The 122,812-nt window shown below is 42.4% G+C and overlaps 1 protein-coding gene and 2 long non-coding RNA genes across 15 annotated transcripts; 1 reads left to right on the top strand and 2 right to left on the bottom strand.

Moving 5' to 3' along the window:
* Positions 1 to 1,322: 1,322 nt before the first annotated feature.
* On the bottom strand, positions 1,323 to 3,989 carry LOC112544264 (uncharacterized). Its single transcript, XR_003087578.3, has 2 exons — positions 3,696 to 3,989; positions 1,323 to 1,475 (listed from the first exon to the last, which is right to left on the bottom strand). It is a non-coding gene; the product is annotated as an uncharacterized LOC112544264 (long non-coding RNA).
* Positions 3,990 to 10,661: 6,672 nt separating this feature from the next.
* Positions 10,662 to 15,342, bottom strand: LOC112544263 (uncharacterized). Of its 4 annotated transcripts, none has more exons than XR_016350198.1 (5): positions 15,027 to 15,342; positions 14,103 to 14,300; positions 13,493 to 13,602; positions 11,860 to 12,969; positions 10,662 to 11,553 (listed from the first exon to the last, which is right to left on the bottom strand). It is a non-coding gene; the product is annotated as an uncharacterized LOC112544263 (long non-coding RNA). The 4 variants fall into 4 exon arrangements; XR_012905095.2 differs by lacking the exon at positions 15,027 to 15,342 and having other exon boundaries at positions 10,668 to 11,553; positions 11,860 to 12,175; positions 12,860 to 12,969; positions 14,103 to 14,436; XR_012905092.2 differs by lacking the exon at positions 15,027 to 15,342 and having other exon boundaries at positions 10,663 to 11,553; positions 14,103 to 14,436.
* POC1B (POC1 centriolar protein B) lies at positions 14,443 to 119,807 on the top strand. 10 transcript variants are annotated; one of them, XR_016350194.1, is made up of 14 exons: positions 14,588 to 14,756; positions 16,067 to 16,151; positions 29,435 to 29,606; positions 30,548 to 30,727; positions 38,798 to 38,905; positions 41,929 to 42,044; positions 44,600 to 44,733; positions 45,969 to 46,037; positions 51,055 to 51,171; positions 52,227 to 52,379; positions 63,389 to 63,475; positions 106,009 to 106,233; positions 107,428 to 108,507; positions 114,650 to 119,807. XR_016350194.1 is itself a non-coding variant. In XM_075932946.2 (13 exons), exons 3-13 carry the CDS (start codon positions 29,461 to 29,463, stop codon positions 107,530 to 107,532), a joined length of 1,440 nt encoding a protein of 479 aa, XP_075789061.2. In that variant the 5' UTR covers positions 14,443 to 14,581; positions 16,067 to 16,151; positions 29,454 to 29,460; the 3' UTR covers positions 107,533 to 112,912. The 10 variants fall into 10 exon arrangements, 8 of the variants coding, with proteins under 8 accessions (XP_075789061.2, XP_075789018.2, XP_075789079.2 ...); XM_075932946.2 differs by lacking the exons at positions 14,588 to 14,756; positions 114,650 to 119,807 and adding an exon at positions 14,443 to 14,581 and having other exon boundaries at positions 29,454 to 29,606; positions 107,428 to 112,912; XM_075932903.2 differs by lacking the exons at positions 14,588 to 14,756; positions 114,650 to 119,807 and adding an exon at positions 14,450 to 14,581 and having other exon boundaries at positions 107,428 to 112,911.
* Positions 119,808 to 122,812: the final 3,005 nt, after the last annotated feature.

Here is a 122,812-nt window from a genome sequence, read left to right as displayed (position 1 = left end):
AGCTGCTAGAATGATTCACATTTAACTTTGTATGGCATTAAACTGAGCAAAATGTCCGTATTAAACTCACTAGTACTATTGTAGATGCAGAAACTAGTTGTTGGAGCTAAAGGATTCTGGTTGTGAATGATGCATGTTTGCTGATTCTCTGTGTTCAAGACCACTGTTTGGACTAAAACTAAAATTTCTGTTGGATGAGCCTGGCCACCAGGAGGAGACCTGTCCATCTACTTTCCTCTACATGGATGGCTCAGGAGGTCCTCATTCTTTTCACCGTTCATTTTCTGTTGAAAACCTCTTACAGCCTTTTGGGGCCCTCTTCCCCCTGCCTCCCCTCCCCCCATCATGACTTTCTCTTCCTGTCCATTTTATTTTTCCCAGTTTGCATATGGAGCTTTCACATTTCTCTAAAAAGCTTGTAGCAGCAATCAAGGAGATGGTTTACTCCATGTCTAAGATGAGTCCATTTCCCTCTCCTTTAAAGGCACTTACTAAATTCTTTTTGAGCAGGAGAACAAAAACTATGGGATGGATTGGGGGGCTCGTAAAGAACACGGCAGTACAGAATGCTTGACTCTGGGCTGAGAGCATTAAAAGAGAACCAGCTGCATGTGACAGCACCACTTTACTATCTCAAGTTGGGGGTAGGGGGGGAGATACTTTGCACCAAAAAAAGTGAATGCTAGTTTAAAAAAAAAAAGCTAACTTCTCAGTAGCAGGGACATGGAGTTAAAAAAAATGCACTCCTAAATATTCATCAACCATTGTCCTTCTTTTCCCTCTGCAATGCTTTGCTTACAGAGCTGGTGTATGGAATGGTTATGATTTCAGAAAAGGGATGCTGCTTTCCTCTGGCTATGCATGGTCTCTTCTATTGTTCAGTGTCCATTACAGGTTATTACATGGCACTTTTCATCTGGCCTATCATTGTTCTGGATGTGCTAATAGGAGTCAAGCTTGTGATCCTTATGGCCAGGGCTCGCCGAACTGCGGCGAACCCCACTCACCAGCTGCACTGGCCGGCGATCTGTGCATGTGCAGGTCCTTCTGCGCATGCGCAGATCACCTGAACCTGGCTTTTTCAGGTTACAATCTACTCGCCCGTGGCGAATAGATTGTATTTGTCGAGCCCAGCTTATTGCTAGAGGAAGTGGGGTGCTATCTTACCCCAGCTACATGTGACCTTCACTTAAGACCTGTTTTTGTTTCCTTGTTTCCACTGCAACAATAGTTGTTGATTCTATATCTTCTATTAGAAGACCAAATGTTGATGCCAGGACGAAAATCAGTACTACAATGGGATTGCAAGGAGGCCACAACAGTCATGCCTACTGAAAAATTATAATGGATCAAGTAGATTAAAATGGAGGTGATGGCCTCACTGTAGAAGCAATGAAGCAATGCTGGCATCCTGAAGACCTTCACTGAAATCACTTTTGCTAGATGTCCCTTCTTTTGGGCATGAAGTTTTAAAGCTTAAAGTAAAAGACAATATATATTAGCCATGTAGAACAAAATTTCTGCAGCTTCATCCCTTGCTGCTTATAATACTCGAAACCCCTCAAATCCTTATGTGGCCACCATTATGGTGAGAAAGGGATGTTAGTCTAAATGTTTCCTTAGAAAGAAGAATATAGCATCTGTCCCACCTTTCAAGATGGATATCTAGTTGGGAGTCTTGCCTGACCAAAAGTGAGGACACAAAATGGTAAAAGACTACTAGCTCCATCCTCTTCAAGAATCAAAGGAAATAGGAAATGTTCGGCCTGACAAAGTTTTCTTTCACCTACAGATTCTTTAGAATAAAACAGTGACTGAGCTGAAAAGTAGAAACTGCCATGTGGTTTCTTTTAGGCTTCCCTACTCAGCTGGCTATGTATGTGTGAGAATGTAAGGTTGAAAAGTCACCCTTTAAATGCACACACATGAACACATCTGTTTGCTCAATTGAGAGACTCAACATACTGTCTCCTTACCCAAGATAGGAAATGTTTGGCAGTTCCCCAATTGCTACCTACAATACAGTCAATCTGCATGTGGAAATGACCCTTGCTGTTTCCCATTATTTGTTTTCAATTAGACCGAAGCCATGTTCATCAGCAAAATGGCTTCCACATGTGTTGTCAAATAAGAACTGCGGAGCAGCAGAGACACTACGAAAGATGGATGGGGAGGAAGGAAGAGGGAGATGGAAGGGATAGAATGGCAGTTCTCCCAGCCTGAGGGAAGATGTGAGGAAAGGGAATCCTATCCAAGCCATCAAGGGAAGCCCAATTACACTAACTTCCTGATGAGACTTGATGTATGGGGAAAGTAGTTCTTCTAGGTGCTTTGGGCTGAAATTAGGCTTGCCACATACTCATGGATAACAGAGTGGCCTGGTGGAGAATGCAGATCATTTCACTGACTTTTAAAATCAAGAATGGATGTTTTCTAAAGTATCTGTCTAGGAATTTGGGGGAAGTTTTATGGCCTTGGTTATACAAAGGATTGGAGTAGATTATCATAATGGTTTCTCTGGGTATTCATAGATTCCAAGACCAGAAGAAACTAAACTCAAAGCTGAGAATGCAGGTGTTCATTAGGGATATAAGCAATAAGTCGCTTTCCCCCTACCACCACTACCCCTTGCTGCCTTTTAGAGGCAGCAAGGGGAGCACAGGAGCTGGTGTTGGTGGCAGCCATCTTAAGCTGGTTTACCCCCCCAGCCACCATCTCTACAGGGGGTAGTGGGGAGAGGGCTCGTGCCTAGTCCCAGAGGTGCCTCTGCTTTTTAAATGGATTAAGAGCCTAAAGTGCAGAAGGGGGGGGGGACCAGTGTGAGCCAGGGCAGCTGATTCCCAGCTCACACAGGGTCCCCCTGCTGCGCACCAGCCTATTAAATGGTTCTTAATCCATTCAAAAGACAGAACCACTGCAGGATTAGCTCCTGGACTGGGAGCGAACCCCACTGTGGCCCCCACTAATTGACTAGCGGATGGAAAATCTGACTAGTCGATTAGCTGATTAAACTAAATTTAACATCCTTAGTGTGTATACTATTAATATTAGACAATTTTTTCAAATGTAATTGACCATTTCAAATTTTATAAATTCAATAAATTGTGAACTCAAATTTGTCTTGAAACTGTCTCCCTCATTTTGACCAGCAGTAATTAGGGATGCTCGCTGTTAAGAGATGGGATTACCATGGTCCTCTGACTGGGTTTTATGAATGATCAATGCACCACCTATACATACAGGAATATTACCATAGCCACATCACACACATGGAAAGAGGCAAATATTGGGGACTCCATTATATTGTTGGAAAACAGTACACTAGTTTTGAAGTACTGCCCTGACATGATGGAAAAATGAAGCAATTGCAGCATTTTCTACTGCCGTTCAAAGCACAGTTACAAAGATGGTTGAGAGTTTCCTAAACAGTCAGACTCCCTACAATGGCGAACGTAAACACTTCAAATGGAAGGGATACTACTGTTTCATTGGAAAGGACATCTACAATTCATCAACACCTAAAAGGCAACTGTAAATATAACAGCACTGATGTAGATAAATGTACCCTGGAAAATCTTTGCTAAGAGTTAAAGGAGTCCCTACAAGATCACTCGGACACCTTGACTATTTGTTTCACCCAACATGTAAGTTAACACTTTTTAGACAAGATATAGTTCGGGCAAAAAAAAAAGTACCGGTAGCTGAAAACTGACTGCTATGTGATTTGTTTTCTTCGTACAGAAGACCAGGCATAGATGGAATCACTGTAGTCAATGAAGATCAGATTAGGTCGTAGGACTACTATGACCTAAGAAGCTCTGGTTCTGAGGTCACTCACCTTATTATGACTTGCCTTCCATGTCAAGAAGTTCTTCACCCACTGAGACAGGTCTGAAAAGACTGAGATTTGCAGCATGGTTCTTAAACAGAACCAGTTGAGCAAAGCATGGTATTTTCAGGGAAATCATTTAATACTGGTCTCTTTAAAGGTATCCGTACTCAGATCTCATTTGGTTTACTAAAGTGAATGTGTGGAATGCTGTGCAGAATGGAATGTATTAAGGATTTATACTCAGTGTATCTAAGGCAGGGGTGGGGAACCTCAGGCCCGGGCGCCGCATTTGCCCCTTCCCCCAGCTTACCCAGATTCAGCTCCCAAGGCTCAGGACCACCCCCAGAATTCGAGAGCTTGCACTGGCACTCCAGTCTTCTTCCCCCTCCCCCTTACCATGGGGTTAGACCACAAAATCTGAGTCTGGGCCCTCTTTGGCTCAGGTGTACAAGGGGAAGGTAGGGAGTGTCTTCTCCTCAGATGAGCACATCAGTGAGGGGGGTTTGTTTTTGTTCTCACTTCTGTGCAGCCCCTGACTGATTTTTTTTTTCTGTGTCAGAGGCCCATGACCCAAAAAGCTTCTCCACACTGATATAAGACTTTGTGTACCCTTCCAAGTTTTAATGCAGCCGTGTTATCACTACACTAGCTCTGGGGGAGAACTAATTCAGCACTCTAGATAAACTACCTCTAGGAGCAACATAGCTTTCAGCTCTGGGATCTTGTTTCTACTGGCACTTTAGCACACTAGCTTGCTGCACTTGGGAGGTGTATTTTTTATTTTATTTTATTAAGACCCCTGAGTGAGACAAGTTACAGCACTGTAACTTGCTGGTGTAGACAAACCCTAATCTTAGTGGCTCTTGCCCATTCAAACTCTTTATTTACTCCCCTTATCCTTTTAAAGTCACACTGATGGACCTTGCACCTCAACAGGTGAAGAGGCCTTCCTCAGCTAGGATTTCATAACCATAGTTCTTTGGGTCTGAAGACTTCACCCTTTAAAGTGGTATTTCATAAATCCAAAAACATAGCTCAGCAATCTTTCTGCTGGAACCCCAACGATCAAGGTAATTGGTATGCATTACATTCTCAGTTGTCAATGAGTATTCTCTTGGTGTCTAAAGTCCTTTTTAACTATTATGTGAGTGAAGCATAGGTCTGAGGTGCAAGAAGACTAGCTCCATATGGATCTGCTATCTCTGATAGGACAGTCTTGAGTGGAAAAGATAGGCAAGTGAAATGGAACTAGGTCGTCACTGTGCAACATGGTTTCTTGTAATAGCATGAATCTCAAACTATGCAGTCTTGGCAAAGGATCTTTAGTGGTACTAGCTAACCGATTGTCTACATAGTGATTGAGTAGTTTCTATACTATTTTTGTATAATTGGTATTCCTCCTCCTAGCTCACTTTAGTTTTGATAGGAAAGGTTCAAGTATACTTTAAATGTTTCTTATAGCAGCTATAGAGAGGAAATCCTGCTAGATGGAATCTAGTGAGCAAGCAATCTACTGCCTGGGATTGCACACATGTGAAGATCTAGTTGTCTACATTGATTGACTTGAGACTAGACCCTACATGTAATCAACAAGTGTGTTTCTTCAAGAGTATCTGCCAAATGGGAACTTTTCACTTTGCTGTGCATATAATGTCCATTTGGAAAAGTACTTTTTTCACCCTTTTAAAAGCCTCTTTGGCCTACCTTGCTTTTTAAAAAAGATACTCTAATTCTAAACATACCTTTCAATCTGCCAAGATCCAAATAATGGGACACTGACATTTCTGAAAAGCACGACACTACTCTAAACATAAGTAGCTTAAATTGATGTGAAAAATCTATCTTCAGTAAATTCTATACCCTTGGGCTCATCATCCTGCCTTACAGTTGTGAACTATTTGAAACAAAGCTGCACTAAATACTGTATGCAGGAGGTGGAAAGCATGGTCTAAACAGAATGGCATATATATGCTGCAATTTAAAAATATATTTCAGTATTGCTCTTTTGTTAAGAGTAAAAAAGGCTTTAAATAAAGATCAAAGGACCTTGTTACAAATACTACATTTTAAAGATGAATAAGGTTAAAGGGTCCCAATGCAAGGTATAGTTCACTTCTGAGCCCTCACCCTCAAGGGTGAAAGTAGTTGTGGAAAGTAAGGATTCATGTGCTTGTTCTGTAACTATTGTAGACGGTCATGAATGGAACAGGGTTGGGATCAATTATATGGTGACCCTTCTTTCTACTGTGAATTGGGATTCTTATTCTCAGGCATGAGTCTTGCAAATTCCAGTGGCTCTGGGTCCCAGAAAAGCACAAGCAAACATCACATTTGTCAGGCATCAAGTTAATGTTAATGAACCAACCATGCAATAAAAATCAGACATTAAACTTTCTTCCCTGCATTTTCCTAGCCTAAGGAAGTATCCTTATCTGAGGCCCCCTGCTATTTCCCAATGTTTGTACAGGACATACTGCCCCTCTCTGGGCTGGCAATATGTATATGCTTGCAGCTAAGCTGATTATCCCAGTCAAGCCAGGCCTCATGCTGAGGTGTAATTGAATAGAGCATGTCTGGCTTTCTCCCCACAGACTGTTTCACCATGGAAAGGCCGATTTCCTGTGCAAACTTACCCAACCTTCCTTCCCCTTCAACAGAAGGTTTGTCTGTTTGGCTGACTAGACAAGAATAGTTTCAAAAAGCTGCTGGCTCATGGCTTGTGTTGAGTCTCCTGCCATATTGCCTTGTCCTTGTGATTCATGGCAGGGGGCTCGGTTTTTTTACTGCTGCAAGGTGCCCATAATTGTACATGCGGTTCCCACCAAGTAGAACATGCAGTCAAAGCCCCAGCCAGGTTTGTGGGGCCATGTCAGATTTTACGTTGCCTTCCTTTGTCTTAACTTGATCCTTTGCCTTCACCTGTTGCTGCTATCTGTTGGGTATCTTTACTAGCATCCCCCATGTGACTTAGAGGCATAGTCACAGTAACAGGGAGCTTACATTGACCCAAGACAAAATTTGTTAGACACATACACAGCTAGGTTGATGCAATGCCAATGCAAGCACCCATCAATGTATACAGAAGCAACATACTACAGATGCATCAACTGAACTTTTATAGTCTAAACATGGCCTGAACCTATTTATTAACCTACTTGACTGGAAACTTAGATGACTTTATAGACAGACAATGATTAACTGCAATTTTCAATGGATTTCTCTAAAGCTTGTCTTAAGCAGGTGAGAGCTTTAGAAATATGAGGAGTTTTTTAAACTTTTAAAAATAGCAGGATTATAATGTGTAGGAAAACCTACAGAACCTAATGTGTTTTCAGTGTACTGTGCAGCATTACAATTGTTTGGTAGCACACATGTTCAGCATGGTTAATGCCACATTGATGGGTGTTATGCTGTGGGGGGAGGTAATTATACCAAGTACAACCAAGCTATGTTAACTGAGTGTATTATGCTCTTCTCAATATTGCTTTCACCATGTCAAGCATCTCACAAGATCTTGCAAAACTGAAGTCATCTTAAGAAATAGAAAATAGGAAACTTGTCAAAGCAAAGATGTGTGAATACTTTTGTACCAAGCATGGTTACAGTACTTGTATGGCCCATCATCCCTTCGAATGTAGTGATCAAAATGAGAGAGGGGGAAGTGAGGCACCAAGAACAAAGCTGGCACAACCAAGGGGATCAAACTTAATTGTTTTGTTACGATATCTAATGAGTCTTTATAGTATGATTTGACAAATTATAATGCTAGCTGAAATGCCTACCTTTGAAGTACACCTTCTGTGTAAGGTGAACATACTCTGAGGATTTGCTTCCCAGGAAATGTCTCCTTTCTGTGTTTTTGACAATATCATGGGTTAAGTGCAGTTATTTGGTCCCTTGAACATTTTTTTAAAGAATAAACAGTGAGTGTAATTGAACAAATGGCTACAACTTTTAGTAGATGGGGGGAGGAGAGGAGGCTGACTACTATATATTTTAGAGAATTTGTCTGTGTCTATCAGTTTGTTCAAGAATGCCTCCTAAATGTGATAATAGATGGGATTACTACATTTGGTCTATAGCTTCCTCTTCTCCTAACTTAAAGCAGGGTCAGGGTTGGGTTGTGCCAGCATAATGGGATATGCCTGGACTTAAGTTTTCTCATAAAATGGAAATGGAGGGGTCTGGCAGAAGGGACAGTCACTCTAGAGAATGACCACAGGGGAATAGCAAGGGGCCAGAGATGGGGACCTGGGCATCTCTAACCCCAGTGGGCCAGGAGGGGGAAGAGGTAGAAAAAGGGACAACTATCTACTATTTTTCAGAGTTTTGTATGTGTTTGTCCCCCAGCCAGCTGACCTGCACTCCACTTCTGGCCCCATAGTGCTGAGGCTGTCCTCTCTTCTTGGGGCAGCCTCAATCCTGAACCCCTCATCTCCAGTCCCAGAACAATGATTTCAATGAAGTATCAAATAAGTTTTGTTTTATGGTATCAAAGGCTAGGAATGCCCCTCTAACATGTATATTAGCGAAGCTAGACAGTCCCTATGCCAAAAGATAATGGATACAAATCAGACATCTCATGGTAACACAGGTAAACCTGCAGGGGAACATTTTAACCCATGTGGTAACTCAATCATGGATTTCAAAGTAGATGTTCTTCTACAAAGGAACATCACCAGCCAATTAGAGTGTGGAATTGGTATTCATCTACAACTATGACTGTTTCCCTGGGCTTGAACAAAGACCTGAATTGAATGTTGCACTACAAAGCCAGTCTCCCCTGCCTTCAATAACTTTATTTTTACATCAAAAACTAAGAATGGGATACTCCAGCTCATCTGATGAAGTGAGCTTTGCCCATGAAAGTTCCCGGTACTATATTTTTTTTGTTAATTTCTGGGTATGTCTACATTGCAGTGTTTTTTCTAGAAAAAACAATACTTGCATCTACACTGCTATTGTGTTCTCTTGACAAAAAGTCAAAAGCTGGAAAAACCCCTCCCTTTAACAGTAAACCACTCTAGAGGAAGAAGACTTTTTCTGAAAAAGCTTTTTTAAGAAAAAGGCAGGTGTGGATGTGGAAGAGGGAGTTGTCAAAAGAAGAGGCCTCCAGGAAAGAACACAGGTGCCCTGATGGCCACTCTGTCTAATCTCTATAGTTCCTGGCTCCTGCCAGGAAAGCTTAAAGCTGCAAGCACCCGGAGAAGTCTTGTGGCAGGAAGCTGGCCCAGACAGCTGCACCTGACTGCATGGGTCTCCCTGTCACACAAATGGGGAACCATGACCCAACCACAACCCCCAGCCCCCCCAAAACCCCTCTGGCCCTCACAGGAAGCTCAAGCAGGGCTCCCAGGACCCAGCTAGGGGCACAAAAAGGTGTGTACTGTTGTGGTCCAGGGCAGAGATCCTATCCCTTCTGGAGGTGTGGGATAAGGAGACCCTGCAGGATCTCCACTCCCAGTAGCACAACGCCAGTAGCTATGGATAGAAGGCCAAGGCTCTGGCTACAACCAGTCATCACCCCCGGACCTTGGAGTAAGGTCAAAGAGCTATGTCAGGGCTACACCAGAACAAGGGAGCACAGCTTTCACTTCAGGGCAGGACTCCTCTCCTGCCCCTACTATACCAAGCTCCACTGCATCTTGGGGGATAGTGCAGCCCTTTCTACACTCCTGGTGGTGGACTTGGGGCTAGAGACATCTGTCGTCAGCCGCCCGGGGCTCCCTGGCCAGGAGTAGGGGGATGAGATGGAGGAGGTGGGGGAGACAGACAGCACGGTCACCCTCAAGCTGGTACCTCATATTTCCCAGGCATCCTCTGAGAGCGGGGAGGAATCATCAGGTGCGTGCTCTGTGCCACACAACCTCAGGAGACAGCCACGGAGCACCTGCTCTGTCTCATGGGAGGCCTCACACACATCTGACCTTTCGGGGGGATGCCCTTCCACCACCAGCCAGCCCAGAAGCAAGCTGGGGACAAGGGCACATGCATGCACACACCGAGGCGTGCCGCACATGGGCATGCCTGCATGTGAGACACACCACTCGCTCCCGTGGACAGTGCTGCGAGGTGCAGGTGTTTGTGTGGCCCCCATTGAAGGCCAGGCTGCTCCAGGCCCCTCTCCCTGCCATGGGATCACAGTGTGGCCGGAGACTTCCCCTAACTGCTTGTCTGTGGGACCAGGGAGGAGGAAGCAGGAAGCATGATCCCCTGGGTAGCTTGCGGCCCCTGTGAGGCAGGGCCCCTGTGAGGCAGGGCCCATTGTGCAGGCCATGTGGCTTTGCTCCTGGAACATCACCATCGTCTGGCCCAAGGACTGTTGATCGTAGAGGAGGGCACAGCCTCAGGGTCAGTGTCTGCATTCATGACTGACCACCTCTCCCTCTTTATTCTCCACAGCCAGATCAGCCGTCACTGAGGAGCAATCACTGCCAGCCTAGGCAGCCACCCAACCCCAAGGAAGCCACAAGTGCCAAAGGGTCCAGGAAGACCTCATGAGACGACATGTGGCCATCCTCTGGGACATGCAGCAAACCCAGGCACAGGAGGTCTGGGATGACGCCCAGTGGCAGTACTAAATGTGGGATCAGCTTGTGCAGCTGGGTGAAAACGTGCCACCATCTGTGAAATGATGGTACTTCCTGCTTCTGCCCCACAAGATGCCTATGTCCCCTTCCATACTCCTCACCCACTCCCGAGGTTGCCGATGTCCCCAGACCCAAGGCAACACTTCCAGCTGCACCACTCCTAGCCCTGAGCCCCGCCCTGCCCCGCTCCATGCACATTCTGAGCCCCCCTCTTCCCCAGTTACTTTGTATTTTTTTTCCATAATGAAAGTTCTTGGTTTTCAACACAAAATTGGTGTCTTTATTGACTGTACAGGGAAGCTGGAAAGGGAGGGTTTGTGATGGGAAAGGCATAAAGGGGTAAAGCACAGGCCCCTGGTGGGGAGGCAGTGGAAAGAGTTACTGGGGTCCTTGAGAGAAACTCTCCCTCAGGGCCAACTGCTGGGCCTGGCTGATAGCAGCAGTGCACAGCTGCTTGAAGACCCTTCCCTCCCAGCCAGCCTCTACCCCCCACCCCAGTAGGAAGGCCTTCCCTTCCTCTCCACAATGTTGTGGAGAACACAACAGGCAGAGACCACTTTGGGAATGTTGTGCTCTCCCACATTGGGGCAGATCAGGAAGCACCTGAACTGCACTTTCGTGAGCCCACAGGTGCATTTCACCTGTATTCAGGCCTGGATTAGGTGGGCATTGAATTGGTCCCTGCTGGGGTCCAGATGGCCAGTGTACGGCTTCATCAGGCACGACATGAGGCGGTGATAGGCTGTGTCCTCCATGATGCACAGTTGCTTCTGAATGTCTCCAACCCGAATGTCACGCTGGGGGAAGAATGTGCCAGCCTCTAGTTTGTGGTGGAGGCTGGAATTCCTTAAAATGCAGGGGTCGTGCGCCCTGTCTGACCACTTGACGAAAATGTCAGTGAACACTTCGTGGTGATCAACTAGGGTCTTCAGCACCATCAAGAAATAGCCCTTGCAACTGATGTATTGGGCGGCTTGATTATGTGGTGCACGGATGGGAATATGGGTTCCATCGATGGCTCTGCCACAGTTTGGGAACTCCAGGGTGGCAAATCCAGCCACGATGGATAGGGTCCAGGTCTCCCAAGCAGATGACCCTGCGCAGCAGGATGGAGTTGATGGCCCTCACCACCTGCAGAAGGAGACAAACACATACAAGAGGGAATCAGAGAGGGTGCCTGAGCTCTTGGGAGCTCTCTGAGTCCCTCCTTCTTCCCCCTCTCAAATACCCCAGGAGCCACCCTCTATGAGGCCCTCCCCACAGAGCTGTGAGAGGGTGGGATGGCACAACCCCTTAGTGACGGGGCTCCCCCCTAACCCCAGGCCAACCTCTGCACCCCTAACCCCCCTTCCCTAGGGTCCCCCTTTCCAGGACTCTCCACTTCCTCCCCTCCCCCCCCCCCGACCCTCCGAGGACTGTAGCCCAAGAGTGCTTTACCTTCATGAGGAGGGCCCCGACAGTGAACTTTTCCCACTCTGAACTGGTTGCCCATGGCCTGGTAGCTGTCTGGGGTGGCGAGCTTCCAGACAGCGATGGCGACCCACTGCTCCAGGGGGATGACAAGTCACATCTGGATTTTCCATGATCAGAGGGCAGGGGCAAGCCAGGCACACAGCTCCTTAAAAGCGGCCTTCTTCATGCAGAAGTTTTGGAGCTGATCAAACTTCTGGTCATCCTACTCCTCCATGACCAGTCAGAACTGGTGTCGAGCCTCCAAAACTCTCTCTCCACTGTGGGGTGCAGTTGCAAGGGCCTTGCTCCCACACCCAGGGAGAGGGTCGTGATGAGCTCGGTGTCAAGTTCGTGCAGGGTTATGAAGGCAGCCTGCACAAACTACTGCAGAAACTGCAGCATGGCAGCGTGGAGCCATGGCATGCCCAGGGGCAGCTCCACCTCCACGGCAAGGAGTGTGCAAAAGCTGGGCAACCAGAGGACGTACTGCTAAAGCTTTGCTGTCCCTCGGAGAGGTAGGCAAGCACGCAGCAGAAGCAGAGAAACAGTGGTCTGCAGGGGTCCCTTTAATCCAGTGGTCTCCAACCATTTTGAGCACAGGATCACTTTTTGAATTTAAGTGCAATCCAAGATCTACCTCAAATATAAATACCCTTGCCCTGCCTCCTTCCTGCCACTTCTGAGGCCCAGCCCCTGCTCACTCCAGCCTCCCTCTCTTGCCCATCCTCATTCACTTTCACCAGGCAGGAACAGAGGGTTGGGGTGCAGGCTCTGGTCTTGGATTAAGGGATTTGACGTGCCAGAGGGGCTCTGAGCTGAGTTTGGGGCAGGCAGTTGTGGTGCTCAAGAAGGTTCTAGCTGCAGGCTCTGGGAGGGCGTTTGGACGCAGGGGGTTCAGTGCTAGGGCAGGGGCTTTGGGTATAAGAGGGGGTTCATGACTGGGGGTAGGGTTTTGAGATGTGGGCTCCAGCTGGGCACTGCTTACCTAAGGTGGCTTCTGGGTAGTGGGGCTACGGCAGGATCGCCCCTGCACCACTCCCTAAAGCAGCCAGCAAACTCCTTCCATCCCAAGTCCTGTTGTGCCTCCTCTCTGCTCTGTGGAGAAAGGATAAAGAGTGGGAAGGGGCACTTTGACATCAGCACCCCCTCCTCTCCCTCTGCTGTCCTGCACAGAAATAAGAGACTCCTGAGGGGACAGCTCCAAGGTAAAGGGCAGGAGGCTCCCCAAGGGGAGGGGCAGCTAAAGCGCTGGCACTTAATAGCCTCTTGTCAAACCAGTCAGGATCACCTGTCAGAGCTCCAAGATCCACTGCTTTAAGCTCTTGTCTTAGCTAGCCTTAGTCATGGCCACAGTCAACATCTATTTTTTTAAAAATTATAAATAGGGGTTAATTTTTAAAAAGGTCTGAATTAAATGTGCACAGCTGGGGTAAGTTATGGGAGAAGGCAGTTATTTAATAACTGGCAAAATTTCAAAAAAATCAAATATGAACTGTCCATACCATCTGTTAAAATATACAAAGTGAAGAGTCTTGCACTACCTTCCACATCCTAATGACTTAACCAACCAATGGAGGTGCTTATCAACCTCTTGTAACTACTTGAACCATCCACTCACTCTCTTTTCCCCCTCAGTTGTTTGTCCTCCTCCTCCTTTCTTTTATTTGTTCTTGGATCTGGACTTCTAATATTTAGGCTTGCCAGATGCTTTCACCAAAAATCCCAAACCTGGAAGGAAAAAAAGGTAGTTGAGCAACAAAACCAAACCAAAATGCAAAACTCCATGCTCTTCGCTTCTCCCCACCCACACCAGATGCTGCAGAAGAACAATGTCCCCACCAGCTTTCCATTCAAGAAAAACATTTTACAGGTCTGGTATTTTCTGTTTTGTTTTGTTTTTTAAACCAGACAGGGGCCAGCAAAAACCAGCCAGCTGGCAGCCCTACTACTATTCCCGTCATCTGACGGGACGGGCCGTGCCCACAAACGCGCATGATTCACGTTTTGTGAGTCTCTCAGGTGCTACTAGTCTGTTTGTTGTTGTTTCAGTGTTTCCTGTAAGAGACTAACTGGGAACCCCGCTGAAGTTCTTGCCCTCACGCAGCCTTGTGTTTACTCTGCCTGGGGAGCGGTTTTTTTCAACCCGGTGTTTTTTTTCCAAAGCCGCAAGCGCACAGAAAGCGTAACGTACTGCCCTGACTCGCTCACGTTCCCCACACAAATCTCACCCTTCCACGCCTGGCTGGGAGCCCGCGGCCTGGGTCCCTGAGAGCCCTTTCCCCTCATGGCTGACGGGGGAGGGGAGGCAGCGTCGAGCTTCCCCCTGCACCTTAGCTCCGAAGACAGGCAGGTCGCGCCCCGAAGCAGGCCCTGCGGCTCGGCCCGCTCCTCCCCGGGCTCGCGGCGGCTCAGCAGCCTAATGGCACCTGTGGGTGTTCGGTGCCGGTTGGTCTCGTGCTGCAGCAGTCACGCCCCGCACGAGCGCTGGGGATACAGTAGGAGCGCGCGCGCAGGGGCGTGGTCCCGCAGAAGTGTGTGTGGGGGGGGAGGGGATATTGCGCAGAGATCATGGACGCTCATGGTAACCAAGCAACTGGGAGTGGGTCGCTCAGTGTATCTTTAAGGACGAGTCGAGCGCCTATTGCATGGATGCGGTTCGAAACTCGGCGCCGCGCTCTCAGGATTGGATAGGGCCCTCGGTACAGGGGTGGGCAGCAAGGCAGGGGCTGCCGCGAGGGGTTGAAGGCGGAGCTTGGCTGGTCGGGTCTGGAGCGCGGGGGGTTTGACTGGGCTGCGGCGCGGCTGCTGCTGGTGCTCCGCTGCCGGAGATCGCGGCGCCTGGAGTGGGCGCGCCGGGCCCCTGTCCCATGGCGTCCGTGCTGGTAAGGGACCGCGCTGGGGAGACGCTGCCCGCCGAGCCGCGCTCCTGGGGAAGAGGGAACGGGCGCGCTGGGGCCCCGCGAGCAGCCTGTCAGGCCGCGGACCGATCTCCAGCTGAGCACTCGCCCTCTCCTGCGGGGCCAGGGCCTGGCCCTGCTCCAAACGCGGCCCCCTAGCCCGGGACCTGCGGCCCTGTCTCGGGCTGAGCTCTGGTTTCACGGAACGGAGGCTGAAGTCCCCCGGGGTGTGCGAGCCGCGCTGGAGCACGTAACCCGTTCACCCGCCGCTCCCTGGGAAGGCGATAAGCTCCGCTGGTTCCTTTCGCTTCCTCTCTTCGGCTGTCACGGTGATGGGTGGGCAGCGGGGTGATGGACGCTCGTCAGGGGGCGAACGGCAGGGGGACTGGAAGAGGCCGTGGGCCCATAGCTAACTTGGGGGAAAGCTTGTTCTTGCTCGCTCTGCCAATGAAAACCCGTGCCTTTGAAACAGGGAGGGTGGGAGTGTCCAACAGCTCTGAAAAGGTTTTTGTTTGCTCTATCCAAACCACACGCAAATGCCCTCTCATTTGGATTGGTCAGAGGAGCGTTACAGTACCTTAAAGGAGGGGGAGGGAGGAGGAGTCTTTTATATGATTTGTTATAAACTTAAAAAACAGCAAATGGTCTGGTAGCACTTTATAGACTGACAAAACTTGTAGATGGTAAAACGTCCGTGTGCCGACGAAAGCGCATGATACCAACTACATATTTTGTCAGTCTATAAAGTGCTACCAGACCATTTGCTGTTTTTAAAGTTTATCTTGTACAGTCTAACTCCGCTACCCCCTGAAACTTATGATTTGTTATGTCAGTCTCGTGTGTTGCATGGTGTTTTACTGTCATCCAGCTCCAGTTTCCATAGGGACGACAAGGTGCTTTTCAGGAGCACTTGTGCTATAGTGACATTCTTTATAGGTCCTGTCTTCTCGGGTTTTTTTTTTTTCGTGTCACCATGTAGCGCCCAGCACTTGTACTTGGGCACCCTGGCTGTCACTTCACTTTTCAGAGTAATGCAACCTTGGAGCAGCGTTCTAGGTTTTCGGATGCTTTTCAATATTCTCCTTCTTCACCACTATTATATTGAAAGTTAAATTTTATTTTGCGCAAACATGCCGCTGCTTTCCCATGATATATAAATTGTATTAGAGAAGCTGCCCCCTTTCAGTCCTGATCTTGGCGAGATCATAAGATGGCGAGTTCCAGGTTGATAGTGACAACAAAAATCGGGCGATGGCTCAAAACGGAGTTCTCAGCTATTACAACTTCTTCTCCAGGAGGATCCTATCTTAATTCGTCCCTTTAAAGGCCATAAAGCGGCAGTCACCGGCGTTGACTTCAACCCGAATACCTCGGCGCTCGGTGAGTTTGTTAGCGCTTTAGAGTGCCAGCCAGTGCTTGCTGAGGGCTTTTGTGCCGGATTCACACGCTCAGCTCCTGCACCTGGGCTGTACTCAATGGGGAGTCTGGAGCGCACGGCGGGGGTGGAGAGAGACTGGCTACAGGTGGGAGGCCCTTACAGGTTGTCGCTTGGGCAGGAGGCGGGAGAAAGCTTAGCTGATGTTTGCGGGGTGAACTGTCAATACCACCTGTGAACATTTAGGAAAGTTTCCCAGTGGGAAGTTCCGGAAGAGCGTGCTTGGTTGGCTGCGAATCTAGTTCTGGCCCCCATCTGGGGCGGCGGCGGGGGGGGAAGGGAGCTGGCGGAGGCGGGGCTGGTCCCGGAGTGGGCTGGCGCCCAGAGTGGGAAGGGGGAGGTGTTTCTCCGCGCCGGGCGGGCCAAGGGCTCTCGGTCCCTGTCTTAAGCGACAACTTTTTGAGCAAACCACAAGGCGGAGGGAGAGTGCCCGGGGGAGGGGTTTGTCCCGGGGACAGAGAGGAGGAAGTAAGGCACGGGAGGGCGGGGGCGCGCTACGCTGGAGGCTGGGAGCGGACGAAGGTGGTGGTGAGGGGGCGGCTGCGGCATTGTGTTTTGCTACTCCGCGTCCCCCTTCCGGACTCTATATCCGGGAAGAAGAGGACCTAGTGCAACCCGCCCCAGCAGCCTGAGCCCGGAACTGCTGTCCGCCCGCAGCTCCCGGCCGCGCCAGGAAGGGGCAGCGCGCTGCAACAACTTACAGTTCTCCCGCCTGCCCCCGGCCGTTTCCATCGCCTGCAATGAGGATCCGCCTGGCCAGAAGATGGACTTGGCTTAGCAGAAGCTGCCTGTTGCTTGGGCTCTTGATGGCTGCCTACTTCCTAGTGCAGCTGTCTGTTTCTACCTTCAGTGCCTCCTCCAGCGGAGACGGCATCACCAATGGGAGATGGGAGAGGCACTTTTCTGACAGACCAGAAAGAGCAGAGGATCTGGCTCGTCCAGTTTATGAGAAAGCCCCTCCTGATTCTTATGCACTAGGAGAATGGGGTAAGGCGGCTCGACTACAGTTGACTCCTGAGGAAAAGAAACTGGAAGAAGAACTGATTGAAAAATATGCAATTAATATTTATTTGAGTGACAAAATATCTCTACATCGGCATATACAGGACAATCGTATGTATGAATGTAAAGCCAAATCTTATAACCATAGAAAACTTCCAACTACATCTGTTATAATTGCTTTCTATAATGAAGCTTGGTCAACTTTATTGAGGACAATCCACAGCGTTCTTGAAACATCTCCTGCAGTACTTCTAAAAGAAATTATATTAGTAGATGACTTGAGTGATAAAATATATCTGAAGGCTGAACTTGAAAAGTACATTAGTAACCTGAAAAGAGTTCGTCTGATAAGAACCAGCAAACGAGAAGGACTCGTTCGTGCACGCTTAATTGGAGCTACTTTTGCTACTGGTGATGTTCTCACATTTCTAGACTGTCATTGTGAGTGTAACTCTGGTTGGCTGGAACCACTTTTAGAGAGGATCGCTGAGAATGAGACTGTGATAATTTGTCCTGTTATTGATACCATTGATTGGAATACATTTGAATTCTATATGCAGACAGGGGAGCCCATGATTGGGGGATTTGATTGGCGATTGACATTTCAGTGGCATTCTGTGCCTGAACATGAACGTCAAAGATGGAAATCCAAAACTGACCCAATAAGATCCCCAACTATGGCTGGAGGTCTGTTTGCAGTTAGTAAGAAGTATTTTGAGTATCTTGGTACATATGACACAGGGATGGATGTCTGGGGTGGGGAGAACTTAGAACTGTCCTTTAGGGTGTGGCAGTGTGGTGGCACGTTAGAGATCCATCCTTGTTCCCATGTAGGCCATGTGTTTCCAAAGCGGGCTCCATATGCGAGGCCAAATTTCCTTCAGAACACTGCACGTGCTGCTGAAGTGTGGATGGATGAGTATAAAGAACATTTTTACAACAGAAATCCTCCAGCAAGAAAAGAAAATTATGGTGATATTTCTGAAAGAAAACTGCTGAGAGAGCGTTTGAAATGTAAGAATTTTGACTGGTATTTGAAAAATATATTTTCCAACTTACATGTACCAGAGGATCGTCCAGGCTGGCATGGAGCAATCCACAGTATGGGAATATCATCAGAATGCCTGGACTACAATTCACCTGAACATAATCCTACTGGAACTCATGTGTCTCTCTTTGGATGTCATGGTCAAGGAGGCAATCAGTTCTTTGAATACACATCAAGTAAAGAAATTAGGTTTAACTCTGTGACTGAACTATGTGCTGAAGTCCCTGAACAAAAGGATTTCATTGGCATGAGGAATTGCCCAAAAGATAGATCCCCTATTCCAGAAAGTATCATCTGGCATTTTAAACAGGATGGGACTATTTATCATCCTCAGTCAGGAAAGTGCATTAGTACTTATCGTACTCCTGAGGGACGGCCTGATGTACAAATGAGGACTTGTAATGCTGCAGATAAAAATCAAATTTGGAAGTTTGAGAAATAAAATGGCCACTGAAGTTAGCTATTATTTGAAGAACTTCAGAGTAACTGAACTAGAGGTTGGCTGTACTTTGATACATGGATGTCACCTTAGAATCTATATCTCCAATGCTGAAATGTACGAAAAAGGGTTGGCAAATATTGTCAACTCATATTTAAAAGTGCCTTTTTATGTACCAATTTAACACTATTGTAAATTTTTGATTAATAATTGCTCAGACTTCAATTTATATTTTAGTTTTAGGAAGAACATGTTTTAGACCTGAAGAGTCAAGTAAAAGAAAATATGTAATACTTCAGTATTAAGATTAAGAATTTTAAAAATCTTCAGAAGTTGAGATTCTCCTGTCAATATTTACTTAGATATATTGCAGATACGTATTACAATATAACTTCACAGAACAAGTAATACAGTAGTACATGAGTAAGTTAACATTGGCATGGGATGCAGAAACGTAATCCTTAGTATGTTGTATAATCGTTCAGGAATTGGCAGATCCTCAGTGAAATAAACACAAGTGTTTTGAGGAGGTCATATTATTTTGAAAAGAAAAAAAGTTTCATTTTTTTTCAACTACTTGAAAGACCGGAAACACTAAGACTGCCATCACTTCATTCCCTACTTCATATCCACCTTTCCACGTGAACACTTCAGTCTTATCTTAGTTCCTGAAAGCAACTTGGGGGATGTTGAAGAACCCTAATAGTAGAGGTAGTAGTACTAGAAAGATGGACTAGCAGTATGAAAATGTTGTCCAGATTCAGGTTGGGGCAGGGAGGGAATGGTTGGGGTGGGAGACTAAAGAGTGAGGGAGAAGGGAGAAACTAATGGATAAGAAACTAATGTATTTATCTTGTGTGAGAGAGAAAAGGATGGGTATCATGTTGACAATCTGTCTCTCACCTTTAAATTTTCAGAACTAGTGTGCACATCCTGAGTTCTCTAAGCATTAAGTAATACTGGATTTCTGGACATTTGTTTATATTCTTAACACTGCTGTTATGTTTACATAGTCTTTTGTGGTGTTCCTTGATTTTTTTAAAAAAAATATATATGTAGTATTTGGGCTTGTGTGGGTCTTTTAATAATGACATTAAGGCAGTTCTTAACCTACCAATGTGGATGGCATACGCAACTCTTTGTGTTGGGTACAGTACATTCACATGTATGTACATGGTCTTTTTGGCACTGAGGATGTCAGATAGATAGGCTGCAGCTACATGCTGATTGGTCTACAAGAGACCAGTAGGCTGCAGGTTGAGAACCACTGCACTAAGGTGTTAGTTTAAATGTGTGATCATAGATAGGATGTTCAAATATTCTTAGGTGTGTGATCATTGGAGTGCATATTATAGAAAAAACATAATGCTAGTACTAAGTGTGTTGAGGCCTCAATATGATTCTTCAAAGAATTGGCTGAAGCTTTGAGAAATCCAGGGATTTTGGTGGTGGTAGTGTTGTTCTATGTTCATCTTGTGCTATCAGTAGCCACCAGATACCAAATCTTGATTTTGGACTGACAGCTTTTGTCTTCAGGTAGTGAGCCACAGTGACAGGGAGTGAGCAATAAAAATCTGGGGAAGATCTAGTGGAATATAGTAGGTGGTGTTGGTTCATCACAGCCAGGTTTAGACAGAAGGAAAAAGAGAAGGCTGTTGGGAAGGAGAAAATGGGGTAGTAAAAGTCCTAGGGACTTTCTAGAACAAATGATGCAAGAAGGAAAAGGGTATGTGTTCAGTAATTTCTAAGGACTCCTGAAGGATTGGCAGGAGGAAGGGAAAGACGTGGCCAGCTAGTTAGGACAAGAATCTCTGGGACTGGGCTGGAAGAGGGACTAGATGGGGAAGATTCTGTGTTAGGAGTATAGTGCAGGGCCATACTACAAATCATTGTCACGATGTGGCACTGGTCTCTGTAAGTCTCTGTAACTTATTTTTAAAATGACTAATTTGAAATTTGTTTTGTATAAATTTATACATAATAAGGGAATTGACATACTATACTGATCAGCAAGGCACTCCTTAGTATATTCACTAAGCCCTATGTTCCAAGGAATTACCTCTGCATTCTGAGTCAGGATGCTTTGGCAATGCTTTGAGAGAGTACAGCCCATGGCATGCTGAAAGACAAGTTTTATATGGTCACGTGCATTTGTGAAAGCCTTACAATAAAACAATTGCTTCAGCATGTGCACTTCCAAAAGGATTCATGCTTGCATAGGCATTCACTTTGTATGCCAAGCATACTTATTTTAATGAGGGAAATGAAGTACTGTGCCTGCAGACTATGCAATTTTTATTTAATTCTGACATGTATTATTAACATGTATTATTAACTAACATGTTTTAAAACTTAGCAAATATTGTGTTCCCCTTGAAAAGCTATTTTATAAATGGGGAGTTTATCAGAGCAGAAAATAAGAATGAACAAATTTATTAAATATTATACCTTTATTTTTTTAAATGCACGTACAAATGACAACTCAAGGGAATTTTTTACCCCACATTTCAGATTTTTTTTTTTAAACAAAAAAATAAGACCAAGAATGTAACACTTCTGCCCAATAGGAGTAATTTTTAGAATATTAGAAGGGTCTGATAATAGGAACTTGGAAATGGCAATCTCAACCATAATTGAAGCATTACTACTGTAATCTTTTCATTCTGTGTATGGATTTCTGGAAAATCTGATACTCTGGGAAACAAAGGTATACATATATTTTAATTCTGTCATAGTTTTATGAGAATTTTGGGAAATATAAAATTACTATATGGATTTTAAACTACTGATTTAAATTACTTAACAGATGCTGTAAATTTGCATTTAATCAATTCATCTGGGTGGGTTTCTGAAAAACAGTAATAAAATGACAATTGAATGTTGATTAGTTTTCTGACTTTTTTGTTTTTTCTTTAATCTTTGCAACTTATATTCGTACCCACTACATCTAGTGGCATGTCAGAGGTTAATAATATTAAACTTCTGTTGCTCAAAACCCAATAAAGATTCCGAATTTAAGTAGCCTGCCAATCCCTTTCGTAGAAATTTATTTTTCATTAAATAGTAATTTAATTCATTATTGTTTTTCATTAAATACTGTTTACTGATGTATATGTATTTTTATAGTTGTTTTAATGTCCTCACTTGATTTGACTACTTAAATCCATCTACATTGAAATTCCAAATGTACTGAATGATCTGATATAGTTGAGCATTAAGTAGATGGTGCCAAATCATGTGTTTTTGACTAACAGTTCTACGAAAGTCAAAGCTGTAATTCAGTCCTATTACATCTTGTTAACAATATCAGCAATGCCCTACGACGTTCATGGTCCATTTTAATTAATTTCACTGTCATACTTCTCATAATTTCAGATATTTAAATCTGAAATTTCAGTGTGTTGTAAATGTAGGGGTCCTAACGCAAAATGGAATTGTGAAGGGGAGGTTGCAAAGTTATTGAAGGGAAATTACAGTATAGCCACCCTTACTTCTGTGCTGTGGCTGCCAACATTCAGAGCTTGATTCCCAGTCAGCAGCTGCCACTCTCAAGCCTGCCATCTTTGAAGACAGCACTGCCACCAGCAACAGCACAAAAGTAAGAATGGCATGGTACGGTATTGCTGCCCTTACTACTGTGCTGCTGCCTTTGGAGCTGAGTTCGTGACCAGCAGCCACTGCTCTTGGGTCACCCAACTCTGAAGGCAGCACAGAAGTAAGAGTGGCAATACTGTAACATCCCTTCAATAACCTTGTGACTCCTTAGCAACTCTTTTTGGGGTCAAGTCTCCCAACTTGAGAGACACTGGCTTCCCTGTGAAATCTTTATTTTATAGGATATGATTACACAAAAGAACCGATTTCATGATCAGTGATAGTTTTTTTTGTGGCCATGAATTTCGTAGGGCTCTAAATATCAGACTGCTATGGTATTCTGAGCTGTTGGAGTTAGGGGTGTTAGAAATTGTTTAATTTAATAATCGTGTAAATCTTAATAATAATCTTAGTGGTTACACAATTATTCAGTGATTCCCTCGGGGGTGGGGCTGGCAGCCTCACTCCTGGAGAGCCCCCTGCCATCTAGTGCTGCTTCCTCTGTCTCAGAGGTGGCAGTGCTTGGTGGCAGGCAGATCGGGTCTGTGAGGGGAGCCGGTTTAAAAATCGGCTCCCTGAGCAGACTAAGGATGTAAAAGACTAGTTGACTATCCGATAAGCATTTGCTTATCAGATAGTATTTTGACTAGTCGATATCCCTCCCCCACTCTTTTGCTGCCTCTATGAAAGACGGTGGATTAGCTGGGTGGTGGGCTGCCCTTTTAAAACGTCATCTCTGTGCCTTTCAAAGGGGCAACTCTTGAGCTCCACAGCTGATCCTGGGCTCCCCGTGGTATTTCTCCAGAACCTGGGATCAGGTTCTGAGGAAATGCCATCGGGAACCCAGGGTCAGCTAGAAGTCCTGAGCTGACCCCGGGCTCCATGGCTGCCACTTTGAAAGGTGCGGAGGAGGTAGTTTCAAAGGGGAAGTCGCTGCACAGCTGAGATCAGCTGTGTGGCGGCTTCCCCTTTGTAACTGCCACCTCCATGCCTTTCAAAGGCACAGTGGAGCCCTGGGTCAGCTGAGGACTCCTCAGCTGATCCTGGGCTCTGAGCAGCACTTCCCCAGAACCCAGGGTCAGCTGGGGAGTCCCTCACTGACCCTGGGCTCCATGGCTTTGAAATACACAAGAGCCCCTGCTGGGGACTCTTGTGCATGTCAAAGCATGCACTTGCATGTAGCCCAGAGTCAGTGGGACTTCCCGCTGGTCCTAGGCTGTATGTGGAGTTACGCATTCCTCCTTTGAAATGTACAGGAGCCCCAGCGGGGGCTTTTGTACATTTCAAAGGAGGAATGCAAAAGTGCCTATCGACTAGTCGATGTTTCCGTCAACTAGTCAGTTAACTGCATTTTAACATTCTTAGTGCAGACCGACTCCCGCCTGAGGCTCCCGGGTGGCTGGCAGGAGCTGGTCTGCACGGGGAGCCTGTCATCCTATGCTGCTGCTTTTGTATCAGAGGTAGTAGTGTGAAGTGACAGATGGCTCCCATGGGACTGAGCCAACCTGCCAGTCTTGAGTTTTAAATGCAGCTAGTGAGCAGGAGGGGTTGCTGTGGTTAACTGGGACCAATAAGCTTATCGGTTAAACAGTTACCTGCCTAGCCGCTAGCATCCCTAGTTAGAGTATGGTAGGAATTCCCCTGTAGGTGGAACCTCGCCATCCTTGGTAGACACGTGATCAATATGGCTAACTTACTTTGATTCTAAATTTGTCAGTATTGATGGTGGGAGAAGCCTATATACTTCTATAAGTAAGTACAGATGTTTTTATTTGCTGCCAAGGAAGTATCCTGGATTGAGTGCCTTTTTACTAATAATTTTAGAAGAGAAATATATAAACCTGGTGTTTGCATAGCCTAACGTTTCATTGTTGGGTGTGCAAGTCTTGTGATTTGCATGCAGAAAAGCAAAATGTATAAAGAAAAATCTTGTTAATTTCTGTTGCTGTTAACTGCATCATTAGATACTTATGTAAAATTGGTTATATTGTTTTTGTACATAGACAAGAATAAATGATGTTATGACATGAGGTTTATGTCCAGCCAAGTTTCTATCCTGTTACAACATCATTATTGTTGTAGTATACACGGGTACTTTTAATTGGGACCATGTTCAAACATGAAAGATGTTCATGTATCTCCAGGGGGAGCATGTACACCGGACCTCCTCGTGTTATAAATTGTTTTACAAAACTAATCTATGGACCCACCTACATTGCCATCTTACATTTTTAAAGACTGTATAATACCTATATAAAGGTCAGACGCAATATATCACAGTACATTTTCTAGTGTTGATGTGTCCAGTAACACATTTTGTAACTGTTGGGCTTGATCTACAATATCTTGGGATGTCATAGAATCCTAGGACTGGAAAGGACCTTGAGAGATCAGCTAGTCCAATCCCCTGCACTCCTGGTATGACTAAGGATTATCTAGAGTAGACCATCCCTGATAGGTGTTTGTCTGATCTACACTTAAAAAGTTCCAAAAATGGATAGTACACAACTTCCCCAGGCAATATATTCCAGTGGTTAATCACTGTGTCAGGAGTTTTGTCCAGCCTAAATCTCCCTTACTGCAATTTAATCCCATTCTTCTTGTCTTATTCTCGGAAGTTAATAATAATATTTTTTTCTCTCTCCTCCTTATAACGAACTTCTAGATACTTGGAAGCTGTTATTCTGTCTTCTCTCAGTTAGGGATTTTAAATGTTGATTAATCAGCTAATCGATTAGTTGAAGGAATTTCCATCGTCTACTTGATTAGTCAATAAGTGGGGCACTCACTATCCCACTGCACCTCTCCCGTGGCTCTTGTATATTTCAAAGGGAGAGAGGCAGCGGGAACCAGCTCGCTTTTAAGCTGGCTCCCCCCACCACCGACTTCTGCTCCCCTCTTTTCTGCCTCTTTCTGATAGAGGCAGCAAGGGAAGGGGGGGAAGGGAGGAAGTGACTAGCTGAGTTCCTACTCGACTACCTGATAAGCATTTGCTTATTGGGTAGTCGACTAGTCGTTTACATCCCTACTCTGTTTTCTCTTTTTTATGTTAAATAAGCCCAGTTCTTTCAATCTTCTCTCATAGGTTATGTTTCTAGACCATCAATCATTTTTGTTGCTCTTCTCTGAACTTTTTCCAGTTTGTCTACATCTTTCCAGAAATTAGGTATCCAGAACTGGATGCTCCAGTTGAGGACTAAACAGCATGGAGTAGAGCAGAAAATTACTTCTCATGTATTGCTTATAATGCGTCTGCTAATCAACCCAGAATGTCAACTTTTTTGCAACACACTGCTGACTCCTATTTAGCTTGTGGTCTACTATGACCTCCAGGTCCCTTTCTGTACTCCTCCCTAGGCAGATGTTTCCCATTTTAAATGTGTGCAACTGATTATTCCTTCTTACATGGCGCATCTGACTTTATTGAGTTTCATCCTATTAACTTCAGACCACTTCTCCAGTTTATGCAGATCATTTTGAATTGTAATCATATCCTCCAAGCACTGGCAACCCATTTCCTCTTGGAACTATCTGCAAACTTTAAGTGTACACTCTATGCCATTGATGAAGATATTGAATTGAACCCTGTAGAACCCAACCTGTTATGTTGTTCCAGTATGAATGTGAACCATTGTTAACTACTTTCTGGGAATGGGTATCCATGTGGCCACCTTGTAATAGTTCAATCTAGGTTGTATTTCCTTTGTTTGTTTGTGAGAAGGTCATCTGAGACAGTTACCAAAAGCCTTTCTAAAAATATACCACATCTATCTCTTCTTCTCTATTCATGAGGCTTGCTACTCTGTCCAAGAAAGCTATTGGGTTAGTTTGACATGATTTTTTTCTTGACAAATCCAAGTTGTTATTTAGCAGCTTATCTTCTAGATGTTTGCAAATTGCTTAATTATTTGCTCCGTTATCTTTCTGTGTACAGAAGTTAAGATGACTTGTCTAATCCCCAAAAGAGCCATGTTTAAATAGGTATTTTAGCATTTTATTTTAATTTTGTATAAGTTAATGCATTTATAGTATCTTGAGGAAAAAAGAAAACATTGCAAAAAGTGAAACCATTTTGTAAAAAAACCTCTGTGAAATACTTTGCTTGGGTAACTCAGGGAACCATCCTTGTAAAGATAACAAAATCTCTTGGACTGGGGCAATGGGAAACAATTAATTTAAAGGTAATTATTAATTGCTTATAAAGTACATTTTTGTCACCTGTTAAGAGTAATTGAAACACAATAGCAGCTAATATAGTTTAAGAATGTGAATGTGTACTCAAGTACATGGTTAACCGATGAGCTTGTATCAGAGGCAGCTGGGGGGGTAGATGTGGGTACCGGCTCCCGCAGAGCTGCCTGCCCCCCATGGAGCCATCTGTCCCCCTGGTCTTCCCCACTCCCCACCTCTGCACGTGTAACAGCTGAAAAAATTAGTGTTTACATATTGACACAAATACACACATTTTACCATCCCTAATATAGTTTAAACTTCACAGTTGAAGAGAGAAGTTGCTGCTGTTAACAACATCGACCATGTATGTATTTATAATGTTTCTTTTCCACCATGCTGTGTTTACAAAAGACAAATAGGGAAATAAATGCTGAAAGATCTTAATTTATATTATTGAGCTAAGGTATTGCAGAGATTTAAAGTGTGTGGAGATATTATCTAGAAGGTACACATAGTTAGTCCCAATTCCTAGAAGCAGAAATATTCAGGCTGTCTCAAGATTCCATTGAAATTAATGAGACTCAGTTCTCTGTCCAGGATTGGGACCTTAGATAAGGCTGGAATGAGATCTTCAGCTCAGAATTTCCTTTCTTTTTTGTTGTGCTCATGTCTACTTCTCAGTCACCTTTTTTCAGCTTGTTAGAGAGAGATACTCAGTTGTGGCTATTAAAAATGAGTACAGTAGTAAAAAGAAGGAATTAGAGTGTAATTTAAAATATGTTAATAGCTGAAATCAAGGAAGAGAGCTACTGTTACGTGATATGCTGGTTTGTGCTCCATGGATTGCTGGTGGATATATTTAGTGTAGGAAGTATTGGCTGTATTAAAGTCACCAATGTAGTAGGTTAGGATTTACTGTCATGGTGTCCTGACAAGTCTCCTGCTCTGTTAGTGATAACCAAAAGGCTGCATGCATGTGTGCTGTGTTGACTAGTGCAATTAGTCAACCTAGCAGACTCCAAAGAGTTACCAAAGACCATAAATCAGATAAGGATTGAAGGTGCCTGGCCAAGTTTATTGTTACACAAAGTACAGTAATAGTTGTCAGTAGACTCTATTGAACCACTACATATATGTACCCCGTAACAATGGACTGACTTAATCAGTAGGAGACTCCCACTGCCCTGTGGTGCCCTCCCAAGACACCACTTTATATACAGGTATAAACAAGTTACACATCACTCCTGATGTGTCAGGTTACCATTCTCTGATGCTTATATACCACCCATCACCCTGCACCTTGTGGTTTGTTTATAATGTCTGTCTATTATGCTATCAGTTTAGACCCTTTTCTGAACCCGGGTCAGTATCTATGTGGAGTGTGGGTACCAAGGTCTTTTTTAATGAGCTGGTGGTACCATCTTTTGGAATGTGCTTTCAACTTATGATCAGTACCAATTACTGTTCTACACCGGGGCCTGTTACTAATTAGTGCTTTGCCTTCTCAGCCCGGTTCATGCTAAGTTCTCTGAGCAGGGGCCTGCCTCTTACTCACAGCTTAGCTTAGCTTTATTTTAGCCAAGTTTTGTCCATTGTTAGCGAGGCCTCAGGCCTCAAATCAGGTCTCTGCCACATGGGCTTTTTCAGGTCCTCCTCTTACTACAGTGCCCTAGTAAATAATCTGCCCTATACAGTATTTCAAAGATGGTGAACTGAAATTCTCTCCTCTAAATAAAAAAAAGAGACATAAAATATCATTAGAAAGTGCCTATTGTAAAATAACCAACTCTCAGAGTTAGAAAAATGTATCCCATACCTACAAACCACACGCCCTCCGAAGTTGAGGGTCCAGGGATAACACCTGGCCTCAGACTTTCCCAGAAGCCAAGAAGAAGGCTTGTATGTATTCAAAGCGCTTTTTTTTTTTCTTATCAAGATATTCCTAACCTCTACACACTTCAGTCCCGTGCCTTCCCCATCTTCATCTTTTCCAATCACTGTTACAGAACTCGACCAGACTGGCTATTTTCAGAAACTTCCAGGCAAAGTCTGGACAATATTTTGCTTAAATAGTTAAATACATTGTTTATAGAATTACGAACAGTATATGATTAGCTGTTCAGATTGCTAAGGCACAAAAATATGTTCTAGTGTTTGCTGTTATTTAATCAACACCTTCAATTTCCTATTAAATTCCCACTGACTCAAAAGATGTGCAAAATGTTCTAACTTCAGTACTTGGGTATCTACTTTTCAGTTTAGATGACTAGAACAGATATTGGCGGTGGAATTTTCAAGTAGAGCTTCAGCATAAGCCTACTTCTGTGAAGGTAGGCCACCACTTAGTGCTCTTTGAAGATCCCACAGTAGAGACTCACCTTTCAGCACCCATCTGTGAAAATTTAGCTAATGTGACTTTAAATAGCTGAAGGTAGAAAAGACCGTGTTTGATATCCTGTTTCCAGATGCTTTACATTTTGTTCAGCATTGTCAAATCTGTTATAATTATTGGAATATTTATAGTATTTTTTGTATTCAAAGTGCTTTGCAAACGTATTTGCTCAGTAACTTCAAAAATTAATGTCCTCATTTTAGAGATGAGAACATTTAGTGGTGATTTGTTTGAGCCTATGTTAGTCTTAAAATTTGTGATTGAGTTCCTGGCTCCTACATGTCATACTATGGCCACTAGATCAAACATAGTTCTCAAAACATTAAATAGATAATAAATTCAGTGACACTGACAAAATCTGCTGTCGTTGTTTTGTAGGCATTTTGTGTCATTTTATTTCTGAATTAGAAATTAACAGATTATTATTGATAATGGAGTTTAAGGTAGTATCACTGGTTAAGTATGTATTTATAATACATGTGTCTTTTTAAACATGAGTAATGATCAAAGTTTTTATTATTTCAAGTGATCTAATTGTTTGTTTTAACAGAAAATAGCTTTCAAATTATTTTTTTGCCAGCCTCATCTTCTTTGGATAGGTTTCTTATGATCTGGAATTTGAGGCCACAGTCCAGAGCTTTCAGATTTGTGGGTCATGTGGAAGCTGTAACCAGTGTACAGTTTTCACCAGATGGGCACCTCTTGGCATCTGCTTCTCAAGATCGGACTATCAGACTGTGGATTCCCTGTATGTGAGTACAACTGAAGTATATTGTTTATGTTTTTTGATACTGCCTTACCAATATCACAGAAAATTTAGTTCTGTGTATTACTACTCTCTCCCACATCAGGTGGATGTGAGGAATAATGGGAGTTTAGGAGCAGTTGGAAGCAAGGTTCTTTGTTGTCTTGGTTCCTCTGCAATTCTATAGGAGTACAGAAACTAGAAGGCCTCAGCTGAAGATAGGTATGCATAAGTGCGTGGCAGCCTTTCTTTCAAACTCAAAGGATATATTTACTTAAGTGGGAGTTGTATCGTTCCTGTGCATTCATATGCAATTAGGGGGCAAGTCACAAAGGAAGCCAAGACAACACAGCAAGTTTTATTCATTCAAAATTTGTCTGTTCCTTTAAGGAAAAATGGTAGTGATTATGAACAAAAATATTTTAAGGACATTTTACAGCAGTGACTAATGTTTACATTCACTCTTAAAATATTGTAATATTCTGTAGTAATCTTTTCTGACATTAATTTAATATTAATCTAATTCTCTAATATTCTGTAGTAATCTTATTTCATTAAATAATGTCTTCAGAACTAAGTAGCAAGCTAAATGCTGGCAAAGCAAAGGACTTTCATTTTTTAGTCCCAGAGAGCTAGCTGTAACTTTAAAAACAACTAGTCCTATGGCATCTTAGAGACTAACATAAATATATAGTTTGTAGTATTAGTCATTTAGATAAATAAACTTCTACTAAATTAGAAAATGTGTTTTTTCAAAATGCATTGAGTGGCTTTGTCTAAAGACAGTAATCAGGATTTACCAAGAAATTGTTCTTGTGGTCTGGACTGGGTGTGTACAGGAAAAATAGATTGATTTTTATCTTTTAATCCGTGTCAGTTATATTGTGTATTGAGTTGTATGTCCTTCACAAGGGAAATATTATGTAAAATATTAATGTATATTTTCAGTCATGGAGAATCTTCAGCCCTGAAAGCCCATACTGCACCTGTCCGCAGTGTGAACTTCTCACATGATGGCCAGTTCCTAGTTACAGCATCCAATGACAAATCAATAAAAGTATGGAGTGTTCACCGTCAGCGGCTTTTGTTTTCCTTGTTCCAGCACACACACTGGGTTCGCTGTGCCAAGTGAGTGTTCTTTCATAGTGAGTTTGTAAAGGAGTAGAATTATTGCCAAGTGCTTTGTTTAGAATTTCCAACAGGTCATTTTTATGCCCAGATTTCTAAAGGTACTTTAGTGTTGCTGAGCTCAGCATACAATGTTAAACTGATTTAGCAGATAAAATCCCATTGCCAGTTGCTAGAATTTGGGTTTATAAGTGCCTAAATCCCTGTTGAAATGAAATTTAGACTTCTAAATCAATAAGATTTTGTACATCAAACTCAGCAATGCATAATTACCTTTGAATAGCTGGGCTGTAATACTTAAGTATATCTACTTGATATGAAAGAAATATTAAAAAGAACAATAGGTATGGGAATTTTTTGAAGAATTTGTATCCTGTTTTTCCTATATGTTGTGTGTGTAATTGTTTGAAATTTATGTACACAGAAAAGCTAAAACATGGGGTTTCTTTCAAATTCCTGTTTCTCTCTTTACTCTTCAGATACTTATGTTACATAGGGATGGTTACCAGTACAAAGTACAAATCAGGTTATTATTTATGACTTACAGAATTGGAAAAGGCCCCAGAAAATGTTTTAAAATACATGGTTGGTTGCAGTTTTTAGATTGTCGCTCTCATATCCTGGGAATAACACAAGAGCGGATGAGGTATAGTCTTTATTGGGCCAACTTCTGTTGGTGAAAGAGCTGAGCTTTCAAGCCACACAGAGCTCTTCAGAAGAAGAGGAGCTCTGCGCAGTTCAAAAACTTGTGTCTCAACATCAGAATGTGGCCCAGTAAAAGACATTATCTTGTTCATCATGTGTCTCTCTTTAAATAAAGCAAAAAATAGGGAGAGCTCACTACTTAAAGACAGAGCAAATCTACAAGGGTAATGAGAACCCATTACTATTGACCATTACTGTTCTGCTTGGTTCTAATGGAGAGGTACATCAATTATTTATTTAGTATCAGCATTGATATTGGATACTGAAAAAAATTAATATATTCTGGTGAACAGTGCATGATGAAATTCACTGTAGAACACTAGAAGACTCAACTGGTGAAGAGAAGAACAGAAACATAAGGAAATCAGATTTGAAAACTGACAGAGCATTATGGAAGTGCAGTACTGCACCTGTATTTAAAAAAGAAGTAACAGTTACAAAAGAAACTAAACTAATAAGTCTGATTTCAATTACTGAAAAAATGGTTTTAAAAATAAAAACCAAAAAAATCCAGATTAGCTAGTTTTGGAGTTAAGGGTAACAGTCATTGTTAATTTTAAAAGACTTGGAAAAGACTCCCAAGGATGTACAGTATATGTTTTTAATACCATTAAAATATTAATGGTAGAGAGAACCTTAGTTTAAATTTTAAATGCAGAGTTCTAATATGACTCTGTTTCCCCTTGCTTATAATTTTTCAGCAAAATTCTCCTTTAGAGCTCAAACTTTTATACTTGATTTCAACCTACAAGTCATTGTTCTTTTTCGAGTGCTTGCTCATGTCCATTCTGATTAGGTGGATGCGCGCCGCATGCATGATTCTGGAGCTTTTATCCCTTAGCAGTATCCATAGGGCCAGCAGGGAGCCCCCTGGAGTGGCGCGGGTATACGGGTGCATATATATCCCTGCTGGCCCCTCCACTCTCTGTTCCTTCTTATCGCCTGTGACAGTAGCTGGAGCGTGTGTTAGGCCTATCAGCCGGTCCTGTAGTAGTTTTTCTTATCTGTTGTTTGTATTATAGTTAGTTTCAGTAGTTAAATATCTGTTAAGTAGTTGTTAGGTAGTGTAAATAGTTCAATCAGTGGATAAAGAGCTCAGCGGGACTCTCCCAGCAGGGGAGGGGATGCCAGGGCCCCAAGGCTTTAAGCCCTGTGGTGCCTGCTCAAACCATATGCCCTGTGGCAACCCGCATTCTTCTTGTCTGGGAGCTTAAGGGGGTAGCCGAGTTAGTCTGTTACAGAAAAAAACAACAAATGGTCTGGTAGCATTTTATAGACTAACAAAACATGTAGATGGTATCATGAGCTTTTGTGGATACAGCCTGTGATGTAGTGGGGGGTAACTTGCTAACTCACTGGCCACTGTCTGTAGCACCACCGAGCAAGACAGGCAATGAGTCACTATGCAAAGAGGGTATCTCAACCTGTCTGACCAGCTAACCCCCGTGGAGAGGAACAAAGGAAGGTGGATGCTGCCCTGGCTGTGGGGCAGAGCTGGAGGAGAGTTAGTTAAGTGTCTGTCTGGGAGGATGGAGGAAGCAGCCTCAGCAACAGGCTGGGGGGTTTAGAAGCCGAGACTCCCCTCCCCCCCATATCAAGGGGGGCTGAGGCATCCTAGGCCTGCCCTGTAACCTGATGACATCTGTGCTGTGCTGTATGCTGGAGAAGCAATAAACCACCTCTATTCTACTGGCTGGTGGAGTCTGTCCGTGCCATTTCGGGGTGCAGGAGACGGGGGAGCCCCAACGCGTCGTCACACTGGTGTCGGGTGGGATGCACTGCACCCCGTGGATGGAGCTCCCAGCGGCGAGCGACAAGGCGCAGTAGAAGCAAGAGCCCTGGAGCCAGGTGTACTGGAGACAGAGCGAAGCGGTTCCTGGGAATCTTGGGGCACTGCAGCACTAGACTGGTGAGTCTGCACCGAGGGGACCAGTGGGCAGATGGCCTATGCCCGACTCTTGAAGGCAGAGCTGGTGAAGCTGTGCAGAGAGAGGGGCTTGCCTGTGCAGAAAGCAACCAAGGCCCAGCTGATTACCCAGCTGGAAGAGAATGACCAGCCACAGGGCCAGGATCTTGTCCCCAGGGGGAGCAGCCAGACTCCTCCTGAGAGTGTGTCAGGCTCAGAGAGGGGGAGGAGCGCTGGAACCCACCTGAGAGATGAGACAGCTTCCCCCAGGAGGCCTGCAAGCTGTAGCCTATCTAGGGCAGGGGCCAGCCCAGCAGAGCTGCAGCGGCTGGAGATCCAGCTGCGGATCAAGCAATTGGAAGTAGAGGACCGAGAGAGGGACCGCCAGGACCAAGAGAAGGAGCACCAAGATCGAGAGAGGCAGCGACAGCATGAGTTGGCCATGGCAGAGTGGAGAATCGGCGGGGCACTGGCTGTGCCAAGAGTGGATGGGCCCCAGGGTCTCGGGACTGCCAGACGCTTGGAGAGGCTCGTGGTGGCCCAAGTGAAGGACATGGGCGACATAGACGGGTTCCTCAGCTCCTTTGAGAGGGACTGTGGACTGCAACGGTCCCCCCAGCTGACTGGCTGCAGGAGCTCATCCCCGCACTGAACCAGGAAGCGGCCGGAGTGCTCAGTCAGCTGGAGAACCTACAGCCAGGGGATTACAACCGAGTCAAGGAGGCCCTGCTGCACAAGTTCGGGCTGACCCCCGAGATGTACAGGAAGAAGTTCCGGGGGTGCAGAAGGAGCCACAGGAGATGTATGTGGATCTGGCCTCCCGCCTGGCGCAATACTGCCGCAAGTGGGTGTCTGGAGTCGGAACCCAGGCCGCAGAGGAGCTGCTCAAGCTGGTCATGATGGAGCAATTGTATGAAGCGTGCCCACCCAAACTGAGGCTGTGGCTCAAGGAGGCCGGGAGGCTGGCAGATGAGTTCACGGAGAGCCGGTCTGGGTGTGAACGGGAGTCCCGGAGAGAAAGGGAATCGCGCAGAGACCGGATCTCGGCTGAGTGACAGAGGGAGTCAACTACGAGGCGAGCCCAAGGAACAGGTTGTCTGTGCCCCAGAGAACCAGCCAGGGCCTGGACAAAGAAAGCCCAAAGCCTAACTTGCCATCGCAAAAAAGCCACAAGAGGGCTCAGTGCACCAGGTCCCATGACCTGGGACTTTCCAGGGTTAACTGGCTGGGGCGGGAGGAAGGGCAGGCTGCCCCAGAGGCAGGGGCTGGCAGGCAAACCTCAGCTCAGAGAGAGGGGAAGGATGCTCAGTGCACCTCCCCTGGGAGGCCTGACCCTCGGGAGGTGGATTTCTCCATGTACCGGGTGGGGGCAAGGTGGCCCCTGCGGAGCGAGTGCCTCATACCCCTGGAGGTGGATGGCAGGAAGGTGACGGGCTTCTGGGACACGGGGGCGGAGGTGATGCTGGCCCGATCCGATATAGTGGGCCCAGACCGGATACTACCCCACATGCAGCTGACCCTGAAGGGCATAGACGGGTCCCCGTTTAAGGTGCCTGTAGCCCGGGAGCATCTGAAATGGGGGGCCAAGGAAGGTCTCAAGGAAGTGGGGGTGCACCCGCACTTGCCCACCGAGGTGCTGATGGAAAATGACCTAGAGGAGTGGCCCCAGGAATCCCAGCGGGCTCTAGTCACCATCCGTAGCCAGAGCCAGCAGGGGGCTGGCAACCTGGGTTCAGGGAAGGACTCCCGGCAGAGTCCTCAGGGTCCTATCCCAGCGGACACGGGGTCCAGCCAGGCTGGGACTCCGGACCTAGGCAAAGGTGGGGAACAGGTCCCGATCCCTGCCTCAGCGGCTGAATTCCAGGCTGAGGTGCAGGCAGACCCCTCCTTGCAGAGGCTGAGGGACCAGGCTGGCCTCTGTGCAGCTCAGCCCCTGGGAGGAGGTGGCCAGGAGAGATTCCGGTGGGAGCGGGGATTCCTGTTCCGGGAATGGCTTCCCCCCAGGAAGATGAGGGCATGGGGGGTCCAGCGGCAGCTGGTCGTCCCCCAAAAGTATCGCCTCAAGCTGCTGTATTTGGCCCACGACGTCCCCGTTGCGGGCCACTGGGGGATCCGGAGCACCCGGCTGAGGCTGCTCCAACACTTCTACTGGCCGGGGATGTTTGCAGCCGTGCAGCGATACTGCCGGTCCTGCGACTCCTGCCAGAGGGGCGGGAAGGCCCAAGACAGGAGGAAAGCAGCTTGGGGGTCTCTACCCCATATAGAGGATCCTCTGGGCTCGCTGAGAGAGTTATGGGAGGGGAAGACCCCCCCCCCCCCGCCCCGGATGGAGTGTCGGGTGTAGAAGCTGCCCTGCCTATCCAGAGAAGGCTCGCTGGGCTTATGGCCCCGGCCCGAGAGACCCCGGCCAGAGATCAAGGCCAGCGGAAGGGTGGGTGCGACCACAGAGAACAGGCCTGTGCCAGTCCCCCCGGAGCGGTGCGGCGAGTGGACAGAGGGAAGCCAATTCATGTGGGGCCTCGCCGCGGCCGGCCCAAGACAAGGGGAGCACCCATGTCCCCAGGGCGGGTTCCCACACAGAGGACCCGGACTTCCCTAGGTCATGAGCAGAGTGACCCTGCTCAGTTCGCTCTTGGAGGGGGGAGAACTGTGACGTAGTGGCAGGTAACTTGCTAACTCACTGGCCACTGTCTGTAGCACCACCGAGCAAGACAGGCAATGAGTCACTATGCAAAGAGGGTATCTCAACCTGTCTGACCAGCTAACCCCAATGGAAAGGAACAAAGGAAGGTGGATGCTGCCCTGTCTGTGGGGCAGAGCTGGAGGAGAGTTAGTTAAGTGTCTGTCTGGGAGGATGGAGGAAGCAGCCTCAGCAACAGGCTGGGGGGTTTAGAAGCCGAGACTCCCCTCCCCCCCATATCAAGGGGGGCTGAGGCATCCTAGGCCTGCCCTGTAACCTGATGACATCTGTGCTGTGCTGTATGCTGGAGAAGCAATAAACCACCTCTATTCTACTGGCTGGTGGAGTCTGTTCGTGCCATTCCGGGGGTGCAGGAGGCGGGGGAACCCCAACACGTCGTCACACAGCCCACTTCTTCAGATGACCGGAGTTATGATTAGGGGATTTGAAAACTCAAAATAAATAGAAGGGAAAGGCGGGGGAGGGGGACGGGGAAGAGAATGATGCTCTGTCTCCCACCCCCCTTCCTGTTTTTTCTTTAAGTATCTGGAGAATCGGTGCTAACCCTGGCGGCAATAGTGGCCTTTCACCCAGGGGAGGGCCAAAGATTGATATTTACAAATGCTATGGTCAAATGGTTTCTGAATGGAGTGGAAAGACTGCTCCCATATAAACCTCCACCTGTGCCACCCTGGGACCTTAACCTGGTCCTGACATGGCTCATGAAGGCCCCTTTCGAGCCTCTAGCCTCGTGCTCCTTGAAGCACTTGTCCTATAAGGTGGCTTTCCTAGTGGCTATTACTTCACTAGAAGGATGTCCGAACTTAGAGTGTTGACTTCAGAGCCCCCTTACACAGTTTTCTTTAAAGACAAAGTGAGAATGCGTTCCCACCTGGGATTTCTACCTAAGGTGGTCTCCCATTTTTACCTCCCCCAGGACATTTTCCTACCGGTATTTTATCCTAAGCCACACTCCACACCCAAGGAACAGGCATTGCACTGTTTGGATGTCAGGAGAGCATTGGCATTTTATAGACAGGACAGTGGAATTCAGAAAGTCACCACAGTTGTTTATTTCTATAGCTGAAAGAATGAAGGGCTGCCCGTCTCCGTGCAGTGCATCTCCTCATGGATCACATCTTGTATCCGGGCATGCTATGAGGTTGCAGGCAAACCTGCACCACTGTTAACTGCTCATTCCATGAGAGTGCAGGCGACCGTGGCAGCGTTCTTGGCGCATGTGCCGATTTTGGAAATTTGTAGGGCCGCCACGAGGTCATCGATGAACACATTTGTAGAACACTACGCGATCATGCAGCAGGCTAGAGAGGATGCCACAGTTGGGGCGGCAGTTCTCAGGTCTATAGAAGGATAGTCAGGAGTCACATTCCAACCCCGCTTCCAGGGGAAAGGCTAGGGATTCGCACAGGGCCGGCCTGAGCCATTTTAGTGCCTTGGGCCCTGGCGCATGGCGCTGCCCCCAGGATGCACGGCCCCACCTCCAGGCGCATGACGCATGCATGGGCCCACCCCCGGGACGAGCAGCCCCGCCTCCAGGTGCATGACGCATGCGCAGGACCGCCCCCGGGGTGCGTGGGTGGACGCACGGCGCATGCGCTGCCCAGTCTTCTGGCCACCGTCGATGGCGTGCAGCCCCGGGCGGGCTGCGCCTGGCCATTCAGGGCCCTGCGGCCACGGGGGGAAGGGTGCTGCTGGCCGGTGCTGTCGGGGTTAATGTGGCTCCCACCCTGGGTGGCCACTGCAGCCCTCCGGGATCCGGGCGCCCCCCGTAGGTTGGCGCCCCGGGCAGCTGCCCTGCTAGCCCACCCCTTAGTCCAGCCCTAGATTCACCTAATCAGAATGGACATGAGCAAGCACTCAAAGAAGAGGAGGAGGTTACTTACCTCGTAACTGTTGTTCTTCGAGATGTGTCGTGTCCATTCTGTATCCCATCCATCTCCCCTTGTCGGAAGGAGCCAGCAAGAAGGAACTAAGAGAGTGGAGGGGCCAGCAGGGGTATATATGCATCAGTATACCAGGGCCACTCCAGGGGGCTCATTGCTGGCCCTATGATCACTGCTAAGGGAAAAAACCTCCGGAATCTGTGCATGTGGCGCACATACGCCTAATCAGAATGGACATGAGCAACACATCTTGAAGAACAACAGTTATGAGGTAAGTAACCTCTTCTTCTCCCCTCACACCTATTCAGGTATATGGATGTTTTAAAATAATATTTTAGTTTTTAGATTTCATGGGTAGAAGGTTTTTTTTTTTTTTTTTTTATTAAATGATGTGGGAAGTGGCAAAGGCAGCAGCATTGGGGGGAGGCAGGCAGGAGCCAATGATCATGAGGAGCAAGCTTTTAAACCCGTTCTCTGCAAGCTTTGGTTCCTGGGGAGCCATCTGCCCCCCCACCTCGCACTGCTGCTGATAGAGGCAGCAGCGCAGGGAAGTTGCAGGGGACAATTGACTCCACAGGAGCTGGTGCTCATGGAGAGTGAGCTTAAAAGCTGGCTCCCCGTGTACACTGGCTCCCAAAGAGCCTTTTCCCCCTCCCCAATAGGTAAACATGTAACCACTGAAAATTTCAGCGTTTTCATGTTTATAAAAATACCCTGCTTTTTAACATCTCCAACTTGAAATTCTTCGGTATTACACCCTTAAATTGAAAATAGATTGTCCTACAAAATGCTTTTTACTATTTATTTACTATTGAGTTATCCGTATTATTGAATATTTGATACTACTTAAATAGTTTTTTTTTTATATTTTACAGATTTTCACCTGATGGAAGATTAATAGCATCTTGCAGTGAGGATAAAACTGTTAAAATCTGGGATGCAACAAATAAAATATGTGTTGATAGCTTTACAGACTTTGAAGGGTAAGTGTCATACAACAGAAGAGTGCAGAAGTAAATTTAGCGTACTATGAAGTTCATCTTTTGTGCTGTCTTAAGTGAAATTTCATCAACATCTTTATGCAGCCTTAAGTTGCAGAAAGTTGACCTAAGATATGCAACTTTAGCTACATGAATAACATAGCTGGAATCAATATACTTTGGAGTTACTGCATGGGCTTCATGTGAGAAAATCCCATTGACTTACCTTATTCTTCTTGTCAACAGCAGAGCAATCTATGGTCGATTTGGCAGGTCTTCATTAGAACTGCTAAATCAACTGTTAGTGGATCAGTCTCAGAAAGTCAGTTCCCACTGTGGTGTAGAGGTAGCTTAACTTCTAATTTGAGGTTTCCAAGTCACTGTGCCAACTGAACCCTCCCATTCCATTGGCATAGTTAGCTGTTCTTTTTAGGTCACAAATCTGAGGAACTGTTCCAGATTGAAGTGTCAGGAGAAGAGGTTCTAGACTAAACTTATAAATTAAATGGTGCCAAGCCACCAGGACTAGAGGATATTCAACTAAGAGTTAGGAAGAAATTAAAATATTAATTTTCAGAACTACTAACTGTGGTATGTCAACTATTGCTTAAATTGACTTCTATACTAGTCATGTTAAATTTAATCAACTAATCGACTAGGTTATGGAATTTCCATTGATTAGTTGATAAGTGGGGAAGCTGCAGCAAGCTGGGAGCTTACCCCACTGCAGCTCTGTCTTTTAAATGTTTTAAGAGCTAGCAGGCTCTTAATACATTTAAAAGGCTGGTGCATAGTGGGGGGAATTGCTGCGAGCTGGGAATAAGGGGTTCTGTCTCGTGCTGGGTCTCCCTCACTGTGCCTCTGCTTTTTAAATGTATTAAGAGCCAGTAGGGTTAACCCTGCCAGCTCTTAATATATTTTAAAAGCAGAGGCGCAGTATCTGGGACTGGGTGCAAGCTGGGAATCAGCTGATTCCCGCCTCACGCCCAGTTCCCACTAACTCCCTGCCTCCCCGGTCCCACCGTAGACATGGTGCTGGGGGGAACTGGCTTTTAAACTGACTCCCCACAGCACTGGCTCCTGTTCCCCTTCTCCCCTTTTCTGCCACCCCCTCCCTTTTCTGCTTCTGATGGGGGGGGAAGGGACTAGTGAAGGGACTTGTTGACTATTTGCTTCTAGGCCTATTCTGTACCTGATGACTGATGTGCAGGTAATGTAACTCAATTTTTAAAAAGTCTGCAGAGGTGATCCTGGTGATTACAGGCTCATAAGCCAGGCAAATTTATCCAAATTATAGTAAAGACCTGAACTATTAGATTCATAGATGAGAAGTTGAAAGTCAGTATGGCTTGTGTAAAGGGAAATCCGACTTCATTAATCTATTAGAATTTTTTTGAGAAGGTCAACTAATACGTGAACAAGAGTGATTCAGTGGCCATAGTGTACTTTGTCTTTCAGAAAGTCTTTGACAAGGTCCCTCACAGTGTTCCCTCTAAGCTGAGCGCTTGGGTGGCTGCCCGGGAGAGATTCAGGTGTCACCCAGCTGATTAGCAGAGTGCCCACAGCAGGCAGCATCTGTTTCAATTTGTGATACACAGCTGCACATGACTTGGTGCACAGAACAAAATGTATTCAGCACATGGATTGAAAAACTTAGAGGGAACATAGGTCCTTCACCAAAAGCTCTTAAGTAAATAGTCGTGGGATAACAGAACAGGTCCTCTCATGAACTAGAACCGATTAAAATACAGAAGACGACAAACAGAATTTGTATGGGACTGGTACTGTTTGTCATATTCATAAATGATTCTGCTAAGGGTGAATAGTCGGCTGGCAAAGTTTGCAGAGAATACAAAATTACTGAAGATAATTAAGTCCAAAACTGACTGCAAAGAGTTACAACGGGATCTTGCAAAATTGATGAGTAGGCAACAAAATGGCAGATGAAATTCAATGTCAATAAATACAAAGTAATGCATGTGAGAAAATATAATCCCAATCAGTGTTCCCTGTAAATTGTGTACTTGTGTAGCCACTCAAAAGAGATTTGAATGCTGCCCAGCTGATAACAGAATACCCATGTCTAGGTTTTTTGTTTCTATTGGTGGTGCACATTTGCATGTGCCTCAGTGCACATAAACATTTATTCTGTACATGGATGGAAAAAATCTGTACATGGATGGAAGAGATTAGAGGGAACATTGATTCCAACTAGAAATACAAAATGTTGGCCTCTAAATTAGCTGTTACCACTCAAGAAACTGATCTTGGAGTCATAGCGGATAATTTTCTGAAAACATCTACTCAATGTGCAGCAGAAGTTAAAAAAGATAACAATGCTAGAAACCATTAGGAAATGGAGAGACTACCATAACGGCACTTTATAAATCAATAGTATGCCCACACTTTGAATACTGCATCTAGTTCTGATTGCTCCATCTCAAAAAGTACATATTGGAAAGGCAACAAAAATTATTAGGGGTATGGAACAGTTTCCATTTAATGTAGAAATTAGGACTTTTAATCTTAGAAAAGTGACCATTAATGGAGAATATAACAGAAGTCTCTAAAACCATCAGTGGTAAGGAGAGAGTGAATAGGGAGGTATTGCCTAACTCGTCACATAACATAAGAAATTAATAGGTGCTTTAAACTCATTGTCAGGGGATGTTGTGAAAAATAGAATTAGGTTGAAAAAAAAAAAAAGAAATTCATGGAGGATAGGTCAATAGCTCTCTGCCAAGATGGTCAGGGATGCAACCCATGGCCTGGGTGTCCCAAACCTCCGATAGCCAGAAGTTGGGAGTAAATGATGGCATGGATCACTTGATGATTGATCTGTTTCTGTTCCTATCCTCTGAAGATTCTGGCATTGGCCACCGTCGGAAGACAAGATACTGGGTTGGTTAGATCATTTTTCTTACACAGTATGGCCATTCTTATGATCATATTAATTCTCTTGACTTGTAGATATTTCTTTTAAAACAGCAATATTCATTAAATGTATTTTCATGATTTCCATCTAGGTTTGCAAACTATGTTGATTTCAATCCAAGTGGTACATGTGTAGTTTCTGCAGGTTCTAATCATATAGTGAAGCTCTGGGATATTCGAATGAACAAGTTACTGCAGCATTACCGAGGTAAAAGCTTATATAGATCATGGGGTAACTAACTCGATTTACTTAATTTTTTTTAAATGAAAGCAATAAAATATCTAGTAACTTTCAGGATTATTCCCTTAACTATTCTTTATTTAAATTTAATCTGAAGAAGTGGGTTGTGTCCATGAAAGCTCATGTTACCATCTACATGTTTTGTTAGTCTTTAAGGTGCTACTAGACTTTTCATTGTTTAAGTTTTTTAAAAATTTGAGGGAGAGGGATAGCTCAGTGGTTTGAGCATTGGCCTGCTAAACCCACGATGGAGAGTTCAATCCTTGAGGGGGCTATTTAGGGATCAGGGCAAATCTGTCAGGGATGGTACTTGGTCCTTTTATGAGGACAGGGGACTGGACTTGATGACCTCTCAAGGTCCCTTCCAGTTCTATGAGATGGTATATCTCCTACTATTATAGAGTACTTTAAAGAATTATTTTTCTTCTGCTAATTCTTGTTGAGAGAAGACTGATGCAATTATTCTCAAAATGAAATAATTAAGTAGCCACACAAGGTTGATTTTCTTCAGTTTAACAGCAGAATTGTGAAATTATCTTGGCAGAAAATCGCACTGCCTCTTGGATTTGAAGACCGGTTCTATTTTCTGTCTTTTTGAATGAAGAATATTACCTGGCCATTGTGAAAGTGATATCTTTAGTTTCTGAAAAGACATGAGCTACATTCCTTTATCACATAATAAGCAGCTGTAAGAAAGATGTTGATTAATAACCATAACTTTTAAGAAAGTGTGGACTCATGGTTAGAGCAGGAATAATTAAAACGCGAGACTTCCATCTTTTAATGCTATCCATGTCACTGAGTAGTTCTCTCATCTTGGACAAGTTACTTATTCTTTGACTGTCAGACTTTAAATATAGATGTGCAAGCAATGATTAACATTAGAAAATAACTTTAAAACAGTAAGTATTAGGGCTGTTAATCACAGTTAACTCACACAATCAACTCTAAAAATTGTGATTAAAAATTAATCACAATTAATCATAGTTTTAATTAGGGGTGTTAAAATGTGTGTATTTCAGTAAACATGTAACTGCTGAAATTTTAAGCCAGCTTCCTGCATGTACCAGTCCCATGGAGCCACCTGTTTCTCCCTCCTGCGCTGCTGCCTCTGATATAGGTAGGTGGCTCTGCGGGAGCCAGTACACGAAGGGAGCTGGCTTTTAAGCTGGCTCCCTGCGCGTACGAATGCCCACTTGTGCCACTTCTCTTCTCTGTATCAGAGTCAGCAGCACAGGGGTAGGGAGCTACATGTAACTGTGAAGGTTAACTGATGAGCCTTATTTGGTCAGTGGACACTAGCAGCACTTGCTTTGATGCACCGAGGAGTGCACCATGGGTAACTATCCCACAGTACACCTAGCTATTTTTGGAAAGGCTTGCAACACCTCATTGTTGTCTATCAACTCCGATACCTAATGATCTGTCAAGTGGTCAGTAGGAAATGAATGTTCCTTGCATCTCACCCTGATGGACAAAGGCCATGCTCCAGTGAAGCACATACGTTTAACTATAAGCCTGTGCATAGTCCCAGTGAAGTTAGCTATGTGCTGAAGTATTTCACTATATCAAGATGTATCAGTGCAACTAATGTGAATCAGTCCTTTTTCTCCAAGGACTGAAGTTAACAGTACAGGGGGAAAACGTTAACATTTAATATTTATTAAATAAATCTCTTCTAAATGTTTTAGTAACTCAATATTCTCTTTGTCAATATTTTTCATTTTCAGAAGAATGTAATTTGAATGAAACTGCAGTGTATTTCAACTTAATCCCTTAGAAATTGTTCTATAGTTTTGCAGATTCTGTTGAGAATTTGCTATAATCTTAAGAATTCATGTTTAAAAAAAGACACATGCTGTGAAAGTCATCTTAAGAATCTTAATTTGGCTAATAAGAGATGACATTCAATACTGAAGCTTTATTTTGCTGCTAAACTCATGTTACTGGGTCTTAGAACCAGAAAGCACACTCACTGGTAGGTGATCGTAAGGATTTTAAGTTTAATAGTATGAATTAAGCGCTGAGAATAACCTTTGCTTTGTGGTGTTTTTTGTTCGTATCCTGATTTTTTTTTTTTAACATGTTATTTATTAGTGTCTCATTTCTTTCTGCATCTTGGTAAATATAATACATGATGTCAACAAATATCCTACACAAGAAAAAGCCCACCAATCGGATGGGGCAAAAGGGACAACTTCCCTGATGCCCAGTGATTCAAAAGAGCCAAGGGCCCCCTGACTGCTGCCGCATGATAAGTGGAAAGCAAACAAGTCTGCATCCTTTATTTAAATAAAAGCATTATTTTTTAGACTTTCAACATTTTTCTTCATTTTGTAGTTTTTCTGTTGTATTAGCATGGAACTACATAACTGCTTTCCTTCACTTTGGTTTTTCTTTTCTCTCAGTAATAATGGGTGTTGATTACTGTTTTGGGCACTGGAAAGCAGCTACTGTAGGACACAGATTTTTTATTTCCAATAATTAATATCAGTGTCTGAATTTTGTCTTATGTTAATTAGTTCACAGAGCAGGAGTTAATTGTCTATCGTTCCATCCTTCTGGTAACTATCTCATCACTGCCTCTACTGATGGTACCCTTAAAATTATGGATCTATTAGAAGGAAGACTTATATATACACTTCATGGACACAAGGTAGAGCAGTACTGTAGTACTTTTTTTTAAACTGAAAAGTTAGTGAATTTTATCATCTCTATAAATGTTTAATAACATCATTAAAGGAGAAATAACACACTTGCATGATATGCTAATTATGGCAGTTATTTGCCAATGCATGACATTTCCTATGGGGGGGGCGGGGAAATCTTGTAGTAATGCAACTTGTCACAAGTTGACAAAAATTGCATAATCATAAGTGACAGTCATGTGACTACAGCTGGTCCCCGAGTTGCGAGTGGTCAACTTACGCTCGTTCGCAGTTACGACCATAGCTGTCGTAAATGGCAGACCCCGAGCTACGAATGCGATCCGCGCTTACGAACAGCGCGGTCACGTGTAACTCAATGGGGTCTGACTTACGAATTAACTGAGTTACAACCAATTGCTTGGTCCGTAACCAGTTCGTAAGTCGGGAAGTGGCTGTACTGTGTTTGTGCTTACTGCTAGATCAGTTTTCATATTGAATTAATATCTGAAATCAAGAGGGTTCTGTTCTTCAATAATTTGCAGATTAGTTGTTCACAATCTACTAGATAAGTACATGTGCTGTTTAAATCATCTGTAGTTAATGGAAGTGTGTGTGGGTACTCTTAAGAAGAACCTTCTTATCACCATTTTCTTTTTCTGTCTTCCTAATATGCAGCAAGCTCTACTTTCTGACAATTACCGGTATTTATTATAAAATATCAAATATACAGTGTATGAAATATTAAGTATATAGGAAACCTAGTGTTGTTTAGAACAACAGGTAATACAGCAGCAATCACGACCCAATATTTCCCTGTGATTTGCAGTCTTCATCTTCCTCTCAATTTTAATTTTATAGAAATCATCATTGCAGCAGGACTGTTTCTTGTTAGTTCTTTGCAGTGTTGTAGTAAAGTTAGTCCTAGAATATTAAAGCGATAAGATGGGTGAGATGATATAGTTTTTTTGAACCAGTTTCTGTTAGTGAAAGAGACAAACTTTTGAGCTGTATAGAGCTCCTCCTCTTCACAAAGGGTGAAGGCTTATCTCTTTCATGAACAGAAGGTGGTGCAATAAAAATATTATCTCATCCACTTTGACTGTATACATTAGTATTAGAAAGTTGTAGTTCTGGAGTTCATTTGAACAATAGATAAAAGGTTATCTATCTTTCATTGTGAAGAAAGAGACTAATACAAATACATTAATTTAGCAAATTACTGAACTTGCTTTTAATTTTACAGGGACCTGTGCTTTCTGTGGTCTTCTCTAAAGGTGGGAAAAAATTTGCATCAGGTGGAGCTGATGCTCAGGTTTGTTTAAAATATTGATGTTCTATATGAAAAAAAAATATTCTTCCAATATTTATTTCAGTGATTGAATAGTGTTTTGAAACTTGAGAATTACAATGGACTTATTTGAACTTTTTTGCATATTTTTGGTAATCAATAATTAATACCAATGTCTGACCTTTGTCTTATGTGAATTAGTTCACAGAGCAGGAGTTAATTGTCTATCATTCCATCCTTCTGGTAACTCATCACTGCCTCTACCATTAATACCCTTAAAATTACTTGCTTTTAATTTTACAGGGACCTGTGCTGTAATTATCATTTAGAAATTAATCATTTCTAGGTTGGCTTTTATATACATTTAATTTGTGTATTTTTGTTTTGTGCTATAAAATTACATTTTTACTTTCACCCACACACACACACACACACACACACACACACACACACACACACACACACACACACACACACAGGTCTGCCCTCCATTTGTATTTTATGAGTCCCATAGCAGAAGAAAGACATCAGAAGTAATTATTCAAGTTCAAGGAAACAATGTGGGTCACTGTACAGTAATTCAAAGAAATCTATTGAGAAGTGCGCAGCGGGAAATTAATTTTGCTGTTACTAATGTGCTTTTGCTAAAGATGATTTCTATGATGATGCATATAAATTAGCTAAAGCATTAGATTTTTTTTTACAGCATATCAAATAATTCCAGGCACAATAAGTTTTATTAAAGCAGCCAGTAAAATAATTAATCCTTTTTTCAACTCCAGGTCTTTACATGGTAAAAGAATAAAAGGCACAATTAAGGAAGATGGAAATGATCTAGCACAGGAGGCTACAATAATTTTTGATTGGGGGCCACTTCAGGTTTTTGATATGTGGTCAAGGGCTGCACTTTTCTGTGGGGGAGCTGAGAGATTTTGCTGGGAAGGGCAGAGGGAAGCATGCAAACTCTCTACCTCCCCCTGGTGCCCTGAGCAGAGAAGCACAGGGAGCAGCCAGTTGCTTAAAGAGGTGTGGGGCTGTTCTGATGTGGCTGGCTGCTTTGTGCCTGAGGGTTCCAGCCGGGCGGCCTGTGGGCTGGATGCAGCACACGAACCGTATCTTGCCCTCCCCTGATCTAGCACTTGGATTAGAACTTCATAGTCTGTAAAATGCTTCCTCGGTATTCTGGGGCAACAAAAAAAGAACAAAATCTGTTATAGGAGCCCCTGATGCAGGCACAGACAACTGCTTTGTGGAAGTAACACTCCAGGGAGTTACTACAAATATGTTTTATATTTTGGCAGTGCATTTTGTTGGTGGGAAGAAAATAGTAGAATTTTACTCAACAACTAATACAGTAAACTTCCGATAATCCGGCACCTTTAGGACCCAGGGGTGCCAGATTATGAAATATGCCGGACCACTGGAAGGGGAGGCAATGAGGGGTCTGGGGTGGAGTGAGGGGGATGCGCCCCTCAGCGCTGCGGGACCAACCCGGCAGCACCCCAGCTGCTCTGCCCCCGGCTTCCCCGAGTCAGCCGCTGGTCAGTTTCAGCAGCGGCTGAACTGGGGAAGCCGGGGACAGATCAGCTCTAATTGTCCGGCTGCCTGGAGCACTTCCGGGTTCCAGGTGTGCCAGATCATCAGGAGTGCCGGACCATTGGATGCCAGACCGCTGGAGTTTTACTATAGAAAACACAGCTTGAAAGAATACAATTCAAACTAAAGACTCAAGTAGTATTAGGAAGAAGACACCACTGATTTAATCCTCAAGCGGAGTCAAATACAAATAACCAGAGATGTTGCTTCATGTGGCACCTTTTCTAGAAATGATTTGTGGGAACTCAAAGGAAATTAAAAAAAAAAAATCTGAAATCACAGTGAATCTACAACAAGCAATCAAAAGACTTGGCAGATATTGGAGAGAAATCAATGCACACTGGAGCAAGGATGTTGATGCTGGAGGAGTTTGCTAGCAAAAAAGATTAAAACTTGAGATGTAAAAGATTTTGCAAAAAGACACAGGGTCAATAAATGAATGAATTATGAAAATGAAGCTAGATGCAAAAACTAAAATATTTGAGGATAAAAGAAGGAAATCTTACGAATGCCTTTCACTTTACTATGTGTCATTTTGAGGTGAAAAAATCCACTAAACCCTGCAACAGATAGTGAAACTATGATGGTAAGCTTGATAGTATTCAAAAGGCAAAACATTCTCATGAACTTAGCTGTCAAGGAACACAATGTTTTGTTTATCCATACTTCTCAAGAAAATGAATGGGGCACTTTGCATCTCTTGGAGCTATTAGTGTTTCACAGCCAGAAGGACTAGAAACTTTTTAAATCTATAGCATTTGGAGCATTTATTCAATGACAAAAATATTCAGTTATTACAGTACAAGTATGAATGCTTAAAAATAACAATGTTAACTTAAAAAAAAGTGAAGTAGCCTATACCTTACATTTTGCTGCACTTAAGAAATGAGTGAGACTTCAGGTCTGAAAAATTATTAAAAATGTATTTGCATTTAAAGAGGCAAAACAATATTTAAAGTCTTATTGTAAGATAATTATAATGCACAAACTAAAATTATCAGGAGTGTGTTTCTTATTAAAAGGAATAAGTTGTGTTCTGTGAAGGATATGGTTCTACATTGGTCTTTCTTACAAGAATTAATAAGTAATGAGTGCATTCTCTGTACCCTACCTGTCTCTGACAAGGGCATGTTCTGTGAAAGCTCCCAATCCAAGGAGTAGCCAGGTTAATATTCAGTTAATATTACTGAATTTCCATCAACACTTTTTTTCTTTACTTGCTATAAGCACAGATACCGTAGTTTCCTCCTCGCAAACATTTTAAGTACTGTTGCCCTAGTATTCTTTGTCATTGCTGCAGTAAATAACTTTTGAGTAGATAGGCAGGCAGCTATAAAGTGAACACACAAACAGGGCGTTATAATCTGCTTTCCCTATATCAGTCTTTCTTAATTTGGAGAGAGGCTACATAATTGTCAATTTTTGTTCAAACTGGAATGCTGTGTAGACAGTGCCAAATTTTGAAATAAGCTACGCAATTTGCATAGCTCAAGTTGCATAGCCTATTTCAAGGTATGCACTACTGTGTAGACGTACTGTTACACTCTGTATCCTACTAACAATTCAGTTTCAAGCATTGTCCAAAATATTTACATAGGATCATACCCTGGGTGATACCTGTCCATAATGGTGTGACTCCAAAGGGGTAAAGGAGAAGCTCTCATGAAGACATTCATTCCTAAAGAACCCTGCTTTTATATACTTATAATAAACAAGTATTGTAAATGCTGGTTATTGGACCTAAAGCAGGAATTTTGTGCCTGCATCTGACATCCAATTGAACATGCTTTCTTTATTTCTCTTACGTCAGCCTAAATCTGAAATACTATAACACTAGTATTTCAAGGGTCACTACATGTTTTATACAAACAATCTTGCCTTCTCATAATCTCATTCTTTTTGCTCAAATGCTTTGGGCCATACCAATATTCAAACCCATCTTAAAACAATATCTCACTCAGGACCAAAATAGGCCTATATGGTGTCCTTCCACTACAGAAATTAAAAGGAAACAGGCATGTCATTTGGTACTGTGTGACATTTTGATTAAAAAGCAAAAACAAGATAAAATTGATGTGGCCCATAGTAAATGGATTAAAAACTGGTAACTGATGGCTCTCAAAATATAACTGTAAATGGGGAATCATCACTGAGCTGTGTTTCTAGTGGATATTTTTAGGGATTGATTCTTGTCTCTAAGCTATTTAATTTTTTAATAGATCTGTAATATAATCCTACTAATAAAATTTACAGATGATATAAAGTGTAGGGGAACAGTAAATAATGAAGAGGCAGGTCACTTATACAGTGTGATCTGGATTGTGTGATGAGCTGAACACAGTAAAAAATGCATTTCATTATGGCCAAATGTAAGGTCACACATAAAAACAAAGAATGTAGCTCACACTTACAGGGACTCTACTCCTGAAAAGCAGTGATTCTGAAAAGGACTTTGGATTATTAGTGGATAATCAGATGAATATGGGCTCATAGTATAATGCTGTGTCGAAAAGGTCTAACACAATTCTTAGATACAAGAATATGGGGAATATTGAAAAGGACCAGAGAGGCTCTATTTCCTTTCTGTTTGGCTTGGGTGGGACCATTGGTAGAAGATAGTGTCCAGTTCTAGTGTCCAAAATTCAATAAGGATGGTGAAAAATCGAGAGCTCAGAGAAGAGCCATCTACTTACTGAAGGAGTCTATATGAAAACGCTTATGCTCAGTTTGTTTGGTTTGTCAAAAAGAAGGTTGACGTGATTTGGGCATAGTGTATAAGTACTTACGTGGGGAATGGAAATTTGATAATAGAGGGCTCTTCAGTATAGCAGAGATACATATAACAAGATTCAAATGCTTGGAATTTGAAGCTAGGCAAAATTTACACTAAAAATAAAGTGAAAAAATGTTAATTGTGATGGAATAAACTGCTGCAACAGTTTAGTAAAGATTGTTATGGATTTTCCATTGCTGTCAATTTTTAAATCAAGATTGGATGTTTTTTCTAGAAGATACGCTCTAGTTCAAACAGGAATTAAACGGTAGGACTTTCCTGATTTATGTTATACAATAGTCCCTTCTAGCATTGATGGGACCTAAGTGGAGATACTGAGTCACAAGTCCACCTGGTTTAGGCTTAATCAATTTTTCCTTTTTTATCTATACAGTTTCAGACAAAATTGTCATCTATAGTGTCTGAACATATATTTATGCCAGGCAATATTAACAGCTAAGTCAGAAATGTACCTTTCTATATTTCAGATTATTTCATTATATCGAGTTGGCTTTTACCTCATCACCAGTTTAATTTTATATATCTGTATATTACACATGAGTATGCTTCTGCATTTTACCTGCTAGTTTTGCAGGTTTGGATCATGTTGTTTCGTGTCACAGTGTTTCTGTGTCGTCTTAGAATTTTTTTTTAAGTTATCATTACATGTAGGTATACTTCTTCCTTGCATCTTCCAACACGAATATCATGACAGCAAATAATATTCTCAAAGAATTCAGCAATTTTATATCAAGGATTTGGCAAGACCACATTAAAGATAGGCAAGAGGTTGTTCTGGGTGTTAGCTTATCTATAATTCATTATTCATAAGTGTACATTATTAAAATATATCTATATTAAATTTCTTAATTTTATTTAACAGTCCTTCATTGTCTAGTTCAATATATGTGTGTTACCCTGATTTACCTTTAATCTATTAGAATTGGGGTAAGGGACTGGCAGCAGACAAATCCTTGGACCTCCCTGGTCTGGCACCCTCAGGACCTGACCAGTCCTGGATGAGGGATTTTTCTGAATATGGAGAGGTCGTTTCTAGACCCCTGCCACCAGCCCCTCTGGCCCGCCTGCTGACCTGTTGGCTGGGTCTCCACACCCTGCTGCCCTGCCGACCCTATTTGGCAGCCATCGCAGCCGTGACTCCAGGACTGGCAGGGCAGCTGCATGTGCTGTGCTGGGGCTCTGGAACCTGATGAGAAGCAACATGCTGCAGCACCCTGTCCCGCTGGGGAGCCCCACTGCCATGTGCTGGGCGACCCTTCCATCAGCTCGCTGTGGGCAGTCCACTGCCCTGCTGGTCCCTCTGGGATCCATGCCACTGGCCCCCTCCGCTAGGGCTCTCTGGTCCTGCAACATCCATGCTGGACCATGCATGTTGCTGGTTAAGAGAGTTTCAACCTGTGTTTAGATTTCAATTCAAAGTCCTTTTATTTGTATATTTCTAAGTCTTAGTAGGTTTTTCCTGATACAAATTTTGAAGTGCTTGTATTTTTGAGCTTTGATATTTAGTTACTTTTATTGGTACCCCTATCTTATGAATAACTGAAATGAAAATATCACGGAACAGTTATATTTTGGATATTGTAATAAGCTGAAAGTAAAATCTATGGCATTGAATCTCTATTATTTTAAATAGTGTTTTGCCTTTAAAATGATACTGTAGAGGTTCTTCATGGAAATTGTACATCATTATTGTATTGCAGTTCTGGAGAGCAGTACATTTGCACCAGCTGTTTTTGAAAACCAAGTTCTTGTAGTTTTTCTTGCAAATAGTTATTTTCCTTAGTAAATAAACAATTGTATAAAGGCTGATTGTTGTTTTTCAGGTATTACTGTGGAAGACCAATTTTGATGCATTTAACTATAAGGAAGTTCTTAAACAACATAGTAGAAGAATACATACAGATGACCCACCTCATCTTCTTGATATTTATCCAAGGTCACCTCATCCCCATGATAGGAAATCTGAGTCAATTGAGGTAAGTTCCATGATTACACACACTAATATTTACAGTTTCTCTCTCTAACATTGGCTGTCAAAATAATATCCGTGTGGCACCAGCCAAGCAAATACTTGCCATTATTATGAGTAACTATATTTTTTTTATATTTCAAAGAATATTAAGTTTTTTAGAAATAAATACAGTCTATTGAAATATTGTATTGGACTTTCTAAAAGTTATTTACATTTATGATTATTGTAATTCAGAAATTTTTCCCTCTCCTTAATTAAACCTAAATTATCAAGTGTGGTTTGATCTACTTTTTCCTCCTGCTGCATATTTCTTCATCACAGTGAAGATGATTTGGGTCTATATTTTGGATACAAGCTTTGTGCAGGATGCTGTGCCTTGGCATTTCTCATTTGCACTAACTATTCTTGAAAGTTTGTGGTACTTCACTTTGTTGACCCTAGTGTTTATATTTATGCCAGCTATAAAATATTGTCATATTAAAAAGGAGTGATTTCAGCCTGGTAGCACAAATAAAAATGTGACAAACTTAGTGATAATATGTAGATGACAAATAGTAACTTTGGGCTATTTGTTGTTGGTTCTGTAATTTCAGTCTTCCATTTTAATGTCTTATACTTCAACAAAATTTTAAAAAAATGTTACTGTGTCATCAATAGATAATAATGAAAGAGTGAATTATATGTGAATTTGGTTATTTAAAAGAATATTAAGCCTTGTAAACTAAGCTGAAGGTATGAAAGAAACACTGTCCTTTTCTGAGCATGCCTGACCAGTAAGCCTTGCCTCCAAGTGAGGAGTATTATATTGCAGGTACAATTAAGATGTAAGCACCTCAGTTGGGTAGGTTTCATTGCTCATGCACTAGAAATAACATAAATTGACTTTCATATCTCATCCTCAGTTTTCATGGCTCAGAGAAAGTCTGTTAAACTAAGTAAACTTGACCTGGATGATACATCATTGCCTGTCTCTTTATGCCATGTAGTATCACATTTCCGATTATAACTATGCTTTTCCTCTGTTCGTTCTTCATTTTTACTCTCCTCAAAAACAAACGGGGGGTATGTGGAGTATTTCCCCTTTAAGACAATCTGGTTATAATACTTAGTCCTTTTGAGTAACTTATGTCTCCAGTGTGCAAGTAAAAAAAAGGCAGAGCTGCTTAGCTTTGACAAACAACAAATGATATCTTTTGTAGAGAATGCAGGTGGGGAAGTTTATCCATAACTAAATCTGAGGCTAAGATCTATTTAAATAAAACAAGTGATGCTGGACATTGTACCATATTTAAAGGCCCCAGGGACTATATTTTGTATTCAATAGAATGTATACAAGCATTAAGGGCAAACATCACAAATAGACTAATTCATTTTAAATGGCAGTAATAAAAGAATACATGACCTTTCAAGCCTTTGCGGAGATAGAAATGCAATCTAGCAATATCGATGAAAGGTTGAATGTATTACTACAAAATGTGTCAAGAAAGAGATTAGACACCTCTATAGCAGGAATGAAAATTATTTAAATAGCCTTAGAAAAAATATGAACATTAAACCTGGACTACACTTAAAAATTAGGTGGATCTAATTACAGCACTGAGGGTTGTGAAAAATTTCACACTGTAAATACATTTAGATGGTAGAATCCTTCCGTTGACACAGATATCTCCCTTCAAAGGGGTGGATTACCTACATAAACAGAAAACCCTCTTCTGTCAATGTAGAAAGTGTCTGAACTATAGCTGCAGTGACATAGCTGTGCTGATGCAGTCACTTTAGTGTAAATATACCCTAAAACTTCAGGATTGTGTATGTGGGAATCAAAGAATACTGAAATTGGACAACATGTTCGTAAAATAATTTGTTGCATAACTTATGAAACTTAGGGGCTTCTATAATTGAGCCATCTCTTGCGGTATTCTACCTCTGAGAGTGACTGAAACCGGAAGCTTCCAAGGAATAGCAGTGGATATAGGGCAGGGCGAGCGGGGCGGCTGCCCCAGGCCTCGTGCTTCAATAGGCCCCACGCCAGCCCCGCTCGCCCTGCCGTGTATCTGCCGCTGCTGCCCTCACCTGCTGAAGCTGCCTCCGCCGCTGACTTGCGGGTCCACGAGCGGCTCCGTTAGCTCGTTGCCATGGAGGTGAAAGGCAACGCCTGGCCATGGTGCCCAGGTATCCCGCTGCTCCACCCTCCTGCCCCGCCCAGAGAGAGAGGGAAGCCCAGACCTCTTTCCCTCGGCGCCTGGGGGCAGAGCGACCCGCCCGCCAGGGAGATTCCATCTCCTCCTGCCAGTCCCCACCTCCCCTCACTCGTGGGCGCAGCACGACCCAGCTCCACAGACAGCCCCCCCCCCCCCCACACACACATCCCTGGGAGCAAGGGGAGTTGTCAGCTGCCCCCGCCCAGCCACGAGCTGTTCAAGAGGCTGAAATGGTCAGACACCCCTGCCAACTGGTCCTCTCTATGGCTCATCTGTACGCCATCCTCCACGTTGCCACACGCTGCCTGCCCCCCAAATCCCAGCACCTAATGCTGCCTGGCCCCCCAAGTCCCAACAGCCACATGCTGCCTCTCCCCAACACCCAACGCTGCCTGCCTCCCAAACCTCAACACCCACATGCCCCCTGCTCCTCCCAGTCTCAACACCCACACCTCACCTGGCCCCCACAAGTCCCAATGCTGTCTTGCTGCGAAACACCCGACGCTGCTTGGCAAATACCAGCAATGGATAGCCAAAGAGAATCTACTGTGAGCCAGGAGCGTTTTGTAGGTCTTTCGATTATATCAATTGAAAACGACCTGTGTAAAGAAATGGACTTTACTGACATCATTGACGAATGTGCTGCCAAAAGAGCTAAACAGCTATAGTAGACTTAAATATAAATTAAAATGTTTAATTATTAATGCAGAATTGTGTTTAAGAATGAATATCAATATAATTAAAATAAAAATTATCCAACTAAATTAAGTTTCTATCAAATTTACCCAATTCACATTTAATATGAAAAATAGCCTTCAATTTGACGCATTTGACGCCTTTTTTCTATTTTGTCTCCAAAGGGGGGCCCTGCAAAATTGTGCTGCCCTGGGCCCCGCAAAACTCTCATCCGTCCCTGCCAAGGAAGGTGTGAGTACATCCAAACTGCACCTTGATGATTGTGTAGTGTTTTGTACTGTGATGGCAGTAGTCATGGTATCCTTCTGAATCTTCCAGATGATCACTCTACTTTTTAAGCTTAACTGGTAGTCAGTATAATAATATATGATCACAACTAGTGAGGAATTTATCCAGTCCTGTTTAAAATTCAGCCCCATTATGTTTCTGAATGCGTGGCACCAAATTCCATCTTTCATAGCTTATAAAACTTTACAGTTCAATAAATTAACGTAATTTGCAATGATCAGTCCAATGTTTGAGATTAGGAGTAACCAGAGCTCCAAGTAGTCTGCAGTTCTCAAAAGTAAACATACATTTAAAATATACACACGCCTTATAAGACTTTTAAAAATGGCTACAATGTGATAAAAGACCCATAACTGGCCAAGGTAAGCTTGGTTCAGGTGGCAGAGCTGTAATAGTGCAGTACAGAAAAAGGTAAAATTAAGGTGGTACACTTCAGTGTGATGTACTGGTTTCAGACTGGGCGGCTGGAGCTGGGGCGCTGAATGTTGCTGGCAACCTGGGCTGCATGGCCATGGTACATCCAGGATCCGGCGACCAGCCCTAGGAATCCGGAGGCTGGACAGCATTGTTACTGCGCCCCAGCCATCCCTGGGGATCTGCTAGCTGGGCAGTGTGGCAACTGCACTTCCAGGCTCAAGTTTCCACCGCACACATCCCACTCCTCTGAGCCCCCTGACATCCCACAAAACTCCTGCTCTAACTCCTGCACTTCCACACCCTTTCCCTGAGCCATCCCACCCCTGCCTTGACTTCTGTACCCTCCACCCTGAGCCCCCCACACCTCCTAGCCCATTGCCCCAAGTCTTGCAGCCTGTACAACCCAAACCCCTGCCCTGACTCCTGCATCACCAGTAGCTTCCCCACATCCATTCCAATCCTGCGATCCATGAGCACCCCCTCACTCCATTCCACACTTTTTTCTTGTGAATACTGTCTTATTGTTACCTCCCCTGCCCCATAGGTAGGCAAGTTGCAATACAGCAGTACTAATAAGAAATGTGCTTCCTCTTGTTCCCCATCTTCTGCGTGTGTGGGGGGAATTAATTGGATTCCAGGTGATTTTATATCTTAGAAAAGAGGAGACTAAGGGGGAATATGATAGAGTTCTATAAAATCATGACTGGTGTGGAAAAAGTGAATGAGGAAAAGTTATTATCTTGTTTCCATAACATAAGAATCTAGGGGTCACCAAATAAAATTAATAGGTAGCAGGTTGAAAACAAACAAAAGGAAGTTTTTCTTCATGCAGTGCACAGTCAACCTGTGGAGCTCCCTGCCAGAGGATGTTGTGAAGATCAGGACTTTAACAGGGTTCAGAAAAGAATTAGATAAAATCATGGAGATTAAGTCCATCAATGGATGTTAGCCAGGATGAATAGAGAAGTGAATTGCTGAAGCCCAGCTGCAAGCTACTCTCCTCCTTGACATAAATGGGGATAAGGCTGGGCTCAGAATGGTCACCAAGACAGCTCCCTAGGAGCTTCAGCCCACAGATTTGCATTGGATTACCATATTTGAAAATATTGATTTATATTGCATCTGAAAATCTTAAACCATAAATTGTAGTTGAATGTTTTTCAAGGCATAATGGAATGGGAAAGAATAGTGTTTGGACTGCAGAATAAATTAACATTACTATAGAAATTAAGCATTCTTGCCATGGAATTTGGTCTCCTTGTGCTATGTAATTGTTATGCCGTGTGTCCCAGGTTGCGATGTGAGCTCCCGGTCACGCTGAATGTTCCCCACAGATTTACACCCACATCATCATCGGGGCGGAGGGGAAGGGGGAGAGAGACCCTGTTGCTCGTGCCTTCCCTTGTATGCTCCCTGACCCCCAGTGCTCTTTCCCTCTACCACCACCCTCTAAGGTCTACCCCGGTCTTGGGGCCTCACTGATTAAGTTTTTGAGTCCACTATTCCTGACCACAGTCCTATGGATCCTCCGAATGACCCAACCCTCCGCCGGCGGAGGGTAAGGGGGACCTGGGCCCTCCCTCACTCCAGATCCCGACTCAGGACCCTAAGGGCAGAGAGGCAGACTCCCTCCCCGGCTGGTGGGGAAGTGCCCCGTAACTCACCAACCCACGGGTAGTTGCAGACTCCTCTACCCTGTCCTGGGCCTCTTCCTTCCCTCCATCATGGCCTCCACACTGCCTCGGCATTCCAGTGGGGCTCTTCCCTTGGCCAGCTCTGTCTCCTCCTTGGTCTGGAGTGCCTTTGTCCAGAGCTCCTTGGCTTGCCCCTCCCTTCTACATGGCGCAGCCCCGTTTTATCCTCCCCGCACCAGGCCACACCGCATCCAACGTCCTCGCCCTGCCCCCCACACACCCCAGGTTCCTGTCTTTCGGCACTGGCCCGTGTCTCCCCTCTGACTCCGGGGGCGACATCAGAGCATGCCTCGCGTGGCCGCCGGGAAGCCGTGCTTTTGCCGGCAAGCACGTCCTCCGGCCGCTGGCGAGTGCAGGGTTTGGGAGGTGCTGCAGCTGCCATGTCCCACACCCCATCACAGTAATACATAGGGAAATGAGAGTAACTAGATCAACTGCTATATATATCTAGTAACTGATATAATAATTAGATGATAATTTTGAGTTATAGAGGAAAACACTGAGTAAAAAAACTAGATTAAAATCCACACCGTACAAAACAGGCTTAGATTTACATGTAAATGTTTAAAGGGAAGACCATATTCTGTACATAAGCAACTTCTTGGCTTTCATGCCATATGTTTTTAATTGATTTTTCTATGAAAATTTAAGTTGTGTATTATTTATCTGGAGATTACAAGGCTTGCTTTAGGTTTAATTGTTCAGTAGCACAGTTGTGTAATGTACTAAGTTATGCGCACCCCTCTGTGAGATACTAAGAACTGTGCATTCTTTTGAACTTTCTGTTTCTGCTTTAATTTAATTTGTGGTATATAGTCAAGGTCTTTAAATGGATAGAAGCTTGAGCTAGTACTTTACTTTAAAAAGATGTTCAAACCTGAATATAATATTCTGATATATTTAAGTGTATAATGTTTGTATTATGAATTTGAATATTTATCCAGTTGCACATTTAAGCTTCTATCTAGAGTAATATTAAATCTGCATTTTTCTTAAATGGAACAGTCTACCAGTCCACACTAGGTGGCAGTACAAATCAGAGAATATTTTCTTAGTTTATTTTACCTTGAAACTTCAACCCAGCACAAAATCAAATTTTCAGATTAAAGTCATTATAAAACAATAGCATGTAACTATATTTTTTATATTTAATCTCTTCAAGACAGTTAATGGAGGTCAGTAGGACAACAGTTATGTAGTTAAAGCATGGGACTTGGAGACAGTAGACCTTAATTCTAGTAATTTTTCTGCCATATATTTTCTCTGTGAGCTGGAGCAAATGACCTAATCTCTGTGTACTTCATTTTCTTTAGTTATTGCATTAATTTATACGCTGCTAAGAACAATAAATTCCCTTAAATAAGAAACTGCTGAGAGAGCTTTGAATGTATTACATAGGTTAGAGTTAATATTCCTTTAGAAATTTTTAGAGTAGACTAATGAACATGTTTAGTATTATAACATTAGAAGATTTATCTGGCATTGCTTGGGTTTTTAACTCAAATTTTGTTTTTCTTCATTTAAATCATTGTTCTGAGGCTGGGGATGAAGAGTTAAATATGCACCATGCCCCAGGGAGAGAGACCAACCCCATTCTTCTCTCGCCACAGTGTGAGGCTAGGTGAGAAGCGCATGTTTATGGCCACTGCAACTACAATGGGCACAGCTGGGGAATGGATGCGTGTCCCCTAGCTGAGACGGACAGATGGACAGGGACACACACACAAACTCTCTCTCTCTTTCTTTCACTCTCTCTCGTAGATAACTGTTCCTTTTTCCACCCTTGCTGGCCCAGTGGGGTTATAGTTGCCCCAATCCCCATCTCTGGCCTCTTACTCCCCCCTCCCCATGGTCATTCTATAGTATAACTGCCTCTTTCCAAACCCTTCCCTTTCCATTTTTTGAGAAATAATCGAATTCCAGGCACATCCCATTGTCCTGGCACAACGAAACTCTGACCTTGCTTTAAGTTATAATAGGATCTCTTCTACAGTAGGGTAATTTCAGAGAAATTTCTACTACTATTTCCCTCAATATTTGATACATTTCTTTGATTAAGTTAATAAGTTCATCTCAGTTGTGTTGTACAGTAAGTTCTATGTTCTATACCACAGCTATATACATTGCGTGTTAGATACTTTGTTTCTAGATGTACCTTATTTCTCACATTTGGCTTGCATTTATTATTCTTTAGTCCTATAGTACACACTTCTACTTTTTATCCAGTCCAAATATTTGGACTGGAAGAATATATTTGGATCAAACATGTTAGAACTGAACTGAAAAACATACCAGAGGATTTGATGCTCAGATAATAAAGTGAAGGAAATGATATCCAAACATAGAGTTCTTCTCAGTGAAAGCATAGCACTTCACAGAAATAAGATAGATCCCCTAACCAGAAAAAAGTAAAATAAGATCTGGATCTGCAAGCTGCTTTATGTAGGCAGGCAGCTTGCCTCCTATGTGCAGCCTTCACTGGGCCTCCTCATGTGTGTTAGGATCCGTCAACATGAAGCAGCTTGTGTGACTGAAGCCAAAATAAACAAAAGGGTAACAAGCAGCGAAAACAGAGGGAAAGGGTGGAGAAAGAGTAGGTGAGAACACAGAGATTATTTAGTTACATGGAATGATGTTTGTTCTGGTGGTGGTTTAGATTTAATTAAACCTATGATTTATAGGCAAGCTTTTATAAACTGGATTTTAAGAAGAGACTTTAAGGAAAAGACTATAATACACAAGATAAGCAGATATTTAGTTTTATATTTTCTGAGGTTGATGCTCATGAGTCATTGATGCATAGGTGATAAATTTCCAAAGTGTTCAGTATACTTTGGAATAGTCTGACAACACAGCTGCATGACATAGTAGGAGTAAAGGGCTCGCTATTTATTGGCTCCAGTTGTTCCTCACCAGCAGAGCTCTGTTTGATGATGGCTCTTCCCCTCCAAAGGTGGCACATGGAGATCCATATTATCTTTTCTTTTCAATATCTACATGAAATCAATGCAAAAGGTAGTGAGAAGCCATGGACTCTGCTGTCAATAGTATGCTGATGACACTCATTTGCCCCCTGAATCCAGAAAGTCCCAGACAGTTACCCCTCTTTGCACCACCTTGGGCTAGTAACAAACTTAGTAATCCCCAGGACAACATTGACATAAGGGTTCTTCACTATGGGGGTTCAGCTTTCACTGTTTCTGCATTCGCTATAGAGCTCAGACTCTCTGGGATTTTTCCCTGTGAGAGTCTTCCTTTATTTATTCTCTCCAGGCTGTCTGTGTGGGAGTTATCCTTCTCCTCCAGGGCCTGCCAGAGGCACCATTTGCCTTTCTGCAGCTCCCTTCTCCAGGCTGAGCTCTCCCAGCTCTTCACAGGCATCCCATGCTCCCTTCCCAACTGGGTCTAATAATTAAACAGGGCCATCTATCCCTGTCACCCGGGATAGTGACTGATCTGTCTTGGGCAAGGCTATGTCCAGAGCCCCTTCAGAGGCCAGCCAGCCTGTGCCAATCTACCTCAACTAATTTTTATTTAGAAACAAATTCACTTTATGAAGTCCACTATAAACTATGATGTTTATTTTACATGCAAGTTGATCAGATACTATGTAATCAGCAGTAACATAAAAACTTGATAGACATGAGAGATTTTTATATTATATTTACATTAATTTATATTATATTTAAATGTTTCTCTTGCCTCTTCCTTTTTAGTTAAGGGAGATTTTCATAACCATGTCAAAAGGTACAAATCAAGCATTTTTAACTTCTGTTCCAAACTCCTAGAACCAACAATACCAAATGGTTTAGGAGCTTGGCAGCATGGATTTCTGATATTCTGTGGTGTGTAGATCTCATAAAACCTTACAGGAAAGAGACAGAATTAGCAGGCAGGTGAAAGAGGCTGGCTGGGAGCGCCCCCTTCGCCCCCTGTCCGCAACTGCTCCAGCCCCAAGCCTGCCACCCACAGGTTCGTTTTATTGAGGGCAAGGGTGGGGGACTGAAATTTCCAACCCCCAAGTAGGGATGCTAGGGGTCCAGTTTTGAACCGGACAGTCCAGTATTTGAGTTTTCTGTTCGGAAAACAAATTGAGAAAATATAAATGTCCTGTATTTTCTAAATAAGATGTAATGTAGGTTATGATGTAATGTCAAGTGTGTCCGGTATTTTTGTTGAAACCATTTGGCAACCCTATCCCCAAGTTCAGATGGGAACATTGCTGGCTGTTCCCCTTTGTCAGCGAGCAAGGAGAAAGTGCATAGTTTGCTGTATTCCTCACTCTAGCTGGGGAGCACAGGGGGTAGATGAGCTGCCCTGGAGAGATGCTTCTCACCTCGCCCCAGGCTACTGTGATGAGAGAGGGCTTGGATAGTCCTCTCTCCCTGGAGCAGTCTACATACTGAACCCTTCATCCCAAGCCCTACTCTAGAACAATGATTTAAATGAAGCATATACATTTTCATTTTATTTTTCAAAAACCAAAACTTAATTAATTAATTCACTAACTAATTAATTAGTTAAGGACACGAACAATGCTGGGTAAATCTTCTAGTCTAGTGTATAATGTATTTTGAGCAGAATGCAGCTTTTCATGGTCAATCACTTTCATATCGTATCTCACCATGAATCAGTTTTTGCATATTTTTCAGACATTGTGACTTCCATTCGGACACTTGACCTACCACAGAAACCACTGTTGTCCCACAGCTTGATAAACAGACGTGCTTTGCAAATGAGACTTAGAGTTCTTTTGAAAGTAGAGCTTAGGCTTCTAAATCACTTGGCTGTTTTTTGAAGACTGTATTCCTAGTCTAGCTATGTGCAATCATATTTTCAGAGAAAGGAAAAAAAAAGATGAAATCATAGCAGAAATTTTACTAGGAAATTTCCAAAGATTGGATTACAAAAATTACATACTGCCCTTTTATTTTGGGCTTCAGATCACACCAGACAAGATACAGAGTCTATATTTGGAAGCTTGGAAAAAAGCTAACTGAAATGAATTTTTTTTAGCAGGCATGAAGTGATTCTATTGGAGATCACAGCTGGTTTAAATTTTGGGTATCAGCAGTATTATTACCTGCCCTGATTAACTCAATTTTATAGTCCTACTTCTATTCCTACATTTTCATATTTCTATCATAAAATTTCACTTCTTGATGCCTAGCTCTTTTTACTGAGAATAAGATAAGAACTTCTGAATCAATTATTTTGGGGGGAGTATTTGGGGTGTATAACAAAAGCAGGGATTATAGAGTAATTTGATATGGTCTATACTAAAGTAAGTGGTTAGTTTCTTTACTGTTTGGTTACCAATACATTATGATTGAATCTCAGAGGGATAGCTGTGTTAGTCTGCAACTTTAAAAATGAGTAGTCCAGGGGCACCTTAGAGACTGACAAAAATATATGTAGTATCATGCTCTTTCGTGGGCAAAACCCACTTCTTTGGATCTGAAAAAGTGGGGTTTGCTCATGAAAGCTCATGATACTACATATATTTTTGTTAGTCTCTAAAGTACCACTGGAGTATTCATTATTATGTTTATGGTTACAAAGAAAGACTTCAAACAAAGCAGTTTCTTTTATGAATGTATTACCCTTCTCAGTAGCTGTGTTGATAGAGAGGCCCTCATCTAGCATATGATCTTTGTCTTTTTTTTTTCCATTTTCTATTGATATAGAATACTGACAGCAAAATTTGTTTTTAACAGATAGATCCTAGCTTTGATGTGACAGATACACAGACGCTTGACCCACCTATCACAGATATCAGTTCCTCCATGCATTTCAGTTCTCTGGTAAGTTTTCCGGGGAGTGTGGTTGGAAGGACAAAACGTAGTTTAAAGAATAGTTTAAGGCAACGTGAGCTTTCTCTAAATTGGTAAAATGTCAGCTGAGTCCAAAAAATAGTCTTAGTATTCAGAGAGTCTTAACTTCTTATCCTCCATGTTCAAATTTTGTTCCACAACTCAGAGTGTTAACCAGAAGATGGTGCAAGAGTGAAGTTTTCACTTTGTGTAAGAGATTTAATTTTTATAGTACTGAAGAGAAGCTCATAATTAATTGCTGAAAATCACATAGTATCATTTCTATGTAAATATTTGTTATGACATATTTGATTTTGCTAACTTAAGTTGCAAATAAATAGACAAGTACTGGCAAACATTGAACACTCCTCTTATTGATAGAGTGCCAATAATGATATGATTTGATTTTTCTCCTTTTATGGTGCCAGCTAGCGCAGTTCATTCTAAGAAGGAATGATAGGATTAGCTCCTTTTTAGTGTTCATTTTCATGTAACAGTGTTGTGTGGGTGGAAAGAAAGGCAATATTTAAATGGTGCTTTCGTAGGAGGATTAAAAATGCACACTCGCTGTTGGATAATAAAGGATGTACTGTTCTAGAATTAAGTTAAAATGAGAAATCCTTTTCTAGGATGAGAATGTTTCCTCCCTTCCTCTGCCTCCCCCCTGAATTATTAGCTCTGAAATTGTTCCACTGAATTTAATTATTAGATGACAGGACTTATAAAGAGTGTGCTGTCTAAGGCAATGGTAGTCACCATAACTAGGTTTCATAGCTAGAGTGGATGGATGATTTTATGGTGAAAGCACAGGACTGTGCAACAGCTGTGTGTTTTGCTCACGGTCTTCTCTCATATTTTGTATGATCACTTGATTCCTCTGTCCCCTCTATAAATTAGTATGTGTTAAGAGTTCTTTAATGTTTTAAAAGTGCTTTAAGATCTTTAGATGAAATATTCTATATAGGTTTAAGAGTTGTTTAACCCTCTTTCCTACCCAGCAAAACCGAAAACCTCACGTAATATTGGACAAGGGCTGTTATAATTCAGATGCTTCGATCTCATTAGCAATTTTGTGTGTTCAGTGTCACTAAGAATACTTAACTCTCCAACCTGTCTGGGGTCAAAATAATCCACTCACATTACTGGGTATAATTGCACAAACATGAGGTAGCTAGTTAAGTGAAAGTTAAAAGTTATAGGTACCAGAGTGAAACTGTAGTGAAAGATAGATAGATAAGCGCATCATAGGTAGGAAACCTGCCAACTAATCAGTGGGACCACTAGTGAGGAGCCCAAGCGGTGGCAGTGGAACTCGGATGGCAGCAAGGTGGTGGCAGCCCAGAAGCCAGGGTGGCAGCAACCTGGGAGCATGGGCAGTGGTGGTGGTAGGGCAGCAACAGCCAGGGCTGCAGGGTGGGGGGTGGGGGGGAGCTGCGACAGCCCAGGAGCCCAACCAGGGCCATATGCTACCTGACAACAGGGTTGGTGCCACAGCAGTCTGATCCGGGCCATATGCCGCCCAGCACCAGGGCTGCAGCCTTGACCACCCAGCTGGCTACTGGTCTGGAGTGGGGCCAGGGCTGGTCTGGTCAGCAGGTGGCCTGGCCAGGGCCAAAGGAGCCAGCGGCAGGGAGGAAAGGCGAGCTGAAGGGCCAGTGACAGGGGACCTTCCCTGGTCCAGGAGATTCCCTCATCTGGGACCACTTGGTGCTGGACCAGGGTGGTCCAACCTATAGCGCATTCATAAATGATCTATTAAAAAAAGGGTAAACAGTGGGTGAGGTGGTAACATTTGTAAATGATACAAAATTACTCAAAATTGTTTAAGTCCAAAATAGACTGTGAATAGTTACAAAGGCTGTGTCCAGACTCAGGGGTTTTTTTCGAAAAAAGTAGTCTTTTTTTCGAAAATACTTTCCCTGCGTCCAGACTCAAGCCGCGTTCTTTCGAAATTAATTCGAAAGAACGCGGCTTTTCTTTCGATGGCGGTAAACCTCAATTTACGAGGAAGAACGCCTTCTTTCGAAAGTTCCTCTTTCGAAAGAAGGCGTTCTTCAATGTAAATAGGGCGTCTTCGAAAGAGAGCATCCAGACTCACTGGATGCTTTCTTTCGAAAAAGCAAGCCGCTTTTTCGAAATTTCTCCGTGCAGTCTAGACGCTCTCTTTTGAAAGAGGCTCTTTCGAAAGATGCTTTCGAAGGAGCCTCTTTCGAAAGAAGCCTGCAGTCTAGACATAGCCAAAGAGATCTTACAAGACTGGATGACTGGACAACAAAATGGCAGAGGAAATTCAATGCCCACAGGTCCAAAGTAATAAACACGGGGAAATTGTAACCCAACTATACATACAAAATGATGAGGTCTAAATTAGCTGTTACCACTCAAGAAAGAGATCTTGGAGGATATGTCCATTAATGGCTATTAATGAGGATGGGCAGGGATGTTGTCCCTAACATCTCTTTGCTGGGAATGGGTCACAGCGGATGGATCACTTGATGATTACCTGTTCAGTTCATTCCTTCTGGGTCATCTGCCATGGCCATGACTGGAAGACCGGATACTGGACTAGATGGACCTTTGGTCTGACACAGTATAACTATTCTTATTTCTTGGACTCATTGCTGATAGTTCTCTGAAAACATCTACTCAGTGTGTAGCAACAATCAAGAAAACTAAGAGAATGTTAGGAACCATTAGGAAAGGGATAATTCAGTAAATATGGTAATGCCACTATAGAAATCCACAGTACACCCACTGCTTGAATACTGTGTGCAGTTCTGGTTGCCTCATCTCAAAAAATATATTAGAATTGGACAAGGTACAGAGAAGGGCAACAAAAATGAGTAGGGATTTGGAACAGCTTCTATATGAAGACAAATTAAAAAGACTGATTGTTCCACTTTGAAAAGAGACAACTAAGGGGGGAAGGGGAAATCTGATAGCAATCTATAAAATCATGGTATGGAGAAAGCGAATAGGGGAGTGTTATTTACCCCTTCCCATAATGTAAGAACCAGGAATCACTCAATGAAATTAGTAAGTAGTAGGTTTAAAACAAACAAAATTAAATACTTCTTCATACAATGCACAGTCAACCTGTGGAACTCATTGGCAGGATGTTGTGAAGACCAAAATATAACTAGGTTCAAAAAGGAATTAGATAACATCATGGAGGATGGGTTCAGCAATGACCATTAGGCAAGATGATCAGAGATGCAACTGGATCTTCTAACTGTCCTAATCCTCTGACTGCCAAAAGTTAGGAGTGGATCACTCAGTGATTGCCTGTTCTGTTCACTCCTTCTGAAGCATCTGGCATTGGCCACTGTTGAAAAGGATACTGGGGTAGGTGAACCATTGGTCTGACCCAGTATTGCTCTCTAATATTATAGTTTGGACAGAGTGGGAGTCACTCAACAGTCAGAAAATTTTCTGGCTACCCTATAATTTTTGAAGTTTGTTGTACCTGAATCTTAATACTGATTGCACAATTCAAGTGCACTAAGTATTGATAACAAAGAATTATATAGAAATCCCCAAAGCATTTCTTTTGATCAGGTTAACTTAATACGTTTTTTTAACTGACATATGACTGATTTATGAAGCATTTGTGTCCAGAATGCATCTTGTGGAGTTGCATACCAAAATGGAGAGTTGAGCTATTCCTGGTAGCATCCCTTTGATTGCTGACAGCATCCCTTCCTCTTTATAGCCTTTTGTCATTTTTATTAAGAGATGTAACAACAAAACTCATCTACATGACTCTGCCAATAATGTACCAAGTGTGATTGAGTGTGATGTACCAAGTGTGAAAGATAATGTAGAATCAAATGAAATAAAAATATTAAGTGAATCAACATGTTCCATAGAATCGCTATGGATAGAAATTCCATGCTCCAATAATAAGAAATTAGCAGTAGGGATATATTACCGACCACCTGACCAGGACAGCGATACTGACATAGAAATGCTGAGGGAGATTAGAGAGGCTACCAAAATAGAGAACTCTATAATAATGGGGGATTTTTATTACCACCATATTGACTGGATACATGTCACCTCAGGAAGAGAAGCAGAGATAAAATTTCTCAATGGCTTAAATGACTGCTTCTTGGAGCAGCTAGTGCAGGAACCCACAAGGGGAGAGGCAATTCTCGATTTAGTCCTGAGTGGAGTGCAGGATCAGGTCCAGGATATAACTGTTACAGGACCGCTTGGGAATAGTGACCATAATATAATAACATTCAACATTCCTGTGGTGGGAAGAACACCTCAGCAGTCCAGCACCCTGGCATTTAATTTCAAAAAGGGGAATTACGCAAAAATGAGGTGGTTAGTTAAACAGAAATTAAAATGCACAGTGACTAGAGCCAAATCCCTGCAAGCTGCATGGAAACTTTTTAAAGACACCATAATAGAGGCCCAACTTAAATGTATACCCCAAATTAAAAAACATAGCAAGAGACCTAAAAAAGAGTCACCGTGGCTTAACCACCATGTAAAAGAAGCAGTGAGGGACAAAAAGGTATCTTTTAAGAAGTGGAAGTCCAATCCTAGTGAGATAAATAGAAAGGAACATAAACACTGTCAAATCAAGTGTAAACATGTAATAAGAAAAGCAAAAAAAGATTTTGAGGAACAGCTAGCCAAAAACTCAAAAAGAAATAACAAAATGTTTAAGTACATTAGAAGTACATTAGCCTGCTAAAAAGCCTGTGGGTCCCCTAGATGATCGAGCTATAAAAGGAGCAATCAAGGACGATAAAGACATTGCGGAGAAACTAAATGATTTCTTTGCTTTAGTCTTCACGGCTGAGGACGTTGGGGAGATTCCCGAATCTGCACCGTCCTTTGTGGGTGATGAATCTGAGGAACTGTCCCGGATTGAAGTGTCATTAGAGGAGGTTTTGGAACAAATAGAAAAACTTAATGTTAACAAATCTCCGGGACCGGATGGCATTCATCCAAGGGTTCTAAAAGAACTCAAATGGGAAATTGCTGAGCTATTATCTGTGGTTTGTAACCTATCCTTTAAATCGGCTTCCGTACCTAATGACTGGAAGGTAGCCAACGTGACACCAATATTTAAAAAGGGCTGTAGAGGCGATCCTGGCAATTACAGACCGGTAAGTCTAACTTCAGTGCCGGGCAAATTAGTCGAAACAATAGTAAAGAATAAAATTGTGAAGCATGTAGAAGAACATAATTTGTTGGGAAAAAATCAACATGGTTTCTGTAAAGGGAAATCCTGTCTTACTAATCTGTTAGAGTTCTTTGAAGGGGTTAACAAACATGCGGACAAGGGGGATCCAGTAGATATAGTATACTTGGATTTTCAGAAAGCCTTTGACAAGGTCCCTCACCAAAGGCTCTTGTGTAAATTACATGGCCATGGGATAAGACGGAATGTCCTTTCTTGGATTGAGAACTGGTTAAAAGACAGGAAACAAAGGGTAGGAATAAATGGTAAATTTTCAGAATGGAGAGGGGTAACTAGTGGTGTACCCCAAGGGTGAGTCCTGGGACAAATCCTTTTCAACTTATGCATAAATGATCTGGAGAAAGGGGTAAGCAGTGAGGTAGTAAAGTTTGCAGATGATACCAAACTGTTTAGGATAGTCAAGACAGAAGCAGACTGTAAGGGACTCCAAGAAGATCTCACCAAACTGAGTGATTGGGCAACAAAATGGCAAATGAAATTTAACGTGGATAAGTGTAAAGTAATGCACATCGGGAAAAATAACCCCAACTATATGTACAGTATGATGAGGGCTAATTTGGCTACGACAAATCAGGAAAGAGATCTTGGAGTTATCGTGGACAGTTCTCTGAAAACTTCCACACAGAGTGCAGCGGCGGTCAAAAAGGCAAATAGGATGCTAGGAATTATTAGGAAAGGGATAGAAAATAAGACCCAGAATGTCTTACTGCCCCTGCATAATTATGGTACGCCCACGTCTTGAATACTGTGTACAGATGTGGTCTCCTCACCTCAAAAAAGATATTTTGGCCTTGGAAGGGTTCAGAAAAGGGCAACTAAAATGATTAGGGGTTTGGAACGGGTCCCATATGAGGAGAGGTTAAAGCAACTGGGACTTTTCAGTTTAGAAAAGAGGAGACTGAGGGGGGATATGATAGAGGTCTATAAAATCATGAGTGGTGTGGAGAGGGCCAATAAAGAAAAGTTATTTATTAGTTCCCATAATAGAAGAACTAGAGGACACCAAATGAAATTAATGGGTAGCAGGTTTAAAACTAATAAAAGAAAGTTCTTCACACAGCGTGTTGTCAACCTGTGGAACTCCTTGCCAGAGGAGGCTGTGAAGGCTAGGACTATAATAGAGTTTAAAGAGAAGCTGGATAAATTCATGGAGGTTAGGTCCATAAAAGGCTATTAGCCAGGGGATAGAAATGGTGTCCCTGGCCTCTGTTTGTCAGAGGCTGGAGAGGGATGGCAGGAGACAAATTGCTTGATCATTGTCTTCGGTCCACCCTCTCTGGGGCACCAGGTGCTGGCCACTGTCGGTAGACAGGATACTGGGCTAGATGGACCTTTGGTCTGACCCAGTACGGCCGTTCTTATGTTCTTATGTTATGTAGTTTCTTGGTAATATTATCAATCTGCCACTCAGCCGTGACTTTCACCACACCCTACTTCTGCGTTATAGCGTGTGCTTTTCCCTTTTTCCCTATCTCTGAATTTCAAAATTATTGTTCCATGCACCTTCTTTCCCCACCTCAAATCCAGATCACAAATCTATACCCTCCACTTCCCCCTCACCTATAATGATATTTGCCCCACCTACTGATTATCTCCCCCTCACCTACTCAGACCTCTGATGCCATCATTCCTAATCTCACACCCTACCCTTCTCTGTCTCTGGGATACCTCCTCTATATCTTAAAAATAAAACAAAATGCTCCCTCCAGCACCTGGCTTCCAAATAGCTTGCTCTCTCCATCTGACACTTCCTTTACAGCTTTCCTGCCTTGCAGAGGCCTCTCCTCTTGCAGCTCAAGCCCAGGATCAGTGCATGGCAGGTAAAGGGGTTTGGACTTCTCCTCTCCCTTTCTTCCTAATTCCAACCCATCCCCCTTATCAGTCCTTCTGAACAAACCAGCAACTGTCATGTCTCCTCTCCCTCTTCAGGCTTCTGTCCTCTGCCACCTACCAAAGTCCTCCCCATGAGCCTTCCTCTCTGATTTTGATTCCTGACTCATTGTCTTTTTCTCCTCTCACATGTCCTCAGTGACTTTACCTTCTGTGTTGATGACCCATTCAACCTTTTAGTTTGCAAGTTCCCTTACGTTCACCTCGTCATTTGACATGCATCTCTGGTTCAATTTTCCCATTCAACAGAACTGCCGTATCCGTCAGCCTTTCAGTCCATTCGCATTGCACTTCTTACCTGCTTTCAACCTTCTCTCTTTCTTCCAACACTCTGGTCATCTGAAGAAGTGGGCTGTGCCCACAAAAGCTCATGATACCGTCTACATGTTTTGTTAGTCTATAAAGTGCTACCAGACCATTTGTTGTTTTTTAAGTTTTTCAACTGATACAATTCATTCTCTCCATGCTTCACTCTCCTTCATCCTTGACTCTTTAACCACAGTCTCCCTTCACAGGCTCCAGCCTGCCTACCATTTGCCTGGCTTACTCCCATCTGCTTTCTCCTTTCCTTGTGGAGTGTTTATAGTGGAAATTCTGTGATCAAGCTGGATTCCTCCATTACAAATTAATTCTCTACTCACAGTTCTGCTATCTTCCTAGTTGAACAGCTCTACTCCAGTGTAATTGTATTCCTCATTCCACATTTTCAATCCAAGCTATCTTTTTGCCACTTTTGAATCATTTCCCAAACCCTCCACTTCTTTCTTTTTCACAGGATCTTACTGATTTTTCTTCTAAGAGACAATTTGACAAAATATGTGACCTTCCATTTTCTCTATCTCCTCATACAACTCTTTCCTACTTCTCTACTGTCACTCCACCTCATCCCAACACTAGGGATGCTAAGTATCAGGTAATTGACTAATCAAATAGTCTATGCATTTTACTGTTGTTACAGTTCAAAGACAAAAGCAGTGCGTGGAGCCCAGGGTCAGCTGGGGACTCCCCCGCTGACCCCAGGCTCCACACAGTACTATTGCTTTGAAACACCGTAGCGGCATTTTAAAGTGGCAGCACAGCACAGAGCCCAGGGTCAGCTGGGGAGTTCCCAGGTGATCCTGTGCTCCATGCTGCGCTGATGCTTTGAAATGCTGTGTGCAGCCTGATGCTGGGGTCCCCGCAACATTTCAAAGTGACAGATCCGTGTGGAGCCTGGGGTCTGGCTCAGGCTTCAGGCGGTGCTGCCGCTTTGAAGTACCCGTCTTCTTCCTTCCCTCCCCCCTTGCTGCCTTCTGTCAGCATTTGCTTATGAGATAGTTGACTAGTCCTTCACATCCCTACCCAACACTTGATCTCACTTGTGCCCAATCTCATTCATTAATGCGAGGTCAACTCCTGCTTCTAACCAGCCCATGATACTAGCCTCTGTTTCCCACTTATTCATTCTTCATAAACATTCATACTTTCTTTTTATGATGCCTCTCACATTTTGAGCAGTTCTACAAAGAACCCTTGTTATTCCAAAGCCATCCTTGAAATTCTCCTTTGCTGTGATGCCTCCAAGCAACTTGACAATGGTCAGACTCCTGGTGTGTTGAGACTACTGCCTATTATGTTGATCTCCACTATCTCATTGTTCACTTATGTTTCCCCATCCCTGTATCCACCTATTGTTTCCTTTCTTATCCGTAGATTGTACTCTCTGAGGAAGAATTTTTTTTGTTCTGTTTGTACAGTATTTAGCAAAGTAGTCCATGACTAGGGCTCCTTGGTGCCATGGTAATATTAATAACAAACTTTTAAGGTGAAGACTGGGTATTCCCACATCTACCTTGTGGATTTGTGAGGTCTACTGGAGGGCAAAACTTGTGAATACAGACTCCTAAGATCTTTAGGAAAGGAGCTTATCTTCTCTAGACCTTGAGTGCATTAACCCCTTGAAAAATCCTTATAAACTGTAGGTTTTAATTTTGGGGAGTTCTCACAAACCCATCCCCCCTGTGAGCCTTCTCCATTGCTGCTTTGAGGGCCTTTTATATCCCTTGCCTTAAGACTCCAATATAGGGATCTTGTAAGCTATAGCACACCAACCTCCCAGGAAAAATGTTTGTCTATTTGGGGGTGGGTATTGCTACGAAGGGTCAAAAATGTTAATTTTTAAAACTTTGAACACCTATTTTTGGTATTATATCTTATGAATCCCTTGTCCAATTCACTTTAAACTTAGTAGAAAAATTCTACATTGAACCAACATCTATCAGATCATCTTTGACAGTGGTATGACTTTTTTGTGTATTTCAGATAAAGGAACAGAATTAGGCTTCTAATGAGAGGTCTCATTAACCTTAATATGGAGTGTCTTTCTTCCTTTTAATTATGAAAGCATTGGGAATTAATGAATTATATATTGAAATAGTTCTGGGGCGCTGTAGACCGATATTTCTTAAACTGTGTTCCGTGGCACACCTCCGACTGAGTTCAAAATGGCCACCCTTAAAGGAGCAAGCAACCTTAGTTATTTATTTATTTGCTCAATAACTTTTCCATGGCGCTTTTTTTTTTTTTTCCAACAAAAAATCCTTGGTGTTTCTCATTAAAAAAAAATTGTTTGGTGTTCCTCTGTCTTAAAAAGTTTAAGAAACACTGCTATAGACTATTGATTGTTAGATTTTTATGTTTCAGTAAAATGAGGAAGAAAAGCAATCCCTAGATGTGGCTGTGTGTTAATTTTTCTTTGTTTTGTTTTTGTTCATACAATAATAATAGGACAACTAGAATTTGCATCATTGTTAGCTAGAAAAGGCTGCACTTCTGAATATTTCTCCCTGCAGTCCTATTCTAGCCAATAAATACTATAGTTGTCTTCAACGTGTAGGAGGAAGTACAAAGGAACATTTGGGGGACATAGCAGGGCCCGGGTCAAACCCACAGCTCTAGTCCCAGTTCTAGGGGGAAAGAGTTCACTTGTGAAAACAAAGAGAATATTTAAGTAAATGTTGTGGCAACAAGGTATCCTAGTTACTAGACAACATTGCAAAATCAGCTCAGAGTCACTTCTCAACTACTTATATGAGCAGAGAACTGGGAAAACCTCCTTGAATGAACACAATTTATGAAGTTGTAAAAGTTAAAAACTAAATTTTGTCCCATCTTCAGAAGAGGGATATAAAATCCCATTTAATTGGTTAACTGGTTAAGCATCTTATTTAAAGCCGTATGGAGAGGATTGCTCCAGCCTGGCTGAAGAGGCTACTTCTCCGAGTTCCCCACCACCCTTCCGCCACAGGCGGGGAGCTGCTCCAACTCCCACCAGTTAATTTTAACTGGTATGCTTCACATGTTAAGGGTTAGGCTTACCAGTTAAACATTCACATCTCTACTTCAGAATCAATTTGAAAAAAGTAATTCAACTATTGTGCCCCTCAGATAATCCCAGTAACTTGTAATTAATATGCTAAATTTACAATGAGTAGTACGCATTGCTCATTAAAAACATACTGCTCTTTAGGTTAATAATGTTCTTCATTGGCAAGATATAGATTCACAGATTACAGTTCTTCAATGTGTGTGAGAATCTCAGATTGTTTAGGAACTTCAGGGGGTAGCTGAGTTAGCCTGTTACAGGAAAAAAAAACAAAAATCAAATGGTCTGGTAGCACTTTATAGACTAACAAAACATATAGATGGTATCATGAGCTTTCTTAGGCACAGCCCACTCTGTGCCCACAAAAGCTCATGATACCATCTACATGTTTTGTTAGTCTTTAAAGTGCTACCAGAACATTTGTTGGTTTTTTCAGATTGTTTAGTTTATTTTTATAATAAAGGTGATACAGGCAGTCCCTGGGTTACGTACAAGATAGGGACTGTAGGTTTGTTCTTAAGTTGAATTTGTATGTAAGTCGGAACTGGTACATATTGTAGGGGGAAACTCTAGCCAAACATTTCTCCAGAGCTCAGTTTTATTCTTCCACACCTCACTTCCCTCAGTCCTTTATTCTCAAGCTGAGGTGTCTGCTGAGAAAAGCCGCTCCGCGTCTCCCTGGTCTGCTGGGGGGGAGGGATGCTAGCTTCGTGTCTCCCTGGTCTGCTGGGGGGAAGCAGCTAGTGCGGGGTTGCCTCACCCCGTTTGTAAGTAGGGATCCGATGTAAGTCGGATCCATGTTACCCGGGGACTGCCTGTACTTGATTAAGGTGGCTTTCTCGCTTCTATGTTGTTGAAGCCCCATTCAGTATAATACTTGCCTTTTCTCTCTCCCATCCCTACTGTACTATAGACAGCTTAATATTGTCTTTGTGTTCCTGAGTTACCAAAAAGTAAAAAAAGGACTGGAAAGGACATTTTCTCCCTATAGGACTGGGGTTTTGTTTCTGCCCCACCCTTTGATTTTTGCTTTTATGTTGGGGATGTATTTTTTCAATTAAGTGTGTATACTAATGCACTGTTAACCTGAGGTCTCATAATAAACCCTGAGGTAAAAGAGCAAGTTGATGTCTCACTAGCTGTTCTGACAGCAGCAGGAAATTACTGTGAAGGCTTTTTAATGTTCCATCTGTTGACCTTGCTCATGTAAACAGGATTTGAAGGAAGCAGAGCAGTGTGAAGTCTGAACGAGCAATGCTGCCTGCAATACTCGTTTGCTGCCCTTATCAAAAGCATGATGATTTTGTTAATTGTATACAATATTGACTCTGCAGTTAAGACTGCTAAATATTTAAGGGGGCATAAGAATTCTTTCTTTTTGCGGGAGATGAGTAGATTAATTTGAAGATTTTCAAAGTGTTTTTAAGTGATCAAACTTTTTTTTGATACAGTGTAACATTTTAAAGAAGGGATTAGAATTCAGAAATGCTCAGAAATTATTCAGAAAGGTGAAACATTGCTAACTGCCCCATGCCTCTTTAGTAGTTAGTGTTTGGATTACTGGATGCTAAAAGTTTAAAAAAAAAAGTTGTATTTATTTTCATAGACATTAATACAGACTCCCCTTCTTCTCCCACAACCCCTCCCAAGAAAGGTGCTTATCCAGAATGGTAGCAGTTTTTCTGACCCACAATTGAAACTTCATTCTGGCATGTAGCTACTACCAGTATAGATGAAGACAAGAGTTGTCGTCCTATGCCAAGTAGACAAATAATAGCCAGTGCAGAAGCAAGATTTTGCACCATTTTCTCTTCCCAATGTGCAAGCCATCTTCCCCAGCTCTATGCCTACCTCAGTGGAGGAAGTTGCCTTTGATACTTCTCTGTCTGGGGCTCCATCTTCCCCCCCCCCCCCTTGCTTAATGTAGCACCAAAGTTTCATGGAACAGAGGAGGGCAAAGAAAATTTTCTCCAAGAAAAAGTGAAGGAAACAGTTACCTTCCTGTACCTTTCCCTACAGTTTTGGATCGGAGTCTGTGCTGTTCATTGTCTGTTCATGGGCTGAACAATGCACTAAATTAATGTGCTCTTAAACTTCCCTTGGTCAGTGTATGCTACAATACTGTCTTTTCTTGGCCTCTCTTACACATTTCCTGGGCACAAACTCTCTCTGATACCTCTTCAAAATAAAAGAAGAGAGGGATTCTTCAGCTCAGTTGCTTTAGGCCTCAACACCAATGCTATCCACCTAGCCTTCACAGTAGGTTTTAGGCACTGTCAGGCTGTCCCCACTCGCGGCTTCTTGCGCAAGAACATCTTGCGCAAGGGTTCTTGTGCAAGAAGTCTTGCGCAAGAAAATGTCCACACTGCCATGTGTGTGCTGTGCTTTTGTGCAAGAGCTCCCATGGCAGTGTGGACGCTCTCTTGTGCAAGAAAGCTCCGACGGCCATTTTAGCCATAGGGCTTTCTTTTGCAAGAAATCCCTGCCAAGCGTCCACACTGCCCTTTTGCGCAAGAGCTCCTGAGCAAGAGAGCTTACACCTGTTTAAAAAAGAGTGTAGCTCTTGCGCAAGAAGACCTCTCTTACCACGCCGTACAGTAAATTTCCTTGCGCAAGAGCGGGCGGGCAGTGTATACGTTCTGTGGATTCTTACGGAAGAACGGCTATAATTGCTCAAGAAGCTGCGAGTGTAGACATAGCCTCAGTGTTCCCTCTCAGGTGGAAGGCAGCAGAGCTTCACAGGTGATTAATCAGCCCCACCCAGTCAGAGGCCCAGTGATCCATTCATGGAGCTGACTGACGGGGTGGGGCTGATTAATTACCTGTGAAGCTGTGCTGCCCTGCTGTTTAGAGGGAACACCGCGCACTGTCCCTTGCTTTTGGCCTCTAGGCATACCAGGTGCAAACCTCATGTCTAACCTCTACTCTTAGCAATGGACACGCAGCCAAAGCAGGGACCTCTGAATAGTCACCGCTTGTCTACATGGAAATATAGTGTGCAGCAAACCAGGTGGTGAATGTGCTGTAGCCTGCCACGTACTAAGTCACTGTGTGGTTACCACTACCACGTGCTAGCTGTACTGTTAAAACAGCAGGTCAAAGATCATGACAGAATTTGAGTGTATGGTAGCAGAGTCCACAGTGAGTTACTGTGGGGCAGGGTAGAGCACTGCAGATTTATATCTCAGTTTTTCACAGTTGGTCCCTAACTGGCCATGTAAACAAGTTATCAGAAAACTTTTTTAGAGTTTTGACTGAGCTTTCTTTGCCTGTGCTAATTTGCTATTTGCTCCACTTCTCTCCCTCTTATATACCCCTTCGTCACCACAGCTTCACTCTGCGCCTATGCCTCTTTACCAGCTTCTTCCTTGCCCTGTCCACCTTCCCCCTGTCCTTTCCTGTTTTGTTTCCATTTAGCCCATTAATGAACTGACTTTGTTTGCCGTCATCAGGTTTTTCACTTGGCTTGTGTTACACCTTTTCCCCACCCTGTCTATCTTATCAATTTTGATTGCAGGTTCTTTGAAACAGGGCTGGAAATGAGGCCTATTCTTGGTTGGCAGTACCATAATAATCTTGATTAATAATTTAATTCTTAATATTGTGTTTCATGTTGTAAAACTAACTGGTGATTTTTAGTAGTTGTGTAGGTGACTGAGAGCTGACAAAATTCATATTTTTTTAATGTAGCAGCAAAAGTGTTAAGTGAAATGGTTAAAGAAAGTTTATCATGTCAGTCTATTATTTTTTGTAGTTCCTAGCAGATCATCACATTTCTGGGAACTGGAGGTGAAGTTCCAGGTATTATTTCTGTCTCAGAACTTCCTGAGATACTGTACTTGTAAGCTGCCATAGTATTTTTTTCCCCTGGGCTGGGAATCTAAGCTGTTTATCCAAGTTCACACAGCTGATTCTGAGGCATGTAGAAAATGTCCCACAGCTACCAACCCACACATCCAATAACAACTGGTTCCTTCCTCTTCCTGTGGAAGAGTAACATTCTCTGAGAAGAACTGTACCCTGAGGAATGCAAAAATCAGCAGCTAGTCTTTCACACAGGAAATTACTATTAAAGCACTTCCAGAAAAGCCCTTCTTTTATTTGGACTGTCAGCTGGTAATGATCTTTCTACTGGCCTAGAATATAATTTATACTGATCTAAATGCCATTTGTGAATCTGTTAGTTCAATGAAAAATAATGAAGCTAATGTTCACCAACTCTGTAAATCTATAATACCACTCTAGTTTTGAATATAGTGGCACAAATGAATTTTGTTGAATATTTTATTAGTTAATTTAACTGAACTTAAAAATTATGAAAAATATTTGGTGGTATTGTGTGTGTGTGTCTGAAGTTGTATGCTAAAACTGGCACAAATTGACACAAACCTAAAGAACAAGACATGCGATGCTGAAACATTGCCCTTGAATTACCCTGTTATACCTAACCAATGTATGGGTCTGATTAGTAGTACAGGATGCTGACAATCATGTGTGCGGTGAAATCTGAATGTGAACTGAAATGCTAAATTAGTAAATAAAAATATTTAATATGCAAAATGAGTTTTAAAATAGTGATTTATTAGTGTGTTTCTTTTTATAACATATAAAATCTGTTCCTCGTTTGCTTACCTGACAGGTCTCAAATCAAAGCTGTAGAATTCTGTTTATCTTGTTACTGTCCACATTGTTAACATCTAGTTCAGTCAAGGGATGCAGCTACCTGCTCCATTTTAAATGATGGAAGTGACTTATGTCCAAGTGATCTGATTGAGCTAGAGCATATGTATGTTTGTTTTTTGTAAGGAAGATCTCCAATCTTGTCTTAGATTTCAAGTGACAGAGAATTCCTTGTTATGCTTTTGTTATCTGTTACTATCAGAAAACTTCTCTTCAAGGTTTTTATTAATCTTAGCCATATCAACTTTTTTAACCTTTTTTCAATAAATTAAACAGTGTTTTAAGACACACACTATAAGTTTTCCAGTCCTTGAATCATTATTATAGCTCTTTTTTGTGAATTTCTTCCAGTTTTTCCACAACCTTTTTGAAGTGGGGATACCAGAACAGGACAAAGTAATCAAGCAATAGTCTTACCAATGCAGTAACACATAGATAATAACAACACCCTCCTCTTACTTTATATTCCCCTATTTATTATATAAGCAATGTTTGCATTTGCGCACTCAACTATTATATCACACTGCAAGCTTTTATTTAGTTGGTTATATACCATAATACCTTAGTTCTTTTTAGTGACACTGTTTTCCAAGATAATCCCCCTTCCAGTGTCCCCTTTAATCTTTTCCATGCATATGCAGATTTTTTCCATCTGTGTGTGGAATAAATTTTTATGTGCACCAAGACATGTACGAATTAGTACTACCAATAAAAACAAAAAAACTTAGCTGTGGGCATTCTTCTAATCAGCTGGGCAGCATCTGAATCTCTCCTGAGCTGCCACATAAGCACCCAGGGAATACTGACCCCACATAGCTATGTAAAAACAAAACATTTTTCATGATGTCATTGTAGCATTTGAGTGATTTTTTTTTTTTTTTTTTTTTTTTAAGTAAACCTCTGATGCCATGGACTACATGTATGACCATTAAAAATGATAGCTCAATTAAATATTTAAATTAGTTCTTTTGTCCTATTGTAAATATAGTCAGCATTCAACAAATGAAAAATAGTAATTAATGGGAGAGGTGTAATATTCCTGTTTATACATGTCTTTCTTTTACCACCGTTGATTTTAATGTTTCTCTTAGTTATTTCTCTAGTACGTGGTGTGCAGTACAGGCAGTCCCCGACTTACGCAGATCCGACTTACGTCGGATCCGCACTTACGAACGGAGCTTTCTCGCCCCGGAAGTCGGGGCGAGAAAGCCCCGTTCGTAAGCTGCTCCGGTGCCCCTGGTCTGCTGGAGACCGTCTCCAGCAGACCAGGGGCACCGGGCGGGTTCCCGCGCTTCTGAGGCTTTGCCAGAGCAAAGCCTCAGAAGCGCGGGAACCGCTGCTGCTGCCCCTTGAGACCCGGTGCCTGTGGTCTGCTGGGGACGGTCCCCAGCAGACCACAGGCACCCGGACTGAAGCCGCAGCCGCGGGGGGTCCCGCGCCTCTGAGGCTTTGCCAGAGCAAAGCCTCAGAGGCGCGGAGAACCACCGCTGCTACCGCTCCAGTCTGGGTGCCTGTGGTCTGCTGGGGACGATCACCAGCAGACCACAGGCACCCGGACTGGAGCGGCAGCCGCGGGGGGGTCCCGCACCTCTGAGGCTTTGCCAGAGCAAAGCCTCAGAGGCGCGGGGAACCGCCGCTGCTGCCGCTTTGACTGAAGCGGCAGCAGCGGCGGTTCCCTGCGGCTGCCGCTCCAGTCCGGGTGCCTGTGGTCTGCTGGGGACCGTCCCCAGCAGACCACAGGCACCCAGACTGAAGCCGCAGCCGTGGTGGGGTCCCTCGCCTCTGAGGCTTTGCGAGAGCAAAGCCTCAGAGGCGCGGCACCCCGCTGCCGCTGCGGCTCTGCTCCTCGTGTCCCTGGTCTGCTGGGGCGGGGGGCGCAGCTAGTGTGCTCCCCCCCCCAGCAGACCAGGCTTTTGTTTTGGACTCTGGGGCAGAGCAGCTGGGGCGCTGCCGATTTGTCCTGCAGCGCCCGTGGGCACTACTGGACTAACCCGGCAGCACCCCAGCTGCTCTGCCCCAGGTCCTGATTCAGCCGCTGCTGGTCAGTTTCAGCAGCGGCTGAATCAGGACGTCTGGGGCAGAGCAGATGGGGTGCTGCTGGGTTGGTCCAGTAGCACCCCAGCTGCTCTGCCCCAGGCGTCCCCAAGTCAGCTTCTGCTGAAACTGACCAGCGCTGACTACAGGAAGCCCCAGGCAGAGTTGCTCTGCCCCGGGCTTCCTGGAATCAGCTGCTGATCAGTTTCAGCAGCAGCTGACTTGGGGACGCCTGGGGTTCTTAAGTTGATTCTGTATGTAAGTCAGAACTGGCGGTCAGTTTCAGCAGTGTCTGAATCTGGACGCCAGTTCCGACTTACATACAGATTCAACTTAAGAACAAACCTACAGTCCCTATCTTGTACGTAACCCGGGGACTGCCTGTATACTATTCATATAATTACTTTAATAAAGCAATTAAGTATTGCTGGCATTTTTAATTGTCTTGATTTACTCATCTCACATTGAGCTTTGAAATATCCTTTAAATATCACCAAGGCCCTAATCCTGCATTCTAATCAGCACAGACAGAGTTTTGTGTCTTTGCAGAGACCATCCATTTTTATGGGACTGCTACATGGGTGTGTGTATGCATACTCACAGAAATGCATACTCACAGAAATGACAGGATCTGGTAATATTTGTGCTAACAATATCTTGTGTGTGACAAAGCTATGCATTTAATCTGATCTTTTAGATGGTCAATGTGTATATAGAGGTGAAATACTTGGGGCTGAAAATAAGCATGTAGCTTCTTATCTTTCCTGCTGCTGCTGCTTCTGCTTCTTTTTTCATAAATTAAAAAACAATGCACTCCAAGATGTGTTTTTCTTGTGACTAATATGCTTGCACTTCCAAGAGTCTCAGATGAAAACTATATTGCATTTCTAAAAATATGGATGAACATAATCTTATTTTACAGATGACAAAATTGAGGTAGAGAAACTGCTACTTGTTCAGGGGTAAAAAGCAAAGAGACCTAATCTCTCACTTGTGGAAATCTGTGGAAAAGTTCTCATTAGGAATAGAATCCATGTTTCAGGACTGCAGCTGTCCTGTTCCAACTATCAGACCACAGTTTTATAGATCAAATCTCCAGTTGTTTATATTGTATAGCAATAAACACTTGGACTGTCTGTCCTAATTTTGGTATATACCTGAATTTGGGCTTCAGCTGCACATTAAAAGGAAGTTCATTTAAACTGAAAAGGTATGATTTATGTTAGATCTGAAATTTTGTGTCAGGGCTTTGACATGGCATTTGTAGAGGGATACACCCGTATGTGTGGACCTAGCTAATAAAAGTTGACTTTGAATAATATAAGTCTTGACAGTTCCTAACTGGAGGTCACTGGAGTGAATATAACATTGCATGTCACTGTGTTTGGAGCAACAGAAAAGTGAGCAAGGGTTGAGCAAAGCTTTTGAAAAAATCTTAAACAAGAAATGATCTGGTAGACTTTATAGACTAACAAAACATGTAGGCTGTGTCTACACTGGCACCTTTTTCCGGAAATGCTTAAAATGGAACAGTTTTCCGTTATAAGAATTTCCAGAAAAAGAGCATCCACATTGGCAGGATGCTTTTCCGGAAAAGCGTCCGTGGCCAATGTAGAAGCGCTTTTCCGGAAAAAAGCCCCGATCATAATTTTTGCGATCGGGGCTTTTTTGCGGAAAAGACTACTGTGGTGTCTACACTGGCCCTTTTCTGGAACAGTTTTCCGGAAAAAGGACTTTTGTCCGAGCGGGAGCAGCATAGTTTTTCTGGAAAAGCAGCTGATTTCTTACAGTAAATCGTCACTGCTTTTCCGGAAATTCAAGGGGCTAGTGTAGACAGCTCACAGCTTATTCCGGAAAAGCGGCTGCTTTTCTGGAATAAGTGGCCCAGTGTAGCCACAGCCGATGATGGTATCATGAGCTTTCATGGGCACAGCTCACTTCTTCAGATGACCAGAGTTTTGAGTTTAGGATGTGCAGACCCAAAATAAATAGGGGAGGAGAGGAGAAGAAAAAAAGGAAGGGGGTGGGAAACAAGGAGCAGAGGGTATGAAAATATCAAAGGGAAAAACAAGTAGGCAGAACTGGTAATCTATAAGAACCTGAAAATTGGATAATTAAAAAGAAACAGATAAGAATCAAAGGATAGCAATTAGATAGGAAAGGTACTAACGGCAAGAACCTACACAGACTCGATGAGAAGGTTATGAGTGGAGGAATTGAATTTGTGGAGGAATTGTAATTCCAATGCCTCTCTGTGTATTTGGCTTGTAGAATTGGTTTGTGACAAGATAGTAATATATAAACTTCACTTTGTTTTTTATTTTGAGCATAAAAGGAATATTAATCTATACCAATGCTGTATTTTTATTATAATTGTATGTGTTTACCTAAACCCTAACTTCCAAATATTAACAATTATCCAATGATGTATTTATTATTTTTAAATCTGCTATTTTGTGATGCTGGTATTGTGTATAAAAGAACTGCCACAGTATTTGGGGTGTGAATTAGCATGGGTAAGTTGTGTGACTAAAACACATCTATAATATTGAATAAGTTCTTTCTGGACCACAGATGTTCCAGGACCAAAGAGTTCCAGTAGAGCGCTGGTGCCTATGAGCCCTGCAGGATGCTGCTCCTTGCATCTGGGCAGCTGGGCATGCACCAGCAGAGCTGAGAGTGCAGCGCACCCCAGTGGGGCTGCCTGGTGGGGCGGAGCCCATTGTGTTGGAAGCTGGGCTGCCCAACATGGCAGGCAAGGAGAGGCATGGACCACCAGGGCAGCAAAGCCTGCAGCTGGTCCAGAGCTGGGGAGGCCAGTAGCAGGGGGTCCAGATATGACTTTCCCTGGTCTAGCAAAATCCCTCATCTGGGACCAATCAGGTCCTGGGGTTGCCAGACCAGAGAGGTTCAACCTGTAATCTCTAATATTATTTCCTTAATTAGTGGCATTAGTTAGTATGTACATTTGATATTCAAAGTCCAGTAGCCAACAAGTTCCCTGAAAAAATGTTCACATTTGCTGTCTTGTGAAAGTTGTGACTTGAATTGCATCCTGATTGTCTTGCGTGGGCTGCTGGAATCATGACCCTTCTCCTGATACCTAAGTATCTATTTCATTTGGGGTTGTTTTGTTTTGAAGTTTCAACAATAGCAGCCAAAAAAGCCCTAGTCAGCTATAAAAGTGCTTCAAAACACAGTTGTTTACAGCAACCTTGGAAAATTATATCCAAAGTATTACCAGTGAATTCTCTGGACTCTGGATAACCAAACAGAACTAGACTTTCTATACCTAGCAAAATTATGTTCCACCACATTTAACACTTTATTTGTTGCTGGGCAATATATATGTTTTGATGAACTTCTAATAGAATACTAATTACAATAAATGAGATGTCAAAGATATACCAGGTATGTCAGACCACTCTATTGAAATGTTTCTTGGACTTTTAGGATGAGATTCTCCAAAACTCTCAGCAATAGCTTAATTCTTCTTCCGTTGGCTGTAAAAGAAGCAAGGTGAGACCAGTGCTAAGCAATTCTGAAAATTATCAGTTTTGTGTTATTCAGAGCTACATTGAATCTTATATTTATCCAAACACATTAAAGAGCATGTCCCAAATGATATATGCTTTACTAAAACTCCCCAATGAAATGGATTAACATGACCTTAAAGTTAGCATATATACAGTTTTTCAAAAAAAATTTGAAACATGTTTTCACTTCAAATGTTTTTTTTTCTGGCAATATTGTTAGAGCATTTTTGTCCTTTTGAAACCATGCTTCAGCAGTCATTTTAAATGTAATTATTAATAAAGTTTGTCAGATACGGATGTGGTGTCACCATCACATAGTACTATTTCTCATTTTCCTGGCTGGAAGTCAGGGGTTTAGAACGCAAGCTGTGAAATACTATTTTTCTGGCACTAGTATCTGTCCCTGTGGCGGACTCCACAATCAGTTGTGCTGGCAGCATTCAAGTTGTCTCTAGTTCTCATGTAGCTTTGTTGAAGAGTGGTTTCTCATTCTCTTTACTCCATGACATATTCTTGTAAATGGTTGGACTTGGAGAGATTTGCATTTTTCCACAGAAGGAAAGCTATATATTGGGTACTGTTATAGGTAGCTTCCTGCTTTTAAATTCTCCCTCCCGATCATAAGGGGAGAGTACATTTGAAACTGATAGATATTTTACAGTCTCAGCTCTGCTACTGAAACATATTTTTGAAAGAAACAAAACACTGTCTCTCAACGGAAAGTTAGGAACTAGGATGCCAGGCTACCTCCTGAGAGCAACTAAATGAATACTAGAAAGACAGTGATCCGTTGATTTATTTTTATAGAGCTTTGTTGGTTGTATGGCCTGGTACCAAAGTATTTCAACACCTCACAAACATTCATTAATTTATCCTTACAAAACTCTTGTATTGGGATGAGGAACTAATGTACAGATGGCAACAGGATGACCCTTGCTTCCTGCCTGCTCATGCAGAGATCCAAGGAGCCATCTTACTCTCCTTCACTTGTTACCCATATCAAAAGTAGCAGTATGGAGAAAAGCAGCAATCCCTGGGCTGCTGTTCTTCCTCCTATACTGATGAATGAGGAGACACTGGCAAGGTGTGGGTGAATCTTAGCTTCTTGCCTTCCTTTCAATCCACCTCCACATACTGGCCAGTGCAGAGTAGGAACAGGGATCAGATTGTGACTCCAATCACAATTAATCTGGTCTGTTTCTGGGCCAGTGCAGCTACGTGCTACCTCTTACTCTGGGTATATTGTAAAACTACAGTCTAGCATAGTGCAGTTGTAGATAGTCACATTCAAATGAGACATCTCTCGTATATCAGGAATAGAACCGTTCTGAGTCCCAATCCAGTGCCTTAGCCAAAAGTCAGTTTGTATGTGTGGAGTGATTTGACTTTTCTCTTTGCTTTCTACCCTAAACCAAGTAAACTACTTTTATTTAGGATAACTGGAACAACTTGTGCGTGTGTTGTGTACACTAAGCGCTTGGGAACAACTGCTATCAGGCACCTGAGAGATAAAGAAACTGATCTGTGAATTTCCTGCTCAGTTGGTGGTGCACAGAAGCTGAAGGATGATAGGATGAGTCACATTTGCTATGTTTTAGGAAATGTCCTTAGAAATAATAAAGTTGTAAGGAAAACTTAGACACAACCCTGGTCTTGGGCAGTGTAAAGATATTCCATGATGGAGGAGCAGCACCTGGCAGCATTTTGCCTTAAAGGGAAGAATAGCTACTATGCTTGAAGTGACTGTACAGAGATTTTACACCGCTAATGACCCTTTGAAAGGTGCAGTTTAGTCATATCCTATGCAACTGGCCAACTCTGCTGGTGTGTTTATAAGGAGTACATTGTAGGAACTGTGTGGCTCCACATCTTCCCCATATAATTTTGAAGTATCATACCCTTCCCACAGATGCAGAGCAGGAAGAACTCCTGCACACCTTAGAGTACCTATGTTGCAATTCTGCTTGGCCCCCTTATGCAAGCTGTGCAAAATGGGGAGTGGGTTCTTTACATCCTTTTCTTCTCCTGCTCCCTGCCAACCAATGTAAGAGCAAGGCTGAAAATGATCATCCGTGGTTTTCTATTTTTTTTCCCGCTGAATTTTGATGTTACAGATATATGCATATTTCATTAGCTCCCGTCTCCAAGTACAGTGTAAATTAGTTAAGATAGGTTCCCAACTACCTAAAATCAAACAAGCTTATTAAAGAATAAAAGTTAATTAAAAAAATCTATTTAATTTGCCTTTTTGGAATGTAAAACTGAATGAATTGTATTTGGCCTGTTTTCCCTAATGTTAGCTAGTTACCGAAGTAGGGCCCTTCATCAGTTGACATTTTAATGTAGAGATTTGTTTTTCATAACCAATCATTGGATTAACAACCTCTGTTCCCTTGCAGTGTCTAGTAAGGCCTATGTGATAGTTGGTTTATTTTTAATTTTATCCTTTGCTAATATCAAGACAGGACAAAATGCTATTCACAGTACAAGAAATCAGGATCTGGCATCAAATAGATATAATTTTTTATTCGGATATTTTTCATATGTTGCCAGTTAGTGGTAAAAGAACATTCTTTTTCTCATACAGTTATGCTGAGTCTTCTCTATTAAAGCATTTTTTAGAAGAGTTCAATACATAGACAAAGCCAACTAATTCAAAATTCTACCTATAAGTTGTACCATTGAATGGGTACATATATAGTCTAAAGTGATTCACTGTAAATTTAAAATTGGTCACTTTATTTTGTTTCAGTGGTTTCATATTATCTGTCCTCAGTTTTAAGAACTTTCTGCTGTAGCCATTTACAGATAAATTGAAGACCATCTTTTACTACATTCCTTTACTTTTTTTTTTAAACTATGGTATAGATATTGTTATTTTTAGTCCCTAAGATCAACATATATATTTTTGTAATTTATGAAAGTATTTCAATATGCTTCTTCCTGAATTTGTTATATTTAGAATTGATTAGCTGGTAAGGAATTTCTCACCTTTGGAAAATGGTTTCAATATCCCATGTGGTGGTTGCCTTTTTTTGTTTTGTTTTTTCCTGATGGAAGAAAACTGAACTTTATCCAGTTTGTTTTCTCTAAACATTTAAGTAAAGGGGAAAATCTGATTAAAATTGTTGCGGGAGGAGTATAGTTACTAATTGCAAAAATGCTTTGTTTAGATAGGATTTGTGTGCTTGCAGTAACTTTATTAAAATTTAGCTGTAGGATAGAACAAGAAAAAAAGGAATATTAAGGAAATTGAGTCAAATAACAAAAGAAACTAAGACCCTGATCCTGAAATGGAATTTGCATGTGTAAATCTATATTCATTATGGAATCCCGTTGATATGAAGCATATGTGACCAGGCTTGTAGATCCCTTTGCAAACTGTGTTCTGAATATACAAGGAAAACTGATTTAAGAGCCAACGGTTCCACAAAGTGAACAAATAGTGAGGGGGAAAAACCTCTCTGTCTCTGACAGGCATAGAAATTCTCTATGTAGATCCTGTAGGTATTTGTGTCTGTGGGATTGGAGCAAATATGGTTGTATCTTAGGGCTTGGCTGTAAACAATAGATTGAGAAATGTGTCTAATGTTAGTGGTAATTATAGCAATTAAAAAAACCCATAACTTCAGACATAAGTGAATTGTTTTTAAGTTGACTTTGATCCCTGAAGTGCATTTAACATAATTTTATCAGTATATCTGCTGTACATAAATCAGGTGTTACAGAAGTTTTTCCATTTGCAAGAAATCTGCATTTCCTTTGATTTGGGAAATAAATTATATATACTTGATTATCTAAACCTATGCTATAATAGTGTATCCATTACAACTAGACCTCATGCACTCCACAGTAAGCAGAACATAAACATTGCCACAAGGCCCCTGGTTTCTCCAGCAGTCTGTTGTAACAGAATTTTTAAAATGGAGGATTTTACTGAGTTAAATAAGGACATAAGAATGGCCATACTGGGTCAGACCTAAGGTCCATTTAGCCCAATATCCTGTCTTCTAATGGTAGCCAATACCACTTTTTTTGAATCCTGTTAAAGTCTTGGCCTTCACAACATCCTGTGGCAAGGAGTTCTACACATTGACTGTGTCCTGCTTGAAGAAAAACTTCCTTTTGTTTTAAACCTGCTGCCTATTAATTTCATTTGGTGACCCCCTAGTTCTTATATTATGGGAACAAGTAAATACATTTTACTTACTCTCTTTTTCCACACCAGTCATGATTTTATAGACCTTTATCTTATTCCCTCTTAGTTTCCTCTCCTCTTTTCTAAGCTGAAAAGTCCCAATCTTTTTAATCTCTCTTCATATGGGACCCATTCCAAACCCCTAATCATTTTTGTTGCCCTTTTCTGAACCTTTTCCAATCCCAATATATCTTTTTTGAGATGAGATGATCACATCTGTAGGAGGTATTCAAGATGTAGGCATACCATGTGTTTATATAGAGGCAATAAAATATTCTCGGTTTTATTCTCTATCCCATTTTTAATTATTCCTAACATCGTTTGCTTTTTTGACTGCTGCTGCACATTGAGTGGATGTTTTCAGAGAACTATTCATAATGACTCCAAGATCTCTCTCTTGAGTAGCTATAGCTAAATTTGTCCCCATCATTTTGTATACATAGTTTGAATTATTTTTTCCAATATAAATATAAACTATCTTTTGCATATTTTACTCGCCCCCTAAAATTTTGATTTTCAATATGTATAAAACTGCATTGTATAGTTGTCTGTATGAAGCTGGAGATTTTAATAGCTGAGTATATGGAACACTTGGGGAATCAGGCATCTAGAAAGCTGAGGTGCAGTTTGGGATTATGAATAAGAACAACCTGTATGTTTTTGTCTGTCGACTGCCTAACGATGCTTCTGTCTGTCAAAGCCTAATAATGTGAACAATTTGTCCGCACTTGCCTTGGGAGTGAATACCCTGAGGACTTAAGAAGAGAACAATGTTTACACTTGGTTAACATTTGGAAAGTTTCATGACCATAAGGGCTATAAATATATTTTTTAATGAAAACTTGAAAGTTGGAGCAAAATTCTATGACATTTGATGTACAGGCAGTCCCCGGGTTACGTACAAGATAGGGACTGTAGGTTTGTTCTTAAGTTGAATCTGTATGTAAGTCGGAACTGGCGTCCAGATTCAGCCGCTGCTGAAACTGACCGCCAGTTCTGACTTACATACAGAATCAACTTAAGAACCCCAGGCGTCCCCAAGTCAGCTGCTGCTGAAACTGATCAGCAGCTGATTCCAGGAAGCCCGGGGCAGAGCAACTCTGCCTGGGGCTTCCTGTAGTCAGCGCTGGTCAGTTTCAGCAGAAGCTGACTTGGGGACGCCTGGGGCAGAGCAGCTGGGGTGCTACTGGACCAACCCAGCAGCACCCCATCTGCTCTGCCCCAGACGTCCTGATTCAGCCGCTGCTGAAACTGACCAGCAGCGGCTGAATCAGGACCTGGGGCAGAGCAGCTGGGGTGCTGCCGGGTTGGTCCAGTAGTGCCCACGGGCGCTGCAGGACAAATCGGCAGCGCCCCAGCTGCTCTGCCCCAGAGTCCAAAACAAAAGCCTGGTCTGCTGGGGGGGGGAGGGGGGAGCACACTAACTGCGCCCCCCCCCAGCAGACCAGGGACACGGGGAGCAGAGCCGCAGCGGCAGCGGGGTGCCGTGCCTCTGAGGCTTTGCTCTGGCAAAGCCTCAGAGGCGAGGGACCCCGCCACGGCTGCGGCTTCAGTCTGGGTGCCTGTGGTCTGCTGGGGACGGTCCCCAGCAGACCACAGGCACCCGGACTGAAGCCGCAGCCGCGGGGGGTCCCGCGCCTCTGAGGCTTTGCCAGAGCAAAGCCTCAGAGGCGCGGGGAACCGCCGCTGCTGCCGCTCCAGTCTGGGTGCCTGTGGTCTGCTGGGGACGGTCCCCAGCAGACCACAGGCACCCGGACTGAAGCCGCAGCCGCGGGGGGGTCCCGCGCCTCTGAGGCTTTGCCAGAGCAAAGCCTCAGAGGCGCGGGGAACCGCCGCTGCTGCCGCTTCAGTCAAAGCGGCAGCAGCGGCGGTTCCCCGCGCCTCTGAGGCTTTGCTCTGGCAAAGCCTCAGAGGCGCGGGACCCCCCCGCGGCTGCGGCTCCAGTCCGGGTGCCTGTGGTCTGCTGGGGACCGTCCCCAGCAGACCACAGGCACCCAGACTGGAGCGGCAGCAGCGGCGGTTCCCCGCGCCTCTGAGGCTTTGCTCTGGCAAAGCCTCAGAGGCGCGGGACCCCCCCGCGGCTGCGGCTTCAGTCAGGGTGCCTGTGGTCTGCTGGGGACCGTCCCCAGCAGACCACAGGCACCGGATCTCAAGGGGCAGCAGCAGCGGTTCCCGCGCTTCTGAGGCTTTGCTCTGGCAAAGCCTCAGAAGCGCGGGAACCCGCCCGGTGCCCCTGGTCTGCTGGAGACGGTCTCCAGCAGACCAGGGGCACCGGAGCAGCTTACGAACGGGGCTTTCTCGCCCCGACTTCCGGGGCGAGAAAGCTCCGTTCGTAAGTGCGGATCCGACGTAAGTCGGATCCGCGTAAGTCGGGGACTGCCTGTATTCTGCAGTAATCTCTGCAGGCATGGAATCACACAATATACAGTGCACTGATTATAGGCATCCATATTGTAATTTCTTAGTAGATAAATAGTGAGGTTAGTGATAATTGCTGGAAAATTTGCCATAGAAAATTGTTACAAGATCATAAGAATATAAGAACGGCCATACTGGGTCAGACCAAAGGTCCATCTAGCCCAGTATCATGTCTGCCAACGGTGGCCAATACCAGATGCCCCTGAGGGAGAGAACACAACAGAAAATCATCACGTGATCCCTCTCCTGTCATCCATTTCCAGACAAATAGAGGTTAGGGACACCTTTTCTACCCAGCCTGTCTATTAGCCATTGATGGACCTAACTTCCATGAATCTAACAGGGTTCAAAAAAGAGCTAGATAAAGTCCTATTCTTCACAACATCCTCTGGCAAGGAGTTCCACAGGTTGACTGTGCGCTCAGTGAAGCAAAATTTCCTTTTATTTGTTTTAAACCTGCTGCCTATTCGTTTCACTTGGTGACCCTTGGGGTGTGTCTAGACTACATGCCTCCTTCGACGGAGGCATGTAGATTAGCCAGATCGGAAGAGGGAAATGAAGCCGCGATTAAAATAATCGCGGCTTCATTTAAATTTAAATGGCTGCCCCGATCTGCCGATCAGCTGTTTGTCGGCAGATCGGGGGAGTCTGGACGCGATGCCCCGACAAAGAAGCCTTTCTTCATCGACACAGGTAAACTTGGTTTCACGAGGCTTACCTGTGTCGATGAAGAAAGGCTTCTTTGTCGGGGCATCGCGTCCAGACTCCCCCGATCTGCCGACAAACAGCTGATCGGCAGATCGGGGCAGCCATTTAAATTTAAATGAAGCCGCGATTATTTTAATCGCGGCTTCATTTCCCTCTTCCGATCTCGCTAATCTACATGCCTCCGTCGAAGGAGGCATGTAGTCTAGACACACCCTTAGTTCTTATAGTGTGGGAATAAGTAAATAACTTTCCTTTTTCACTTTTTCCACACCAGTCAGGATTTTATAGACTTTTATCATATCCCCCCTTAGTCTCCTCTTTTCTAAGCTGCAAAGTCCCATCTTTTTAATCTCTGTTCATATATAGGACCCATACCAAAACCCTAATAATTTTTGTTGCCCTTTTCTTAACCTTTTCCAATGCCAATATATCTTTTTTTAAATGACTCTACCACATCTGTACGCAGTATTCAAGATATGGGCATACCATGGTTTTATATAGAGGCAATAAAATATTCTCTGTCTTTATTCTCTATCCCTTTTTTAATGATTCCTAACATGCTATTTGCTCTTTTGGCTGCTGCTGCACAGTGTGTGGATGTTTTCAGAGAACTATCCACAATGACTCCAAGATCTCCCTCTTGAGTATTTATAGCTAAATTAGTCCCCATCACATTGTACGTATAGTTGGGATTATTTTTATTTTTAATATTTGTTTGCAGTAGTACTCTCTGTGTCCTGTGCACTTTTCAGGCATATTAGAAGGGCCAATCACTGTGCCTTGCAAGTACATCTATTCAAAATACTCCAAGAGCTCCTTATTGCTAGGCACATGGCTCAGAGAAGCTTGCTATTTGATGCTGTCACAGCTGTGCTAAATTTAACACAGCTGTAATCCTGACAAATAAATAAATAAAACTGATTTATCAGCGCACAGCTGCAAATGTGAGAAGGACTTAAGTTTGTTTTGCGTAGCTACTTTTTAATACTACTAAGCCACCACTTTTTCTTGTTCTCCAGTGATCCAGTGAGCTCTAAAAGTTCAGTCCATTTAAGGTTCTGTTTGTTAGCTGATAGACTAATAAAGTGCTCAGGCATTTTAGGTGCAACTGTCTGTTTTACTAAGGAAAATAGTTTATCCCTTTTCAGATTTGTTGACTTTGAATGTGGGTTAGGCTTTAAATGAACAGATGCACTACTTTCAATATTGGTGCCTCACAGAAATGAAGGATGCCAAATGTTTACTATCCGCATAAGTTTTATATATACACATACACACACACACACACACACACACTTCACTGTTTATTCTCATGACTTATTTAATTCAGGTGCTCTTTTAAGATTTGGAGAAAAGTAAGATAGATAAACCATGCAAAACTGCATGTACTGTAATTTTTTTTGTTTGCATTTCTATCTTATGGTCTGATACCAAGAAAGTTTTGCTTAGACTAGAAATATCAAGCTAGATTTTGGGCAAACTATTTAGCCCATTTGTTTTGTATTAGTTTGTAATCATACCATCATAATTGATCTGAGTACCCAAACTAAATGTATAAACTATTTCAACAACCAGTGAAATGCAGCAGCCTCTAGATTGGAAAGTGGCAATTTTTTCAGTACAGAAGAAAGTGAGAATGAAACAGCAGAGAATTTTAGGTCAATAAAATATACTTAATATGGATTCTTATTAGGAGAAATGACAAAGTCATGAATAACTCTGATAAGATCTGCATTTGAAGTGAAAGGTCAAAGCTTCCTTACCAAGCTTCCTTATTGTACCTACCACTACTACATCCAGAAATGACTGAGAATCTAACAAAAAATCCTTATGTATAAACTTAATTAACAAAAATATAATACTACCCTTACTTCCTTTCCCCCAGCTGCACTTCAATTAGCTAGCTCTTACAAAGGTCCCATTAGAGCTTCCATTCTTTTATATTTAGCGTATGGACAATGTTTAATAAACTCAAGTGTTATATTTTGACATAATTATCTTGGAACTCCAGGATTGCCACTAAACATGACAGGGTAGGATGGTCCAGATTTTTTGTAACAATGTGAGTGAGAGAGGTTAGTAAACTGCCAACTACAAAAATAACATTACAATTCTTAAGCTTCAGAGAGTAGCCGAGTTAGTCTGTACAGGATAAACTTAAAAAACAACAAATAGTCTGGTAGCACTTTAAAGACTGACAAAACATGAAGATGGTATCATGAGTCATCTGAAGAAGTGGGCTGTGTCCAGGAAAGCTCATGATACCATCTTCATGCTTTGTTAGTCTTTAAAGTGCTACCAGACTATTTGTTGGTTTTTAAGTTTAAAAAAATTCTTGCTCATTATAAGCCCATTTTATTGATGGGGAATTATTGTATGTAGAAGATGAAAGGCTAATTTGTGATGCTTTAGTTTTTTGATCTATTTGGGCTTATCTTGTTTGTGTCAAACTGTTTTTAGCTGTTTTAATGTTAACAGGCAAGTGTACCATATGCTCCTAACTGAAAGAATGATTATTAAATAACAGGCCTTGCCAACTTTGGGATTCATTAGAAAGCTTGTCACAGTCCATTTTTGTTAAAAGACTATTAGGATATTCCATAGGAAGCTATCATACACGCTTTCTGTATATCAAGATTTACAGTAGATTGAAGGCTGATATTTTACAGTTAGGGGCTTTTATTCTTAGAGCCTTGCAAATCCGCTGTTACCCACTATACAGTATATCTATGTGTATCTGCATCCATGGATGTGGATATCCCTGGCTCATTTTTGGGCATACAGACGCAGATACAAATTATGTATCTAGAACCTGCAAATTTGCATATATCTTCTTCATAAAAGTGGGTGTCTGCATCCATGGATGTGGATGCAGATATCCACAGGTCATTTTTTGCAGATGCGGATAACAATTTAGTATCCGTGCAGGACTCTACTTATTGTTACTGCAAAAGAAATTTTAAAAACATTTATTTTTCAGTAAACAAGACTAGGATCAGATCACTTCCCATATGAATATATCCGTCTTTATCGATTGTTTCATGGCCTTTTTCACACCCCAAGTGAGAATGTTACAGCACAGTAGAATGGCAGTGTAGACAAGAGCAGAGTAAAGTCCTAAGTCAGTAGTCCCCAACCTTTCAAGGTTTCCGGGCGCCAGGGGGCGGGGCCGTTCGCCCGCCGGGCGCCAGGGGGCGGGGACACTTGCGCCCCAGGGGCAGCCCCCCCCATAGCCGCACGCCCGGGGGCGGCGCTCCCCCTGCCAGCGCCGCGCGCCCAGGGCCGGCGCTCCCCCCGCCCAGCGTCACACGCCCGGGGCCGGCGCTCCCCCCGCCATGCGCCACGCGCCCAGGGCCGGTGCTCCCCCCGCCACGTGCCCGGGGCCGGCGCTCCCAGCGCCGTGCGCCCAGGGCCGGCGCTTCCCCCCGCGATGCGCCCGGTGCCAGGCCAGCCCCGAGCACCTGGCGGGCGCATGGAAATGCCCCCGCGGGCGCCATGGCGCCTGCGGGCACCGTGTTGGGGACCACGGCCCTAAGTGGTATTAGGTTACTCTTTCAGTACTTTCTTGGGTGTTAGCCAGCCAGTGAGAACAGGCAGGTCTCCTTTCTGGCTCCTGGGGCCATCTAGCAAGCTATGAGCCTTGGTTAGAGTGAAACATCTTGGGTTCTCTCTTGGTCAGACTTTTGATGTGATTTGTGATGAGCAATAGATTCTAACTTGATGTCTACAAGGAAGCCAATTTAAACCCAGTAATATGTATTAGAATGAGCAAACAGATGTCTAGGGAATGAAGACTTGCCGGTGAGGAGTATTGGGGAAAATATTGGAGGAAATTAGTAGCTGAGAATCCAGAGGCCTAGACTCTTATTGTCAAATTGACATAACAATCCATTGATTGATACTAACAGCAAGAGTAAGCAAGAAGACCCTGGCAAATGGAAAAAATCTGGAACAGCAGCTTCCATGGAAACCTAGATAATTTTTTCTCCAAACCAACAAAATGCATCACAGAAACAAAAAGAGCTTTTGTGTACTACCTGTGTCTAGATTTTTAAGAGGCTGGTTGTACTCATAGCAGAGCATAGATCACACATTACTCATCTATTATCATGCATGACAATGTGCAGATCAAAACCCTGTCCAAAGAAGCAGACCTCTTCATAAAGGAATTGCTTCTGGAAAAGATTCATAACCACCAGCTCTTCAAAATCAAGAGATGCGTCTGATCTCAGTGCAGAGAATTGTTCACCATAGTGTCAAATCAGACCTAGCTCTAACTGTAATTTTACCATAATGGTAAATAGTTGTGTAGAGTGAAAACATCCTTGTATTAGTCATTCCCTGAAGGGTCAATATTTACAATGGTTAAAATTGCAGGTGTCATGCACCAGCTTCATCCTGTAGGTGGATTTCTCAAAATGCTTTTCCTGAAACTCCTTTTGGGCATGTCTACACAGCAGGGCTAAAGCTGAAATAAGCTAGGCAACCTGAGCTATGTCAATTGGGTAGCTTAAGTTATTACTTTATTTAGGCTTTTAGTGCTGTCTACACAGCAGGAAGTCTGAGAGAGAGCACTCTTCCTCTGACTTCCCTTACTTCTCGTAAAATAAGGGTTACAGGAGTCAGAGTAAAAAGCCCTCCAGCTTGCCATTATTTTGACATTGTCAAAATAACTGCTTGTAATGTAGACATGGACTATGGGTACGTCTAGACTACATGCCTCTGTCGCCAGAGGCATGTAGATTAGGCTACCAGGCATAGGAAAATGAAGCGGCGATTTAAATAATCGCGCTTCATTTAAATTTACATGGCTGCCGCGCTGAACTGATCAGCTGTTTGTCGGCTCAGTGCGGTAGTCTGGATGTGCGGGTGTCGACATCAAAGGCATTTGTTTACCACCAGGTATGCCTCCTGGGATGATGAGGCATACCTGGGTGGTCGACAAATGCCTTTGATGTCGACCCCCGCGCATCCAGACTACCGCGCTGAGCCGACAAACAGCTGATTGGCTCAGCGCGGCAGCCATGTAAATTTAAATAAAGCGGCGATTATTTAAATCGCCGCTTCATTTTCCTATGCCTGGTAGCCTAATCTACATGCCTCTGGTGACAGAGGCATGTAATCTAGACGTACCCTATGTTATTTTAGAATAACTGACATTATTCTAAAATAGCACTCTTGTAGTCGTACCCTTTGAGGGCATAGAACCATTGTTGCAATGCAATGCAAAATTAGATATTCCTAGATAATATCCAGATACTCTTTTATATATGGCTGTACGACAATTGGACAGCCTCAGCAGACCTGTGCCAACTGACTCTGGCTAAGAGGCTGTTTAATTGTGATATAGACATGTCATTTGTGTGAAGATACATATAAACAACTTGCTTAAAGCCAAGCCAGTTTACACTCTAGACCCTTACATACTCAATATGGAAGCAGACACAGTAGGAAGACATTTTTTCATCTTTTTAGTTCATTTTCACACCTCTGTCAGGATGTCTTTATCTTTTGAAAATAAAGCAAAACCTGCAAACATGGCCATTCAGCGTCAGACCCATAGCCCATCTAGTCCAGTATCCTGTCTGTGACGGTAACCAGTACCAGATCAATCAGCAGAAAGCTTAAGAAACCACATAGTGTGTGTTTGTGGTACTGGCAGAGGAAGTCTCCCCCTGCTTCCCATTAGAGGTTGTCTCATAACTAAGGCATGAGTTGTTATATCTCTTTGAAAACCTAGGAAGTAAGCAGAGGTCATAGCTTCTCTGTGGCAATGGAAATGTCCTGTTTAGAAAAGAATGTGTTACGTTTCAAGACAGTTCACATAAAGGATAGAGTTGGCATGTTAGTCTTCTGGAAAACTATTCACAGAACTCCCTCGGTGACATTGGGGGTGGGGGTGGGAAAGTGTATGAATCATCTCAGGAAGTTGTGCAAAGTAAGTTTCCATTTCACTGCACACAGCATCCTTTGGTCAGAAGGTTCTGCTTTGTTGATTTTCACATAACTTTTTACTTTACTAAGATCTTGCTTTATCTTGGGGGTGGGAGCTTCCATTCCTTCCTATTATTCTTCTGTAATAATTAAATTCTGTTTATCCATTTCCTCCTCCTGGAATTTTCTCACTAATGCCTATGAATAATGAATGAAAAACTATGCAACAGAATGAGAACTGTCTTGCGTAGTAATTTTATTTCTTCTAGCACTTCTCTCTGAATTCAGACCACCCTGGCAAACTTGTAAATGACCAGAATATACATTAAAATTTTCTCTAAAAGGAAACAGACATTTATTGCCTTAATTAGTTCAATTTGCTTTAATGCTAATAGTTGGATGCTGGAGTATTTCTTTGCCTATGGAAAAACTCCTTTGGTGGCTTGAGCTTAGTGCTGGAGCCTCCAGCAACATGGGACTTGTCTCCAAATTCCACAGGTGGAATTCATTGAACTGGAGGATCATCAAGTTGAGTCCCCTGTACTCATGGCAGGACCAAGCACCATCTAGACCACCAGTGAGTGGTGTTTGTCTAATCTCCTCTTTAAAATCTCCAATGATGGAGATCCCACAGCCTTCCTAGGCAATTTATTCCAGTGTTTAACCACCTTGACCGTTAGGAAGTTTTTCCTAATGTCCAACCTAAACTTCTCTTGCTGCAAATTAAAACCATTGCTGCTTCTCTTATCCTCGGTGATTAAGGAGAATATTTTTTCTTCTTCCTCCTTGTTAACAACCTTTTAGGTACTTGAAAGCTGCTCTCAAGTCCTTCTCGGTCTTCTCTTTTTCCAAACTAAACAAATCCAGTTCTTTCATTCTTTCTCATAGGTCATGTTTTCTAAATCTTTAGTCATTTTTGTTGCTCCTCTCTGGACTTTCTCTGATTTATCCACATCTTTCCTGAAATGTGGTGCCCAGAATTGGACACAGCACTCCAATTGAGGTCTAATTAGCATGAAGTAGAGTGGAAGGATTACTTCTCATGTCTTGCTTTACAACATTCCTGCTAATACATCCCAGAAAGTTCCTTTTTTCCCCCAGCAATGTTACACTGTTGACTCATATTTAGCTTGTGGTCTAATGTGACCCCTAAATTCCTGTCCACAATACTTCTTCCTAGGTATTCTTTTACTATTTTGTGGTGTTTATGGACTATTTCTTCCTAAGTGGAGCACTTTGCATATGTTCTTATTGAATTCTATGCTATTCTCCTGAGACCATTTCTCCACTTTGTCTAGATCATTTTGAATATTTATCCTATCCTCCAAAGCACTTGGAGTCCTCCTAGCTTGGTATCATCCATAAGTATCCTCTGTATGTCATTATCTAAATCATTGATAAAGATATTGTACAGAACTGGTCCTAGAGCTGATCGCTGCAGAGCACCACTCATTATGCCCTTCCAGCATGACTACCAACCACTGATAACTACTCTCAGGGAATGGTTATCCAACCAATCATATACCCACCTAATAGTAGCTCCATATAGGTTGTATTTCCCCAGTTTGTTAATGAGAAGGTCATGTGAGACTGTATCAAATAGCTTTATTAAAATCTACATATACCACATCTAAAGAAGTCTTGTTTACTCTGTCAAAAAAAGCTATCAGGTTGGTTTGACAATATTTGTTCTTGACAAATCCCTGTTGATAGTTACTTACCACGTTTTTTTCAGGATTTTTGAAAATAAGTTCCTTAATTTATTTGTTCCATTATCTTTCTGGTACTGATGTTAAACTGATTGGTCTGTAATTCCCTGGGTTGCCTTTATTTCCCTTTTTTTAGATCAGCATTATGCTCTTTTCCAGTCTTCTGAAATCTCTCCTATCTCCCATGTCTTTTCAAGACAATAGCTAAAGGCTCAGATACCTCCTCAGTCAACTCCTTGAGTATTCTAGGATGCATTTAATCAGATCTGAAGACATATAACTTGTCTAAGTAACTTTTAGCTTTTTTTTTTCCTTATTTTAAATTCTGAACCTACCCCACTTTCTTTGACATTCACTAAGTTAGGCATCCAATCACCACCAGCCTTCTTGCTGAAAACAAAAACAAAGAAGTCATTGAACGCTTCTGCCATTTCCACATTATCTATTATAGTTTCTCCCTCTTCATTGAATAATGGGCCTACCATGTCCTTGGTCTTCCTATTGCTTCTAATGTATTTGTAAAATGTTTTCTTGTTACCCCTTTGTCTCTAGGAAGATTGAGATCATTTTGTTCCTTTGCCTTCTAATTTTGCCCCTACATATTTGTGTTATTTAATATTCATCCTATGTAATTTGACCTAATGTCCACTTTTTGTATGACTCTTTTTTATTTTTTATATCATTCAAGATCTCCTGAGTAAGTCAGGGTGGTCTCTTGCCGTACTGTAGTAGAATTTATTGCTCTTGTCCCCATAATAATGTCTTTTTGGAAAAACTGCCAACTGTCTTCAGTGATTTTTCCTCTTACACTTGTTTCCCATGGGATCTTACCTACCAGCTCCCCGAGTTTGCTAAAATCTTCCTTCTTGAAATCCATTATCATTGGCACGTGACTCTCGAATTTGGAGAGAAACTGCAAACAGAAAAAAATTAGATAAGATTTCTCATTTCTAAAGTTATGGCTCCTTCAATGAAATGAAGAAGATTGCTGCTTTGGTTATAAATTTTGTACCATAAAATATGGGGCATATTTTGATAGAAATATATCTAGATGTCATTTAATGCCATTTCATTGTTAGGTTTTTAGCCACAAGTTACCATACTCAAGTTTGTAAACTTTTTCCCAGTGCCCTTTTGTTGTTTATAACTAAGTTACAGATTCTTTCAGCACAATTTATTATAAATATGATTTTTTTTTAACTGATTGGTCTTACGTTTGTAGCTTTCCTTTCCAGTAGTTGTTTTCCTATAAACAGGGCTCGACAATCTTTGTAATCTACTTGCTTGTGGCGAGTAGATTACAACCCGGAAGAGCCGGGTTCCAGTATCTGTACATGCGCAGAACGCCGGACAGCGTGGCTGGCAAGCAGGGCTCGCCGTTGCTCGGCGAGCTCTGCCTATAAATATTTTGTCCTTTCAAGTTTGATAAATATTAAGTCTCTTTCTCTGCCACTCATGTACATAGTACTCTATTTCTCAGAAATATCACCTCCTGAAATATTTGCAGACAATATAGGTGTCTCAAAGGGTTTAACTCAAGACACCAAGGGTGAGTCTAGACTACAGGGATTTTTCGGAAAAAGTAGCTTTTTTTTTCAAAAAATCTTTAGCTGCATCTAGGCTGCTGCCATGTGCTGTTGACAGTAAATCGAAAGAATATGGTGGTTTTGTCGATGGCGGTAAACCTTGATCTACAAGGAATAACGCTATTTTTGACAGAGATCTGTCGAAAAAAGGTGTGTGTGGACGCAGGGAAGGTTTTTTCTGAAAATAAAGGCCTCCAGGAAGAAGCTCAGGTGGACACTCCTGCCAGACCTTTCACCTTTATTGTTCCTGCCTGTAGCCATCTTTTAAAGGCACAGGCACTCAGGAGTAGCATTGTGGAAGCAAGCCACCTCCAGCCAGGACCCTGGAAGGCCCACTCAGAGCCATGTCCCAGGGACAAGCCCCCCAATACCTCTCTGGCCCTTCCAGGGACACATCCCAGCACCAAGTCAGGGGAACCAAGTGGACAAGTGGACCAAGTCAGGGGAACCAAATGGACAAATGGCAATTTGCGCTGTTATCTGGGAGGTGATTGCCTTCCCTGGTCCTGTGCCTGTTCCTGCTCAGCCTGCCCTCCCCTCCCCCCCACCCACTGCCATCCCAGACCCAGGTGCGGCCCCACCTCCTGCCCAGCTCCCTACTGTCCCAGTCCGCATGCACGACTGTCTCCGAGCAGGCTCCCGTACCTAAGGTGGCAGGAGCTCTTCATCTGGGCGGCACCGTCAGCCCTGAGCCTCTCTTCCAGGTTTACATCCCCCTTCCTACCTGTGAGAGTCAGTGAGGGGAGCACTTTACTTTGATAACAAAAAGTGTATTTTTCTTTACAAAAGTTATATGGGTTTTGTAACATAAACTTGCTTACAGTGCAATAAACTGTAAGCATTTTATCAAGCACACCTGTCTCTGTTCTCTGAGTTAATGTGTACAACGTGGGGCAGGGCTGGGTTTTGGGGAGGGAAGGCACTGGGGGCATGGGGCACACCCACATTTGGAAGGCCATGGAGAAACTCATTGGGCTTATTGGGAGAATCTCTCCGTCGGGGCTTCCTAAATGCACAGTCCCAACTGGTGGGCTTGGAGGATGGCAGCTGTCCGGGGCTGCTCAAACTACCTCTCCTCCACATCAGCCCATGCCCCTCACCGTGGGAGGAAGGCCTCCCCTTTCCTCTCCACCAGGTTGTGCAGCACACAACAGGCAGCAACCACTGTGGGGATGTTGCGTTCCCACATGTCTATTCGAGTGAGCAGGCATCTAAACCTGCCCTTCAGACGGCCAAAGGCGCACCCTACCTGGAAGCGAGCCCAATTCAGGTGGGAGTTGAACAGTTCCCTGCTCGCATCCAGGTGTCCAGTGAACGGCTTCATGAGCCAGGGCATAAGGGGGTATGCCGCATCGGCCATGATGCACATAGGGATCTGCACACCCCGACTGCAAAGTTTCGCTCTGAAAAGAATGTCCCAGCCTGCAGCCTGTGGTACAGGTATGAGTTCTGGAAGATGCGGGCATTGTGTGCCTGGCCTGACCACCTGACCCAAATGTCTGTGAATTGTCCCTGGTGGTTGACCAGGACCTGCAGCATCGTGGAAAAATAGCCCTTTCTGTTAATATACTGGGCTGCTCAATGGGACGGTGCGCAGATCGGGATGTGAGTCACATCGAGTGCTCGACCGCAGTTTGGAAATCCTAGCCCCGCAAATCAGGCCACGATGGTATCCAGGTCTCTGAGGCAGACAGTCCTGTGAAGCATCTCCAAATTGATGGCCGTCACCACCTGCAGAACATTTCAAAGGTTAGCATTCCCTCCTAATCCCTCCTCCCCCTTCCTCCTTCTTTCTGATAGAGGCAGCAAGGCTCAGTATTAGAACGCTCTACCTGTTGTTTCTTTAGATCAGTGTTTATCAAACTGTGCTCTGCGGAGCTCCAGGGGCTCCTCAGGGTTGATAAACTGGAAACATCGATAGGTACAACACATACAATCAGTGGACCACTGGGGCTTCCCATAAATTTTTATGCATGTATGTAAAGGGCTTCGGAGGCCAAAATGTTTGAGAACCGCTGCTTTAGATCATCATAAAGACTCCAAGCCTTTTTCTGAATTATGTCTAAACTCACAGAGGTGCGTCTAGACTGGCAAGATTTTGCACAAAAGCTACCGCTTTTGTGCAAAAACTTGCCAGCTGTCTACACTGGCCGCTTGAATTTGTGCAAGAGCACTGACATTCTAATGTAAGAATTCAGTGCTTCTTGCGCAAATACTTTGATGCTCCCGCTCAGGGATAAACCCTCTTGCACAAGAATACTTGTGCAAGAGGGCCAGTGTAGACAGGCACCTTAATTTTTTGCACAACAAAGCCCGATGGCTAAAATGGCCATCGGAGCTTTCATTCGCAAAAGCGCGTCTATACTGGGCATGAATGCTTTTGCACAAAAGCACTTTTTGCGCAAAAGCATCTGTGCCAATTTAGATGCTCTTTTGCGGAAATACTTTTAACGGAAAAACTTTTCCGTTAAAAGTATTTCTGCAAAATCATGCCAGTCTAGACGCAGCCAGAGGAGCACAGTGTTGATTTTAATCTTTTAGCCAAAGAATTAAGAGATTATCAATCTAGGCAATAAATCCAACACTCCACTTAGTTATCACAGTCACTTACCCAGGAGCTGAGCTCTAACATGTTCCTGAATTCGTAGCTTGTCTTTCAATCATGGGAAATCCAAAACTTTACCAGTTTCAGTTGGCATCTCACCTTTCTCGAACCTCTTAATTATTCCATTTTTGTTTCCATTGTAAATGTTCTACATTTATTAGAAGAAACATCATTTGCACCAGTTTTTACTTTTCTGCCATTATTATGGGCAAAGAAATGCTAACCTTTAAGAAAAAGTTTGGAAGCACAAAGATTCACCATCTAAAAATGGCATTGGAACAGCAAGTGAGGATCTTGTGTTAGAAAGAGGGTGGCACAAAATATTTATCAATATATGAACTTGTTCATTAACATGGCATCGTGTCAGTTCAAGAGTCATAAAATCAAAATTGTAATTGGAAAGTCAAAACTAGGTGTCCATTTACAAATGGGTAAGTGCCGTTCATCATAACTCGAAAGTCATAAAGTCTAGGCCTGCCTGCATACTAAAATGTCTCTGACTCAATGCCTTACTGCTTTTAATATTTAGTAAGAGTTGCCTGCATTTTAAAAAATCCATATATGTACTTGTATGTTGTGGGGGTATGGGCATAAACTACTACAGACACAAACAAGGGGGGCACGATCAAGTAAGTCTGAGAACACAGACGATTCTTCCCAAAATAAAACTAATTGGCATAGTTAAGGCATCATGTCACAAAGGCATGTGTCGCAGTGATCAGATCACCAGCAATGGCTGCAGACTTGTAATATTCTCGAAAAGGCTGTACGCCTGCCATATCATGCGTGCCAAGTTTTATCTTATAATCAGCTCTGATCAAGAGGGAATTATAAAGGGGAAAAAGGGAGAGGAGAGAAATACAAATACTAATTTTATTTTAAGATCTCCAATGCAGAACCACAATATGTTTTTGAATATACACATGCATATAAATGGGATGGACTACCTGACAGCAAGTAGCTATACTGAAAGTTCTGTATAGAGTGTCCTTTATAAATGTTCTTGCCTGCATTTATAAACATTCACTTGTGAGAACTTCCTGTGGGTTCAAGCTTTGCAGACAAGGTCTTGACATTCCAAATGCCACATTCTCAGACTCTGGTGCTCAACATTTGGGCACCCAAATCTCTATTTAAACACCTAAATATATGTTTTTACTAATCTGATCCAATTTCTTTGGAAGTCAATCTAAAGAAGCCTGTTGGTTTCATGGGGGTGTTGATCCAATTTATTGCTGTTAACTACTGATTGATTTGCCTAAATCAACACTTAGAATTCCAACTTTGAAAATTTGGCTGCAAACCAATTCAGTAATTTAAGTTTTGGAAAGTTATATTGGTTTTTTTATGAACTGACAGGTATTTTTAAGATATTCTAATTTGAAATTATATTCAGTTTTAAATGATAAACATTTTGGAGGATTAGATAGGTATAATTTTTCTTTCCATTGCTAAGCTTATAATGTTTCAACAGACTTATCTTTAAAGAGGCAGTTAAATTTAAACTTCTCAGGTATTCTGTTTTCCTTTGCAATTTAGTAGATATTATAAGACTAGTTTGTTTAAGAAAACAAAATGTGACAGCTATCATTAATTTATTTTGAAGAAATATATCCATGGTGTTAAAAGAATGTGACTCTTGGCATCTGGATAGAGCCAGGTAATATTGATGTGAGTTACCATCTGCTGATTGTTAACTTTGCAGCCTCTTCTCTATAAGACAGTGCCTTTAGGACTCCTGAGGGTGCAAAGAAAAACAGAAATAAAGCATCATGAAAGGAACTGATAATGTCACTGTGATTTTGAGGCAATTCCCATATATCAGAGTTGTTAGATAGTTTAATCTCTACCCCACACTCGTTAGGTTGTGTGTACCCTTTCAACCTTTTCCTCTTCTTGTTCTTTGAAGAAGTCAGCTTCCCAGGAAAATGTAGCTAAATGAATAACTAAAAAGGATTTATGGCTGTTTTTCATGTATAGGTACCTTTCTCTTTTATTAAAGAAAGATTTACATTTACTTTAATCTCCAATAGTAAAGCCTCTAATCGCTCAGTCATATGTACCCAAGATGTTGGTGTTGAAATTATCTGTGAGGATTGCTGAATGTTCTCTGGGAACTATGAACTTTTGTTCCCTCATATGTAGGCCACAACCAAAATTCTTTCCTTGGTGACAATGAATGGGTGTGATTATAAAAATGGATCTTAAACAGAAAGCAAAATGAACTCTTTTGTATGTGCTTATGTATATGCCAGTACAGGTTGAACCTTGACAGTCTGGCACACTCCAGTCCAGCAACATCCATGATCCGCCATGATTTTAGTTAGCCAGATATCCATTTCTCATAGGTGTGACCAAGTTTCCCACGGTCCCATAAAGTTTGTTTAAAGCCACCAATCCTGGCGCTCAATGTTCTGTGCTGTTATTTAGCTCTAATTTACTCCTAAATGTCTTCTAAGAGCCCAGCAATCAGTGAATGCTGCTAGACAATATTGACCTTCCATGTTCCGGCAAATTCTCTGGTTTGGCACCAGTCAGATCCAGAGGATGTTGCACTAGTGAGGTTCAACTTGTACAGTTTTGATTAATAAAAAAATATATCTGTATATCTTACTTTCCCTATGATTCCAACTAAATGAAGTCAAGGACGACTGGAACTTCATATGGGGTTTCCACGTTCCAAGATGATATGAGCAGTGAAGATCTGCGGTATCGTTCTACTTTGTTCTCACCAAGAAGCTCAAGAAGGAGGCTGGAGGATGAGGTTGAATCAGCTGTGTGTACAGTGAACAAGCGCATAGGCATCTCACCAGCTCTGGGTAATGCATTAGAGCACATTGTGGAGCAGCTGGATGTTTTGACTTTAGTGAGTATGCAACAGACTTATAACATTTTCTTGCTTAATATGGTAATTCCCTCATTACTGGAGTAACAAATCTTGAGCCATGCTCATGATCCGAAGTATTATAATGTTGTGTGGGCTGACTCTGCAAATGGTTAGAGGCCTGGGAAATTCTTTCAACATCATGAAATGTTGACAATATGAATTAAAGCCAAACTAGAAGATTCTTTAAAACCCCTTTCCTGTTGCACAACTGCTAATGGTATTTAAAAACTTCAAAAGACTATTATATGTTTACCTTTTTGACTGGGAAAGTTGAGATTTTTCAGTAGTAACCACTAATATTGATTTACCAGAAGTTGCTGTTGACTAGAGAGTGTTAGATTCCAACTTGAATAATCATGCTCTGGCAGAGGATGAGCAAAATAAAAATGGTAGAATGGTTGAGAGAAAAGAATTCCTATCTTGGTAGTTCCAGGAATGTATCCATTTTCATCCTGAAAGCTTCATGATCTAGGTATGAAGGTGGAATCCAGGCATTGGCATAATTCTAAAAATCAGTGTGAGACAGAGCAAATGCCAGCATTAATCTTACTCAGTTGCAAGTTCTCAACATTTCCTCTCAGTAACTCAGCACCAGTCAATTTATATTTAAGGTATTGCACTATACTTGGTAATTTATTAAAAGTGTACCTAATTAAAATGGGGTGTTCAGATAAATGTAGTGAAAGAAATTCTGAGAGAGTACTTAATTTATCAGATGAGTGAAAAGGCTACCAGTTAATTTTGGAATAATGTAAGATTAAATAAAGTGAATTCCTGGAGGGTGCCTTTTATGTAGTACTTTAAAAAAAAGATTTTTGGTTGCTTTTGCAGCGCTGTTTGTTATAGCTGGAGATGTAAAATATATTCCATTGATGGATAGTATTTCAATTTAGTTTATTTATATTGAAGTATGCGTAGATGAATAATTATGAAGAGATACATACCTTCCAGTAAGTTTTGTTGGAGGCAGATTTTTGCCTTTTGGCAATCTCCTAGTTAAAATAGCCATAGTATTAATTTTGGGTTTAAATGGTAGACTATCTGAAGCCAGTATTGCAGCTCCAGAATTTTCTGTTATTTGGTGAAAGCCATTATTTTTGTGTGTAAAGCATTGTGCACATTTATGATATTGCAAAAACATGTACAAAATACGTTACTGTCCTCTTCTTGCAGACTATTTCAATCCTGGAGCAGCGACTGACTTTGACTGAAGATAAACTAAAAGAATGCTTAGAAAATCAACACAAAATGTTACTTCAGGCTAGGCAAGGAGAATAAAGAGTTCAAATGTAGTTGATCTGTGCTGATGAATATGTTTCATACATTCTCAGGGAACTAATAAATGATGCCTAATTTAATTTCACTATGAGCAAAATGCAAATTTTGTTTTAGTTTAATGTGTTCCTGTAAGGAGAAAAAGTGAAAAAGCACATACAGTGTATTTTAAATATCAGTGGCAAACTAACATTTGGTTAATATATTTAATAAAATGTGGTTTAGCTGAAGACTAATACAGTTTTAATACACATTTTGGGTGACTCTTTGACATCCATCAGAGGATGAGGATATCACTCTCTTGTTTGTTTGTTTTGTTTGTTACCTTTCAATCTTTCATCTGCATTACATCCTACCAGTTGTCAGCCCTCAAATATTTTTCCTGTCCTACAGAACTTTTTTAAAGGCATTGAACCACAAATTATGCAAATTTAAATGGAAAGCATTTATTGTGAAAGGGAGTAATGCAGATTTTTCAATTTTAGTGAGACTTACTTAAAATAAAATTGTCTTAAGAACTGCAGGAAAGAATTGTACACACAGAATTAACAAGAAATGACTCATTCTTCTAAGAAGTTTCAGGAGGATTTTAGGGAGTTCTGTTTTGTAAGGATAATGAACTTTTTTATTATAGATATGAAAATGAAGTAACTTGAGCCTTTCTCGAGTGGTTGAACCCGTACAAATCAAGTTATTAGACTGAGTTTCTATTTTATATTTCCATTTATTATCTACACAATTAAATTTTAATTTTCCTATATAAGGTTTATACTGAAGCAAAATTAAGTTTAATATTTTTTGAAAAATACCAAACATCAAAGTAAATCTAGGCTGATGCTGTAAACCTGTAATGCCCTGATCTTGTAAATACTTACGCAATGCAAAACTTTTTGTACCACCAGTAGTCCAGTGGAAAGCAGTTAAAGGAACATGAAATAAGCACCTGTAGAAGCCAATGCAGAATTAGAACCTAAAAGAGTAAGGATTTCTACTCTTAGTTTGCTTTTTAAACCTTTCAGGCATGTTGTAAATATTGCTGCTTTGATTATTTTTAATAAAGAGAAGAAAGCAGAAAGGAAACTTGTTGTAAACATGAATTGGCAATCATTATAGGGAAAATTTCTACCTCCTCTATAATATGAAACTTTTCCTTTGTTTCTTTACATCTTCATAGTGTCAATAAATGTCAGTCACAGAACATCTCTCTTGAAAAATTTACAATCAAAATTGAAGAGACTTTCCTTTCTACAGCTTCATGCTTACATTGCAAATTTGTGTTATGTATAAGACAAAGGGAAGATCATATAAATAATGCAAATTAATACTCAGTTGTGCAACTGAATCTGGATAGCTGAACACCTTTTCCTGCATTGAGCTCCATGAGATTTCTGCGTGAGCACAAGAGCACACCTATGAAGATTTGATTGCAGAACTGGGGCAAAAGTGGCCAACAATATATCTCAAACATTGTCATTTAACACTGTCATTGTTCACCCATCTCTGATTATGTGTCACCAGAATCTATGATGCACAGTAACCTCTGAGTTTGGTCAATTGATATATTTTAAAAAAACACGAATCAAATAACACACATTTTATACTTTGATCTTGTAATGTACTTGTCATCGGGGGAAGAAACATATAATAGGGAACTAGCCTTTCAGTTTAGTTGTGTGGGTTCATATATATTTCTATGAAAAAATATACTCATAAAATATCCTCCGGTAAATGCTATTCTCTGGATGGCTTACAACATCTGGGATAACATTCCACCAACCAAAGGGTGGAGGTGGGCCAGAGGCAGATCCTCAGTTATATGAGTTCATCAAGTCTGTTCTGATGTTGCGCTCTCCTATCCCTCAAAACAGGGGCACCAGGCATCTGCCCCTAAAAATAGAGGTGAAGCAGCTGGACTTGTTTGGGAGAAGGCTTGTTTGGGAGAAGGCTGGACTTTGTTTGGTAGAAGGTAAACTGCAGCTTTGTATTCCAAACCAACATGCTTTTTTTGGGGCGTTATGATCTCATCCTGTGGGATACAGTTTCAGAGTTCAAAAACAGGCTCCTAGATTAGTTGAAATAGGAGTTTCAAACATTAATAAAGGAAGGCAAGTTGGTTGCCAAAACAGCTCTGAAGGCCTGGTGAAATGCAGCAGATTCTGTAGTATACAACATGTACTTTTGCCATCATGGTAATGAGCTGTCCTAGTTACACATTTCGGACCTCCCTCCAGAGCCTCAGCAAAGTCCAGGACCTCCCTTTTGAATGTCCATTTCTTTTTCATAAGAGAGACTCAGAATAGCTTCAAAGACTAGAGCAACACAGAGACTTTTGAAGCAAAAGGTATTCTGTCCTCATCTGTCCCAGCATTTCCAAAGGTTTGTCCCTGACTCTCACCAGGCTTCAGGAGTCTTCTGTGGGAGCCTGCAGGATCAGAATAGGGATAGGAAGAGGGGAGAGTTTGAGCACTATGAAACAGGAAAGGCATCATCTGTGCTTGCCTCTTATGCCCACCCCCATGCAAAAGCTCTTCTCTTCTAAAGCCCTGTGAATTTTTGAAATTCCGTTTCCTGATGGCACAGCATGGCAACACACTTAGCAGCTCTCCATTATTAAGTGCAACTGCCCAGCTGACCATACTAGCAACATGCTCCAGACTGGAGTAGGCAGGGGATATTGGAACTCAGGCCTGTGAGGAGAAAAGACTGCGCAGGCACAACTCTGAACCAGCCACAGAAACATTGGCATCTATAAGGAGATCACTGTTCACCGTTAGCTCTGCTTTGGAGGTATTTCAAAGAGTAGCTACACAGATCTTTAAGGGATAATTAAGTGCTAGAGTTATAACAGATGATGTTTTAAAACTAGGAATTTTAGACACAAAGATTTAGGAAAATTGTACAGTGAGTAAGAGATCTTTTACCTAAAACAGAAATACAGGAAATAACGTATTGGCCTAACAGTAATTGTGTATAAATTGAGGGAAAAATAGCTTAATTGCAAATTCAGGTAATACAATCATTGAAATGTCCATTTTAAAATGCCTAATGGCTCTTGAGAGGTTTAGGGCACTGATAAACTATTCGGCAAAGTTAATTTCACTTCTGCTTACGGTCACTGTAACATCACTGGAAAGATAGACAAAAACAAGCATTTAAGCAATTAAAAACACTGATTGAGCTGCAAATTTCACAGTTTTATGACTAAATCAGCTGCATTGTCAGATACAGGAAGAGAGATGGTTACATTTTTCTAAAAGAGGCATACTGCAACTGTGTCCAAGTTGACAGAGATGCTATAAATTATTAGATTGCCTTAAATATAGTCTGTATGTTTATAATCCCAACACAAGTTTGAAAGAGAGATAAGTTTCTTTAAACTATCTTTAGCCCCACTTATGATATGTTGCTGAAGCCACAAAGATACTGTTTGTCTCTCCCTTGATAAGTTAAATAAAATGATTCCTTAAGCAACAGTCAAGGTAATTAGAGAACATGTATCAATCATTGCTCACTAATGCTGAGGTTGTGAAGTCCAAGGTGCATCTAGCTAAAACTACAATATAATCTGCCTGGAATGAGTCATGTTAGCAATTGTGTCTTGGAAAATAAAGCAGCAAATATATGCAGGATTGAAATAAACTTTAATTGACCAATTAAGTGACTTTGAAAAATATTTGAAATATATTGGTCAGTTATATGTTGTTTTAAAGTTAATTGTGTTACCTATTCTTTACTTCTTCTAAAGTATCAAATAATAAGTGCAAAAAAGGAAGGAATTTGTTAGTATGTGAGAGTAACCCAAGGGCCTTTTGATGCCAACTGGCAGAGGGCACAGGCCTATGCAATGATACAGGGATCTCTTGGATTCACACAAAATGTCATGTAAGGTTTCCAGTGAAAGCCTGAGCAACTGGTCATGATAGTAATTGAAAAGTGTATGTGGTAAATATGTAAGAAGATATGTATATATATGCTAAAAATCATGTTCTCAAAACCTTTTAGTTAAAATTGGGTCACTCAAAGGCACCATGCCTGGAGACAAACTTCTCCAGACAGGAGATAGGATACTGTCATCTGAGTAGACCTCTGTGTATGCTATGTCTCACAAAAGAAGTTTAGTAGCATAGTGAATCAGTTGCTAACTCAGAACTGGTAGTGATGTCAGTGCAAAATTAACAGGAAGAGGTAAATAGTGGAAGGGCTCAGGTACCCTATTTTCAGATCAACATCAAAGGGCTGGGCTGGTGTATTTGGAGATGCAGAGATGCTCTGACACCCTTCCAGCTTGAGGACAAGCTGCCATTGGCCTTGATCTTATGAAAGGGGGATCTTAGCCCCTTGCTAAAAATGCTGGGAGAAAAGGACTTGGGGTAAGCAATCCTGTAGGAAACAGGATATTGTCTAGTGTGTTTAAATTTAGGCTCCAAATAATCATTTAAATTTCTGTTCATTGATAATAAATGTATTCTTGTTTTCCTTATAAATATATCTGAGACTTGTGTATTAAACAGAGTGGTGATCCGGAGTTAAAACTAGTGAGCGGGTGTGTACAATTCCTTTTGGAATCAGTGGGTCAGAGTTCTTTGAGTGTATACTGGACCAGGGCTGGGCACTCCGGTATGATGCTTCAAGGACTCAACAGTTTATATTGACCTATTACTTAACTGCAAAGGGACAGTGAAGCCTGCAGGGGCTGAGAGGGAGTACTTATGCTGCCTGTGGCCAGGGTTGTCTGTGAACTGACCCTTGGCAGCTACAGACAGGGCTCTGTCATGCTAAAAAAACATGCTAGCAAGGTGTCTCTCCCCTGTGAAACATCATTCTGTGACAATGTTACAGTCTATCTTAAGCTTCTAACCATGCCTAATGTGAACTAGATATTTCTAAAAGTCTCAGAGGGTTAGCTGTGTTCATCTGTAACTTTAAAAACGAGTGGTCCTGTGGCACCTTAGAGATTAACAAAAATACATATTTAGTATCATGAGCTTTTGTGGGCAAAATCAAGGTCATCTCATCTGAAGAAGTGGGTTGTGCCCATGAAAGCTCTTCATACTATCTATTTTTGTTAGTCTCTAAGGTGCCACAAGACTACTAGATATTTCTAGTTACCTCAGCAAATTCAGATTCAGGTAACTGTTCATGCCATTAATAAAACATACTGTGCTTTTTCTCCAGATTAGAGCGGAGAGAAAAAAAATTTCAGACCAAACTAAAAAAAATTGGAAAAAAAAATTTAGGTTGGATCAGACTATATCTGACTCTTCTATTTTTCTCATTGAAAAAAAAAATTTAAAAAAAACATTTTGTTTGACCCAAAATGAATGGGTCATGAGTAAGCCATGTTTCGTTTTTAGTCATTTGGGGTATTTTTCACCCATTTTTTTAAAGCTACTTTTCTAAATGAAAACACCATTTTAAAATGCCTAGTTTCTACATGATCAAAAATAAATGTTTACTTTCAAAATGCTCCATACATTTCATTTAGAAATGGCCAGAATGAATAGTTCTGGCTTTTTAAAACAATTTTTCCATTTAGTTTTTGTGTAAATTATTCACCAAATTGAACCCAAAGAGTTCCAGTGCTCCACTGAAATGCATTTTTGGCTAATTTATTATTTGCCAAAAATCTTTTACTCAGTTTTATTCTTGGTAAACATCATTCCTGAAACATTACATGGTGTCAGATATAAATATTTACCCAGAGAAGGTTCTTCCTCCAAGGCACCTTCATACTTATTCAATACTAGTGCCAGTGTATCAGTTATTATTCTTGGGCTTCAGGGCTACAGTTCTTTGAGATGGAGGTACTGTATGTGAGAGACCCCCACAACTCTTAGGCTATGTCTAGACTGCAAGCCTCTTTCGAAAAAGAGCGTCTAGACTGCAAGCAGTACTTTCGAAAAAGCAAGCCGCTTTTTTTGGAAGAAAGCAGCGAGTGAGTCTGGATGCTCTCTTTCTAAAAAGCCCTGTTGGCATTCAAGAACGCCTTTTTTCGAAAGAGCACTTTCGAAAAAAGGCGTTCTTCCTTGTGAAATGAGCTTTACCGCCGTCGAAAGAAAAGCCACGTTCTTTCGATTTAATTTCAAAAGAACGCGGCTGCAGTCTAGACGCAGGTGAAGTTTTTTCAAAAAAAGGCTACTTTTTTCGAAAAAAAACCCTGAGTCTGGACACAGCCTTAGAGATTGCTTGTGCTTAGTTGCAGATTAATCAAAACCAACACTGCATCATTTCGCATTCATAATATTTAAAAGTAGAAACTTTTACAATAAAAGTGCAAATTCTAAAGAAACAAATAAGCCCAGGAGAAATGTGTTGGTTGAGTAACTTTTGGCTCCATCCAACCACTGTTAGAAAGCTCAGGTTTCCTTTAGGGATGTTAAAATGCATTTTTTAAAGTAAATGTGCAACAGCTGAAAATTTCAGCAGTTACACACAGGTGGGGGGCAGTCAGCTCCCACCTGCACGCACATACACACACATGCGCGTGCGCGCAGCTGCCTCTATATTTTAAAAAACAAAACAAGTAAAGGCTGGGGATGGGTAGCTCCCCAGCAGCGCAAGAGGGCAGGTGTCTTCGGCTTAAGAGCCGGCTTCCTGCATGTACTGGATCCTGCCTGCTCTCCTCCACCCCCCACCACCACCAACACTGCTGCCTCTGATACAGAGGCAGCAGTGCAGGGGGGATGTACTGGCTGTGTATAACCATGCACATTAACCAGTGAGCCCACGCCCTTGTTTAAGCAGTTAACTGATTATGTTTAACCGATTACATGGGATTTTACATCCCTAGTCTCCTTATCTGTCTACTGTCTGGCAACACCTCACTTTCCTGACATGATGATTAAGGAAGTCCGAATGTTTAGCTCCTAGAGTTTCCCTGTGTAATTTTACTTTTTGTGCTTTTCCAGCTCAATTATAATAATAAATGGACTCAGCACAGTTTCTTGAAATACAGCCATCTCTGGGAGAGGAGATTGGCAACTAGCCTGAGCAGGTCACAATTGTATGAAAGAAGAAGAAATTTGACTAAAGGATGTCTGGGCAAATGCTTATCATAAATTTAAAAAGTGGTGTGAGACTTTTACAGTTCATATAAGTAAGCAGAATTTCTTTCTCACAGGTTCTATTAAGGAGACATTAAATTACTTTCTTTGCCATTGATCTGGTGACGTCTCTCATGCATCTCTTTGAGAACTCTACTGGATTTACAGTGGTGGAAGATCAGAATCTAGCCCCAAGACTAACATCATTCATTTGTACTCTATGTATTTGGAAGCTTTGTGAAGCAGAGAAATTCTGAAGTCCCAGCCCCCAAATGGTTAAAGAGTGTGTACGTACGCATTGAATCCGGGAACACGATGTATTTCTTAGAGTGTTTCCTATGGGAATTTTTCATGCTTCAGGTACATAATACAATAGAAGCCCTTACTTGGCAGCTGTTAATTGCTAAAAGCACATAAAGGTATTTTTCTTTGAAAAGAACGTAGATTGGATTTGTTGTGACTCACTTCCTGGAACAGGTGCAATATCTCTTGACTTTATCTGGGTAACAAAAGTTGCTCTCCAAGTACAATATTGATTGTAATTTCAATTTTGAAATTCAATTTGAAAATTTGTTCCCAAGTCAGTTCAGTGAATGGTAAGTCTCTGTATTCACTATTCAGTGTTAGAAGGCCAGTTTATGACATCGTAATTTGGTTGCTGTATCTAAGTGTCTTTTTAATAATAAAGACACAAATGGTTCCCTTATTTATATGTATGTTGAAGAGCTATAGTACTTAGCATTGATACAGCTAATACAATACAAAATGACTTTTTCCCTTTCCTCACTCAGATTTTTCTGCTGTGAAGTTGGCAGTTCCTTGGGCCATACTAGATAAGGTACCTTTAACATATTCATAAATGCACATTACAGGTGTATTATAAATAATCAGAAATTATTCATTTTCATCTTTGTGCTTTACTGCGTCTCCATTGTAAAATTAAATTAAATCCCTTCTTTCATCCTTTCTGTTCCTTCCCTTCTGGGTTGAAGAGGAGGCGTAACATCATGGTATGGGTGAGAAAGGAAAAGGGGCTTACAGTCTGACCCAGCGCTTATAAAGTAAATAGTGCTGATCTCAAGTGTCCTTTTAATCAGGCTCCTATTCAATAAAACATCCTCAGCTCTGCTAAATTTCTCAGATCACTTTCTTGAAAAAAAATCCCAGTTGTGAATCCTAGGCACAACAAGGTATTACAGGCTTGGATAAAACAAATGCATCCAACTTTTCCTTATCAGATGCCAAAGGGGTAATATTTGCCAAGATAGTGGGAAAAAAAGACTTCTGTTATATAGTCATCTTTTTTATCCTTTCATGCTTTGTTTCATAATGACCTCTATCTCAGGTTGTTTCCTATTTCTAATCCCCAGAGGAAATCCCTATTTCTTTCCGAGAGATAAAACATTAGAACAAAGGGAAAGTAGCAGGAACTTGCTGGTCTCTGTACTATAGAATTTCACTGAAGCCTTTCCAAGCCCTGCTGATGGAACCCAAAGGCTTACAGTGTTTGTTCCTACACCTGTATTGAATATCAAGGTCTGGGGTAAGATTAATCATTTAGAAGCAAAGTGTGCTTGCAGGAGCTATTATTTATTAGGGCTATACAAACAACTGTGTCAGAGATAGAATTATGTGATGTTCAAAGCTGGAAAACCTTCTGCCTGCAAATTTTTTAAAAAGTAGGTAAAATCCAGAAGAGTTGCACTCAAGAGGTCTGCTGCTTCATGTTACCTTCATCTTGCACACTTTGGAAAATGAAGCATAGATGCAATATTTGGGGGATGAAAAGGACAAAATACTCCAGCCAGCATTTCCTTTTCATGAGAGCACTTGTCTAACACATTAGGAGCTTTTTAATCTTTTTATTATTATTTTTACCCTAAAATATATGTTGTGAGCACAGAACTCAGGGTTGTGTCTGGTGATTTATTAAATTAAATAAACTAATGACTCAATTTATATTAATCAAACCAGACATGTCTATCAAACATAAACATTCCAAAATACAGTAATTCCTCATTTAACACTATAGATGCGTTTCTGAAAATGTTTGTGCTAAGCGAAAACATGCTATGCGGGGTCAATTTTCCCATTAAAAATAATGGAAAAGGTGGGGGTTGCGTTTCAGGTGGTGGTGGCCAACTCAATTTTTTGTTGGTGCTGGGTCGTCAACAACAACATTAGATATCTAGCAAAACAAGATATCTAGCAACAAAAGTTGCCGCGCTTTGTTAAAACACAAAGATAAACACGTGAGTGAGTGGAGGAGCGCTGTGACACGTGTATTCATCCACTCATGCATATTACTGTACCACTGTTTTCACCAATTTATACTGCCATGCGAAGTAGTCCGCCACTTGATTATTCTTATGTTATTCCAGGGACAGTCGATCCCTAAAAAAAATCGTGCTATTGCGAAAACCTGTTAAGCGGGCACATGTTAAACGAGTAATTACTGTATAGAACAGGGGTGCTGCTGTCCCCTGCAGGCAAGTGTACTTTGAATAGTAACCAAATACTTAAGTATCTATTTGTCCTCTGTCTATATTGCCGGATATATAATTAATTAGTTTTTCTAATAATAACTTTCTATATTTTTAATTTTTTTCTAAATTTGGACAACTTTACATTGGAAATCATGTCAGTCGCCTAAAATCAACTAGCAGATGAGAGATTAATTCTTCATCTCTTTGGATATGATCATTTCTGCAATTAAAGGTTTCTTTATACAAGATCTGGTTTGCTCCTTTGGTATTCTCTTGGACAATCTCTTAATTCTCATATTGTATCTCTTCTTTATATTTTCTATATCATCTAAATTAATCTGAATCTTTTTTTTTTTCTGATCCAGCAGCGCTGTTCAGCTGTTGAGCTCTGTCCTTTCTAACTTGTTTCTGGTAGACCAGTTTCTAGCACAATGACTTGATCTTCCCAAGTCAGTAACTTCCTGCTTTGCTGCTAGAATCTTGGACATTAGATGATTTCTCAGGACCTTAAATTCAGAGATGAACTCCCTGATGTCTGCCTTGATGGCTAGTATATTTACTACCCTGTTATTCCTGCCCATTTTGGCCTTCATGTTTTTAGCTGGAGTCAGAGGCCCATTCTATGAGCCTGAAACACTCTTTTTAGTGAGGTTTATTAATATTTTTTAATTTTCTGAATTTTCGTTCAGAGATGGGAGCATTATATGCAATTTGTGTCACTCTTGTGGGGAGAGGAGGGAGAGATGTAGAAGATCAACAGAGGCATATTACTTTTCTATCTATTGACAGCTCAGGCTTCTGACAGCCACTCTAATTCAGCCTCCTGCATTAGTTCCCCTCCCTCTCAGTAACACACTTCCTTTGATTGTTTTTTCCTGTTTCAGCCTACTGTGGCTGCCCATCAGTGTGTAAATTCTACCCACTTGATTGCACCTCCAATTTTGATGTCTTCACTGTACTTAATGGGCAGGCATTTGGCCAGTGCGGAATGGCTATGATGTTTTAAGGTCTGGGTTTTTTTTAACATAGAAGTTACCAAGTTGCAGTGAATATCCTTTCTAGTCTTGTATTTTACCCTCTGCAGTACTTCTATTACTTTAGACTGGCATTTTGTCATTTAGGAGAACTGCTTAATCAGAAGGAAAGACTGTCCATCAAGCAGGCTCATCAAGATGATTGGTCTATATGGCTCATAGTTAGGCACTTCACAACTAGAGATGTGAACATCTACGACTATCTGATAAGCAAATGCTTATCAGATAGTTGACAGGCTAGACAACTAGTTGTTTCTCCCCACCCCCTGTTGCATCTATCAGAAAGAGGCAGCAAGGGGTGGGGAAAGAGGAGAGAGTGTTTCAAAGCAGCAGTGCTGCATGGAGCTTAGGGTCAGGGAGCAATTTGCATCGACTATTCGATTAGTCAATAAGAGCACTTCCGCCTTTGAAGTGTAGCCCCAGGGCTGTTGCTATACTTCAAAGGTGAAAGCACCGTGGGGAGCACAGGGCCAGTGGGGGGACTCAAGTAGTCCCCCAGCTGGTCCCGGGCTCCACATGGCGTTTTAAAGTGGCAGCGCCGCATGGAGCCTAGAGTTGGCCTCCAGGTGGTACTGCCACTTTGAAATGCCACAGGGAGCACGGAGCCAGCGGGGGGGACGGGACTCCCTGAGTCTCCCACTGGCCCTGTGCTCTGTCCAGAGCTTTCACCTTTGTAGTGTAGCAACAGCCGAATAATCGGAATTTTATATCTCTATTCACCACGTCATTTGTAAGATCATGGTTCTTACTCTTCCCAAGCACAGGCTCTGCTTCCCTCCTCCTGATCCTTTATCTGATTCCCTGCTGTGTGTACTATTCTTAGGCTCCCAATTCACTGCTTATCTCTTCCCTTCTCTGGTTTCACCCACTCTCCTCTCCCATCCCTTTCCTTTGAAAATGCTTTGGAGCCTGCAGTAGTGCACTTGGCTGCTGCCTCCTTTGGTATATCAAGAAGCTTTCCTGGCCCTTGATGGGTGGAGTTTCCCAATAACGTCAATTCGATATTAATGTTGTACAAACAACAGGCCTGCCAAACTCTGAAAAAGTGAGAGGTGGCTTCAAAATACTGTGCTTGCAAATTTCTATTTATGTTGGATACTGCCAAGCATGAGGTAGATGTCTTGATTTTGTTCACATTCACATAACACATAATTGGCACACCTCCATTCAATGGAGTTACAGCAGGAAGACAATTGGCTCACTTGGTGTTAGCTGTTTGCTTTGGATCAATTTATAGCTTAGTCTTAAACTTCTTGGTAACTGCAATTACTAGTTCCTGTGAGCTGTCATGATGAGATAATAAATTGTATAATAAAGACATAATTTGCAGCTCTGGGATTAAGTCTGAATCAAGTCATTGTGCCTGCAGAAGGATTTTTGAGTTGAGATTACAATTCAAACAACCTTACTTAAATTTGACATGCGGAATTACTTGATTCATTTGAAAGTTTTACCCCGAGTGAGAGAAAGAGTTGGGTCAGAAGTCTTAAATATTTTTACAGAGCAAGCTCAACATCGGTGGGTTTTTTGTTGCTGGGGCTGATAGTAATTATTAAAGTTGTCCTGCACTTCCCATTTTAAAATGCTGTTTTCAGTTGTTTGTAAATTTGTCTCATTTTACCCATTTGCTTGTGATTTCCTATGTTAGGTGTCTGCCTTAAGATGATTTTTTTAAGAATGTCAGCCATTTCTGAAAATAAAACTGGTGAAAAATATCCCATGCTAAAAATATCTGCTGACTTTTTCTTTAAGAAACATTAAGATGCCTCATGCTTTGGAGGAGAGATTTAAAATTTAGCTTTTGTGTCAATGACGTTCTTCACATCCCCATGAAAATCTACTCAAATGTGGCCAAATTATTAGCCTTTGAAAAATTGTGTTCTCTCTTGCTAGAACTTTTCAGATTACAAACACTGAAGATTCCATCTGCCCTGGGCATGTTCCCATCTAGGGATCAGCAGGGTATTGCTTTACAGCTCTGGGCTTTTGTGGATTGGGGATGAGTCTGGACACCAGAGTGGAGCAGGGAACTTGTGGTCTTAATGCCTGTCTTTCCATGCCCAAGCATGCTGGAGAAGGACACTACCTGATTGAAATATAAAGAAGACCCCGGATGGGGTAGTATAAGGAGCTACATGGGCAGGGGATCTGCAAGATGGCAGTTGGGAGGAGAGAGGAGACTGGGAATTGAGGGAGACTAGAAGTGGCTAAGTAAGGAGTCTGCCCGGAGAGGCATAAGGATTTTGTGCAAAACTGGGGTTTTGCGCCCAAAAAAAGATTCTACACTGCTTGTTTTTGCAAAAACCCCTTGCGCAAAAATGGCTTGAATAAATTATGCAAATGAAGAGCCGCAGTATGCTAATACGTGCTTCATTTGTATAGGCACTACCGGCAAAGCCGGCAGTGTAAATCTAGCCTTTGAGTTCTTTATTCTTTAGCCCCTTCAGAATGTTCTTTGAAGGAGGGTGTGTGTGTAATTTTATTTACACTGAAATTTTCCTGTCCCAAAGAGTTTATCATCTGAAAGACAAGAAGTAGCTGAAGGGTGAAGAGGGGGATCTAACAAAAGTGAATGTTCAGGTTGATGCCTAGCACATCTATTAGTGTAATTCCATGTTTGGCTGATTTGGTATTTTTTCCTTTATGGTATCCCATGTATCTGCCATTATTGGCTAGCTAATTACTTATACCCATGGCCCTACCAAAGTCATAATCATGAAAAATGAGTTACAAGCCATGAAATGGTGTTCTCCCCACCCCTCTGAAATCTGGTCTTTTGTGTATTTTTTACCCTATGCTATACAGATTTCAGGGGGAAACCAGTCTTTCTCAAATTACAGGTTTTGACCCAAAAGGGATTTGCAGGGGGGTTACAAGGTTATTTTAGGAGGAGATGGTTGCAGTATTGCCATCCTTACTTCTGTGCTGCCTTCACAGCTGGACAGTCAGATAGCAGTGGTTGTTGGCCAGGCACGCAGCTCTGAGGAAGTATTCTGTCAACAGCAGCACTGTAATAAGGGTGGCAATACTTTACCATACTTTCACAAGTTATAAATGATCTGCCGACAAAGGGTTCTGGGGTCAGCAGATCCCCGTCTAGACTGCCGCGCTGTGCCAACAAACAGCTGATAGGCACAGCACGGTGGCCATTTTGATTTTAATGAAGTGGCGATAATTTAAATCGCTGCTTCATTTCCCTTTGTCGTCCTGCCTCATCTACATGGCTCCGTCGATGGAGCCATGTAGTCTAGACACACCCTAAGTGCCACAAGCCCCCTTGCAGGGCGGGAGGAGACTTTCTGTACTCCCCTGTTCCCAGGTCTCAATTGGTCTGGGGGTAGGGGAGTGGCAGGGTGGCCGTGGGCCAGATCTGGCCCGTAGAGGCTCTCTTGCCTACCCCTGGATTAGAGCAATAAAAGGATAGTGACCAGACAGCGTGGAAGGAAGTACAGAGATTGTTCTGAGTTTGTGTGGCACTGGGGGAGGGGGAGGGGTCAAGGAACTATGTGAAGACACAATCAGGTGAGTGGTCAGAGACAGATGTATGTAGGGCCTTCAGAGGCAGAAAATGTAAACAGGATGTGGTGGAGAAGTGAGAATCAGGAAAGATTCAAAATGAGGTATAATGTAGTCAGACCGTCAGGCTAAGAAAGGATCTTGACAACTTCATTTTGTGTGTACTGGATGGGGTGATACTGGAGCGAGGAAGCCAGTGGAAAGGAGGTTACGGTAAACAAGGCAGGAGCTGATAAGTTCCTGGACAAGAGTAATAGATGTGCTATCAGATAAAGCAGAGGAAGAGATGGGAAGATTTGGGAACATCCTGAATGTGTGGAATAAGGGAGAGGGAGGAGTAGAAAGTGATTCTGATTGTTGGGGCTTGGGTTGTAACAGGAATAGTGGTTGTGTCAGTGGCAAAAGATGGGAGGAGGGGAGAGAACTTTGCAGGAAAAAAAAATCATTTTGCACAGTGGCAATGTTAAATGTAAGTTGAGGGTGAGACATACAGAAACTGTTGTCCGCTATCTTGGTTTATAAATGTATTTTGTTATGTATGTAATTGTGGTTTATTTGTAAGCCATTACCCTTCTGCAATAGCTTTGACTCATACCCACTGATGTTATTCTGTTTGTAACTCTTCCTAATAGATTTTATTATTGTTAATGCATCTCTGTACATTTTTTTAAAAAAAAACATGCTAATGCTTATCTGTTCTCATCATTCCTCAGTACTTTCAACCTTTAATCATCATCCAAAAAGGCCCTTCTCTGACTCATTCTTCCCTTGTGATCTGACAGTTCTGCTGACGTCTGGACACTGAGAATGTGTCCTGTGGATGTGAAAATGAGTCCCCTGCCCCCTCCTTCACTGCAGCCAACATCATTGGAGTTAGGGAAGCAGAACCTTCTGCTGACCTCTCTGTTGCCTGCCCCAATGTCTGGCATGGTTAGGGAGACCTGGCTGGCCTGCTCTCCATCCTACTTCTGCTATCTTGAGACTCTTCCCCCCAAGACAATAGAAGATATTTTCCTAGGAGCCACGTTGGTAGGCTCCAGCCCACATGGTCAATGCAAGGTGGGAGTAGGCAGGGCAGTAGAGCCATCATGGAGCCTTGTGGGGGCAGGGCTGGGAAGCTGATGAGCTCCTACAAAGTGGACAATTGCCACCAGGAGAAGAATGTTTTCCATCAAACTGAAGCCCAGTAAGTCGGATATTGTCA

This window comes from Pelodiscus sinensis, chromosome 1 (genome assembly GCF_052426305.1).
Source record: "Pelodiscus sinensis isolate ZL-2025 chromosome 1, ASM5242630v1, whole genome shotgun sequence".
Taxonomy (NCBI): Eukaryota; Metazoa; Chordata; order Testudines; family Trionychidae; genus Pelodiscus; species Pelodiscus sinensis.
This window is presented reverse-complemented; position numbering and strand designations above follow the sequence as displayed.

What these genes read in the sequence shown, in the direction of transcription:
- POC1B (XM_089780208.1), top strand. An exon ending in CACTGGGTTCGCTGTGCCAA is followed by an intron (nt 30,728 to 38,797) that starts GTGAGTGTTCTT and finishes TATATTTTACAG; the next exon opens with ATTTTCACCTGATGGAAGAT. An exon ending in GGAAATCTGAGTCAATTGAG is followed by an intron (nt 52,380 to 63,388) that starts GTAAGTTCCATG and finishes TGTTTTTAACAG; the next exon opens with ATAGATCCTAGCTTTGATGT.